This window comes from Chenopodium quinoa, unplaced genomic scaffold (assembly GCF_001683475.1).
Source record: "Chenopodium quinoa cultivar QQ74 unplaced genomic scaffold, ASM168347v1, whole genome shotgun sequence".
Classification (NCBI taxonomy): Eukaryota; Viridiplantae; Streptophyta; class Magnoliopsida; order Caryophyllales; family Amaranthaceae; genus Chenopodium; species Chenopodium quinoa.
The window spans coordinates 5,664,845-5,794,452 of NW_018745684.1; the positions used below are offsets into that span (position 1 = coordinate 5,664,845).

Here is a 129,608-nt window from a genome sequence, read left to right on the forward strand (position 1 = left end):
GAAAGAGGAGAAAGAACGACAGATTGAGTGAATGAGAGGAGGAAAGAGAAGAAATCAAACGAAAAAGCTTGGGATGGAGAAATACGAGGGATGAAGAAAGTTGTGAGACTGTTATTATAAGGGTTGATTTTAGTAAAAATATTTTATAATAAAAAAAAAGTCACAATTTTCTTTTGAATTTAACTCAATTTAATTAATTTTTTCTTCAATATTTTTAGAGTATTAGGTTGGTGGATGTGGAAAGCAGTAAGCTTAGATTAGAAGTTCAAACAGAAGCTGCAGTACTTGATTGCTGTTTTCAGAATGAGTTTGTTGCTTTCTCTGCTGCTTCTGATGGATCCATTTTCAGGTAGTTTTTTTTCCCTGAAAATTAAATTTGGTTTTTTGTTGAAATTTGGGCATAATATTATTCAAGGGTTGCTTAATGAAATTGTAATTATTATCCAATTTATTACCCACTTCATGGGAGCAGTCAAAATTTACCTAAAAAAGTAAGAAAGAATGAAAATCGAAGGAAGACAATGAGAAAGGGAGAGAATGTAGAAGAGATAAGGAGGAACTTAAGGTGGAATTGTACTCTTAGTATCCCTGCTAATGATTTTTGATATGTGAGTTGTGATATTACACCCTAATAAGCGTAGGCGGTTCGTTTAAGTTGTTTGAAAATAATGTGAAGATAAAGTATGGATTTTGATCTAAAATAAGGCTAGTTATAATGGCCTACAGCATAATACAAGTATTAAAGCAAGACAGCAAGGGGTAGGAAGCTTTGATTCTCACTCATTGATCATCACTCACTAAAGAGCTTTATTTTGGAATTATAACACTCTTCTAGCAAACATAAGCCTAGAAAATGCATGAAAGGACTTTAAAAAGGGTTGGAATCTAACACTTGAAATGTAAGGTAGACTTTGGGTGTCTCTCCTTTAATGGGGTAGTATTGGCTTGCCTATGTTTTTGTTAAATATGAAGAATCTTAGAACACTATATATGTTAAGTACTAAATTACCTGAAATGTTAGATGGGAAGTTGTATACTCACCCTTGGGTGTATTGATTTATTTTGGTTGGCTACATAATTTTCAGCTGCTTCACTGTGAATCATCTTTTCGCTTATTCCGCGAAGGATATATTAGAGTTGAGCCTTAGTCACTCATACCTGGAACTATTGAATTAAAAATTCTGGTATCATGGTTATTGGATGTGGGCTTCTATTATGCTACTTATACAAGTATTAGTTATAACTCTTTCAAAAAAAGTATTAGTTATAATTGAACAACTTGGTTGCTTCCAAGCAGCATCAGTCAAAAAATTAGTGCCCCCACCCCACCCCACTGTCTTCCTTCAGAGGGGTAACTAACCTTCGTTACTGATTTTGCCACCATATACTTCACATATATCTAGCAATTCACAAGCCATCAACAAATTATACAAGTCTTGGCTGACCTCAGTTTTAATTTGCTTAAAGTAACTATTTATGTATTATAAGTACTTTCGACATGCTTCTGGAGTGATATTTGCCATATCGCAGGAATTGGCTCAGTTTGTATCAATAAACAAGTTATCCTTGATGCATCCTTTCCCTTAGTCTTATTCATACATCAAGACATGTTATACACACATTCATGTGCTAAGGGCCGAGTCAGCTGAAATGAATTTGGAACCTCTTATTGATTTGCAGGTCCATCCTTCGAACCTTTGCCCACGATGACATCAGTGCTGGGTCTTGGTTTATTGGACTGGATGTGAAGCACATTGATGAAGCAAAGCTTTGTTGTTCTTCTTGGTCATCAGGTATATTGCAAATTTTGAACACGCCAAGAAAAGATAGGGATAGGAGTGGAGACTACTCTCCCCTTCTGTGAAATTAACACTGATTGAATGGTTCTGATTTGCAATGTGTATGCCATGTTCTTCTGTAATGTTCAAATTGGTTTGACCAAGTTAATGTCATGTTGGAGTGGGCAAATCAACTGGAGTAAAAAACATTCTGTAATGGCAGCTATCACTGCTGTATGCTATCTGAATAATGTGCTTGTTAGCATGTTATTCTATCTGTTTTAGGATTGTTGAACATGTACTTTCACTTACACAAACTGCACACCAGAACATGGGAAAATTCTTTCAGTATTTTTTAATTGGTTGGTTGGGCCCTCTTCGGCAAAACATAGATGTGGGAGTAGTTTATGGCTGTGCGATTAATTGTTAACTGTGAAACAGTGAAAGTAGATAATTAAGTAGGAGTGGTCATGTGAAAATGGACAATTTATCTTTCTATAAAGCTACTTTTTTCTGTCGAAAGCTAATAGCTTCTGATAAAAGCTATACCTCTGACCTGTGTAATTTATCACTACCTCCACCACTACATTGCCATACACTTAAACCACTAAAGACTTCTCCAAAGCTAGTGCCGAAGACACCCTTAATCTGTTTTAAGAAGTTCAATTTTATTTTTTTTTATTTATAAATATATATGGATCAAATTTGATTTTTGATCCATGTTTCAATGCTAATGAGCATGATGATTGACATAATTGGAAGAGGATTTTGTTTTCCATTTTCTAAAGAGTCCTTGCAAAGTGAAGGGTTTGTTTGACCTAAGTCTTTGAATTGTTTCAGGTGCTATATGTGCAGCTGGTTGACTTTACATGTCAAGCATTATGTATCTACACACAGTAATGGCTGTTTTTACTCATTGTTTGGGTAGCTGGGTGGCCTGGTCTGGCTTTGGCTCATGGCTGCTGCTGGTTCCCTGCTGCTACTGGTTTTGGTTTCAGTGTTGAACTGGGAATGATTCAGGTAATTCTTTGCAAACCTTTCCATTTTTTTTAGGGGTAGTGACCTCATGACTTGTTAGGCTGTTAGTTTTCTGAAGGCAACTGAGGAGCAGCAAGGCAGCTGCATAATTTGGTCACCATCATTTATAAATACTATATGGGATCAGAGGCTTCCGGAAATCTAGAATCTCAATTATCCTTAAATACTTCTACAATCATAACAGTCTAGCTATCTCGTAAAGTGGTCCCTATAACATTTTAGAAGTAATGTTTTTCAAAAACTTTAAATTCTATATTTTTTTAGTTTAAAGACCTAAACTTTAAATGTTCATCCAATTGAACCTGTAATCAAAGGAGGACCACAAGCTCGGGGCTCAATAAATGAAATTTTTTTCCCATAAAAATTGGTGCTTTAGGTGGAGTAAGGACTTAGGACACCTAATTCGTAATTCTCCAAGGTAGATCAGCCAATCTAAACAGTGTAGGATCTAACATGTCATCAATGGGATTAACGCCGGGTTAGAATTTTGTGTTTTTTTTTGTTGGTATTGTGATTATGATTTATAATCACTCTGATAGTTGATGAAGAAAAATAATGCAAACTCGATAACATTAGTTCACTTCGATGGATACTTTTGTCTTATCACTTTGTATAATGACTTTGAGCTTGAATTTATCAGGATGCCTCAGCAGTTGGAGCTTTCTATGAGCTCCTGAGTCAATTCTCTCTGAACGTGTCTCAGCATGGAGAACGCAAGCCAGTCAATTCGTTTGAGTTATGTCCGATCTTAAAGACACTATATATACAAGATACTCATAAAAAGGTGATATATACACCTGCTAGATTAATTAGCTAATTATGCAAGATACATATTACTGATGTTTAGTTTGTCAATTGCCTGCTGTGATAATTTACAGGGAACAATCTTCACAAGACATTCTCCAAGCACTGAGGGATGAGAACATGAATGATCCCCGGGATCGAATCGAAATGGCTCAATCACATACTTTCTACATGCCTTCACTCCGCTGAGTTGTCGTATGTGTTCAGGATGCTGTAGCCTTGTATTTTATTTTGATTTATATTTTATTTTTTTGGACGAAATTGTAATATTACAGCCTATTTTAATGAAAATATGTAACTTTATATATATGTTAGTGTTTATATATCAATTTAAGTGAAAAAAATGCAAAAAAAAAAATTTTATTTTTTTTGGGCATTTTTGGCACCGGTTTTGGAATAAAACCGGTGCTTAAAGTTATTTTTAATTTTTTTTGCCACTTTTTGCACCGGTTTAAAGCAAAAACCGGTGCTAAAAGTGTGGTTTTTCGCACCACTTCTCACCCAAAACCGGTGCGAAAAGTCTGATTTTGCACCGATTTTGAACCGGTGCTAAATGTCTGGGGTTTTAGCACCCCCAAATCAGGACCGCTTCAAAATCGGTGCTAAATAGGGGTTTTGAACCGGTGCGGATTACGTGTTTTCTCCTAGTGTTAGTCACAATAATTAAAGTGAGCGCCGCTCCGATACCGCTGTTGGGTTTCGTAGAGTCCGAATCTACGCGGAAGGGAAACCCACCCAAGACCCGCACACTAATTATAGCGACTAAGCATGCAATCACTAATTAAACAACAATTAAGAGAGAGAAAGAAAAGACATTCTTACCCTTGTCGCGTGCGTCGCTCAAATCTCGAGCTCTTACTTGAACCCCGCAAATGCAAGGCCTCCGACGGCTCGTACCCAAGAACCCGACCCGAACGATCCAAGTCCCGAAGGTTAGTCGAGACCCGACCAATAAAAACTACAGTTTTACCAACTTAAGGTTTTCTCACTTTTCTTAAGGAGATGCCTTTTTAGTTCCACTCAAGTGTTCTTCCCAAATCCCAAAACCTTGGTATTTATAGGGAAATGAACCTTGAATTCTCACTCTTGATCAATGTGGGAGATTTGCAATTTTCTCATTTTATTTTAATTAAAACAAAATTAAAATTGCAAAACAATCAATAAGTTACAAGTGGCACAAGGAGGAAGAGAGATTAGGTGAGGACCATTTCCAAGGGGGGGGGGACCATAGCCTTGGTGCCCAAGGCAATGCCCACAACCCTTGGTCCCCACTTGGTCAAAACCGGCATCCTCCATGTGGCTGGCTTGCAGCCTGCCTTGGCTGCCAAGGTTGCCAGCTGGCGCCTAGCACCAAGGCTGGGCAGCCAGCCAGCACAGCTAGCACCCCACACGCACATAGCGCAGCCAGCTAGCAAGCACCCCACACATAGCCAGCATGCGTGCTGCTAGCGAGCCACGCATGCTGGGCGCTACAATGCTAGGCATACGCACATGCACGCTGCTAATTGGTGTTGTGCTAGCGATGCACACGCACACGCATGCTGCTGCTGCTTGGTGTTGTGCTAGCGATGCACACGCACACGCACGGTGCTGCTGCTTGGTGTTGTGCTAGCGAGCACACGCACATGCACGGTGCTGCTGCTTGGTGCTGTGCTAGCGATGCACACGCACATGCACGGTGCTGCTGCTTGGTGCTGTGCTAGCGATGCACACGCACATGCACGCTGCTGCTGCTTGGTGTTGTGCTAGCGATGCACACGCACACGCACGGTGCTGCTGCTTGGTGTTGTGCTAGCGATGCACACGCACATGCACGGTGCTGCTGCTTGGTGCTGTGCTAGCGATGCACACGCACATGCACGGTGCTGCTGCTTGGTGCTGTGCTAGCGATGCACACGCACATGCACGGTGCTGCTGCTTGGTGCTGTGCTAGCGATGCACACGCACATGCACGGTGCTGCTGCTTGGTGCTGTGCTAGCGATGCACACGCACATGCACGGTGCTGCTGCTTGGTGATGTGCTAGCGATGCACACGCACATGCATGCTGCGATGGTGCGACGAGCAGTGCTAGGCCTTGCCTAGCGCCAGCGCCTAGCATGCTAGCAAGGCCTAGCCTTGCGATGCTTGGGCGCATGGCCTGCTAGCACACACGCAAGGGCCTAGCACGCCTAGCATGCTAGGATTGCGATGGATCTTGCCTAGCCTAGCAATTTAATTTCAGAAATGCCATTGTGAGAAACGCTTATGTTTCTCACAATGAGAAACAGAGATTTTCCCATTTAAGTTGCAGTTGAAAAACATTTAAAGATTATTCATTTGATTACAACATAGATATTTTTGTTTAATATAACTTGTTAGTTTAATAATATAAACCATGATGATTTTTGTGTCTGCACCGCAGATTAACATTTAAGAAATATATTGAAAGTTTTCTCATTATTTAAGGTCAGGGGCGGACCCACCTTTAGTCATAGTGGGTCCGGTGACACAGTTTTTTTATTAAAAATAAAATATCAAAGAGACCACTTATTATAGATAGGCGATCTTTTTGATGCTGCTATTGGTGACAACAAATAATATCAAAGAGACCGCTTATTAAGATAGGCGATCTCTTTAATGCTGCTATTGCTACAAAAGACTTGGTGTGTTTTTTTTTAAATATTAAAGAGACCTGTTATTTATATAAGAGGTCTCTTTGATGCTGCTATTGCATTTCGCAATTTTTTTGCGCTACTTTCTTTTTTCATTAAAGAGACCAGTTATATTTAATAACTGGTCTCTTAAGTTATCTCACTTTTTTTTGTATAATTTTTTAATAATTTTTTTCCCTTTTTATATCTTATATTTGTACAACCAATTTTAATATTTCCCCATAAAGCTTATCAATTAACTAAAAAATCATAAAGTTAATTCAATATAATAATTTTATTGTACCATTTGTTTATAACATGTTATTTGTAGTATTTTCGACTTGTAAAATTGAATTCTTAAGTATTGTATTTGGTTGTGGTATGAATTTTTGTGTCCTATTTTTGGATTGAAATCAATTTGGTGAAATATATATATATATATATATATATATATATATATATATATATATATATATATATATATATATATATATATATATAATTTTTGGATTGAAATTAATTATGAACAAGACATGGAAAAAAAAATTGTACTTTCACAAATGATCAATAATTGATGGTGACACACTATCTCGGAAATCCTGGATCCGCCACTGTTTAAGGTGTACGGAATCCATATTCAAGTAGTTCAGCACTACCCAATCATACACAGATCGAGAATTCTTTTCTTGATTGAAAGTCTGGTTCAAAAGCTCTGTATCTATGTTAGCTTGTGTGGACATAGATATGATCTAAAATAAGTATAGTCATGTTGTCTAACCCTTGACTCGTTAACTATAAAAGCCAAAACAAGCAACCATTAGCTAGATCGCCTGGCTGCTTAGTGCATCATGATCTATTGCTATCTCATAGCTTACACTCATGCATAACCATTGACCATTGTACATTATTCATTTCTGTACGTACCTTGTTCTCTGGTTTCAAAAGTCTTTCAAATTGCTTTTTCTCCATATATGATTGACCAAAATTGTAAGCTCTATACGCTGCTCTATCATGTCAACTAAAAAATTAATAAAAGTGCCAGCTTGCTTATGTGTTTATGTGTTACGATGTTTACTTTGTCATGTCATGTGTCATACATTTTCCTTCTTCTGCGTTTGTCAATCAAGTAATTAGATGCGAGATGCAGGTTGTGACTATCTATGTGAATGCAAAGCAAATTGCAGTTCAATAATACCATCTTAAAGCACCGTGTTGCACAGAATTTTATTACAGCTATAGTAAACTCATGGAGCGAAATATTTAACAATTTAAGGGGTTCATTGCAACCTCTAGGAAAAATAAAAATCTTAGTACTTCTATAAACATGTACTACGTACTATATTTCCAATCTGCAAGACCTTGTAACACTACAATGGTGTTAATGTTCACATTTTCACGCAATGACATTCTTAAGAGTCGTATTTATAGGTGGCTTACAATTAGTCACGCATAATGATTGCAGTTTGAAAGAATTCAATCTTGTTCCTGGTGATTGGCCATCTCAATTGATGATGCTGCATCGGCTCCTTCTGCAGTCCGGTCTGCAGCAGTGGCATTAGGTCTGTTAAACCCAGTGCTATATCTTTCCATAGCCTCCTTATTGTATGAGCTTCCCATCTTTATTAACGAAACAACACAATTAATACATGTTAGGATGATCTCCCCGAATCCCAAATTCATAAAGAAAGAACTATGCAGTAGATTTTAGAAGCTAGAAAGTAGCAGCTTCAAATTAATTTATTTTTTTTTTAAAGGAAGTAGCAGCTTTAAACGAGGAAGACCTTTAGTTGCACTTTGTCTACTTTGACAGCTTTTTTCTACTTAAGATGAACATAATTATAGTGATTGTCATTAATCTTTTAAACATACTGATCTGGACATCGGGACTGTGGATTTCCTCCTTACTCAGGAGGGGTTCTCCACGTAAGAATCTTGTTCTATCGATATGAAGTGTAGTTAAAACCAATTATTCGCTCTATTTGTAAAGACTTGATAACAATTACCAAAATGAAGCCTGTTCTCATAGCTGTGTAGTCAGCTTTTGTTACAATCCCAGCAAGGTGCTTGAAGAATGAAATCTGAAAGCAGAATGTGAATGTAAATGGTACTAAAACTACACCTTCGAACCGGTCCTTGATAAATGTGAGACTTTTAACATCCAGTACTCTGTATTGTGTATGTAAGTTAGATTTGACGGTGCTAGTTAAAGGCTTGCGTTGGGCAGTAATGCAGTATGGGCACTACTTGAGCTTTATATAGAAGTTTGGTGTCCTTTCATTCTATTTTTATCTTTCTATTTGTGTTTTGCACTGTTTTTAATGTGCAAATTTGACTATTACTGTAATATCTTTAATTTTGTATTAGTAAATATATGAAAATACAAATTGCAACAAATCGGATAGTATCTCATATGATAACTTTTTATCTTAAGTAATTACAACATACAATCAAAGTTTTATAATTTTGATCACATGAATAATAAATAGGAAGATCAAAAATGGAAGAAGTAGACATTTTCTGAATAGTAGTAGGCTGAATATGGCATGTTAGTTAAGCTATTACAGTCTTAGTACTATACATGGACACATGGTAATGATCAAAATAAAAATGGTGCTCAAACTTGCTTGAAAGTGTACATTATTATTGAACATATTTTTGAGCTCGCTTGAAAGTTCGGTTTTGTTATGTGCTTAGGCTCGCCTAAGCGAAATGAACTTGAAATGAACAAGGTAGTACTCAGTCGACCCAGCTCCGCTCATTTACACTCCTAATTGTAGCAGGTATCCCTTATCGATTTGATTTATGTTATGTCATATGTACAGCTAAGAGAAGTAACTCACAAGAAAATTAAGATTAAGATGAGATTTAATACTCCGCTCTCCTACCCTTCCCTCATTCCCTCAATCCCTCATCGCTGAATTTATTATGATAATCTTCACCTAATTCTTAAAACATGTAGGGGGTAGGGGTGTACAAAAATTGGCCCGGACCTGAAACCGGACCGGACCTGACCCGGACCTGTTGATTCAGGTCCGGTCCCGGTTCTTAAAAATCCAGGTTCCCGGTCCCGGTCCGGACCCGGTCCAAACCCGGGGTTTTCAGGTCCGCACCTGAAACCCGGGAAAATCGTAATTAAAAAAAAAAAAAAAAACAACAAAAAAAAGAAAATATCTGATTCTCTCAGCCTCCCTCAATCTCTTTCATATTTTTAAGTTCTAACCCTAACTCCCTAAGCCCAAACTGATTCTCTCAGCCTCCCTCAATCTCAACTTCTCAACGCGGCTGTCCCAACTCGCTCCGGCCACCGCCCACTGCCGACACCTCCCTCATTCTCTCAGGAGATGCACACCGATAATATCTGGTAAGTATTTGCTTATAATTTTGGTATTTTTAATTCGAAATAATAAATTTAAGTGTGAGAATTTATATGTTTATTCTTGTTTCAAATTTTTCAATTGCTTTTAATGATTGTTTGATGTTTGCATGTTGAATTTCTTATTTTTAGTTCATCTCTTTCGAATTTCTGTTTTTTTTTTTTTTTTGGTTTTTTTGAGTTTAGGGTTCATAAGAATTAAGAAGTTTAGGGTTTAGGGTTCAAGTGCGAAATTTAGTTCGAAATTTTGTGTTTATTATGATTATTAAGATTAATTTAGTGCGAAAATTTGTGTTTATTCCTAAAGTATAAGTTATTCAAGGTAATATATGTCTCCACTTGAATTATGGGTTGGGGTGGTAGGGTGGGTTGGGGTGGGGTTATGGTGGGGTTACAGTGGTACGGTTCTGGTGTGTGGGGGTTAAGGGTTAAGGGATGGCAGTGGGGTGGGGTGGGGTGGGTTGGGGTGGTGAGCAGGGGTGTGGGCAGTGGTGGATCTGGGTAGGGTAAGGGTAAGGGATGGGGCTGTTTTTTATTTATTTATTTATTTTTAACCAACCTGCAAATTGATCCAACATAATGCGGCACAACTTAGTAACTTACTACTTCGTAATAAATTTTGATCGTTGAGAAATTTTTTGGATGAGTAGTGAACTAGTGATTCATTATATTAATCATTGTTTGGTTTTCTAATGAATAATGAATGGACTTGCACTTATTAAACTAACTCATACTCCGTATCATATACGCTATTTACCTAGTATTGATATTTCTAATGTGTATATATGGACACTTTTTAAGCTAACTTATACTTTAAAATTTGTGTTTATTCCTGCTAGGCTGCTAAAAGTATGAACTCAGATTATTAAGATTAAATAAGTTGGCTAACCTGTGTGTAGTTCAGGGGTTCTTATTTTTGTTTTTATTCTTGCAGGGAGTGAAGGAAGTCAAGGAGCCACGGATTCTTATTCTTGCAATGTAAGTTGCTCTTAAATTTTTTTATAAAATGGTATGTGTATATAATTGTTACTTTAAAATTACTTATATTGTATATAATTATATTGTAGATGGAGAGCTCTCAATCCAAACGGTCTGCTTCTTTTTCTGAACAAACGTCACAGCCACTTTCTGAAAAGGATATGGAAGAATTGCAATCTACTTTGCCTCCTGATAAGAAGCTAAAAGCGGGGCGGGAATATATATGGAACAGAAAAAGTAAGAGGAAAGCTGAGTATTGGAAATATTACTTAGAGTACGTCGAGAATGGAAAACTACGAGCTGAATGTAAGTTCTGTCCTAAAACTTTTGCTGCTGATGGTAATCTTAATGGTTCAAAAAATGTTAAAAACCATGCAGAATCATGTCTCGGTAATCCTATTAATATAGAAAAAGAAAAGGGCAAAGAAAAGCAAACTAAATTGTATTTTGATCAAGAACATGAGAGTAGTGAATTAAAGTGTGGGAGTAGGATTATTAACTTGAATGATGTTAGAGAGGCATTGATTCACATGATTATTGTTGATGAGTTACCATTTAAGCATGTGGAAAAACCCGGTTTTAGGCACTTTGTGCAAGTTGCATGTCCACAATTTCACATTCCATCTCGTGTTACCATTGCTCGTGATTGTTTAAAGTTGTATTATAGTGAAAAAGAGAAATTGAGAGAAATGTTTAAGACATGTCAAAGAATTTCTGTGACCACTGATACTTGGACTTCAATACAAAGAATTAATTATATGTGTCTTACAGCTCATTTCATTGATAATGACTGGAAATTGAATAAAAAGATCATAAATTTTTGTCCAATTTCTAGTCATAAAGGAGAGGCTATTGGAAAAGCAGTTGAGGCATGTTTAGAGTATTGGGGTATTGATGATAAACTTTTTACTGTCACTGTTGATAATGCTTCTTCAAATGATGTTGCTTGTGCACACTTGAGTAGAATGGTTAGAAGAACAGGATGTATAAATGATGGAAAAAATCTTCATGTTAGATGCATTGCTCATATCATTAATTTAATTGTGTGGGATGGTATTAGAGAACATGGTGTGTGCATTGATAGAGTTAGAAATGCTGTGAAATATGTTAAGAATTCCCCTGCAAGAATACTTAGATTCAAAGATCTTGTGCAAAAAGCAAACATAGATTCAAAATCTTCTTTATCCTTTGATGTCCCCACTCGTTGGAACTCCACATACATAATGTTGGAAACGGCTTTGAAGTTTCGACGTGTTTTTAGTGGGTTATCTCTTCCTGATGGAGAGGATTTGAATGACAATGAAAGGCCTCCCGAACCCGAAGATTGGGAAAAAGTGGAGAGGTTGGTTTTGTTTCTAGAGGGGTTTTATCTGTTAACTAAACGAATTTCTGGTTCCCATTATGTGACAGCTAATAAAGGTTTAGGAGAAATTGCTTCTATGTATGATATGTTGAATAATTGGGAACAAAGTGAGGACTTGAATTTTCAAGCTATGGCCATTGCAATGAAAAAAAAGTTTGATAAGTATTGGGGGGATGTGGATAAGATGAATAAGTTCATTTATGTTGCTCTTCTTCTCGACCCTCACTCTAAGATGGTCATTGTTGAATTGACACTAACGGATATGCATGGACCGGAAAAGGGTACAAAACTTGCTAATGATGTGAAGGAGTTCGCTTACTCTTTATTTGAGGAATATAGAAAAATGTATGCTACTTCTAATATTCCAGATTGTGGAGATAATATGTCAATGGATATTGATAATAGTAAAGGAGTGGGTTCCGATTATGTGAGGAAACTAAAAGAAAGAGCAAAACGATTGAAGGGGACAAGTGGGTATGCGATAAGTGAGTTGGATAGGTACTTAAATGATCAATTAGGGCCGGAGGAGGAAGAACAAGATGCATTGACATGGTGGGGTAAGAATGGTCAGCGTTATGTGATTCTTAATCGCATGGCACGTGACATACTAGCCATCCCATTGTCGACCGTTGCATCGGAATCTGCTTTTAGTACGGGAGGTCGTACTCTAGATCCATTTCGGAGTTCTTTAACTCCTAAGGTAATGCATCGTTATCTTTTTATTTTATAAAATCAAGTTTGTTTATATCTTAATATGACTTTGTTTATACATATTTGTGTAATATTTTTGTATTGAAGATGGTTCAAGCGTTACTTTGCACACAAGATTGGCTTAGAGCTAAGGAAGTGCCAATTGTTGATGTGGAAGAAAATTTGAAAGAGTTAGAGGAAATAGAGAAAGGTAGTAATAATTTATGTATTTGAAATTTTGTTACACCAAATTTATTATTTCATTGTTATCAATCATTAATATATTCTATATTGTATTTTATTTAGAGGTGCAACGTGGTGAATCTAACGATGTAGACGATGAAGTTGTTTTCGTGGACTCATTAGTGTGAATCACGCGATCAAAGGGAAAACAACTCGTTGGAGAATTTATGTATTTCTAGTACTTAGAGTTGAGACTTAAGAGAATTTATGTAATTTTATGAGTTTTCGTGGACTTATTTGTATTTTCGGTGGACTCATTTGTATTTTTGGTGTTTGAGAATCGGGACTTTATAGACTTTATGTAGTTTTGTAATTGATAATTTTGGTTTGTATGTAATTATTAAATTATGCAACAGGTCTAAAAATCACAAAACAGGTCCATATGCAGGTCCAACAGGTTTTGTATTAAAAAAAAAAAAACGAAAAAGACACAAAACAGGTCCATTCAGGTCCAAACCCGGACCGGACCTGATTTTTCAGGTCTGACCCGGAACCGGACCTGTTAATTGAGTACTCATAATATTTTAAACGAGTTTTGAAGAAGGTAAAAAGTTAAATGGTGTAAAAATTAGAAACGAAGGGAGTATACAATAATTTAAGGTTTTACTTTTGTAATTCGCGCTTTAAATAAATCAAACTTTTGATTGTTCCCACCAAAAAACACCTCAAAAATTTGAACCAAAACAACCCTACTAATCTTCTGCTACCCCTTTCTCTCTCAATCTCTCTCCTCTTTCTCTGTCATCTCTGCTCAAAATCAAATTGATGATTGGCAAAAAGCGTCCAAGTGTTTCTTTGAGTTCTACTCCCGATAATAATCATGTAAGTCTTCTAATTTTTTCCTGATCACAACTTATATTTTTATCATAATTGTTTCAATTTTTCAAACTTTTAGGGTTTCATTTTATGTATATGGTTCAAAAGCATAGGTGCTGGAAACCCTTGTTTAATTAGGGTTTTTTTGGGTTGTTTAATGTCATTTCAATTTATTAATTATTATATATGATTTGGGGCTATAATTCTGTAATTTACTGTTTCAATTTTCCCTTTTGCTGCTAGTATATCTTGTATTGAGATTATATTGCTGTTTTTATTGAAGATTTTGTAGCTTTTATATTTTTTAGGGTTTTTGTTATGTTGGTGTAACTGATGAGTCAAGGTTATAGGAGGTAGGAAGATTGTTATTGTACATAATTCTTTTTGGTTAATTTATTGGTTTTTTTTTTTGGGTATATTCAAGGAGAAATTATCGGTTTCGAAGACGGTGAAGAGCCAAAAACCATTTTCGTTTCCTGGAAAGGAAAACATTTCCCCAACCTTACCAACTTGTAAGGGGATAGGTGAATTCATTGAGCCATTTTATCGAACACAAGGCGGGTGTTGTCCTTCATTAGATATTCAGAGTAAGCCTATTTCGACATCTGGAGACACAGACTCAAGTACTCAATGGTTGGATTCCTGCTTCGGTAGCAGTCTTGATGAGTTAGATTCAGTGATACTCGAAAATTCCGATTACCCTTGCAAATCTCCTTGTCAACTTAGTAGTCCTGATTATGGTAGTGGTGGGCATGTTTCTGTCAAATCTCATTCCATTGAGTCCAGGTTGTTGTCTTCCTCATCATTGTCTGTTAGAAATGGAGATGGGCATGGACAAAATATCGGTGGCTGTGATGATGAGGACGACGAGGACTTTGAATCTAACACCCAATTTGGTGTGTTAATGAGGTTGTGCTCTGAAGAAGATGATTTTAACCCTCATGATCCTGACCCTGCATTGGTGTGTCCCTTGTGTGGGGTTGACATTTTGCAATGGGATGAAGAATCTAGGCAATGTCATGCTAATGGTTGTCTTGACAATTTTGTCACACCAAAGGTTAGTAATTTAAGCCCTTACTTTTGTTCAGATGTTAATTTGTGTTTTAAGCCTGACTTATTAAGTTATTAGTTGCTATATTTAAAATACTTTGAATCGATAATGTATAAAGCTTGGCCAGGCTTTGACAATTCATTGTGTAAGAGCCTTTTATCTTGTAATTTTATGTAGATCTTCCTTTTGTATTGATTAACATTTTTGAAGATCTTCTGTTTGTATCGAATAGATTTGGTCTAAAGGATGTGCTTAACAAGCATATTTAATGAGTTTAGTAATAGATACTTATTCCGTTTTTTTAGTTGCGTCACTTTTGTAATTGTGGACTCCTAGATAATTATTGGAGTAGAGAGAGATAAAGAGAAAAAATAAAGAGGGTCCTTGTGGTAGAAGAGAGATATAAAGAATTTATTAACTAAAAGGGAAATTGATGCATTAGAAATTTAGAATTGAAACTTCCATTTTTAGAAAGTGATGCATCTAATAAAAAATGGAGGAAGTACAAATAATAAGCTAGAGAAAAGCACAAAAGATGTATATGGACTTGTTTGTCATTTACAAGTAGATGTCAAGAGATGTATAATTTCACTTCTTAAACCATATTTTCCTCTGAGTTTACCTCATAAGTCATAACTATTCATATAAACCAAGATATTCTCATTTTGCCCCTATTTGAATTCATCTTTATGATGTGGCTCTTGTGAAATGATCTGTTGAAAATCTCATTTTACTTTAAAGAAGATATCTCTGTAGTTTGTTTAGATCCCAAAACTTTGCACTTTGCCAACTTTCTTGTACTTAAGGAGATTCCTCTTCTAAAACTTGGTGAGAATGTTTGGATTCATTAACGTAGAAATATATCTTAATCTGAAGGGTGAAGCTGATATATAGGCAGTATAGCTATGAGTAGTATCTAGCAATTGCCTCCATTTATTTTGCAAGTGCCTATGCTTAATCAAACTACTGCTATGAGATTAAGAAATTTTTTATTTTCATGCTATGCAACTTGTCTAGTTTCCAACAATATGTTCTTTTATCATAGCGCTTGATTAGATTGGACATCTTGTTGATGACGAACTTAGTCTCAAGCAATATATTTAGTAGAACAATTGTTGATCCCTTCTAATCCTAGTAGGTACAGTAGCTTGATACTACTGCTGTCTCATGTATTGTTTTCTATTTTATTTTTTATATTAAAGTCCTACCTACTAATATAGTTCAAATGGAGGGAGTGAGAATGGTCATATTGTGCATGTGTTGATGACTTGCGTCACCACACCTTTTTTAACTAGCAACTCCTCCATGCATAATTTTTTCTAAGCCTTCATAATTCTTTTTAAATGCGGTGACAGTGTGACACTCTCATCAAACTATGTTTTAAAAATTGTAGATTTGTTACAGGAAAATTCTCCAGGCGGTGCAAAGAAACAAACTTCACAATGTTCTGACAAGCCTTCTGTTCCATCTTCCGAACAAGCCCCCGAACAAGCCACTGCTGTGGCTTCAGTCATAAAATGGCTACACAGTCTGGATCTTTCCAAATATGAAGCAGCTTTCATTCAACATGAAATCGACTGGGAATCCCTGCAATGGCTAACTGAGGAGGTATACTTTGTTAGGCCACTTCTGATCTATAGTAAACAATAGGAGTTAAGTTTTTTTTTTTGTGGATGGTAAGGATATAAATAGCATTGTGCTGGGCTAGCGCAAAGCACTGTTCAACAGAACGCTATTATGGCATGGTCCAACCTGTGGTGGGCTAAGGCTTAGGGAATTGGTACGGTATAGCATGAGGCTTGGTTGGCGGCACAAAAGTGGCTTAACACTTAAAAATCCTTGTAAAATATAATATCACCTTATGACAAATATATGTTATATATCTAACTTTCCAATACAATAGAAATAATTACTCGGTGACTTTGTTTCAAAAGGTTAAAAGTTATTGTTATAATTATTTAAACATTATAAACACATGAATCATCTATACTACTAAGTCCAAGCAATTTTCTCACTTCCCAAAGGCATGTCCAGCAAATGGCCAGGTTGGGCCTAGGTCGAGGTGTTGTTTGGGACAGTACAGCACTGGCATCTGTTTGACTGTCTTAGTTTCATCCTAATAAGGACCAGGGTCACCAGATACTAGTCAGATCTTTAGGTGTGCAATGGAAACCTATTGCTTAGCTTTATGCCACATTTTTTTGTAACTGTCGGGTTAGAATTTGATTTTGTGACCTAGGGAATTATAACTTGGTTGTGACTAGAAAGAATAGTTCCTATATTATTGTATTATTTATACAGTCCTGTTCTTAAGTAACCAAATTTGATGTTTATTCATTGCAGGATCTTATCGCTATAGGTATAAATGCACTTGGTCCCAGAAAGAAGATTCTGCAGAGTCTCAAACATCTCAGGAAAGACAACGGTCCTGAAGAACAGGGAAATGGTGATTCTGAATGTTTGGTTGATGTGACTAAGAAGCCAACCATGAACAAGCTGATTACAGAATATTTTTCAAGCCCTTCCGGGGTGAAGAAAAAATTGCCAAATTCAAGACAGCAGATGGAAACAGCTAAATCAGTCCCTCGGCAGAAGAAGATTCCAGCTAAGAGTGGCCCCAAGGGAAAAAATAAGGTTGTTCCTCCATGGTGTTGTATTCCAGGAACACCATTTCGAGTGGTAATTCTTATAAACTCAGTTTTCTCTACTAAGTTTTCAATAATTCATGATTATTTGTCCGTGTCAATGAAGTTTTTTAGCTTTTTTTTTTGTTTAGGTTTCTGTTATTTGTTGACGATCATACTCAATCCCTCTGAAAATACTGGATTATTCAACTATGCTTTCAGAATTTCTGCAGGTATTTTTTAACAGGCTCTTATTTTCTGCAGGATGCATTTCGGAACCTTCGGAGTGATTGTTCTCATTGGTTTCTAACACATTTTCACTTAGACCGTAAGTTACCTATCTAGCGTTCTTCAAGGATAATATGTTTTGAGCTTAATTGTTCATCACCACACTTGGTTTTGTCGAGTGCCTGTCTTGCATGTTGGTGTCTTAAGGTTCTGAGCAATTCCACTAAAGTAAAGATCCTCAATCCCATTGTTTGTCTCATCTTGTGTTCAATTATTTATGATTATGCTATATCATATACATGCACGGTCACTGATGCACCAATGTCATTTAAGATCTTATATGTGATTAAAACAGGCTTTTCCATGTACTACCTCCGTTTCTTATTATTTGCAACTTTGGAGGGTTGCACAGACTCCTAGGCAAAATTTGTTTGTGATTGTTAATTGGAGAGAGAAAGAGATGCATGTGATGAGGAGAGAAATAGAGAGAAATGACAACTTAAAATGGAAAGATAGCATTTTGCAAATAATTTAAAGCATCCATTTTTGGCAAATGTTACAAATAATATGAAATGGAAGTAGTACATTATTTTTATGTCGAATTATTTCATCATGTGGTATTTGATCTATTTTATAATGATAGACAACACTATAGGGAAATGCTTGTTAGATTCGTGTTAAATAGTCCAGTGAGATATTATTATGGGACAGAGATATTCAGTGCTTGGGGCCAACTTATGTTTCAGAAAATCATAATTTGGTGTGCAGATTACCAAGGGCTGACAAAATCCTTTTCTTATGGAAAAGTTTATTGCTCCATGATAACGGCAAAGCTCGTAAATGCAAAAATTGGGATCCCATGGGACAAATTGCAGGTCATGCCCCTAAACCAGAAAATAAGTGTTGCCGGTATCGATGTCACTTGTTATGATGCAAATCACTGCCCAGGCTCCATAATTATACTCTTTGAGCCTCCTAACGGTAAGGTATAGTCCAATTAAATCATGAATTGTCGCTAGCTTTTAATTCTCGTAGTCTTTGTTGGTTATCAATTGAGAATCTTCTTCATATGTGTCCAGGCAGTTTTGCACACTGGTGATTTTCGGTTCAATGAGGAAATGGCAAAGAGTGCTTCTCAGTTAGGATGTCATATTGATACCCTTATTCTTGATACAACATACTGCGATCCCCAGGTATTATATCTGTTTACAAGCAATATGTTCTAAAGACAGATAATGCATTCTTGTATCCTAGTTAGACTGTTTAACACCTTCCTTTATTTGGGTTAATGACATATAGGCTCATTGGCTGAATCCATGGTCTTGGGTTGATGACATATAGGCTAGATAGATTACCTTATCTCTCTCCATATTATTTTCGGTCTGCTTTCTCTTCTAGTGAACCACCTAAGTTTACCTTTTACATCATACAATCTTACTTCTAATAGAGGTCAATCTCATCTTAACTTCTAATTGCTACATTTTATTACTTCCTACTGATTGAAGCCTCATAAGCCTTAGCTATAAATGAGTCCTATAAACTAGATTTAGCTCAATAACCTGTTGATTTCCTCAACTATAACTTTCTTACTTTCTCGTTTGGCCCATTTTAAAATTGTTTGTCCTAGATCTACACAGTGCCAATCTGTTAACTGTATATACGATATATATTGGTGTATTTCAAGTACTTGTTTGTTTATCATCTTGTTAATATTTTCTATATGAAAGGAATTCGTGATACTAAATTTTCTTGTTACTGTGATACTGTGATGATATTTTACTAGGCTAGAATCCCATATTCTTATACCTTAATATATTTTATGATTCTATATAGAATATACTTTACATTGGCAGGTTAGTTTCTCCAACTAAACAAAATTATGTTCACTTTGCAAAGTCAATTGAATTTTCTACTATGCCTATGCCTTGGCTTTTTATCATGTTGGATTGTTGGTGCAATTCATTCATTTCAAAGCACTGAAATACAAATACATTGTGGAAAAATAGTGTTTGCCTAACTGAACCCAGCACCAGGAATCCCACTTACGTTAATTGATGTAAATAACATAGCTTTAACAAACAATTCTTTCAATGGCTCTCTGGCAGTACAACTTTCCAAAGCAGGAGGTGGTTGTGCAGTTCATCATTGAAGCAATTCAAGCAGAATCTTTCAATTCCAAAACCCTGTTTCTAATTGGCAGTTATACAATTGGTATGATATCTTTCTTGGTAACTTCATCTCTCGTGTTCCATCTCTTCCTCTCATTAATCCCTGTTTATTTGCATGAATAGGGAAGGAGAGAGTCTTTTTAGAAGCAGCTCGTGTCCTGCGCAAGAAGATCTATGTTCCTGCTGCAAAACTTCGTCTCTTGGAGTGCTTGGAGCTGCCAGCAGAAGATATGCAGTGGTTTACACTAAATGATCGTGAGAGCAACATACATGTTGTACCTATGTGGACAATTGTAAGCTTCAAACGGTTGAAACAACTGTCATGTCAATATGCAGTAAGTGACCAAATATGTGTGATTCACTTACACGTTACACCTGCTCTCTTTGAATTATATGCTGTTATCTTACCAGATAATTAATGCCCTTTCCCATTGAGTTTGAATTGAACTTAAGAAAGGTTGCTTGACTCACTGTTTTTTGGGTGATTTTTTTGGCTGTGTTTTTTTACAGGAAAGGTTCAGTCTAATAGTTGCTTTTTCTCCCACTGGTTGGACTTTTGGTAAAGGGAAGAAAACTGCAGGACGTGCAGGGAGAAGGTGGCAGCAGGGTACTATTATAAGGTAATACTTCGTATTTTTATAACATTGTCCAGATGATCATGGCCAATCTAGCTATGGCCTTTGTGTGGATGCAGACATAAGCTATGAAGGGGTGGGTGCCAAAGCCTCCCTCGCATACCCCTCTGTCAACCTATCCCTAACATTTTAGCCACCAAGACAGAACATGGCATACTTTGGTTGACCTGCCAAAATGGCTGTGTGAAAGATGTAGACCCAAATTGCAAATTTGCAATGACCATAAGTGTTTAAGTGCAAAAGTCTACATAAAATCAATAATGAAGTTAACATTGAAAAGAATAAAATACTATTCAACTAATGCAATTTGACTATTTGAGCATAAACTTACTCCTCATTTGTGACACCATTATCAGCCAGATTCAATGCCTCGTACAATTTTACTTTCTTCACAAACTGTTCTAGAACCTCAGGCGTACTTTCTTTTTAGTGACTGTGGAGTTACTGGAAGTTTGGGACTCTGGGAGCATTTTTAATTTTTATGAGGGGGGTTGAATACTGAAATTTCGAATGTGGTAAAAGGTGGTGGGGAGAGTGTTTTTGGAGGGTGCATTGCAAGATAGGGGTTTTAGATCATAGAGGTTAAAATAGACCTTATCAAGTATGACCCGGCCCGATTTTGGGCAGAATTTTTTGGCCCGAAATCGGGCTGGGCCCCGCCCGGCCCAAATTTTTTGGGGGCGGGTTTGGGAATGCATTTTTATGCATATTTAGTTGATTTTTTAGGGCTGCCCTGCACGGCCCAACCATTTTGGACGGGTTTGGGCACAAAAATTCCGACCTGAAGCTTGGCCCAGCCCGGCCCGACGTTTGATCAATAAGATGAACCATGCATCAAATGAGTCAGAGATCTCACTAGCTCAAAGTTTTTAAATTTGAAATCTAGGAGGCTGGTAGAGTGGTAGCAGTGTAGCACCAGTATCTATGAACAAGTACACTGCACTGATCTACGACATGGTTTGTGGATATGAGTACATGTTTATTTCTTGCATCTGAAAATATATCACCATTGTGTTGTCTTGTACTGTATATTTTCTTAAAACTTAAATATATCATACGAGTAAGCTATATTCAAACCTGTTTTTGCTATGCTGTGACATGTAGGTATGAAGTACCTTACAGTGAGCATTGTAGCTTTGAAGAATTGAGGGAATTTGTGAAGCTAATTTCTCCAGTTAAATTAATACCTAGTGTCAACAATGAGAGTGAAGCCTCTAGTAATGCGATGATTGAGCTCTTACTGTCATCATCTGACGATGATCCAGAAAATTAACAAGCAGATCCAATTGTAGTATGTAAATTGAACCAGTAGCGTGAATGATTGTCTTACAGGCTGAGTAAGTTGATAGCTTGGGTATATCAGGCTTATGTTGGCAAGAGAACTTTGTAGTCTCTAGGATATGTTATCGGTTGGCAGAATCAATTGCTCGTCAATATTTGCCTGTTCTGAAGATCATGAATGGGGGCAGGTGCAAAACAGTTGCATACAAGGTGTGGCCATTTTGCAAAATTAGATTAGTTGCTCTCATCCTTTGTTGCATGTTATCAGCGGATTTTTCAGGGCGTTGTAATTTAATAAAAGATTGGCCGAGTTGTTTTATAAAGAGTGAAAATTGAAATAAATTTTCAATGTAATGGATGTAGAGGATATGTCATGTAATTTCCTTGGAAATGAACGTGAAAAACTAAGTGTATGTAATTATGTATCCAATCAAGTAATGGAAATGATTTGACGGTGCTGGTATTATAGTTAGATCTTTTTTGAAATCATTTTAATCGATTGAAATGAATTTGATGTTGCAAAGAGCATCCACTTATATCAGTTTAATCCAATATGAGTGGAGAATTGTAGTAGTCATAATAAGCTGGGATGTTTTCCCAAACTAAGTCCTATTTGCAAAGTATTTTGCAAAATGGATGCGTGGCAAAACTATTTACCAAATTAAGCTTTTAGCATAAAATGTTTTACATGTTGACTTTTTTCTTTTTAATTTCGTAATTTTTGATTTAAAATTTTCTAAAAAAAAAATTGAATATTTTTACATATTGACTTTTTTTTTATTAAAAATTACCAAGTTTTTGAATTAAAAAAAAATAAATTAAAAGTTAGTGAAAAGCGTTTCACTAACTGATTTTATTTTTATTTTTTTACAAAAAAATCACATACTCAGACTTTTGAAATATCAAGATTGCTATGCAGAACACAGATCTTATATGCTCTTATGCTTGACACCAAGGGACCTGAAATTCGTATTGGATTTCTGAAGCCCATCCAACTGACAGAGGGACAGGAAATCACTGTTTCCATTGATTACACCACGTTCTCCATTGAAGCGTACTCCACGATCTCCATTGAAGCAATTACAACATTCTCCATTGAAGCATACTCCACGTTCTCCATTGAAGCAACAACCATTACAACATTCCAGCCTTCCAGGGTTTATCATCAAATTTTATTTACGGTAAGATCAATTATTGAAAGATGGTGTGTCTGATTTTTCGAGCATAGTTTACTTTTGAATCGAATTTGCGGTCAATATTAAAGAGCTATGAAATTGACCTTTTTTTCCCCTAAAATTTGTGATTTTTGTGAGCCTAATTTTGGAGGAATCAAATTTGGTTGTTAATGCGTTGCTGAACCCTATAATGATAGGAAGGAACTACTTCGTATGAAATTTGCTGCTTCAATGGAGAATGTGGAGTATGCTTCAAGGGAGAATATGGAGTATGCTTCAATGGAGAACGTGAGGAGTGGTAGAGTAATTTTTTTAAAAAAAATTATAAAAAAAAAAAGTTAGTGAAAAGTTGTCTCAGACAGCGTTTTACTATTTTTTTTTTTTTTTTAATCAGAAATTTGGTTTTTTTTTTTAAAAAAAAAAGTCAATATGTAAAACGCTGTCTGGGACAGCGTTTTACATATTCAAATATTTTTTAAAAAAAAATTTAAATCAAAAATTACAAAATTAAAAAGAAAAAAGTCAACATGTAAAACGTTGTCCGAGACAGAGTTTTACAAATTGAATTTTTTTTTAAAAAAAATCAGGGTATAAAACGCTGTCCGAGACAGCGTTTTACCTTAGAAGCTTAGTTTGGTAAATAGTTTTGTCACGCATCCATTTTGCAAAATACTTTGCAAATAGGGCTTAGTTTGGGAAAACGTCCTTAATAACAATTATAAACAATTTAACTTCATACGAAGTATATTATGCTCAAATAACTAGATGAGAAACAACCAATGTTGTATATGTAGTAGTAGTTTTGCAAAATACAAATTACTTTGTAAGATATTACTTGGTTACACAATGTTTTACTCCCTCCGTCCTTTATTTACGTGCCTACTTTTAAATTTACACGGGAATTAAGGAACTTGGAGTATTCTTAAAACCCATGATTGGGAAGTACAAGGGAATAAAAAGACATTTATTGTTGTCTTTGAATAAAACAAAATAGAATAAAAATAAATGTTTGCACATGTCAGCAATCCTTTAAGAAAAAAAAAAAAAAAAAGGTCCAATCACATTTACTTATGAAAAATAAAAGAATCAATTAAATTCATTTAATAAGGAGGAGAGAGAAAAAAAATTATGTACAACCATTAAATGTCAAAAGCAAAAGTAAATAAAGTAGTGTCACATCACATTAATTTGGGGACATTGTGGGGAATAAATTTGGAGAATAAGGATAATTTGGTAAAAAAATCACTAACTAAAAAAGAAAATAGGCATCTAATTTTGAAACCCTTAAAAGGAAACTAGGCTGTAAATAAAGGACGGAGGGAGTACTTGTTTAAGTGATTAACTGGTGTAAATTATGGAAGAGATCCTTGAAGAATTCTTTTTCTTTATTTGTAAGATTAGCATAATGATCTTAGAAAGCTGGTCGGATAAAATAATTTGAGAAGCCTATCACACTAGAATTATTGTCCAAGAGATATGAGCTATGTTCAAATTTAATCAATTTTCTTGTTTTTTTAATCAATTTGTTCAAGAGAAATGAGCTATTTGTATCTGATAATATCAAATTTAAAACCATTGCATTTTTTAAGAGAAAGATCAAAATATGCAGGCATGCAATATTAATGTAAGATAAGAAAGAACCCAGCCAATAACCCTTGGGTTGGTTATTGGGAGAGATAATGTAGGAAAATAATAAAAACGAAGAGAGAAATTTTTGGGAAAAAAAAAACAATAATCGAGATATACAAATAACCGGTCATCAATTTATCATTGTTTGGTCATTGAATAAAATATTGTAACAACTTGCTTTTTATGTCTTTCCTTAAAGATGTGGCAAATGAAGGTATGACACACATTTTTTTTATCAACGGCCAAGATTTATTCTGAATTTTAGCAGGTCAGGTGCTCGACCCGAAAAATTGAAAAAACTCCTCCAATTATCCGTCCAGTATTTTGCGAGTTGTTAGGTAATCAGGTTGGGTCAAGCGGGTCAGATTTTTTTCAACACCCCTAGACCTAGAATTAACAATAGACTATAGACCTTTTGCCCTTTTGGTGTCCTTTGTTGACCACAAACCAACCTCTAGAGTCTAGACTTGCAACCATATGGTTTACCGCCCAAAGCCTTCAAAGCAAGCAGCCTCATCTTCTCTGCTCACAACCCAACAACGCTCTCTGCTACACTACTCCATTAAAGGGTTCAAAGGCCAAGCTTCATACTCCACTGAATTGCAGCAAGGTCAGACATTTGGTTAGTTATTATCTGCTAATTTCAATGTTTAATACTCTATTTTTGCTGCTAAGTTTATTATGTACTATCGCCATTCTTTTAATTTTTAAAATTTTCAGCAATTTCTTTCAATTTTTCTGTATTACTGAGAATCAATTTTTATACCCTTTATAAAATTCCAAGTAATTATTGTTGCCCATTAATCCATTATAGATAAGTTTGGAAAGTTAGTGTTTGTTGATTGTAAATTTGTAATAATTTTTTTTTTTTATAGAATTATGTTTTATGCGCTTAAACTGTTTCATACTCTATGTTTTATACTTAATATTAGTTGATAGGGTTTTAATTGAAATGAACAAAAAAATAGTGAATGTAGTGGGGTATTTGATACTTGATGTTAATAGTGAACTTTTTCTGAATGTGTAATTATGTTGATGGAATAATATTATGCTACAAATATTAGAATTTAGTTTTTGCTATTAATTTCACAGAAAAGTAGTTAAGTAACAAATTTGTTATTTGCACTGCTTTCAACAGGCAGATAGTATTGGCATGAGTTTATGGCTTGCTATTGTTTTTCACATCTTCATGTCTACTCAAGGCCAACTGGTTGCTTAGGAAAGAAGTTTCTTATGCACAGTATTGGCGGAAATCTTTGCAAATCACATGTATTCAATTTCCCTGCAATTTTCAATGCAAAGGTAATTCACCTGGTTTCTTTCCATTGGCTATGAATTCTGCTCTTTCCTTTACAATGTGGAGTTTCTGTGTGTTTTTATGCTATGTTGTACAGACTCAGATTTAGGTGTCATGTCCGACATGGTGTTGGATCCTTCAACACTCCAAATTTTATAAAGTTTCTGTAAAGGCCACTATATATTTGGGTTTCATGTCATGTTGAAGTGTCGGAGGATCTGACACCTGACACTTGACGTACGGCAGGGTGTCGGAGTAACATAGATTTTATGCTTATTTTTCCATAGTTTTATTCTGATATTTGAGAATAAAGATTGTATCCTAGGATTTGGTGAACTGATTAACCCTTGTTGATTTATCAATAACCAACTTTCTTTGTAGGGGGTTTCCAAGTTATTTTACCATTCTGGAAGAGATATTACTAGATTACCCTTTGTCTCTTCTGGTAGCAATGTGGAAACTTCCTTGCAAAATGAGCAAGGGATTGGGCAACGCAAATATATGCAATTTGTCAATCCCAATGTTGCCTCACTAAGTGAGGCTCCTTCAAATGGTAGGGTGATGCTCATTGATGGGACCGCTGTTATATACCGAGCCTACTACAAGCTTTTAGGTAAAAATTCTCATACACTTTTGTATATGTGGGTGAAATAACTGCTTTTTTTTTTTTTTTTTTTTTTTTTTTTTTTTTTTTTTAAGTATATATATGCTTTCAGTTATTTGTAAAATATAGAAAGAAATAACTGTTGGCTAACTGTGCTTTAGTATTGTGATTTGGTTGATGTGCTGAACAGCGTCTGTTACTATTTATATCTAATGCATGCTATAGATTGGTTGTGATGAGTTAAATTATTCATAAATTTGGTCTTAAGTTTAATTTCTTCTCAACTGTTCTTTTTTCTCTCTCTTGCTTGCTGTAATCCGACTCCTTTGATTAAATGATGGTAACAAGAAAGCCTTTAGGACTCGGTATTTATTGGTGATCCAGTAATTTTCCTCTGATCTTTTTAGCTCATAATATTCATTACTATTAATTATAGTTCTTTGTTGAACTTAGCTACATTGCAAGCATCAAAGCATTTTTAGGGCCATTTTTCCCATTGCTCAACTTTCTGTACAGGGGCTTAAATTCCATAGGCCAAATATCCTTTCGTCAAGCTGATATTTTTCTTTTTTGAGTGATGTTGTTTCCTTAACAATTAACATAGAAAAGTGTATGTGCTGTATGAGCAACATCAATTAGCCATGCTTTTCGCTAATGTTATCCAAATGTTTATGAATCTCAGTCAATTTTAATTTGTGAAAATGTGAATAACCCAAAAGAGGCATTCCTAAGTACAACTTTGATTGTTGCATGACTACATGATATGTATTTATTTTTGGATAATTTACTTTTCTACCCACATGTTTGTTGAGCTTTCCTTGATTTGGACATGTTTTGTACCTGTAGAACAACTAGGATTGGCTGTTTTACATTTAAATAATCTTTTCATGTTCTTCTAGCAAAATTGCACCATGGCTATCTTTCGAATGCTGATGGCAATGGAGACTGGGTTCTGACAATATTTGCCGCTCTATCTCTTGTAAGTTTTGTCACTCTCCTCCCTTTTTTCTGCTCACATATTATCTGGATAGTGGTTCATCTTTAATTTATTTTTTAATGTCTTGGCCCTATCTTGCTCAAGTCTTTCCTGTCATTCCTCCTTCATGTCTCTCTTTATTCTTATCAACATTATATTGGTGTCCTTTATCTAATTACTTTGTAATTATTATATGGTTTTTGAGTGTCTCAGCATGTAGGTTGAAGTGCATGCTTCTATTTTCTGCTTATTTCTAATGACTAGTATTTGTCTGTCTTGCAGATAATTGATGTGCTTACATTCAATCCTTCGCATGTGGCGGTAAGGCTTTAATTTATTTTTCATTTAATTTATTATTATTCTGTTTGATTTTACATAATAATGCTTTCTTAGTAGTTGGAAGTTAGATAAGAAGTACTTTATGTGAACAAAATTTAAATGTCAAAAGCATGCAACTCCTTGATATCTATGGCTTGTCGATCTTGACAGTCACATTCATGATAAATATTCTACATCGTAAGTGCAGTAGCCTCCACAACTTAAATATTCATTCTAACTCAGATTATAGTTTCAAATTCTAATCTGGACGTATAATTCATGGGTTTAATGGTTTATGGAGCATAGTATATGGTTTTAGGGAAAAAAGCATTGCGAGACTGAAAATTTTGGGCAGTGCAAGAAAGGAAGATGTCTTTAATAATAAGGAGCTAGATCTAAATTTCTAAACCTTAAAGCATTAACATTTCACATCAAATTTTACCTCATTCTGTATGTTGAGATGAAGACAATACATTATTCCACACTTGGAGTTGACTAGTGCAAATTATAGCCAAACATCTCAATTTATACACTGAGATAAAAGATTTGCAATACTTAATGCACGTACTGACTGCATCTCTTTCCTTCTGCAGTTTTCTTATTTTGCTTGGGGAGGAGGGGGGGGGTGAGGTATCATCATCTCTGTGCTCATCCACTTTATGTCTATCTTCATACTGATGTCACCTTAATTCACCGAAGTCAATGACCAAATTGAAGCTAATTCAGTTACATTTGGGAATATTGTGTGATGAACTGATTTTCTGAGTTTATAATTCTGATTTAATAGTGCAAGTAAATAAAGATTAAAGCTTGGATTTTGATTGATAATGGTGAAAGGGTTACAAAAGATAGGTTAATAGCTTAAGGCTATCAATCTTCAATAGTGAGTTTTGCTCGCAACTCTCCAAAATGGCTTTAGGCCATGACTCTCTCTAGGTTTCCCTAACAAATTTCTGCCTACCTTCTTCTTTCTTCCCTCTGTCTATTTATACTAAGGTTGCAAACTACTAACCTAATAATACTAGACTTCTCAAATTGCCCTACTACATTTGATAACTACTAACATACTACACTACCCCTAATACCCTCCCCTAAGTCAGTTCATTACATATTGTTAACATAAAAGCATGTGACATGATTACTTGTTGTGTTGTTTAACATGACCACGTGAATCGATTTTAGTAACTATACAATACCAAAGATGATGCTCTTTATGTTTATTGCTTCTAGCTTGAGTTATGTACTAAAGGTGAGACTCTTTATGTTTATTGCTTCTAGCTTGAATTATGTACTAAAGGTGAGACATATAAAAGGGTATGGAATTAAGGTAGATTGATTGATTATGAGATTTTGAGAACTAGGAAAAATGATACATGTTTTTAGATGAATTTTGTTGTTACTCAGCACAAATTAAACACTTTCTAAAGCAGTTTTGTGTAGCGATGACCATTCTAAGAAAGTGAGAATAGCATTAAAATATACTATGCTGGTATCTAATGGTGCTGAGGTTGAAAAGTATAGAAATGTGTTAACTTTGTTGCAAGTCTTTGAGTCAACTAAGGGCTGTGATTTTTGTAGTACTGGCTTGATTTGGATGTATCTACTCTGAATGGAGTTAATAGGGATGACTATATTGTGGATAAGTTATCTATTGGCAGGCTGTAGTAGTTGGACTGTTACTTTTGTTTATTCGGGAGTGACTTTAGTGGAAAATTCTAGACGAAGTGCTGATCGTTATACTCTGTTTGAAATCAATCTTTGGGAGGATTGATGTGTGGGAGGGGGTTTATATCTTGTTTGGGGATATTAAGCTCACTAAATTGTGTGTGCATGCTTCTTGCCTCTGTTGCACGGAAACATTATTTGGACTCAGATTGTTGCTTCCGAAAAGTTCAAGTTTCAAAATGTGCTCAAAACGTGGCTAATGTGGAAGAAACATTTCATGGCAAATAGAGGAAAGGGGACGCCAGAGAAACTTCTTTTGGAAGGAGGAATTGTGTTTTTTGTCTGGGTTTACAATATCTAAATAAGAAGGCAGTAGAGGAAGGGAAATAAGGAAAAATCCTTAAGGGGTTATTTGATCTGAAAAAAAACAAAGCTTGGGAGGGAAAAGAATGTGTGATATAAGAAATTGTGTTTTCTTATGCAAATTCTTTTCTTATCTCAAGCTACATGTGGAATTCAAGGTCTCTATTGATGGAGATGGCTTTTGTTTGGTTGTTTCTAACAGACTCAAAAGTCAATACTAATTACAGCCAAACAAAGCCATGCATCTGGATGCTTGTCTTATGACTTATGTTTCTTGGAAGTTGGGAGAATACCTCCATCAACATTAGGTTTGGTCTTAATAGAACAAGTTTTCTTGAGTTTTTTGGGTTGGATGGGATTTGTGCAGCTATGATCATAGGCAATCTGTAAGTTTGAATTGTTGATTTCAGTAAAGATAAAGGAAGGAAATTTGCAATTATCTGCTTGCGTGGGTCATCTTGTGGGTGTTGTGGTAGGAGAGGAAATAGGATTTCATCAATAGTTTTATGTAATGAATTGGAGTTGTGACAAAGTTATTTAAGTGAAGAAAGGATGAATCTGAATAACAAGCATATTCAGAAATAGTAAAAGTATTCAAGGTTTTGAAAGGCTTGATTCTCTCGCAGTACGTAAATACATACTGAAATTAAAAGGAACACTCAATAAATTTCTTCCTACTTTCTCTTACCTTAACGGCTTAACCCACTGTTTATTGGCTTTGATTCTCTCTTGTTTTTCAAGCTACATCTAACTGAATAATGATGACAATTTTTGATATGCCCTCTCATATTCCCGATGAATTGCAATTTTTCTCTTTTACCTAGAGGACTATTTATTCTTTTGCGTAACTCTCGTATCACAGCAGATATCTCCTGCTTTTCTAAATAAAGCGATTTTTGTTGGAAAAAAATAATAATTAAGAAGCTCCTACATAGTGAGTACAGTTCAGAAATTTTATTTTGAAGTTGAAATTTAAATTGTTTATATTTCATTAAGAAATCAGGAATTCTGTAACCACATTTGCAAGATCATGAGTGCAGCAAATTGGGTGACACCTAGCTCCTTGGTTTATGGAAATCCTTTTCTCTTCCTTTTTGCTGGGGTTACAACAGATGGCTTGATTTGGGGAGAGCTAATGAGACTGAGACATTAATTTTGGACGAGGAGTATGTATGTATAACGTTAAATATATTAAAAGCTTCTGCACTTTATACAAGCAAATTGTCTCTTGAAGTGTAATTTACGATCGATTGTTCAATTACTTATATGTGGTTTGTATGTTCTGTCGCCATCCTCTAATATGTTGAACTTAATTTGTGCAGGTGGTGTTTGACCATATTGGTGAGGTTTCCAGTCTGGCATTTTCATGTCTTCAGTTGTAGGCTGTTAGCATATCTGGGGTTAAGCTTGTGTCATGATATCATGTATTTGTGTTTCTTGAATGAAAATCGAGATTTACATTAATCTTGATTTCTTGATTGAGCACCATCTACTTCTTGACAGCCAGCTGATTGTAGCATGCTTCTATGTGTTGTTGAGGGGGTATGTGTAATTCAGATTGGTAGTGGTTATTTATGTTATCTCATGGTGCTATGGAAGTAAGTTAAGAGAACTTAATTTAGCTTTTTGATGACTGTAAATGGTTGGCTATCTAGAATATTTTGGGAAATTTCTGCTGTTATTAATGGGATGTGTACATGAATGAAAGTCATGTACATTATACAATAGAATCATAACCTTGCTATGAAGTTGCACTAAATTGGTCAAGCTTTTTTACATGTCTCTATGCCAGCTGAACCACTCTGTGCTCTTATGCTGATGTTTCCAATTTTCGACTAAGAAGGGAGGATGCTCTTGAATTTACTCTCCGTATGGAAGTTGTTATGCACTTGTTAGATGTACTTGAGCAGAGAGCTGTCTTTTCTTTGAGCTTTTGTGTTTCTTGGAGTTAGATGATATTCATGTTAATGTATGTTAACCAAAAGAAAATGAAGTAATACCCTCAAGTGCTACTCTCGACTTCTTTATTCATTATGGTTGTACAATACAATGGGTGGGGACTATGGGTGTGTTGACTGTTGAGTTTATCTTCAAGCCATGGTGGGTAAATATTGATTTGAATTTGGCTGTGAGCTGGAAGCCAAATAGAGAGAGACATGGTGGGAAGTTGATCTGATAGGTCAAGCTGGCAAAGTCGTCTAACCGATTTATCATTTATGAACTTTAAATTTGGTGTATATAATTTTAAACTCTGATTTGGAAATCATTTAGATATGTGTCTTCTGTTATTGTTTATCTCATTGATACGATCGCTTCAATAATCGACATCTGCTGTATATAATTTATTCATGGCTTATAGTGTGCTGTAAAAATCTGTAATATGTGTGACTGCCAGACTTAGGTGACTTGAAATTATATAATAATTGAATCAATACATTATTTTATTAACCTATATCTTTTTGAAACAGAATATCCTAATCATATAATTGAAAGAATTATTTTCATTTTTTTGATAGAGCTTTCTAATTTCAGGAAATTCATTTGGTGAAACTACTAATTCCTCAAAACAAAGCTTAACATTCAAAGGTATGCTTTCAATATATATATATATTTTAAAATCTTCATGTCTCTGGTCTCCCTGATGGAGAAGCAGTGGAAGGGGTGCAACTGTGCAATTGTGCCCAGAGGGAAAAACTAATTTGTAATTATCTTAATTGAAATTCTGCAACAACTTGTTGAAATTTGGATTGTAGATGACTTTGAATCTACCAAACATTTCTGTCATTATTTTTCAAATCCTTTTTCTTTCATTTCATTTCTGAAAATATTATTCTTTACTCCTAAGTTTTGAACCAGAAAGAAAGTATTGAGTGATATTTTAGCAATTGTATAGGCACCACTACATCTCACAGTCCTTTTGATCTATCCCCAAGTATAAAAGACTGGTCCATTCTATAGTAAATTAGTGTTTGGGAAAGTGTCCCAAAATATTGTAACCATATTTGCATCTGATTTTTGAAATAGAGCAGTGAAAACTGAGCGATTACATCTGCAGTGATACGTTTTGATTAATGTATTCGAGGGTGTGTTGTAATATCCAATTGGCACCCTTTATGAATATGCTTGGTGGTTGCTTTATTTAAGAGGATTGGGGGAGGAGGTTCGGTCGATGTTGACTCAAGCTAGGTCTGTTTCCTCTGTGCAAATGAATGTTGGTTGAGAATCCCTAATTTTGTGATGCTTGACCTGTGCCATTGTTTTTTGATCTGTTTGGGTTAGTTAAGGCCCTACTCTGCTCTACTTTGAGAGTATTTTGATTTTGCACTATGTGATGTTGAATGATTGAGGGTTCCTGTAGTATTAGTTTTAAGAAAAATATGAAGATTGTCAAGGAGAAATTGATCAAGAAGAATCTGAAGGATCGAGTATTCTTCCAATTAAAAAACGAGATACATTTGTGGATGTCATTGATCAGTGGGAAGTTCTAATTTGTTGACTGCAGAATTGTTTAAAATGAGCAAATGCAGATTATTATGCTGTTTGTGCTGTACCAATATATGGGCCCATGAAGAAGACTTATCTATCTTACCTATTAAATAGTAATTTTCAGTGAAGTAATTCTGTGTTTTTCTGTATAGGATGTAAAAAAATTTGTTTACATTTTTGTTATTAAGGGTTATCTGCCATTTTGGTAACTGTGTGGACTGATAGTTTTAGCATTTTTTTGGTGAAGGCACAAATTTTCGCCACACCATGTATCCACAGTATAAGAGCAACCGTGGTCCTACACCTGATACCGTGGTTCAAGGACTTCAGTATCTGAAAGCGTCCATCAAGGCTATGTCAATTAAAGTAATTGAGGTAACCAAATTAGTGCTGCAGCTGTAAATTTTAGATGAGTACTCTCTCCCTATTGACTTATGTTGCCCTTTTGAAACCAGGTACCAGGTGTTGAAGCTGATGATGTTATAGGAACTCTTGCTTTAAGGAGTGTTGAGTCTGGTTACAAGGTCAATTCCTGAGAAATAGATTGGAAATCTGAATTTTATCTAGTTGAAGTACATGGCTAATACTGTTTACTTAAAATGTTAATAATAATTGATTGAAGTTTTATATTCAAAACAGTCTGTCTATCTGTCACTAATCTGTCTAAATTGGTTATGGATGAGGTTTTTTTTGCTTCTAGTCTTGATTTAATCCTGCTGTGTATTATGTTGGGTAATTGATTTGTGTAGTGAAGAGTTATATCTACTGAAATTCAAGTAATGGTCTCCTGTGGAGCATTGGAGGCTTTGCAGCAATATAAATGAAGCCCTCAGTGTAATTTTATGGTTTTAACTACAATAAAAAAGTTAACAAGTCGCTCAGAATGCAACATTTGGCTCCAATTATATCAGAATCACAAAAAGTGATTCAAATTATTTAAATGTAGAATTTTTCCCTCAAAAGTTTGCTGCCTGATTTGCTTCCACATACCACTATTCATTGGGTTGCAAAAGGAACCAAATAACACCATGGGGATCCCAATATTCACTTTCGTCTTTTCTAAACCAGCACATTTCTGTGTTCACCAGGTTGCACTAAGCTATAAATAAGAACCAAAGAAAAAGAACCAGGGGGTAAGAAAAATAAGATGATACTATCATCCTACCTCATCTTAACACAAGCTGCACGCCTGTACTGCATGGCTAAGTTATATGATTATTCTCAACAGAGAACTTATATACCTCTCATGTATTGCTGTGTATAATATGAGGAAAAATATCTATCTGAAAGAGTCAAAGCTGATCTAGTGACTGCCTATACATATTGCAACATGACAGCCTCTTCACTCATTTGCATGTCTAACTTTATTTTGTTTGTTTTTGTTAGCATATATTTTATTCTAGATTGAAATTTACTCCATTTCTGATTTATGGTACTAACTACTTTTGTGATAGGTCCGAGTTGTCTCACCAGATAAAGATTTCTTCCAGCTTTTGTCACCTTCCCTGCGTCTTTTACGAATTGCTTCACGTGGAGATGAGTTAATATTACTTCTGTCTTGACTTCCAAAACACTTGATTTATTTCCTCTAATATCCCTGCTTTAAGAGCTGATCATGCATGTCATGTGATTCTTGATTGAAATTGTATTCTAATGGCTAATAACTCTCATGTCATAAAAATTGGCCAAGATTTATTATTGTGAATACCTTCATTGGCTTGATTGTTGTGTTTTGGTGAACATTGTCCCTGCTTCAAGATTTTTCTGTGTTGAGTGACCAGAGCACTTGCAAATAGTTTATGTTACCTTTGGAGGGGTTGAAAGATATTGTGAACTGTAATAGACTCAGGCTTGCTGGACTATCACACACACCATTAACACAGAAATACAGAGGGAAAGATTGAATCTTCTATTGAAAATATTGAAAAACAGGGATTTGTACAAGCTAGCAACTTTAGGATGCCAATCTCTATTAGTGACTTTAGGTCACCACTCTCTAAATCGTTCTTGAGGCCACAATTCTCTAAGGATTTAATTTTGCCTGTCTTTTCCTTTTACCTCTCTCCCTATTTATAATAAAACTAAAGACTTAACCTAAAGATACTAGACTACCCATAGTGCTCCTCCTTAGTTTAGTTTATTACATGATCTTCTTAAAAAAAGGTTAAATGCTATTGTGGCAATTACTAATCTACATTGTCATGTGAATGTCTTGGTAGAAAAGGAATGAGAAATTCCCTGCTAATTTCTTAGTCTGAAAAAAAAGGCTTTGCCTTTAATTTTGGCTGCTGATACCTGTTCATAATGAAGGTAAAAAGGAAATTTTCATTTCGTATCTGGTGTTATGCAAAAATTCCATTTTGATGATCTCTTATTTGGATATTCCATTTTGGATTCCCAAGGTTCATAAAATACTACTATATAAGTTCTAGGCATCTCCATTAAAATAAAGTTACATTTCTGTTTATTTACATACATGGAGATTTTTGACCAAACCAGGGGGGCCTGTTGACATTTCTATTTTAAATATATTTTGTAAATTATACCTATTCAATTGTCTTATCTTTGGCCCTTTCAGTTTTTTATGCTGTTATTCACATAATTTGGTGTTCTCTGGTTTGTGTAGAATGGTCTCTTATGGCCTGGAGAATTTTGCCAAAAGATATGGAACTCTAAGTCCTTCTCAGTTTGTTGATGTTGTGGCACTTGTTGGTGACAAAAGTGATAACATACCAGGTTGGTTTGGAATGTTCTAGACTCTCACCAAATCTTTTTGAAAGACTAATCTCAGTTTGTTTTGGTGGTTGATATAACGTGATTCTGAAATTTTGAGTAACTCCTGACACAGGGGTAACAGGAATTGGGGAAGTAAATGCTGTTCAGTTGATAACAGAATTTGGATCTTTGGAAGAATTATTGTCTAATATTGATAAAGTGCAAGAAGGCCATATAAAAGAGGTATGAGTTTGTTTGACTGAAAATTCTAAGGACAAGTTACTGATATATGTTTGACTGTGTGTTCATAGACTAGGCTAAAGCATATTATTTGCAGAAAATAATTGAATTGTCTATGGCAACCCACATGTGATCATTGTATTTGTTGATTGCTCTTCCTGGAAAAGATACAGAAGACAATTCTTATTTTAAGCTTGGATATGAGTAAACTTCATCATGCGGCTACTGGTTTAATGATTTCTTAAGAGAGGGAGCATGTGGGATTATGAAAAAAGGTATTGAGATAATTTTAGGTGGGGTAGAATAATAGACTATTGGAAACATTAACTCTAGATATAGAAAATCAAAACGGCTGCTGGCAAGTTAATTGTTGCTTAGAGTATCAATCACTAATACCACCTCCATTTCATTATGTTTTTAACATTTACTATTTGCACAATAATTAAGGCAAAGGAGAGAGAGTATATAAAATGATGGGTTGGGCTAAGAAAAAGGGTGAGATGAACTTATTGGGGATTTTTCTAACCAAGTATAGGATTTAAAAAGATGTCAGGATATAAACCTGCAAAACTTCTGCCAATGGTGTGAAATACACATAATTTTGCATATTTTTCATCTTTTCTTCATGTGATGAGGATATTTTAGGTTGATAAACTTTCTCAGCTGCTTATTTGATTCTAAGTAGCCGCCCTATATAGTTATTAGACTCTAATGCCGTCTTTGTTGGTGCTGTTCCTATATTAGTTATTTGATTTTTTAGGGTGGATAAACTTTTTTTTTGTTTGCACAGAAGAGGCTTGATTATGCTTTTGTTTCCTTGGTACTTGGGACACAAGGAGAAACTTTCTAGTGTTAAGTGTCCTGAAAAATTGCAAAGGTTGGAACTTGAAAAGAATAAAAGGAGATCGGACAACAATTTTCTTAAGTTATATTTTAAAATTCCTTTTGGTTTCTGTTGTGGAAATCAGTAGCAGGAACAAGATTTGGGTTCTGGTATGTTCAACTGGTACTTATCTAATAATTATTATCTATAAGTACATTTAATTGTGTGCTGGAGTGTGCTCTATAGATTAGTGACTTAGTGAGCCTTTTGCCTTAGGGCACTGCCGCACTGGAGTCCTGGTGTAAATAAGGATGTCTCTTTCTGATATTGGAGGTGCTTGTGTCCTGATCTCATGAAGGGCTTTTTTTCCTTATTATTGATACATGTTTCTTTGTTTTGTTTTATTGCATGTTTAAGTATTCACTTAATTCCTGTTTTGACCGTGCAGGCACTGATATCAAGCACTGATATAGCTCTCATGAGCAAAGAATTGGTAATTTATTCAACAAAGCTTATTTGTATTGAATCGCTTTGTGTGGGGATAAACTTTTTTACTTAACTGATGACAATTCTTTCTTTTATTTAGTTGAGAGAATTAGTGAGAGAATATTGTGGTGGCTTTCTTCTATTGACATATGATTGTCTTGCAGGCAATATTGCGTTCTGATCTTCCTCATTACCTTGTTCCATTTGCTACATCTGATCTGATATTTCATAAGCCAGAGGTTTGTATAAATATTATCATTGAAGTTTCTGTTTTGCTAACTATAACTGTCTTTGGCAAAGTAAGCTCAGTCAAGTGAAATGGTGGTTACCATGCCTTAAATGATCACTCGAAAGTGTTATATTATGCAGGAGGAAATTACCTTTGTAAATAAGTCTAATCCAGAGTAATACTCAAATGTGTGTTTTGGAGGATGTGATTCTTGTGAATGAGCAAAGTATTGAAGTCTTGAAGTTATTGACAGACGAAGGGAGTAATTTAAGTCTAAAATGCAGCTTGGTGTTAATTTATCGGACTATCTCCACTCTTTTGGTCTTTTAATAGAATTCTTTACTCAACCCATCATGGTTCTCGATGAGACGGTTCCAGTTGCTACTAGCAATTAATATGTAAAAAGGCTCACCTGTGTACATGTAGGAAAACAATATAGCTGGTTAATCCATGGTGTTGAATGTCCTAATATATATTGTATAATTACAGGATGATGGCGAAAAATTTACAACGCTGTTGAATGCAATCAGTGCTTATGCTGAAGGCTTTTCAGCAGATCCTACCATCAGAAGGGCACTCTACTTGTGGCAGAAGCTGGAGAAACAATAACAGAAAAACCAACTAGGCAAAGGTGGTTTATTTCAACCTGCTGCAAAGTTCAGAAGTTGCAGATACATATCTTCCAGAGTGTTCAGGATTTACTGATTTATTTTTTGGCAAATTCTAGGTGGAAATACCTTTGTAAATACGTCTAGTCCAGAGTGTACAATGTCCATACATCATTATATGACCTGCTGATACATATCTAAAACAACAATATTAGTCTTCATGATTTGACAATTTTTCAGAAAATGTGTGCACAGTTTCCAGATCTAACTTCTTTTTTTTAACTGTAAGAAAAACCTACATAATAGATTAACTTCTTTCTTTGAGTCACTTTTGGTGGCTCGGTTTGTGAGCATTTCAATTTGCTCAATAGGCTTTTTCAATCAATTTGTGAATTTACCGTCCTGTCTCTTTCTTCGTCTTTCAAGTTTCACAGGTTTACAAGGGCTGTCCTTAGCCTTCATTGGCCAAGTTTCAGTCCTAGTGGGAATGAGAATGCGGTGTGTAAGGCAGCTCCAACAAACAAAATGTCTAGCTAGTAGAGCTCACTTTGTTGTACTTTGTAAACTCTTGTTGATTAATGTATGGATAAGCTAATGTCAAAAAAAAAAAAGTTCTCAGAGACTTGCTGCAAAGAAATATCGTTATCCTGTGTCAAAAAAAATAAAAATAAAAAAAGAATATTGTTCTTCCGTTTTCAAATACACAAAGATGGTATCCTTACACTTTAAACTGCAGATAATTTTAGCACCACCAGCAGACACGAAGACTGCAGAAAATTGTTCTCATCTTGTTATAGCTGCTAAATCATAGAAATTGGTCAAATTACTAACAAAACATTTTTTACATCATAGAACCTTCTGGCTATAAATCTGGACCAAAGGCAGCCTTTGAGCACAAATTTAGTTGAAACACGCCCATGTTTAGATGTTGAAGCCCAACTGTAGGAAATGCTAAAATACTACTGCTTCTGAGTACGAAATCTGCTATGCTTCAGTCTCAGCACTAGCAGTCCCACTCTCAGTTTCAGCACTAGCAGTCTCACTCTCAGTTTCTTCATTTATAAGCTCCAGTTCAACATTAAAGCCAAATGCATTTCCAGGCACGAAAGATTGTTTAAGCTCATCTTCAGTCTGAGTTGTGTTGATCTTGTCATCCTTCAGAGTAAGCTTCTCCTGTGTGAAATAAAAGTGCATATGTAAGTATAAGCTATCAAATAAAAAAACTTCAAATACTGTAAGTTGCAAAAATCAGTTTCAGCTACTTGCCTCCTCCACATAACCTGCCACAGCTGAGGTGACAATTTCCCGAATAACAAAATTTGTAACACGGTTTCTACCAATTATATCCAGAAGTAAGTTCTTGGGAACCTGGACCAGTTTGGAGATCAGTAACAAATAGATTTACCATTGAAGGATTTTAACAGAATTGTAAAAGGGAATCATATTTTCTGATGTATCATAACCTTAAAATCTTTAGAAAATTGTGTCTAGAGAATGGTTAAGCACTCACACACAATGATACCATATAGAATATCCCAAATCAAACTAGGATGCCTATATGGTATACGGAGTATCATGTTTGGCAAGAAACTACAATCAATTTTTTACCTTTGCTGTTTTTCCTGGATTTTCCAGATGCAGAAGCAAAAGGAAACAATGTCAGAATTCCTCAGTTGACAAGTTATTAAAACTGCTGACTAACCTGACAAATTTAATCACAAAAGGTAATTGATAATAAAAAAAAAGATAACTTTACTAGTGAAGATTACAAATCTAAGAATCATGGTAAAATATAATGCACAGTTTTAAAACAAGAATGGTTAAGCATCAAATAAGTGAAACATCCTTTAGAATGCAACGGTTGCAGTCATACTAGTACTTTTATGCTTGCAAATTTGCAATTCATTGTCACCAGAATTCTACTAGAGCATATGCAGTTGTACTCTTCCTAAATTAAGGAAGATGTACCTCTTTAATATCGTCTAGGAGGTTACAGTTCTGAAAAAAGCTATCAATTTAGAAAAACCATAAAAAGTCCAGCTTCTTGATGGCGATATACCAGCACACTTTCAAAGATCTTATGAGTATAACAAATCTCACATCCTATGGTGGCTTAGAAACATCAGCCTCATCCTTGATATACACAAATTAATCAAATCACTACTCATTTTCGGCTAAAGAACTAATAGGCATAGATTTTTCCTTATTATTGAATGAGATACATGGGGTTGCTTGAGTGAATACTTATTTCTCCTTACAACCAAAAACTTATCACATCCTTCACATTTATCTGTACATAAGACCCAACCAACTATGACTGAATTTATCAACACTTTGAATATGTAAACACTTGTAGGTGATGAATCCACAAAATAAATTTAGTGCATGACTTAATTCACAGAAATGGACATACCATCAACCCTTGAGCTTGCAATAAGGCCAATCAAAACAGTTAGATGCAAAAAAACACTAAACTTTACAAAAATGTATCGATTACTATCTTTACCTCCTTTCTGGCGGCGAAACCCAGGAATTGGCGGGGCTGAGCGAGTTAAGTTTAACAATACCATATCAAAGGCTTTCTGAGTATCTTCTCCAGTCAAGTCCACCCTCAACTATAAATACAAAGGAACTTCAGAATTCAGATCTCTGTAATCATATAAATGTTGAGAAGCAAGCACATGCTTTAGACAACAGTTGAAATGATAGTGACTTGCAGATAGACAAAACAAACAAAAGTTCCAAAGTATGTGCCATATTAGATCAATACTACTCTTTATAAAATAAGATTCATAAGAAGAGTAAGGCACACAAGCATTAATTACAATTCATCATTATAAAAAAGCTTCAACATAGAACTAACACATAATCTAATATACGTGGCTCACTTTGATCTTTTCTGCATCTTCTGATTCAACAGTTATCTCAACACCTTTAAATGTAAGGATACCGCCCTTTGAATCTGTCATTGATGTCTCCAAGCCTAAAGCACATTGCAATATCTTTGTGAGCACAGCATAAGTATAATAATTAGCATTGAATTACACTAAAAAATATGGTAGTTTGATCCAATTAGAATACCACCTGAACCAACTGCAGCGATAGGCTTCAAAACATCTCTGTGATCTCTTCCTCTTAGTTGGTGAACATATGACAGTCTACAACAGAAACGCATGATGGACAACTTTCAGATTCTATAACATAGGAAGGTGGCAAATTTATAGCATTATTTAGTTGTTCAGCGTCCACCACCCTTAACTTGGCTTATGCTCCGCAAACAGCTTAACCAGCCTACTATGAATATAAAACATTCTGCTAGTTAAAAAATTTAAACATATTTAGTGAGGGTATTCTTTTGGGTATTTTGCATAACTTTTAATGTTTGCGGTGTAAAAATAGCCTGGTCTGATTGTCTAAGACAAGGATTTGTCAAACAAACACGGCATACAGCCCTCTCACAGTGAGAGAAGCATATTCACCACCAAAGAAATAATAAGCAAAACGAGAAGTAAAACCCACCTTTCAGTAGATTCTTGTCGGATAGAACAAAATGTAACATATCGCCTTCCTGGGATAGTATAGCCGAAAGCAACATTGAACTATAAAACAAGTCACAAGAGAAAATACCATTAACTAAATCGTACATACTTTAAAACACATTACAACTTTCATACAATATAATTGTTGTGCAGACATTACTTGTACACATTTCCACATTGTTTGGGTGTTAGATAATTTAACATAATACACTATACACGTATGCACTCCATATCATTCAAGCATACTATCTGTTAGGTTTGATGCTCTGGTACGAATAAAACCCGGTATCGAGTCACCCAGTATTTCCCACACAGCATGAAAGCACAGAAGCTTATTTGGGTCTATTAATTGACCAAATAACCAATTGCTTCTCACACATAGTAGTTCCAAAATCAACTATCCAAATTTCAGTTGTTGGAATTGAAATCCTAGAAGTATTAGATTGATTAGGTGATAATGTGTCATTTGTTCACACCAAAGTAATTATAATGCAATTTGGATTGTCAAATAACATAATTTTATACAAAATTACAAAATCATTCCAACAAAAGTTGTGAACTTCATTCAACACTTGAAATTTGCAAGTAGCGATAAGTTCATAAAATGCAAAAAAATCAGTAACCCTTTAGAATTTATTCAATTAAGTTCAATACAAGTTCATTCATTATTATGATGGTGAAAATAAGAACACCCACTTAAACAAATTGGTGCATAATAATGATTAATAAAAACTGACAATAAAGATAAGGTTGCCTTAATAGTACATTAAAAAAATAAAGAATTGAAAAAAAAGGGGTAGAATTAAAAATTCTTACAATGGAGTTGCGAAGAAGATTGGGAATTGGCGTAGAACAGATGGAAATCGACATACTTGCAATTAGCATTCGTCAAGGTTGTGTTGTGTTGTGTCTACTCTGAACTGAAGTGAACTTGCCTGAGCTAAATTGTACTCTATATCCTTTTCTGTGCTTTTCCTTTCTCAACATTACGTAATTTTGATATCTTTAACCCGATACTTCCTCCGTGTTTTAATACACTTGTTAAATGTGACCGTGTTTAAATAAATATTACATTTTCTTTTTTTTGGGCAAAAAATAGTATATTTTAATATTATATGTCTCTTATCTCATGGTTCCATCCAAATCAATTACTATTTTTTTTACTGTTATTTCTCTCATTTCACATTCATTACTTTTCAATAAATTATTAACCCACTATCATTTTATTTTGTAATTTTTTAATACTTCAACTACCCCACTTACCTCTTATTTTATTTATGTCAATTAAATTGCCTAAAACTATGTGCCGATCAAAGTGTAGCACTTATTAAAACACGAAGGGGGTAACATTTTTTTTATTAAGACCACTCTCAATTGTGGGCAAAAATAAATAGACTGCTATTCGTCGTTCGCAAATTACAGGGTGACGCTCCCATTTTTATGTGTATTGACTATTTTGCCCTTGAGTGTTTTATTTCTATATAAGGCTCCACCATGAGTCACTTTAGTTAGTAAAAAGTTAAATATTATTCCCGACCCCCCACTTGTCTTTAAAAAATCCCGAGCCACAAAAAAAACCCGAGCCCACCATTGTACGGTAATCCCGACCATTTTTTAAATCCCGAGTGTGTAAGTTGGGGCCCACTATTCACGATGAGCGACGACAACGTTAGTATGTCGGAGCAGTCGTCAGAAGAATCTGTAAGTCGTAGTTTTTAAAATTTTTTTTTTATGGACTTCCGCCCAATTTTTCCGGATCCTAGGGGAGGATCCGCCTAAAAAATCCGGAAGATCCACCTAGGATCCGGAAATTCCAAGCGGATCCCCACATACGCCTGGAATATCCGGATCCTAGATGGATCTTCCGGATTTTTAGGCGGATCCTCCCCTAAGGATCCGAAAAAATTGGGCGGAAGTGGTGTAATTTGAATTTATTTATTTTTTTCATTTTTTTAAAAATCGTAATATAATTTTTGTTTTTTTTTAGTATTATTATATTGTGTTAGTTATTATTATTATTAATTATGTTTATATTACTAATGTTTTTGTTATTATTATTATTATTATTATTATTATTATTATTGTTATTGTTATTGTTAGTATGATTATTGTAGTGAATTACTATTATTATTATTATTATTATTATTATTATTATTATTATTATTATTATTATTTTTATTTTTGTTACTATTATTATTATTATTATTTTTTTATTTTTATTTTTATTTTTATTATTATTATTATTATTTTTATTTTTATTATTATTATTATTATTATTATTATTATTGTTGTTGTTGTTGTTATTATTCTTATTATTGTTATTATCTTTATTATTAATAATATTGTTATTGTTGTTGTTAGCATGATTATTGTTATTGTAATTATTATCACTATCGTTGTTACCATTATTTATATTATTATTTTTATTATAATTATTAATATTATTTTTGTTATTATAGTTTTTATTATTATTATTATTATTATTATTATTATTATTATTGTTGTTGTTGTTGTTGTTGTTGTTGTTGTTGTTGTTGTTGTTGTTGTTATTATTTTTGTTATTATAGTTTTTGTTATTATTATTTTTTTTATTATTATTATTTTTTTTGTTATTAATAAAAATATTAGTATTATTATTAAATTTATAATACTAATATTTGCCTCATTTGTTTGGTTTATTGTTAAAGGATTCGGAGGTTGAAGAAGGCGGTGACGGTGTGAATCATAGTGCAAATTTCGTGACAGACAAGGTTTTTCGAACGTTTGATGAAGCAGTTACATGGGTGGATGCTGTTTCCATTAATTTGGGATTTATTTTGGTGAAAGTGTCTTTCAACAAAAACAGAGATGGTCGACCATATCGATATTTGAGATGTGATCAGGGATGAAGAAGTAAGCCGAAGATCTTGAGAACGCAATAAGGAAGGACACGAAAACCAAAGCCAATGGTTGTCCTTTCTACATCAAGATATCTTACAATTTTGTCACCGATAGTTGGTTTATCACGGAGAAAAATGATGTAACTGGGACCCACAACCATCCAATGATTGCATATCCATAGGGGCATCGTAAAATAAGTGGGTTAAGCCCGGAAGCGAAGCAGGTTGTGCGTAACATGACCAAGTCTAAGGTAGCACCGCGTAACATCATGGCGACTATTGTCGAGCAATTTCCTCAGGATCATCCAAACATCAGACACATCTACAACTGCCGAAATGACTTCAGAACTGAGATGTCAGATGGGAGAGGAGTTGTTCAGCAGTTTCTACATTTGGCTAGACAGAGTCAGTATGTGTACTGGGTATTGTCTGATGATCAAGGCGTTTTACAGCACACCTTCATGGCGCATCCAGTCATGGTAGACATCCTACGGACGTACCCGTATGTGATCGGTATGGATTCCACATACAAGACCAACCGATACGGAATGCCGTTCTTTGAGATAGTTGGTGTGACACCGACAAATCAAAATTTCCTCGTCGGTTACGTCTTCATGCGCAACGAGTGCATGGCAAGCTATCGATGGGTTTTGCAGAGATTAAGAGACTTGATCGGGTTTGATAAGGAAACGTCGGTTTTCTTGACTGATCGTGAGCTGGGGCTAGTTGCGGCATTGAGGGAAGTGTTTCCAGGGACTTCGCACTTACTTTGTCGATGGCACATTAACAAAGATGTTGAGGCTCGTGTCACTGATATGTTCAAAAGCAAAAAGGTCGGTGCGACATTCAAAAACGTGAGATGGAAACGTGTGATGGACGCTGCAACCGAGGAGGATTATGAGGCTGCTGTAGAGACAATGAAACTGAAATGGGCAAGTTATCCAAAGGTGATAGAGTATGTTGAGAGGACTTGTCTTTGTATAAAACGAAGTTTGTGAAATTTTGGACAAACCAAGTTCTTCATTATGGCAACACAAGCACATGTAGAGTTGAGAGCCAGCATTCGGCCGTCAAGATGTGGTTTGATTCTTCGACAGGTTCGTTTTTGGTTGTTGTATTTGATGTATGTATTTTGTTGTATTTATGTTTGTTGTAAATAATAACGTGTTTTTGGTAATGTGCAGGTTCTTTGGATACCGTATGGGCCCGAGTTCATTGTCACATTGGTAATCAGATCATCACTATTCGTAATGATTTGGAGGCATCTAGGTCGAAGATTGGTCAGAAGTACCAACAATTGCCATTGTCACGTATTAACGGCAAGGTGTCTCAGCATTGTTTGAAGATTCTCGACAAGGAGACGAAAAGGATGAGGGATCTGAGTTATCAGGTGTATGAGCGTTGCGGATGCGCATTGCGGGTGACCCATGGTTTGCCATGTGCTTGTCAGATACATGAGTCTTTAGCTAGAGAGACTGGCTTGTATAGTAGACAAATTCACCTGTTCTGGAAGACTTTGGTTATAGGTAATGGTAATGATGTACCAGCGTCCGGTAATGACTCGACCGAGGACGCCACACATTTTCGAAATCTGATGGACGAGGTACTTGGTAGTGATAATGCTGTTCTACGAAATGTGACACGCATCATTGAGGAAGAGCTACATCCGGATCATGATAACCTCCAAGAACCTCATATCAACCATAGGGTGCGTGGTCCACAGAGGAACGATACAAGACGTGATCGGTCTTATTTCGAACATGTGAATCGCCGAAACAGTCAATCTGGTCAACGACAAGGAGGTATGATTTGGTATTGTGGGTTTAATCGTTTTTCATGAGTTCTTGTACTAATAACTGAACCCTATATATTTTCAGAATATGAATCAGACATCACCCAAAGCCGGTATCGACACTTGCTTCCAGGTCCGATGTTACCTTTCATCACAGGGTGGAAGGATGTCATTGGCGATGGTAACTGCAGCTTTCCTTGTGTCGCTGAGTTCTTCTTTGGTGATCAAGGTCGATGGTATGACGCTCGAGAAACAATAGAAAATGAGGTCCTTCGCTATCCATCCCTGTACGAGAGGATTTACGAGCATGGAAGGCTTCAGATAAATGTGGAGCGTATTCGATGGGACGGTGGGACGGTTGATGCTCGTCATTGGATGGTTGCAATTTAAGATTTATTTCCCATTGCTACTTGGTTCAACGCAATGGTTATTATTCTTGGTGTAGGCACCGTACCAACCTGCTTGTACCCATGTCTCACTATCTTGCCGTTGCGGACACGAAGGGGAGTCACGGTACCACAACGGGAGTTTGTCATCGCTACAGTTTCTGCCTCACATTTTATCTTGCTTGAACTTGCACCAGATTCACCACTTCCCCCTATTGCAGGTTGGTGGACCGAGAACCGCGAACCAAGTGTTGAAGGTTGGGATCACCGTTATGTAGCTAGAAGGAACATGTGGGATGCGTTAACTAGACAATGAACTTATTGATGTAACACGCATGTATGATGAACAGTTGTAGAAATGTAATTTGTAACGAAATTAACTTAATTAAACAAAGTTTCAACAAAAAAACAAAAACAGTTGTTCAATCCTTAAAGTACATGACGAATAAATATTAAAAACAGCAAGTTCACAACCCCATCATCGCCCTCCAATCAGCTCATAGCGCCTCAGCCATTACTCTTGTATCATGCGACAAGCTCGGATACTCCTCCAGTGTCCTGTTGATGACCTCCATGGACCGACCCATCCACTGCAATTAAAAAATAACATATTAAATAAATCACAAGTTTTTCTAATCATAATTACACATCCAAAAAACACAAGTACTTACGTAATCCGTGTTAGTTCTCTCTGGCAGTGTGCGACTCTCATGCGATGGCGCAACTGGAGAAACACGAGGATGAGAAAATCGGTACAGCCACTGCATGTACCCAAGACTGACTGTAGGAGCACCACCACCAAGTCTGCTCAGGGCACCTATCACGACACTAAAAGACACACCGGGGACAAACCGAGTCCACATCACAGATGTCATCTCTGACGGAAATTCAACTCGATACATCTTCAAGTTCGTCGGCCTCTTTGCCTTCTCAGGCCTGATGATGGCTTGTGGAATGCCCTGGACGTATCCAAGCTGTCGAACCACTCGATCAGGCATATATGGCTCAATGATGCTACGATACTGGATGCAGCCAATGAAAAGAGTAGCAGGCACACGTCGTGCTGGATCAACTCCGTACGGTAGCCAGTTCACCTCATTGTCAGTCATATGATCCAACCTAGCACGAAAAGCAAGGAGGCGCTCCATGCTCTTGTTGGGGCACCCCGATCCGACATCCCAAGCGGACGCACGAGGAACAATAAGCTCTCTGGTCAAGGTCCCCTGCTGAGGTCGAAAACACGGGAAGTACTCGTAGATCCATGCCCGCAGAAGCGTAAGACAGCCGGCGATAGAATCAGCATCTTTTCGTGACGCTGTACCCAACTACCGGTACATGTATGCTAGCACAGCAGAACCCCAGGAGTAGTCACTAATCTGACCATCCTCAACAAAAACCTCGTTGAGGAAGGAAGGATGAGTACGGTTTCCACTCTTGTCCAGAAACAAACATCCGCCAAGAACTAACCACAGGTACGCCTTGTAATGGAAACTGAAGGGCCTCTGCGCCTCCAAGGTCGACTCCACTATCCTCTCAGTCAGCACCCCACTACCCTGCCATACGGTTTTAGTACCGCACTTCTCATTTAGCTCTTCCGCAGTCATATCCAAGGTAATCGAGCACGCGTCCCGTAAAACGTCCGTGCTAGGAGTAGTGGAAACCATGGAACCGTCGACACGGAGCCCTAGAATATAATACACATCATGCAGCATGATCGTGATCTCCCCAAATGGCATGTGAAACGTGTTCGTGTCTGGCTGTCATCTCTCAACAAAAGCAGAAATCAGGGGCCAGTCAAATCGCCGGAACATGATCCCGGGTAAGTGAGATAGATCACTGCCATCAATCAGTTCCAGGTGCTCCTGTAGAAGACGAGCGCGCCAGTTACCCAATTCAGTACACAACTGTGTCCTGCTCAAACACCGCAGAACATTTCGCTCCTGGCCACCCCATAGATATGCAGCCACGTGACCCCTAAAACTAGGAATGACAGTACCATCCTCAGGCCCACCTGGCATCGACCCCTGAACAACCCATGACTCAGACGAGCTGGTAGAACCTTGAACTGGTTCACTACTACTACCATATCTCCCATGGTCACCCCTATACACAGTACGGTAATCCTGAGGGTCGTACTCTGAATCTCGACTAGCATGACTAGCTCGCTCATCGTCGTCCTCATCGTCAGATACAGGCACTCTACCCGACGAGTACATGGGGGCGCTCAAATCTGACTGATGCTCCCCCGACCAAGTACCAGTAGACCCGTACTATTACAAATCGAGCTTGTAGAACACCAAATGCTCTTTCAACGTCCTTCCGAGCAGCAGCCTGGTGGTCAGCGAACATTTTATCCTTATTAAGATCATTACAAGATCCGGGAATACCAAAAAATGAATGCCATATCCATAAATCTTGATCCGCAACGACTTTCAGTATTAGCGTTGCTTTTTTATTTCTGCCGGCGTACTGCGCTTTCCAAGCCGTTGGACAGTTCTTTTATTCCCGGCCAGTGCATGCAATCAATGCTGCCAATCACCCCTAGAAAACCACGCAATTTATTTTGATGCAGTATTCGGGCCAAATCGTCAGTTGTAGGGTTGCGTAGGTACTCGGTGCCGAACTACTGAATGACCCTGGCACAAAAACGTTGAAGGGAAACTCGAGCGGTTGACTGAATGATTCAAACATATTCATCGACAACGTCTGCAGCCAAGCTGTAGGCTAACATTCTTATTGCGGCTGTGCATTTTTGCAGAGGAGATAAGCCTAACCTTCCAGCTACATCCCTACGCTGCTTGAAGTAAACATCACCTTCTACAACCTTGTTCATAATACGCTCAAACAGAGGTCGTTGCATCCGAAATCTTCTTCTGAATTGGTTGGTGTTGTACACAGGGTTATCTGAAAAATAATCATTAAACAACCTGGCATGTCCCATTTCCCTATCTCTTTTGTTCGTATCCCCTCTGTGTGTTCCTGTAGGGGATTGGGATTGTGTGTGGGGCATCAGGGAAGTTGGGGGCAAGAATGAGAACATTGCATCAACGAGTTCATCATATTCTTCATTATTTGAAGAAGATGAACTTGAACTGGATGATGGTCTGGAATAATGCTAGAAGTTTATGAGTTGATGTGTATCTGTTTATGGAAAGGTTTCCTGTTCACTATATATAAAGAAATGTGAAAAATGAGTATGTGGTTACTAATATAATTGACCACACCAAGTAAAGGTATCAAATTTTCAGCCATGGATTAAGCATAATAGGTTATCAGAAAAAGCAATGGTAGAAGTAATTTTACAAGGACAGTAAATCAATCAGAAAAAGTGACTACTCACTGACATGATTAAAGTGACTACTCCATGATACAAATGATGATAATAGAGAAGTGACTACTCAATGACATGATTAAAGATAGAAGTGATTACTCCATAACTAAAATGAAACCAACTTGTAATTCAATATTGGAAAATCAGAATACAAGTTTACACATTACATTGTAATTCTATAAGGACATAAAATAGAAATACTGAAATAAAATATTACAATATGCTTAATTAAACACACTTAAATAAAACTACGCATAATTAAATACTTGACTAATACTAACTCAGACCAAGGACATGTTTATAAACCTTCTAATTTATTTAGCATAATATTCTTGTACGCCTCTTCTTGAGGGCGTAGGCGAGTTCTTCAGAGTTTGTAGCATATCGAATATGGTTCTCATATTGTGAATATCAAGTTCCTCTCTTTTTTTCGGCTCCTTTTCTTTCTCCATTTTAATCTTCTCTTCTTAAATTGTAGAGAACACCTTAATCCGTTCGCTAAGGTTAGAAGAACCGCTGTCCGTAGCTACGACTTTTCCTTTCCGTTTGGCCTTTGATTTCTTCACACCATCGGGCCGACGTAATCCTCCAGATGAAAAACCATCGGCAGGTGTATCATCACCTTCAATATCATCCCTCGACCTCTTACCACTACCACCACTTCCTTCCTCCTTTACAGCACACACAACTTTTCTTTCCTCCTTTGACAAGGCCCATCTCAGCTTTGACCTCCATTTTGGATCTTGATTGAGCAGTTCAACTGCGTGAGGAAAAGTAAAATTGTGACCGGTGGCCAAATGAAACAACTTAGATGCACTTTTCACTCGATCAGCTTCGTTGTACCCACTACCTCCCTCGGAAAGTCTACCCGCTTCATCATAACAAGATATCCACTGTAGTGTGTCTGCTGCTAGCCTTCTCCAGTGCGATGACAAACTCTTCATAGGTCTAGGCGGAAGTACATTCGACTTCTCCGCCTGAGCCCTTTGATAGGCAGCGTGGACATTGCGCCATAGGTCAGAAGCTTTCTGGTTCGTACCTACACTAGCGTCTTCGCTAATTTGTAAATACAACCCAATCAAAGCTTCATCTTCCGCAACAGACCAAATACAAGTCGCTCGTGCAACAACCTGGTTGGCTTGCATTCTAGGAGCTTGTGGAGGATATTGTGGCGTCTCCAGTATGTTTTCATCCTGACTATCATCGAATTGGGTGTTGGTACCAACATCAGTTACAGGCATACGTGCTTCATTGTCATTGTTTTCGTAGGGGAATTGAGTAGATGTCTCATGTTGTGGAGGTGGATGCAGAGATGTATTTCCCATTCTTCGCAAGAACATTTGAAACTCGGGATTAGTTATGAAATCATCACTAAAATCGGAAAAATTGTTGACGAAAATTTAGGTTGTTTGGATCCATTGAAATAATCTGCATCACAGGAAAAAAACATATAAATTAATAAAAAAAACTGTAATTAAGCTAATATTTACAACTTTTTTTAATACCCATATTAGAATACATTTATTAAATTAACCTCACACTGACAACATATGAACAAAAATTAAACTACTTGCAACAATTGTAACTAAACATTTATTAAATTAACCTCACACTTACAACATATGAACAAAAATTAAACTACTTGCAACAATTGTAACTAAAAATTTAAACAACAATTTATAATGACCAAAAAAAAAAAAAATTAGTTGAACATAATACCACAAACTTTATAAAAAATACAGCAACCATGGTAAAAAATTAAAGAGTTCAACAATCTAAAAAAATATAAAGTATCCAGTAATATAATTTGACATAATTAACTACCTAAAAATTAAATCAAACTCATATAAATTAACAAAAATATTGTAATTAAGCATTTACAAAATGAAAATAACATTACCCACAAAATTCCAAATACCATATTAGTACATTAAATTCGCATTATTAATATATGAACAAAACAACACCAATTTTCTAAATATAAATAAATAAATACTTGCAATACCTTAATACATTACCCAAAATTGCATATACCATAATACTACATTTTTAATTTTTTTTAAAAAAAAACGTAATTAACAATATTAATTACTAACTGAATTTAGCTAATAAAAAAAAATTAATTTACCTGAATTTTGGTCAAAAACAGCAACAATAACTATAATTTAGGAATACTAGGAAAATTAAAAAGCAAGAAGGATTTATGGTATTTCTAAAATTATACCTAAATATAGCAATATGCATGTCTATTTATAGAGAATAAAATTTTATGACCGTTGGTATTTTTTTTTATAAATATTTATTTCAGAAATTAAATTACAAACAATATTACCGTTGCCAACAACTAGAATATTCCTATTGGCCAGCTTCCTGCACCTACCACGTGTCGCTCCAAGATTCGCCCTTGGTCTGCCGCGCGTCAGGACACTTTTTTAATTTTTTTTTCAGACACCCCAGATCAAAACGCACCGTTTTGATCTCGCTTCTTCTTGCGTGCAACATTAAACGCACTGTTTTAATGCCTTCTCCACCAAAGTTTTTTCATTTTAATCAGCTATATATGGGGCCCACCAAATAACTATTCACTTGAATTTCTGCCAAGTCTTGGGCATTTTTACACATGACCATTGGCAACTAATATTAAGCCCACCATTGTAACCCAATGTCTCACAAGCTTGCCCACCAAAATGCCCATGAGCAAAAATAATGTCCACCATTGTGGGTGCTCTAAGTAATTACACTGGTTAGTTTCTAAGTTATGTTCAGATTTTTTAGCTTGCTTATGAGCTGCCTTCTCTACTCCTCTTTTCTCTCTTTTTGTTCCTCTTTCAGGATTTTAGATTTTGTGGTCGTTTATGCCGATAGTCTAATTTAACAATGTAAAACTCTTCAACTCAAAAGTTGTCTCATTTTCAAAATGTATTTCCCGTATTATACTATACACAATTAAAAATAATCGTACATTAAACATCAAACATCCACAAAAGTAAATACGTAATGTAGTAAAATTTATAAGGATACGAATCAAATTGAAGTCTTGCTTAACACATTCGATTAAAAATTTCTAATTGCACTTAGGTTGGATTATTTTGGGTCGAGTCAATCTATCGATGGGTTTTACACCTCCTCAACAAGTCCAACCCGACAGTGACTAGGATTATTGGGTCGGGTCTCACAATGCTGTTTTAGGTCAGATCACACACGGGTCGGATCCAATACTACAAAATAATCTACAATCACTACACTAAAACCCCAACTTTAAACCCTCAAACCTAAACCTTTCTCTTTCTCTCGCCGTTTTCCCCAAAATCTCAGAAGTTCAACAATGGAGTCAATTGCGCTGCCATTAAAGGTCTCAATTCAAGCAATCCAAAAAGCTGTTGATGCTCTCCTCAAATGGAAATCCTCTGTTTCCGATTCTGATAAACCCCAACTCCTTCCTTCTGATGAATTTCTTTACTTAGTTCTAACCCTCAACAAAATCCCACCTAAAAACCGCACTAACGCCCACAAAGTCGCTCTTCCAAACGCCCTTTACACCCCAGGAACCTCTGAGTTTTGCCTCTTTGTTCATGACAGCGTTTCCAAAACCGCTAAACTGAAGGTTGAAGAAGGTGGGGTTCCAGTTTCCAAGGTGATTAAGCTCTCAAAGTTGAAGAAGGATTACAAAGCGTTTGAGCAGAAGAGGAAGCTTTGTGATTCTTTTGACCTGTTTTTTGCTGATAAGAGGATTATCCCACTTTTACCCAATGCAATTGGGAAGCAATTTTACAAGAAGAAGAAGATTCCGGTGCCAATTGAGTTGGGTAGAGGTAATTGGAAAGAACAGATTGAAAGGGTTTGTAGTTCAGCAATGTTGTATTTGAGTACAGGAACTTGCAGTGTGATTAAGGTGGCGAAAGGCTCGATGTCGAGGGATGAGATCGTTGCGAATGTGGTTGCGGCGGTTAATGGGGTTGCCGAGACAGTGCCGAAGAAATGGGGGAATGTGAGGGCTTTTCATTTGAAGTTTTCGGAATCATTGGCGTTGCCGGTTTATCAGAAGGTGCCGGATTTGGGGCTTAAGATTAGTGGTTTGATTACGGCGAGTGATGCAAATGGGGATGAAAAGGCGGTCGTCTTGAAGAAAAGGAAGGAGAAGTTGAAGGAGAAGGTGAGTAAAAAGAAGGGGAGGATTCATGAGGTGTGGTATATGGATAGTGTTGAGTCTGGTGGGATGGTAGGGGGAGATGAATCGGGGAGCGAAGTCGATGATGATGTAGAGGAGGAGAAGGTAATGGCGGTTGAGAATATTGTAGTGAGTGGTGAGAAAATTGCTGGAAAGAAGAGGAAGAAGGGAGATAAAAAGGAGGTGAAGGAAATAGCAAAAGGGAAGAAAGGAGTGAAGGGTTTGAAGGAGAAGAAGGTTAAGGTTTCGTCGAAATCATCAGAGAAGAAATTGAAGAAAATCAAGGTTTAGGTATAATAATTTACTATATTCTGCAAATTGATCATTCTGTTCTTGTTTGAGCTAAGTTTGATTCTATGTGTTGTTGGGGGGTATGTGTAATTCCGATTGGTAGTGGTTATTTATGTTAGCTTGTTGATGACTTTAGATGGTTGGCTATCTAGAATATTTTGGGAAATTTCTGCTGTTGTTAATGGGGTGTGTATGTGTACATGAATGAAAGTCATGTACATTATACAATAGAATCATAACCTTGCTATGAAGTTGCACTTAATTGGTCAAGCTTTTTTACATGTCTCTAAGTCAGCTGAACCACTCTGTGCTCTTATGCTGATGTTTTTTGGGATTTGGCTATTTTGGTAGTGTGAAATGAATTGCTTTGAGCAGGAAATATTGGTGACAAACTTAGTTACAACAACTAATTGAAAAACCATGCCAAAAACAGGGAATAGGATGCAAAATCAAATTTTAAAAGAAATATTTCTTACATATTTGAAGCCTCTTTTGTTTGTGCACTCAATATGGCTGCACTTAACAACTCATGGCTTCTTGATGCACCGAGGTCGTTTGATAATTTGTTACATAACTGCACAGAGAAAGTTTGTTAGTTCTACAATGTAGAAGCAATACATGCCAAAATATCTTGATAATACAGAGGGAGATAGACATTAACCTGTCGATAAATTAAAGAATCTCCACAAGTTTTTCTCAATTCAACGACATATAGCAATGGACTAATCTCAAAAACCTGCAACATCATGGAAAGAAAGTGAGCAGGGATTGTTGGATGATTTGTTTACTTGTTTCATATGCTTGACTGAAGCTATTTGTCCAGTAAGCGAGAATTATACTTACTTCTGCTGTAACTGAAAGACTTCCTGGACCTCTGTGATCACTTTTTCCTTGCACCACTTTTGGCTGAAACAAATAAATTTGAAACTCAGGAAAAATACTTGTAAATAAATTCAACCTGTAGACCAAATATGTGGCCATTCTGTTAGTAAAAGGAATTTGAGGGGTCTAATTAAAAGGTTGTTAGAACTTACCCTCCTATTTTTTTTTCTGAACTGAGTATCCCATTCCTGTTACGATATCCTCAATTCTCTCAAGCAACTCTATGTGCGAAAGATTGAAAGTGAATCTGATCTTCCTTTTGGAGACATCCTGCAAACAGTTAACAAGCAACCATTAGCTCCTATTTACTAAGTTTCTTTTGTGTATACTGTCTTCACATTAGAGTAGAATTAGGCTAGAGATTCATCAGTGTTCTCACCTCTTTCTCAAAAAATCCTGAAAGGTCAAGGAATGATGACATTCCAATTAGCTAAAACGCATTGATGTGTTTAGGAAGGCCAGGATTTTTCTCTCCATCAGACTGATTTATACAGCTTTAAATAACAAACAGCAAGCTTTTAGCATCTTTATTGGAAATGTAATATTTTACGGGAATGCAAATGAAAGAAAGGGATATCAGTCATTACCTTAACATTTATCAGATTGGCATATGTTATGTTCAATTTTGTTAAAAAAGAATTACTTATAGTGGCTAAAAATTTGATTGAGGTAATATCAAGGTTAAAGTTATGATGTGAATATTAGCTTATGGGTAGTGTTACATTAATATTCAAAGGTATGCTTCCAATTTATGTTTTTTAAAAATCTTTGTGTCTCTGGTCTCCCTGACACAGTAGCAGTGGCTGGGGTGCGACTGTGCAAGTGTGCTAGGAGGGAAAATTTAATTACTCCGTAGTACAGTAACTATGTTAATTGAAATTTTGCGACATCTTGTAGGATTGTAGATGACTTTGAATTTACCATACATTTCTGTCAATATTTTTCAAATCCTTTTTTCTTTCATTTCATTTCTGAAAATACTATTCTTTACTCCTATCATTTGAAGTTTTGAACCAGAAAGAAAGTTAGCATTGAGTAATATTTTAGCAACCGTATAGGCACCACCACACCTCACAGTCTGGTCCTTTCTATAGTATATTAGTGCTTGCGCAAGTGTCCCAAAATATTGTAACCGAATGTGCATCTGATTATTGAAATAGAGCAGTGCAAACTGAACGAGTACATCTGCGGTGATATGTTTTGATTAATGTATTTGAGGGTGTGTTGTAATATCCAATTGAGTAATATTAACAGCAGTGAAGATTAAACAAATAAGGTGTATGGTGTAACACTGGAATATTGCTTGTTACAAGGTGAAGTGGTGAACTAATATTGCTTCATGACCCCTGGTCCCCTTCAATTGATTGTTTGGAAAATTTCTATACTCCTGATATATCTCTGATTTATTGCGAATCCTGTTATGTCTTGCCAAGTTATATTGCATTATTGGTCATATTAGCTGCTCTTAATAATCAAAATCTTGTAGTATTTACGTTTTGCTATGTGGATTTTCTGTCATTTATAATGAATGTATGCATCACCCTTAGTTGCTGACTTGCTGATGAAATGTCTGCACTACAGAAATGTGAACAAAACACACGACTTTGTTATGACGAACAGGACATATTAGGCGAAACTCCCTGTGGTGTTTAACATTATGTTCGTTCACCTTTTTGCATATGGCTACCTTGTTATATCGTTTTCCATGATGGGCATTCATTTATTATGAATGATAATTACCTCTTTCATCTTTAAGGTATAGAACTATAGAATTAGCATTGTTTGGTAATCCTAACTTAGTCTTCAACTAGATGAAGATGAATACAGGAGAAAGCCAGATTTCAAATTGACATGGATATTATTCCTCTGGATTTGCCAGTGGCTTATGAACTATGGGGCTATGAACTTTTTTGCTGTGTTGTTTGGTATTTGCATCAAGACTAGTTTATACTAATTAGCAACTCCGATAGCTAAACCATCTACCATGTTATAGGCAAGTACGCGCTGATTTTTTCTATTAAGTACCAGACTAATGAAAGAAAAATTAACAAGGAGCAACTTGGTTGGTTTTATTTTATTAGGAGGCTTGATATTTCTAAGTAAACTGACTCTATACTTTTTAGTTTTCTAAGGTTTTAGTATATGAGGTGTTGCCTAATTCTTGAATTATGCTGATGAATTTTCAACATTGATTTTTCTATCAGGTGGGTCCCAAGGAACACAAGCGATTTCATTCTTCATTCATAGGCAACCATCCTGAAAGCTCATACTCATATGGCTTCTCTAAAGAAACGGGAAAGGAAGGGCAAACGAAAGGCGGATGATTCAGATTAGAAAGCAGGAGGTTCAAAGAAGGTTGCTTCTTCTAAGAGGAGTAATTTGCTAACTATCTCTGAAATTTGCTCCACCCCTTTGAATTATGTATACCTTATTTTGGTGAGCCTAAGCGAAATTGTTTTAAATGACATGGGGGTAGAAATCCAATTTCTTTGTGTGTCGTGTTACAGGCTTGCAATCTTCTCGTTTAAATTATCATTCGTTATTTCAGTAATTTCTTTTCGAGGATTTATCTATTGATCAACTTAATAGTCTTTTCACACAACTAATCTAATTGAAATTTCTTTCCGTACAAATACGTCGCAAATGTTGCACTTGTAATGTTGCACTTGAATTCATTGTATGCACTTCAACTTGGCTGTTTTGGATCATCTATGGACTGTAACTGATGAAGAACCATGAATTGAAGCATCTAGGCCATCTGGCTTGGCATATTCTGTAGAAGATTATAAACTTTTGCTATTTTTGACAAATGTGAAAGTTTATACTGTCAATCTTATTCTATGAGTTGAGTCATTTTCGTACTTAAATTCATTGTATTTTCAAAAACATTTCACAATAAGTAAAAACATTATGTCACAAATAAAAATACATTACACTGACAATCAAAGAACATGGATATATGCACTTTCACTCTTTTTTTGGCGCAAATATGTTATTTTCACTTTAGGTATATGTTTATTACATTTTAATAGTATGTTCTTTTCACTATAGCTATGTTTGTTGCATTTTTATAATATGTTATTTCCACAAAACAACCACGCTTTGAAATTGTTCCTGTTTATTGTAACTACGCAAATATGATCATGAACATTTGGGGCATAATAAATTTCATTGATACAAATGATAAGGAATAGATTTAGTATAATTGGATTTTTCTTAAATCTTGTGATTGAGAGAGAGAAAGATGATTAGAGTGCATGAACAATTTTTTTTACAGAACGATTTTATGGGGTACAAGGAATTGTACTATAGTAGTCATTGCCGTGTTCATTCAATCAACCAGCAACAGAAAGTGCTTACATTTCAAATCTCCACTTAGACTTACTCTACATAATTTTAACTATATATACACCCTTATACATACATCCCACATAATTAATCTTCTCATCAAAACAAAACTACCTAAATCAAAATGACATTCCTTATGAAAAACACCTTATATTTGGCTCTAATTATCTCTATAATTTCATCGTTCCCAACTTCCTCATATGCATCAGTGTCTGATATTGCGACTCAGGCATTTTTTGATGGCATTATTGGACAAGCTGATCCGTCTTGTGCTGGGAAAAACTTCTACACTCGCGCTGCCTTTCTTAATGCTGTCAATGCTTACCCTCAGTTCGGCACCTCAGGCTCTAGCGACGATAATAAGAAGGAAATTGCTGCCTTCTTCGCTCATGTTTCCCATGAAACTACCAGTAAGGCTTGTTCACTTCACCTTATTTATGCTGAATTTAAATTGTTTTTACTAATTTTCTATCATATTTCTTGTTTAAATTTACTGATTTTTACTATATTGAAATTATTATTTTTTACTGAATATTATTTTTTGAAAGTGAAGTGAACAGGGCCTTTGTATATGTAGTTCATTATATTCGTGAAAATTGAGTAAATGGAATGGTTTCTTTTCCAACTTGATCAAAATGAAAAACAACCTCAATCATATGTTTGTTACTGTTTTTTCTATTATAGATCTCTGCCACATAGAGGAGCAAGATGGAAAAGTCAGCGATAGCTACTGCGACCAGAGTAAGGCAGTACAATACCCTTGTACACCAGGGAAGAAGTACTATGGCAGAGGACCTCTTCAACTCTCATACAACTACAACTACGGTGCTGCAGGTACCGCGATTAGATTTGATGGACTGAACAACCCTGAAATGGTGGCTACTGATGTAGATACATCCTTCAAGGCTGCAGTGTGGTATTGGATGACCAATGTTCGCTCTGTTATGAACCAAGGTTTTGGTGCTACTATTAAAGCGATCAATGGTGCTGCTGAATGCAGTGGCCATAATCAGCCCGAAGTAGATGACCGTGTTATGTTTTATAAGAAGTATTGTGCTGATTTTGGGGTTGCTCCTGGTGATAATCTTTCATGTTAATTAGACAAGTAGCTCAATATGTGATGTATTTATGTAATCAATAAGCATGTTTATTGCAATAATAAGGTTATATAATCGTACTATTAGATAGGAATAGGATAGATATGTTGTTCTTATGAGTATTGTTAAGAACAATGAATAATTCATATACTCCCTCCATTCCTAAATAATGTCCATATTTGAATTTTTTCACTATTCACCTACTAACTTTGACCATCGGTACTTAATAACATATTAAAAATAAATTTATTTTGAAATTTATTTTTAAATAGGTTTTAATAAGTTTTATAAAATCAACTTTTTAAATATTTTTTAACAAATATTTAATCATATATGTCTAAGGTCAAATTTGTGTATTGACATACGTGTTAAATTTGACAGTGTCAATTATTTAGGAAACATAGGGAGTAGAAGTAATATGATAATGAACTTTGGACTTTTGGTTGGTTGATCTAATTTTTGATATTTATCTAAAAACCGGTATCCTATTAAGGCTATATGTTCACATGAACAACTCTTATGAGGATGAATTATGTATAACCCATGCATGACCAAATTGAATTAAGGTCTCCAATCGTTTGTTTGCTCGTAAGCTGAATTGCACAAAAGTTCATGGACCGACCCTTTCTCATTTACCACATAGAAGGTACACCGTGCACCAGATTTTTAACTAAACTTCATATATATATATATATATATATATATATATATATATATATATATATATATATGTGATTTGTGACATATTCAACCCCACATGACTTCCCTTAAAGGGGAAACCAGGAAATGAAGGACAAAAGAAAGGCTGCTAGTTCAAACAAGAATGCAAAGAAGGTTGAAGTGATTTTTGTTATTTTCGAATATGCAAAGCGAAATCTAAGTTCTCTATTTAATCTGTTCGGTTTTACTTGAAATACTTCTTTTATCATGTTTGCCAACGCACAATTTTAAGAACTAATATCTCTAATTATCAACTTGTAAAAATTACTCACCATAATGAATTTATACTTTGGGACGATACTAACAAGAGCTCACATGGTTGTCTTCATCATAACTTTCTTCATAAAAGTTAGTCAAATTAAAGTTTGTAAATAATATTAAAAGTCAAAGCGTGTCAACTAAAAAAGAACATTGAAGTACGTATTTGAGAAATTCCCCATACCCCTTTCAAGAATATATATGTAAATACCTTTTAGGTCGGGTAAAAATTGAATCTTTTCGAGTAGGCTTGCAAAACATAAAATTTCAATTCCATGCTTTGATAATAGATTCTTTGGTGGACTTAACACAAGCCTGCATAGGAGGAGAGTTCTAATTAAGCCTAAATTATACAAAGTACATTGTAACTAATTTAAATCGGTATTTTATTCTAAGAACAAGAATAAATTAACAATCGATTTTACATTTTGCGTATTTTCAGCTCATCTTAGTAGATATGAATAGATAAAAATTACCAAAATATATTGATATGTATATTCTATAGATGATAAACTTGTTCTAAGCATCAAAGGTCCATGAATTTGACTTCAATTTCATTTTTATATAATTATACGTACATCTTAGCATTTTGCGGTGAAGTGGAAAAATACAAGTAGCTTAAGTAACATATAGCAGCCTAAGTAACGTGTTATAGCTTTTATCCTATTTTATTTTATTTTTTTAATGGTCAAACTTAATAATGTTAACCAATTATTAAAATGTACAATTAAAAACATTATCATGTGAGTATTAAAAACATTATCAATCTTTCATAATTTTTTTTAACACTCCGTACTTAATAAAAGATTGATGGTTGTTTGTGAGAGTTCAGAATGTTCATGAGCATTGTCATGATAGCTCGAACCCAAGACCTTTCTTAAGCGACATCAAATTGCTTACTACTTGAGCCAACTATTACTTATGTACTACTATACATATTGTACAAGTTTATAATACTATAATGGTAAATCCAATCTTAGCGAAAATCCATTATAGAGACGATATTAGAGTCTCGTCAAAACCTGAATTAGTTCATCAGCTTGTATGGATCTACATTACTTCCTTCAAACAAAAGGAATTCGTAAGAAATCGTCAATTTAAACAGCTGTGCAACCTTTAGTTTTAGACAAACATAGACTATCATGTTTTATTTTAATACATAAACATGGACTATCATGTATTAATAAGTCAAAGATAAAAATACAGTGGAGACAAACCAAACATAAGATAATATCATATCAAAGAAATATGAAACATTATTGCCGTGTTCAATTCACCAGCATTATTCGTAAACGTAAATGTCAAACAATTACTAGACTTTTCCAAGTATAATTTAACTATAAATACACTTTAACACATTTGCTTAATTTTTCTCATCAAAACAAAAATGGCATTTCTTTTGAAAAACACCTTATCTTTGGCCTTAATCATCACATTATTTTGGTCGTTACCAAGCTCAATATTTGGTCAAAATTGTGGGTGTGCACCAAACTTATGTTGCAGCAAGTTTGGGTTCTGTGGCACTGGGGAGCCTTATTGTGGTAAGGGTAACTGTCAATCTGGCCCTTGTGAAGGCCAGGCCACTCCGACGACTCCAGGTAGTGGCGGTTCTGGTTCATCCGTGTCTGGTATTGTGACTCAGTCATTCTTTGATGGCATTATTGGCCAAGCTGCCGCGTCCTGTCCTGGGAAAAACTTCTACACTCGCGCTGCTTTTCTCAATGCTGTTGGTGCTTTCCCACAGTTCGGTACCTCAGGTTCTAGTGCTGAAAACAAGAAGGAAATCGCCGCCTTCTTTGCTCATGTTTCACATGAGACTACTAGTAAGTCGTTCATCATATAATTACCACCTATTATAATTCAGATCACGTTTTAGTAATTGCACCAACAATTATTATTTTTTATTTTATTTTGCCATCAACAATTTTCTAAATAAAACATTAAACTTTACCATTTATTTGCCTAAATTCTCTTACATGACGTCATTTTGGACCCCACCCCACTTTCGACCCCACCCCTTACCTTTTCCCTGTTCTTTTCTTCTAACAGTTTTTCCTTCTTTATTCATTACCCAATCTTTTTTTTTTTTTTTTTTTTTGACATTGGACAAAGAATATTATCCTATCTTAAATTTGGGTAAAAACCTAAAATTGAAAAGAGAAAACAAAATTAGGGTTTCAATAAACATTCTCTTAGCTTCATACTTGAATGTAATTGAGGATTTGATTATAATTGGGGGTCTTGAAATGAAATCAGGGTTTTGAATCAAATTGGGGATTTGATTATAATAAGGCATTCGGGAAAACTAACTCAAATTTCTTGAAATTCATGATATGATTAACAAACTTATGGTTGTCATTAGAGGGGAATCGAGAGAAAATGGAAAAAATGAGGGAAATTGAAGTTAATGATGTCATGTAAGGGTGTTTGGGCAAACTGGTGGTAAAATTTAAGGTTTTGAGCAATTGTTGGTGGTAAAATAAAAAAAGAAAAAAAAATTTATTGGGGATTATTATTAAAACGTGAACTATGTATAGTAGGTGATAATTACTAAATTTTCCTTTTTTTTTTTGGCATTTCTTCGAGTATGTCAATAAAGTCATGTGCATATATATAGTTAGTTACAATTATCATATGCATCATTGGCCTGTTGTTTCAACAGTCTAAACGAAAAACGACCTGTTATTTGTTTAGATTTCTGTCACATAGAGGAGCAAGATGGAAAGGTTAACGATAGATACTGCGATCCGACAAAGGAAGCACAATACCCTTGTGCTTCAGGGAAGAAGTACTTCGGCAGAGGACCTCTTCAACTGTCGTGGAACTACAACTACGGTGCTGCAGGAAAGGCGCTTAATTTTAATGGACTCGGCAACCCTGAGAAGGTGGCTACTGATGTAGATACAGCCTTTAAGGCTGCAATGTGGTACTGGATGACCAATGTTCATTCTGTTATGAACCAAGGTTTCGGAGCTACCATTAAAGCGATCAATGGCGCTCTTGAATGCAATGGCAAAAATCAAGCTCAAGCTAATGATCGTATTCAGTTTTTTAAGAAGTATTGTGCTGATTTTGGGGTTTCTCCTGGTGACAATCTTTCATGTTAATTGGACTAGGATTTCAATATAATATAGTGTGTGCTTGTTGCAATAATGTATTTTGCTTTCGAATAAAATTATGGTATGTATCATAATAGTAGATTGTAATAAGAGATGTTAGTTGTTCTTATGGCCGGTTACGCTGCTAAGAACGATCAATATATATTTGGTGGAAGAAATTCCGATCCCTCTCGTTTTTAACAGCTGCCTTCTCCCATGTAGCCAATACAACCAAAAGGCGACTACAATTATGCTACCACCAACACCTAAACCATGAATACGAGTAATTAATCCGAGTGTAATCTAAATCAAGTCAATAAGCTACATACAACTCAATGATGTACTGCAAGAAAGCTGCTTAAACCAAAAGGTAATGAAAAATTCGAATCAAGAAAAGTTTGTAGCTATATTTATGGAATTATGAATTTATCTTAAAAAAAAAATACATGAAGCATTTAAATACATACCTATTGTGATTGTAATTGCTATGCTTCTCGTCGTATGATGAACACACGGATTGTTGTTGCTTGTGCCACATTCTATCACTGTCGTAATTGATAGTGATACCACAACTACGTCCAGCTCTTCACTTGTACTGTGAAGCCAAACTTGGATATGTTGACCCTACGCCATATTCTTCGAACCTCCAACCCTTGTAATTTTGTAAAGTATCTAAAGACAGTAAACCACTGAATCATATAAACCATACATAATTAATGGCCCAGGCCAGTACATATTATATGTAATCTTTTACTGATTTGAGGCCCCAAAAACAATTGGGTCATGTGCAGCCGCACGGGCTGCACTGTGTAAGAGCCGGTCATGCGCATCAACATTAATTAAAATATAGTAGTATAAAAGCACAAACCAATCTATCATATGTCCTCCTCTCCTTTTTAGCTTTATCAACAATCCTTTTATTTTCATGACTATTTATTTTCTATAACCTTCACTTTTTACTCAACAAATTGAATTTTCTTAATGTTATCCTCTTTGCTCTTCTCTCTCCATCTTTCAATTTCGTTTTAATTGAATTTGTCATTTATTCGTTGAACCTTTACCATCTCATCAACTTCGATAATATAATATAATTTCAATAAAGTTTCTTTCATATCACCAGCCTAAAATAAATATATAAAAATAAACCCCAAGCTGATAGATAGATAAATTTCTCTAAACTTGCTGCAATGTTGAATGTCATGATGATCGAAAAGGAAATAAATTAAAGTGACAAATTAAATAAATAAGAAAAGACAAATAAAACGATGAAGAATAACAGTAATTTCTTATACTTCCCCTACTTTTTTTATTGCACCATTTGTACTTTTAGACGTCTACTTTTCAAATATAAAATTTAAAATATTTTTTACTCAAATGTAACGAAAGCTATATTAATCACCAAAGAAATGCATTGATAAGCGTAAAATGATAAATGCTCAGTAAAAATAAGAAGTATATTGATGTACAAATGTAAAATTATGACAACAAAGTGTTATTCAATTATTTGATACAAAGTACTCTCGTGCTATTAGAGAATTAAATTTAAATGTTTATGGTATAAAAATAAATTGAACACAGTTCATGCGTAAAAGGGGCCTAAAAACTAGTTCAGCTTATTAACAAGTGCTTATGAATATACTTGCTAAAAAAAACATTAATTGATGACATTGAACTTATATATATAGCACAATGTAAGTTGAAAAACGAATGTAATTAAGCCTTGACGGAAGCAAGCAACTGATCAGAGATCTTATAATCAGCTTCAACATTAAAAAATCCAGAAAACATAAGAGGAGGCCATGTAAATGTAGTAATCTCACGAGAATCATGACGGTCATAAAAATTGTTCAAGATATGATTCATTGTCTTTAGACAACTGTAAACTCTTTCAATTGTTGTCTTAGCATCGTTAAATTTCCTCATAGAAACTTCTTCTTGCGCTTTATAAACTATAGCTAACATTACCGGCGGGTAAGAATTAGCTTGAGTTCTTTTTAAGATATTAATCGTCGTCAAATCGGCCAAGTTTTTATCGATAATCTTGTCCATATCATGCATGAGTTTTAAAGTATCGTTATCCAAGCATTTGATGGATGACATCTACGTCCGTAAGAGCGTCCTTGCTATTGCTCTTTATGCAGCTAATGCATACTTTTGGAGAAAATGTTGCACCGCACATTTTGTTAACTAGAGTACCGTTGTCTGCGGCATGTGTCAAAACGTCTATTAGACAAAGAAGAGAAATTACTTGTGTGCAAATTTTGTTGTAAAAACCCATTGTATTGTATTATTATGTTCTCTAGTTGGAAGCCTAACTCAATTTTAAATAGATAGATGAACTTATGTAATTTATAAATCGGATTTAGGTAGTTTTAATTATTAAATACTTATTACACGGAAGAAAATGGGTGAGCATGCACAAATCACGTCAGCCCAGATAAACTATTGGATATATTTTAACCAAAAAAAGTTTTATGTGGTTTTAAATAATTTTAATGCATTTAATTTGGATTGAAAATTTACGTTACAAATATTTATAAACATTCTATGGTTACAAAATTACTTGAATTTAAATATTTATGTTTTTAAGTTTTGAAAGAAATAATTTAAATTTTGGAGTTTTTGTTGTAAAAACCCATTGTATTATGTTCTTGAATTGGAAGCGTAATTCAATTTAAAAAAATAGATGAATTCATATAATTATAGATCAGATCGATTTAGGTAGTTTTAAGCTTTTAATTATTAAAACGTACTTGGGTATCTAGCCCTCGAATTTTCGGAAAAAAAAATAGGCGTTTACCTCCACCCAATTTTTTTTTAAAAATGACTTTAACTTCGGTATAACCTTGCCTTCAGTCGGTGGTAGTTTGTTGGGAGGAGAGAATGACAGATTGAGTTAGAGGGAAGAAAAATAACATGGAACACAGGCGATGGTTTGTTCGTCGATTTATGTTCAAATGTGGGTGTTACCTTGTAAAATGAGTGGAAAAGATTAGCAAGTCTACTGTCCTTGGGTCTTCCCCATGCCATAAATGACCCTAAAAATAGTTAATTGACTATTAAATCAGTGAAAATTAATACAAAGTATACTATGGACTTAATCAAGTAATGAAAGATAGGACAAGACAATGATATTGGCCAAGAATGCTAGTAGTTGCATCAAGGATTTACTTAAATGAAGAACATCTCTCACTGTCTCACCGTGACAATCCCATATTTTCAAGGTGTTGAGCCCGTGAACAAACATTTCACACATGACAATGCACTAATTTGATTTTATTTTTATATAATTAAATATTAATGAAAACTATTTTAAAAATTATATTATGAAACTTTATATTAAAATCTATCTAACAACATATTTTATGATAAAATATAATTTTATTATGTTAGTAAAAAATTATGGTCAAACCTAATGCATGAATAGTGAAAAATAGTCCAACGTCTCATGTATTATGGGACGGAGGAAGTAATATATTAGTGTTGGTAGTGAAAGTATTGCCCTATATTATAAAAATTAGGAGTGGGTTCTGAGGTGTACTGTGTATCCCACATTGAAGAAGAGAAAAGGTTGTATCGACATAATAAGGCTAAGGTGTAGTTATTCTCCTCATTGTCATATAGTCTTGAGGTGGAATCCGGTTGGACTTATTGGACACTTGTGGCGGGTGTAACTAGATGAGTCAAGAACCTACCCCACCAACCCCAAAAAAATTTAAATTTAAAAATAGATTTGACCCAACTTTATCTAACATGACTTAGACACCCGCATTAACACCTCTAGCTATGACCCAAACCCCTTTAACACAAGTTCTACTTTGTCCAGTCAAATTGTACTAGTTTTTTTTTTATTTAATTTAATTTATTTAATTTTTATTTAAATTGATGTTAAAACCCCTAAACCAATTAATTAAGCCACTATTACAAAATAGCTTATAATATTACTTGATTTGGTGAGAAATTGTGTTTAATTGCTCGAATTTTTTGATACTGGAAGAGTTTAGGGGGGAAAGAGCAACAGTAAGACTTTAAATAAGTGGGAAAAGATCGAGTTAACTAGGTGGGAAAACGTAGGTGTAGGTCCTTCAAACGACTCAATTGGACGAAATCCGTTAGTGGGTAGTGCTAGACCAACTTTTGGCATCTTAGGGATGGTTGTTCACAAATTTTAAAAAATCGGATAGTTGTACACAAATAATTGATGCTAATTTTTTAATACTTAAAAATACTTGCAAATTAAAGGAATGATATGTCAACTTATAATTACTATCTATTCTTACTAAATTAAAAGTTAGTAACAAATATTTCATATTGTAGAATATAAAACTAAATAAATTTAATCTTTAAAGGTCATCACATGAAAATTAAGAAAAAAGAGAGGAAGATGGCGATGTGGAGGCAATTAATGAAGATTGCCAACACTAGTACATAATTTGTTGGATATTTAGAGTGTTGATGGTTGTGCGCTCGCGAACCATGAGGAGCGCCCGCGCAGAGAGCGCCTAAACCGCGTACCTCTCTGGAATTTGGAACTTTGGAAGGGTAAGGTTGGCGTGCCCGCGCGTCCTAGAGGCGCGCCCGCGCTGTTGGTCGCGCCTAAACCGTGCCCCCTTCTGCCTTCCTGTAGAAATTTTGCAGGTTTTGTGAGGAGCACGCGCTCCTAATATAGGAGCGCCCGCGCCTCCTTGGGGCGCGCCCATGCCTCTTGTAGGAGCGCCCGCGCCACCCTGTTTTCCGGTTTTTCCTGACGGTTGAGTCTTTATTAAAGACTTGATTTCGTGAAAGCTTGAAGATAAAAGAAATTAATTTGTATCTCTCCAAAGAAATTCTCCACAATTTTCTCTCAAACTTCTTGCAAATTTTTGTGAGAAATCTCTTCCAATTAATCCAATTTTGTGAATTAGTCATCTTCAATTTGATTCTTAGTGCAAAGAACGATTGGCTGTCTTTTGTATCTCAAAGAGTATTTCCGGATTGAACCCAAGCACCGTTGTGGGGGAAATTAAACTCTTTAGGAAAGTGTTTACACGCCTTTGACAGTGTATAAGGTCATAGTCTTACGGGACATCGGAATTCTCATGTTCATGCGTGGTTTGTACGCCTTGAAGTTAAGGCAAGTTTGATTATTTTCACATTAGTGTTATCTTTAGAAATTTTCTGTAATTTCTTAGATATTAATACTTGATTGTAATACTTTAATTAGTATTTGATATTTACAATTATATTGTAATCATATTATCTAGGTTTTGTTCCCACACAAATTTAAGTGCTTTCTAGTTTGAAATCACTGTAAAACCTAACATAATTAACCTTAAGTAACACCTAAAAAGTTTTACATAAAGTGGTAAAAGTGTTATTACAGACAATGGGTAACACTTTAATGGGTGATACATTCGCCCATGTTACCTAAGGTCTTATGTAACACTATGGGTAATATATGGTAATACTTTTAAAAGTGGTACCATAAACCATCTTATGTAACACTTTTTAATATTATTAGTATCATTTTTGAAGTGTTACTTTTCATTTCTTATGTAACACTTACTTATCTTTAGTAACATTTTTCACTTTATCAGACATTACATATCACTTTTAAAAACTAATGTAACACCTTATTGATTATTAGGTAACATCTTTAAATCATGTTTTGACATATAGTATCACTAGTTTTGACATTATGTATCACTTTTTGCAAACTAGTGTAATACCTTGTTAGTTAATAGGTATCATTTATAATTATTATTATTTTTAGGAAAATTTATCATTATTAATATTATTATTACCTCTACTAATACTACTAATACTATGATTATTTAAAATATGCAAAAATAAAATTTTAAATATATAATAATATTAAAATGTACAACCACGACACAATGTAAAATTAACATACACGTTAAATAATAATTTAAATTGATAAAACTTGCTATATCCTTACAAAAATCCATAAACACCAATTTTTTTTCTTTTTATTTCTCTAAACAATCTAATAATCCAAACTAACAAAAAAGAAAAAAAAAAAGTCAACTTGGATCTCTTAGACCACCAAATTCCAAACAGAATAGGCAAAATCACAATCAGCGCAATTGCAAACAGACATCAGTAGTAACCGAAGACAGCAGCAGCTTGCAGCTCAACTGTAATAGCAGTAGCAGCAGACAACTGTAACAGCAGTAGTGGCAGACATTTGTTACAACAGCAGACATCAGTTACAACAGCAGATAACCGTAACAACAATAACAACAACAGTAGTCAGCGGTAACAGTGACAACAATGACAGCAGTAATAGCAGCAAACAACTCCTTGCTTTAGATAAGGCATCATGAAAAGAAGACATCAGGCTTTCATCCACCAGTGCAATCTCATATAAGGAGTTACACATGTTCTTATTTACCCTATCTTTAACCATGGTATGTGCACAGATAACCAAAAGAAAATCAACAATCCACTTAGCTAAAAACCAACTTTTAACGTCCTTACATGATCCACAGGTAACACTGTAGCCCCTATAACCTGGCCTGGTTATCCGAGGTAATGACTGTCTACATATAATGTGATAGCCATTAGAGCTTCATTTGCACGAGAGGTCGAGAAACATATACACAAATTTATGAGTAGTAGCAAATAGCAGTAGCTATAGCAGGCATTAGTTACAGCAGGTTCTTGATGTTAAGGTAGTTAGCAGCATAAACCAAGAAAAATGGCACCAAAAGTCAGTATCGTGAATTTTATAAACAACAGTTTCAAGCCCTAGGGATGTACTTAATAGCAGGTCAAATCCATACACAAGTGCTAAAAAATGGCACAACAATCCTTGCCTATGTTAACTAAAAAGCATTACATTCTTGCCTAACTTTGTAATTGCAAACCAAATTTTTCTCTCTGAAATCCATCTCTTTCATCAATTTTTAAGTTATGCAAATTTACCATTAAATTAAATATGCAAAGCCTGGATTGTAAATCAAACATCAATAAAAAATATTATGTACTGTATATGCAAAGAAGACATAATTCAGTGGAAATGTCTAATTTTGCAATCATATAGACATTTTGAATTAACTTCTCCTCATACCAGAATGGGATAGACAGCAGTGTGTGACTAAGCACCTCAAATCAAGCAGCTAGAATTCATAAAACTTCAAAGAAATAGCGAAATCTGATCCTAGGACATGCACATATACTCGAGACTGCAACAGGTTATCACACAACTCGAGTGCTCAAGGTGCCTATCTATTCTCATAAAGTAATTGTGGGCTAAAATAAATCCCACCACCCTCTGTCTACTATAATTAAAGAGAATTCAGAATAAGAAGTTACAAATTTTAAAGCAGTCCTAATTAAACAATCAAGTAGGTAAATACTAAGTAAACAAACATAAACATCATGGTTCAACATGAGAATAATAAGTAAACAAACATAAACATCGTGGTTGAACAAGCAAAGAAGAAGTTTAATAGACAAATGATCCATTGAATAACTAAAGGGGATTATCGCGGTAATATCAGTATTAAGTAGTGGTAAATTAATTATTATCAATCCATTTTCTAATTAATTTTGATCAATCCATTTTCTAATTCATTTTGATTAAATCATTTCATAATGGCAGCAATTAATCTGTAATTGAATATCAAAAGAAGCAATTAATCTTCTACTTTCCTGAACATACTTAAAGTTAGCTTTTTACGTATGTATTTTCTTGGGGGGGGGGGGAATCCATGGTAACATTTTGAATATGCTGCTTGTCTTTCTTGATGTGTAGTTGAATGAGATGTTTGAAGAGAAGGTGCAACCATATATTCAGAATGTTGACACTCTTTCTCAACCAATCATCATGCATCCACCAGTTGAAGACAAAAAGGTTTGTATCATCCTAACACTAATCTACTTTCAAATATATTGTTTGAATTACACGCTGCAATAATTCTTTCAATCAAATTGTTAGGTATTATCTGTAGTTTTTCCTGTATAAATATGCTAACAATCCAAAAAAGTGCGTATAATTGTTTAGCCTATAATCAACATTGTAAAAGACTATTTTTAGGATATTATGTATATGCTATTGCTATCTCTTGTTAAGAATATCAACATATGGGACAAGGAAATCAAATGGACGGCATTCAGCTTTCTGATACATACTAAGAACCATTATGTCAAATACGTATGATGATAGATAATGAACTTTGCCTCAAAATGTGAAGAAATTAGCACATAAATTGATTTTGACCATTTGCAAGGGAATATGTTCTTCTGGACTTAAGTTTTATATAAAATAAAATTCATGAGATATTTATTCATATCTGATACATAGAGGGCTATAAAATATCTAAATGAGTGAAAACAAGATGGTGCTGGATTTGTGGCAAATAGTTTCCTTGAAGACAAGATAATAGCTGAAATTAAACATTGTTTAATATCAGACTACAATCAACCTTCTCAAAGATGATAAATTTTATTAGCTATTGCTGGAAATATTGTTTGTGGAAGAGAATTCCAAAACCATTCCAATGATTGGGCTTAATGTTAGAGGACATTATGGTGAACTAAGATGGGGAATTTTTCCATCTCAAGGAGCTTTAAAATAAAATTTTAGGGAAAAAAAAGGGGAAATAAAGTGATATGTTTGTGGTATAATATAGTGATTGTTGAGAAGGTTGGAAAAGATTTTCCATCTTGGAGACGGGGATATCACTTCTCCCTTGAGATAAATTGTTTAGTCAGCAGTTGTAGCCTGTGGACTTCATATATATAGTGACTTGGATCAGGTTGGATCAGAGTTATCCCACTGCATCATAATTGAGATTTTCTATTTCTTACAATGATGTTATATCTATTGTAGAGGCAATCAAGGCAGCGAGATGGTGGTTCTTTTCAAAAAAAGATTATACGAGGTAAACAAGGGTGTTGTATCTTTGATAGGATGTGGCTTCTGAAGATTGTTATAATATGTACATGTCGGAGTTGTCACTTAGTTATCTATAGTTTTGTTTACTTTTGTGTCTTCAAGCTTTGCATTAGCATAATGATGGTTGGATCTATTTCTAGCGTTATATTCAAGTGATTCTAGCATTGTAACCCCAAGTTTTTCAGACATACTCCCCTTGTTTTATACAGGAGAAGAGGGATATACAGTTGGTAAAAACCTTGAGCTAAATTGCTTCACGTTATCATTTCAAGGAATAATTTCATAGTTTATCATCAAATGATTGATTTCCAAGGTTCCATCAAAGCTTTTTACTAACCTATATAATGTTTCCAGCCAAGTACTAGAGTACTAGACCCCTTGTTTCGCATCTTATCAGCTACAGTTGGAGTCCTAGAAACACAGTTACAAAACAGTCCAGCACAAATGAATCAAGATAATAGAAATCAACTAAAGGTGGGGATGCCACGAAATTCAAAAAATATCATGATCTTACTAAACATCAACTTCATCATAAGTAGAAGTGAATCAATATCAATCAATGCTCTCCTTCTTTTTCCCTTTTTACAGCCTGATAATTATTTAACATGAAACAGATTCTACAAACTAGTGAAGTTATTGCTTCTCTATATCTTGGAACAAAGACATGCGAAGCAGAGTGACTTGATGCTTCTAATTCTTTTTACCATCATATTTGCAGAATTCTAGAAAAAGATTATGGACTTTTCAACATGAAGCATAGTGTTTTAGGCAGACATGAAATCATAACATACCAGAGCTTGTTTGGCTCAATATAGAACAAACATCTTCTTCAAACCCCATGTGAAGCATATGATCCACTTCATCCAAAACCTGCAGAGAAGGAATAAAAATTAAAACCAATTCAATTCAATAATCAAACAATCAAATCAAACTTCGAGCAGAAAAGGCTGGTCTGGTTACATTAATTTTGCTTGGTTTTACAGTGTTCGAGTTGCTGTCGATATTTTCGTCTTCGTCTAAATCTTCGATCATCATCTTCTCTCTTGTTCAAACTCTGTTGCTGCCATTGATTTCTCAAGCTCCTCTAGGAGGAGGTGAGGCGAGCGAGGAGATGAAGGGAGCGGATATAAAGACAACTAAAATCAGGAACCCCGCTACCACCATCGCCCTTCTCCCACCGTTCAAATATCTTCTACCCTCCCTCTGACCTTCTCCACCATCACTATTTTCTGTATAAATTTCATCAATTTTCTACTAAAAACCCTATAAGCTAGCGTCAGCCATGGAAAGAGGGGAAGGAGGTGGCAATGGAAGAACCGAAGAAGGGAAATTTGGGGATCTGGAGATGGTATAGAGAAATTTGTGGGTATCGAATTTGTTTCAGGATTTAGGGTTTGAATTGAAAGAAAGGGACGAGAAAAAAAACACACAAAATAAAAAGGAGAAAAAAAAAAAGACTACTTAATATCAAAGTGTTACAATAAAGTGTTACTTAATATCAAAGTGTTACAATCAAGTGTTACATGATGTCAAAGTGTTACAAATGTGTTACTTATAAATTAGTTAAGACTCTAACCTTTAAAGTGATACCATTTGGTGTTACCTAAGGTCACTTTTATAGTAGTGCGACGATCAATAATTGAATTGGTTTGGCTTGAAATCGAAAATTTGTTAAATCAATACTCGAAGTTTGGTAGCAAATTTTCAAGTTAATTACCCTTGGATCGGAAGCAATGATGTGAAACTAAAAAACACTATACTTCGTTCAATTACCCATGCCATTGGAGATGCTCTTACTAGAATATAGCCTTCGTGCTTATGTGATTAGATTCTTTTGAAATTTTACCAAATGATCTGATCGATGATGAGCTAAAGAATGTCAACTTAAATTTTATTATAAAGCTCTTAATTTTTTAGTTCATCTTTGTTGCTATTGCTAAAAGTTTTTAAATATATATCAATAGATACTATTAATAAAATTAATACTAGTATTTTTAACTAATTAATAGAAGAAATATTTATATAAAAAATTACAAGTGTAAGACAGCTTGCTTTGCAATGTAAGACGAATGGATTATCAATAATAGAAATTGAAGGGAGAAATTAAACCACCACAAGCATGAATGAAAGCACAATTCAATTAGTTCATCACTTAAGAGATTTTTGATATCCCATTATTTAACATGTATGCATGTACTTCAACTTTAAAACACAATCGGAAAACTAGAATTTTAAACACATTATGGTGCACACATTAAACATCATAACTATATAGATGCAACTAGCTAGCTAGCTAGAACTTTGTCGAACATGAAGTACTGAACAAGCATAAAAATCATCTCCCATCGTCCAAAAGCACCACCAGTTAACTACACAATTCAACCTTGAAATCATGTCATCATGTGCCTCTCCAAGCATATATTCACTCTCTTCTTGGAGTAGCATGCTGTTGTTTGACGAATATGGATGAGAAGAAGTCATGCCTCTAAAGCTCTCTTGCGACCTCCTTCATTGTTGGGTGATCATCTCCTTTAAGGTATAGGCACCTTCTTGCAAGATTAGCTACTTCCTTAAGCTGCTCGATTGAACCATCACTTACTAATTTTTCATCAAGGATCTCAAACAATCTCTCTTCCCTAAGCTTCCTAAGAAAATGTATAGCAAGGCATCTCTCACTCTCCGGCTTAGCATAAGAAATCGCCTTCTCTCTAGTTAGTAACTCAGCAAGAACAACACCAAAGCTATAAACATCGCTCTTATCAGTAAGCTCACCATTTTGCATATATTGTGGATCAAGATACCCACATGTTCCTTGAACCATAGTTCCTAACCGCTCTTGATCTACCGGCACTAGCTTAGAAGCTCCAACATCAGCAACTTTTGTTGTGTACTTATCATCCAAGAGTATGTTTGCAGACTTAATATCTTTGTGAATTATCGGTATAGAAATTGCAGTATGCAAATAGGCCAAGACTTGAGCAACTTGTGCTGGAATTCTTAAGCGAAGATCCCAAATAAAAAATTCTACTTTTCCTTCATCATGCAAATGATCATGCAATGTACCATTGCTTATGAACTCATAAACAAGTAATGGTACTTCTGTCTCCAAACAACAACCTAAGAGCTTTACCACATTCCTATTGTTGATTTGGGACAAGGCAATGACCTCATTTATAAATTGCTCAACTTGGGTGGAATCTACCTTGAGGGACCTTTTGATGGCAACAATTTGGTTGTTTGGTAATTTTCCTTTGAAAACCATGCCAAAACCTCCGCGACCAATGATGTTATTCTCACTATAGTTATCTGTGGCCTCTTGTAGTTGTTTAATTGTAAACATTTTAACCATATTGTCAACTGATAAATCTTGTCTTGAAAGTTTTTTTGTAAAATATGACCACCATTTTGTTGAAAGCATTTATCCCTTAGTTTTTGGATCTTCTTTTTTCCATGTTGCCAACGTAACCAAAATCCAGCCAACAAAGATACAATGATGCCAGCACCAACACCTAAATTAAACCACGCGAATAATAATCTAAGTGTCAATAAGTTGTATGTGTTAGCCTACTTTTCTTGGTCTCATAAAAAGATTTTAAATGAGAAAAACAACTTAGTATATACTTTAACATGGTTTATATCAAAGTGTTGCAATTAAATAAATTATGTGAGTGATAAAACTAGCATGTAGTCATGAACAATGATCTTATAAGTAAAGTATTTTGTGGTGACCCTCATTTGACACTGCTAAAGGACCAATTCAACCAAAACCTTAAGCTGACAGTTGAAGCCCAAGATTGGATTATATACTCTATCACGCTCCCTCACGTGAGAGTCCGTTGGGCTTGAAGTGTGGAAAGGGAATGGATGAGATCCAAATAAACTGGTGACATATTTGAACTTAATTAATTATCTCTCCGTTTCATAATAATCGCAGCACTTTCTTTTTTCATTCATTTCATAATAATTGCAACATTTTCTTGTTTGGTAAGGATCCACAACTATTTTATTATTTCTCTCCTAGCTACCAACCTCACTTACACTATTACGAAACAGAGGGAGTGGAACTTTTCAGAAGTAATTAGAGCATATTTCAGTGATAAACTAAACATGTATAACTATTTTTTTTTAAACAAAACATGTATAACTATTGATCAAAACTTATCTTTTTTTTAGATGTCGTATGGCTTTAATTAATGAAATTTGGTTTCCTTTAAGACTAATTTCAAAAAAAAAAAAAAAAAAAAAATTTTGACCTTTTTTTAATTATTCTTCATTAAATAAGTGAAAATAAGATAAAAAGAACATGCCTATAATTTTAACATTTGATTGGTTATATGGAGTGAAAGTAGTGTGGTTATATTTAATGATAATTATAATATGGATTTTAATTAAAAAAAACTATCTAAAAAGAAAAATTAGAAACATGATGACACTTTCAATTGATGGTACGACGGTACGATCAAATATCAACACTCCCAAGTCCCAAACTCTGGTTGAACATGTCACCGAAGTTTTAATAGAATTGTCTTCGTTAGTGCTTCTAATTTAAGTATGTACTCGTAATTCGTACAATCATAACATGAACTATGTTCCCTAAAATCATTAATAAACAGTTTAATTTGTCAACTCCAATTATCATTGCTATTGGGAGATTTTGACTTACAGTTGTATATGGCTTATATATCTTTTATTCACATCTACAAAGTAATTAAATACTTCCTCTAAACTTAAATACTCCCTCAATTACTAAACTTTGTCCTTTAACCACTAAAAAATGTAAAAGCATTAACATCTTTAATTTTGAAATCAATAACATAATACTAAAAGCGAATCTGACGTGACACTTGTGATGTTCTGATTAAAAATTTGTTTGTTGACAAACTTATGTGATCAACTATTACTTTATGAGCCAAGTCTTACTGGTTTGTAGGCTTACTAGTACTAGTTGCTACCACTCGTACTTATGATGGGCACTAAAAGCTACTACTCGTACTTACTAGTACTAGTTGCCAAAATAAACAGGTCATATGTAATCAATAAACAGGTCATATGTGCCAATTAATGCTTTTCACGTCCTTATTGTTAGAAAATTTTGCCAATCATAAGCCCCATCGCTTTCATTAGACTAAATATAGTGTAAGAAACTGTTTTAAGGGGTGCCCGACTTCATAATGGTTGTAAGAATTTTTGCGATGCAAGGACACGGCCATGGAGGTGGTGTTTTGGAAAGTTTGGTTAACAGTATGGGTGTTCAATAGCCGGCTCGAATTAGAAAACTGAATTAGAATGGACCAAAAGAACCATATTGGTTAACAGTATGGGTGTTATGTAAGAGTAATTGAAATGAAAACATCATGCTTACTAAATATGCGAGTACTATTTAAAGGAGTCCGGTACAAGGCGTCTGATCTTGTTTAAGGAAGATAAAGATGGCTGGAGGAGGAGGAGGAGGGCTGGACTTTAAGTCTACACCATCATGGGTGATAGGATCAGTAGTTTTTGTGATTGTTGTTATTTCTTTGGTCATCGAAAAATTTCTGAGTTACCTTGGCAAGGCAAGTCTTGTTTCTTCTCTTCAACTAATCGACATTGTTTCAGAGCTGATAAATTACTAAAATAACGTGCTATGTTTCATGTTTGTAGTTATTGAAGAGAAAGGAGAAGAAACCTCTTAATCTGGCCTTGAAGAAGATTAAGGAAGGTGGTTTTCGTGATAAAATTTTTGCCTTTGTTTGATTGTTGTAGCATGCTGATAGCTGATTGCTGTCCTGTACAACTTTTTGATCTTGTAGAGTTGATGTTATTGGGCTTTATATCTCTGCTGCTTACTGTTTTTGGAGATAAGATTCATACGAGGTGTATATCAGAAAAACTTGCTCGAAAATGGCTCCCATGTCATGATGATTCGGTCCCTTCCGGTCTTATCACAGGAGGAAAACGCCGCCTTTTAGCTGGCAGTAGTGAGCCTAACTGCGACCAGGTATGACACTCTCCTATCCGGCAAGTACTGCTGAAAATTGTCAGCGGATTACTACCATGAATCTGTAGAAATCATGAGAAGGCAAGCGGCTAAGTAGTGTATTGACATGATTCTCTACTGACTACTGCCAAGTATATTACTGACTTAGGGCCTAATTCGTTGTCTTTACATTTGCAGGGAAAGGTACCTTTCATATCGAGTGATATCCTTCATGACGTTTATTACCTCATCTTTATATTAGCAGTTGTCCACGTACTGAGCTGTATCCTGATAGTTCTTCTTGGAGAGATGAAGGTAATTTCTTATGCATTATATCATCTCTGAGTGCAGGAGAGCCGTCTGTAGCTTAGGTGTATGAACTTATGCCAATAAACATTGTTCCCAATTTAATACTAATTGATGTTCTATTTTGTCACCACAATTCACAAGCTGCAGATATTGCAGTGGCGGAAGTGGGAAGATGCTATTAGAATGCAGATTGATGCAGATTATGGTAATAACTTAAAAACCTATTATTTTATTAGGATTCTGATCAAAATTATGAATGTTCCCAGCTTTGTGTTGTGGATCTAATTTTTTATTTTTTATTTTTTATTTTTTTTGGCATCGTTGTTGATACAGGTAACAATCGTAGAGTACTGGATGTTAAAAGTCTCACATTTATCAAGGACCGGTTCGATGGTAATGATGCCAAGTACCGTTATTATGTGGTATGTAGAGTTTGTTATATATTATCACTTATTCTCAACAATCCAGTATGGATATAAGTATATGTTCCCTATACCGGAATTGGTACAATTTAAGTGAACGAAGACAACTTATCTACAGCTTTGCTTCTTTGGAGTCGGGATTGCTACTTGAGATCAGCTCGATAAGTGTAATATTGTCAATAAAAGAAACGATGCTAATGGAAATACGGGAAATTTAAAATGCCCAATCAATTTAGATTTAGAAGTTCTATTTTATTTGTTATCCAGGAAGGTGTAGTTTTAGTACCATTTACATTCACATTCTGCTTTCAGATTTCATTCTTCAAGCACCTTGCTGGGATTGTAACAAAAGCTGACTACACAGCTATGAGAACAGGCTTCATTTTGGTAATTGTTATCAAGTCTTTACAAATAGAGCGAATAATTGGTTTTAACTACACTTCATATCGATAGAAAATATGCACAAAATATTTCTATCACATTTATTAAGAATGGATGTATAGTTTCCTTTCACTGCTCTTTTTCTCATTCGATATTTATACAGTAAAATATTAAAATCGCGGCTTCATGAGCTCATCTTTATTTCTTTTGCAGACACATTGTGATGGAAATCTAAGGTTCGACTTTCACAAATACATCGTATATGCATACGAAGCAGAATTTAATAAAATTGTGTCTATCAGGTAAATCACTTTCTAAGTAATTCATGAGGTCCTCAATTATTCTTTCTTATGTGTATCTGCATTATTTCTGGCTGCAGTTGGTTCATGTGGCTGTTTGTGGTTATTTCATTGACACTGAATGTTGCTGGTATGTTATCTAACATAATAGACTATTTTGATGAAGAAATTTATTTGGAATTAATCTTGTTTTCTTTTTTTCAACAAATGATAGATATATACTCCCTATCTTTTTCAAATGTATGGTGCAGTGGATTGTCTTTAACTTCATTTGTTCGATGTGCAGGTTGGAATATATATTTAGCGATTGCATGTATCCCCTTTATTGTAAGTAGAAATAGATACAGCAATCAGTATTAGTCAATCATTACCCAATCATTTATGTGTTTTGTAAGCTTTGATCCCGAAGTTTACTTCATACTTCCTCCGTTCTTTTTTGTAGATTCTCTTGATATGTTTTTACTACTCTGTATTAACACAAAGAGTTGTATCTCCACTCTCCAGCTCTTACTAGTAGTTGGCACCAAACTGGAACAAGTGATCACAGATCTAGCTATCCATATAGCTCAGAGGCATACTGTCGTTATCGGAGTACTAAGAAATCAACCATCAGATGACTACTTTTGGTGCAAAAAACCCAGGATTGTCCTGTTGTTGATCCACACCATACTTTTCATTAATTCATTTGGGTCAGCAATCAACTTCTGGACATGGGTTAGATCTTACCACCCTTGAAACTAAAATGCTATTTCGAAACTAAAAACATTATCTCAAGTTCTTAACTTGATCTTGACACATGATCTGTAATAACATTCTGTGCAACACGGTGCTTTCAGATGGTATTATTGAACTGCAGTTTGCTTTGCATTCACATAGATAGTCACAACCTGCATCTCGCATCTAATTACTTGACAAACGCAGAAGAAGGAAAATGTATGACACATGTCAAAGTAAACATCGTAACACATAAACACATAAGCAAGCTGGCACTTTTATTAATTTTTTAGTTGCAGACATGATAGAGCAGCATATAGAGCTTATAATTATGGTCAATCATATATGGAGAAAAAGCAATTTGAAAGACTTTTGAAACCAGAGAACAAGGTACTTAAGAAATGAATAATGTACAATGGTCAATGGTTATGCATGAGTGTAAGCTATGAGACAGCAATAGATCAAGATGCACTAAGCAGCCAGGCGATCTAGCTAATGGTTGCTTGTTTTGGCTTTTATAGTTAACGAGTCAAGGGTTAGACAACATGACTATACTTATTTTAGACCATATCTATGTCCACACAAGCTAACATAGATACAGAGCTTTTGAACCAGACTTTCAATCACGAAAAGAAATCTGTGTATGATTGGGTAGTGCTGAACTACTTGAATATGGATTCCATACACCTTAAATAATGAGAAAAACTTCAGTGTAGTTCTTGAATGTTAATCTGCGGTGCAGACACAAAAATCATCATGGTTTATATTATTAAACTAACCAGTTATATTAAACAAAAATATCTATGTTGAAATCAAATGAATAATCTTCAAATGTTTTTCAACTGCAACTTAAATAGCAGTATCTTAGCAATTAAAAGTAAGTACCAATGACTCAGAGAATTGAGAACGAAACTGGGATTGACTTTGAAACATGGAAGACAACTTTTAAATCTTCATAATATAAGCTAGTTAATGCATATTTGGTAAGTCAAGGCATTACCATTTCTCCTGAACAAAGATGTGCAAGAGAATTCATCACGAAAAATATATCATTATGTTAGGATACTAATCATAGAGACAATTAGGAAAGGGTGATACCGAAAACCAGATAGATGGCAGGAGGAGAAGGAGGGCCATGGTTTGAGTCTACACCATCATGGATCATTGGAGAAGTGGTGTTTCTGATGGTTCATCGAAAAACTTCTTAATTTCCTCGGTCAGGCAAGTCTCTTCCTACCCCTCCCATAGGCCTCAGACCTTATTCTCTATATGTTTCTCACTTTTCGAAGCTAAAACCATAAAAACGCTTGCAGATGTTGAAAAGAAAGGAAAAGAAGCCCCTTTAAGATGCCTTACAGAAGATCAAAGAAGGTTATATACCAACTTACAGTTCCGCGTCTTCTTTTGCATCTTTTTTCTCACAACATTCTCTTGCAGAGTTGATGGTGTTGGGGTTTGTATTGCTGCTTCTGGCTGTTTTCCAAGATGAGATTGCAAGTACATGCATATCAGAAAAATTAGCCAAGAAGTCAACCAGTAATGATATCTCCCATTTTCAGATCTCTCTCCTTCCCAGTGGAGGACGGCGCCTTCTAGCTGAGGAGACCACCTTTTCTTGCCCAAAGGTATTCTTTTGTGTCTTAAATCTGTCTTGCTAACATTGTTTGCCTAAAACACAAGTGGAATCCTTCATTTTTTACTCTTTTAATATCGGCAGCAACCTGGAGGTGGTTGATTTTTTTTTTTTTTTTTTTTTTTTCGGTGTGAGGGAGGCTGGATGTGGTGGTGGTGAATTGGGTAGGAGGGAGGCAAAGAGGACGGCTGGGTCCGGCAGGTCGGCGGCGATTGACCCGGCGAGGGAGGGGGCTCCAGCAAGGGAAGGAAGAAGATGGGTTATTGTTTTTTTTTTTTTGTTTATTCCTTTATTTTTTAAATATAAATAATAAAAATAACCAATTAGAAGACAACATGTGGCAAAATCCTTCTAAACAGGTTACCAATAACACTAATAGATAAAAGGCTCATTTTGAGAATATGGGGGTATAAAGGTGGAATTTTTTTTGGTTAACAGTATGGGTGTTTTGGAAAGTTTGGATAACAGTATGGATGTTTTGGAAAGTTTGGTTAACAGTATGGGTGATTTGTGCTTGCTCACCCATATTTTTCTGTCTAGTAAAAACCACCTAAATCTGACCTATAAATTACATGAATTCATCTATCTATTTAAAATTGAATTAGGCTTCCAATTGAAGAACATAATAATACAGTGAGTTTTTACAACAAAATTTGCACACAAGTAATTTCTTTCCTTTGCCTAATAGACGTTTTGACACATGCCGCAGACAACGTTACTCTAGTTAACAAAATGTGCGGTGCAACATTCGCTCCGGTTGTATGCATTAGCTGCATAAAAAGCAACAACAAGGACGCTCTTACGGACGTAGATGTCATCCATCAAATGCTTGGATGCTTGCAAAACGATGCTTTAAAACTCATGGATGATATGGACAAGATTATCGATAAAAACTTGGCCGACTTGACGACGATTAGTATCTTAAAAAGAACTGAAGCTAACTCTTACCCGCCGGTAATGGTAACTAGAGTTCATATAGCGCAAGATGAAGTTTCTATGAGGAAATATAACGATGCTAAGACAACAATTAGAGAAAGAGTTTACAGTTGTCTAAAGACAATGAATTATATCTTGAACAATGAATTAGAGAAAGAGTTTACTACATTTTTTCCTGAGATTCTAAAGACCATGAATTATATCTTGGACACTACATATGAGTGATCTCAAGGAAAAATTTAAGCTCATATGCATGCATTCCTTCACTTTTTGATATTGCTGATTGAAATAACGTACTAACAAGTGTGAGAAGTGTTGTTAGTTAATTAAGAAAAAATAGAGGAAATGTATACCTATTATTGTTAATGGGATAGCTAGAATCCCCCTTTAAGATCGTCACCATATCCTTCATACTTTGTATTGTCTATAAACTAATGCTAATAATAACACGATTTTATGAATTGCATTTAGGTGAAAACTCAGTGATCAAGAAACGTTACATGCACACAAGTGAGGAGATATTGAATGATAACCACAAATCTGTGATTACAACGCATCTTCGTTGGACGCCCGTGAAGCGATCCAAGCTACGGTGCTTACGAAGCTCGGAAAAGAGGCAGCCGTAAAGGCCATAGAAGAGTGGGGGCAATCCAAGTCCAAAATAACCCACGTTATCTTCTGCACCACCTCGATCGTTAGCATACCCGGGAGTGATTAGCATCTCACAAAGCTTCTTGGCCTTAATCCTTCAGTAAAGCGTTACATGCTATCCCAACAGGGTTGCCACGCAGGTGGAACATCTCTTCGCCTAGCCAAAGACCTTGCAGAGAGCAACCCTGGAGCTCGTGTGCTTGTTGTGTGCTCTGAGAACACTGTCATGTCTTTCTGCGGACCCTCTGAGACTGACATGGACTCTACGGTGCTTAAGCCTTCTTTGGAGATGGGGCAGGGGCTGTGATCGTAGGTGTTCACTCATCGTCTGTGTCCAACGAGCATCACCTCATCTATGAGTTGGAGTCGACAGCGTAGACAATATTGCCGGACTCAGAAGGGGCACCTGCCAAGAAGCTGGACTAACCATACACAATTTGCCAAATATTTCAGAACTCATATCTAATAACATTGAGAAGGCCTTAATTACGGCATTTGACCCTATTGGGATCAATGACTGGAACTCCATATTTTGGATCAGTCATCCTGGAGGACCTGGAGTTTTAGGCCAAGTGCAATCAAAACTTGGGCTCAAGGACAACAAACTTAGCACTGCTTGGCATGTCCTTGGTGAGTTTGGAAACATGTTCAGTGCAACTGTAATTTTCGTAATGGATGAGATGAGGAACTGAGGAAGAGATCATTACACAATGCTACTACGGGAGAGGGGTTGGATTGGGGCATCTTGTTTGGGATTGGCCCTGGCTTTACTATCAAAACCATTGTCCTTCGTAATTTTCCTACTTAATATTAATTAGTCTAGTGAGTGTCCAAGGCTATATCTCATGTTGTTATGGAGTACTTTTTATACTACGGAGTACAAAGGCTTTTTGTCTTATGAGAAAAAATTGAAGTTATGACGTGATGAGTAACGATCTATAATAGCTTTTTTGAAATTTCCATGTTTCAGTTACCTTAATACACGAAAAGAGCAATATCATGATACAAAGCAAATTTATGCTAGACAAGATGGAGCCAAAGTTTCAATCCTCATTTGACCACAAAAATCAATGTTTAGTTGCATAATCACATGTATTGCAATGACTGAATTTTTACTTTGGGGGCAACCAGTGGTTGCCTCTTGCATCATAATTCCATCTACGAAGAAGAAACGATGAGCTTGTAAGTTTTGGTCGATTTAGAGAACAACCGAACAGTGCTAATGAAAATCAAAGAACATTAACCTCTTAGGGCGATTGCATCATGTACAGGAGAAAGTTGAGATTTGAAAACCTACTCAACCAATCTACAAAAAAACCCAAAGAGCTATAACATAGCTGCTAAACAGTGGGAAAAGGAAAGAGTGAACCAGAAATCAAATAGGGAAATGATAAATACAACGAATTATCGTCTAATTTTATCTTTCCTTTTTTTGGGAGTGACGAATACAACAAAACTATGGTCTTTTCTCGAAAACTCAAAACTAATCCTACATATAATGTATAGCCCTACAGACTTATGCTCTGTAACTAAGAGAGAAAAGAAACAGAGAAATGTTCAAAAACCTTGCCTTAGGGACAAAGTATTTTACCATAACAAGTCGAAGCAGGTATAATCAAGAGATCATGAATTAAACAAATGAGACTTTCTAGGATAACAGAATCAATTTGACAATAACAGAGAGCACTATATTATAACTAACTAGAGGAAGTGCTGCAAGTGTTTACCCCATCTTTGCAATCACTAGTGAGGTCATTGAAGGTCTCAAGCTGCTTTTTTCCCCTCAAGAAAACTTCCGTGTCAACTGATATTCTCATGTAGCCATCGAATTCAACAGGAGCCCCATTGTTGAGTTTAGTGGTCTCAGAAGACCACTCACTGTTTTCTGCCCAAAGATCCTTGTATTCATCGAGAAAATGGGTTGTGTACTTGTCTTTCAAGGGGTCAAAGAATGACTTGTCAGGCTCATTTGTTGCAATATAGAGGTTTCTTCCTTCATCAATCTTGTCCTTCAGTGTTGTAAGAAGAGAATCGGGTGAGGTATCCCTGTCAAGGTTAGGCCAGAGCTCTTTGTTCATGGTTTTCTCTCCTCTCACAATGTGAACAGAGTCATAGTCCCAGTTTAACCTCGATGCGATTGCAGAAACAATGTCCATCAACCTTCTTGACTTCCACAACATGTGCCACGGTCTCTGGATAACAGATTCTGCCTCTCCTTCACACACGCGATACCAGTAATTGTCCGGCTCAACGGTACCAAACTTTCTGATGACTAAAGTATCCTTCAGATCCTTGAGTTTCATTGGAGTAACCCTAAAATCTTCAACAAGATGAAGACTCAGCCTATCTTTTCTCTGCCACTTATTCCAGTCAGTCCAAAACTGGAGCTGGTCTAATACTGAGGCTTCCTCTTTCAGAAGCTCAAAATCAAAATAGAATCGAAAATCTTTCCCTTCCTCATTTTGACCTGTCTTCGTGTACATAGATGATAAACATATGCTCAGGTCCATGATCAATGTACGGTTCAAATACTGAGCTTCCCCAAGCGCGCACAAGAAACTCCAAAGGTAGTGATTCATGCTCTTACAACGATCTCCACCTCCAGCATAGTACAAGTATTTCCCATTCTTGAATGCTGCTTCTGATTCAACAACAGGAAGACTATCATTTACCATCTCCCCAACAACCGGCAAAGCACCAACTTCACCTTGTTGGCCTTCTTTCTCAAAGACAGCTTGTTTCTTCGGCTTCCTCTTCCTTGCATTAACTCCACTGTGGTACTCACCAATATCAGTCACACTCAAAGAGCAATTCTCAGCCTTAGATATCACAAATCTCCGATAATCCTTATAAAGCGATGCAGTCTTCCCCTCTTTTGGCCTAAACCGCCACGCCATATCACAGTTATTATCATCTGAACCACGGACAGGCTTCCCAAATCGATAGAAATGGATATCCTTAAACTTCTCAATAGCAGCCCTCATCATAGTATGGAAAACTTCCGGGTCCTTACAATCAATCGCTTTACCAACCTCGCCCCCACAATCAGTACCAGTACTAGACGCGAACTCAGCATTATCAGCCACATCACTAATGTTTATAAAAGCGTTAAAAGCAGTCTGATTCGCCGCCATGAAATCCTCCCCAGTCTTTAAGACAGTATTATCAGACTCGAACGTGGCATTCGAGTTCGATGTAAGGAATGTGGAGATCTTATCAGACGGGTGGAAAAGGGGATCCTCGGGTTCGTACGTGGCAGCAATTATGGTGAAAATCAAAACCCCAACAACAAAGATACTGAAACACACATTTCCAATCATAGCTAAAGCATGTTGACCCAAGTTTTCGGGCCTCAAACTCCCAGTTCTCAAAAGAGGAGAACGTCCCATCATTTTTACCTATTACAGCTTCAACCCAAAACCCTAAATTTCACTGAAACCCAAAAATCAAATTCACAGCAAAATCAGCAAAACTACGCAAAAACTGAAATCACCAAGAACAAATCATCAAAATAAGAAATTAAACAAGAAAACAACACGATTTAACCCAACAACTAAAACACCCAAAATTTCTATATTCATATAACAATAATTAGTTATACTCCGGAAAATACAATCACTATATTTAGTAATTGTGACAGAACTAAATTCAACAATAAAATAGCAAAAGAAAATGAATCGATCTACAAAGAATATGAAATTGAGATCTAAAATGTAATTAAAAGATCTAAACCCACTAAATTTGAACAAAAATAAAAAGAATTAAAGGTGAAAAAATGAAATAATTGATGAAAATGTAATACCTTTTGCATTGCAGCTGAAGATCTGAGCCCAGAATTTGTTTTCGTCGCTAAAAGAATGGATAAGCAAAAGTGTCGAAAAATGGCGAGGAAGAGATGCCGACGCTTTGGAGGAGTGAAGAAAGTGAGAGAAGTGGAAGTGAGGAGTGAGAGAGTGTAAGGAGGATTATTAATGCGGTGAAGTGAGTTGTTGAATTGAATGGATGGGTTACACGTGTTGAGATTAGTTAGAATGGACGGTTGGATTTATAGGTGATTAGTCTTAAATAAATATGATTAGAGGAGGTGTTTAAGGAAAATGACAAAATGGAGGAGGGTCAAACATAAACATTCACTGACCACCGACATCATGGCTATAGAGAGACTGAGAGAGATCTTGCATTGCTACAACCCTGCAATGGAGGATTTTTTTGATTGGTTAAATACCTAAAATTATCTTAAAAAATAATAATTGTATTCCTTATATTCCTAAATGATTTTTATTTAAATCCCAAATGGTTGTTTCATAAAAAATAAGGTTAAGTGAACGTGCTGTAAATTTTTACTTCTGTCGCTATTTTTTTTTATTGAAAAATATGAAGTGACCAGGGCTTTACTTGACATTTTTGTGAATACCTACTATTTATGTTTTATCAGAATATTTGTATTACGGGGTCAAGATCAATTGGGTTTATTTCTTTTATCTTAATAGTAATTTTAATTTCCATCAGGCAATAAGAAGACTATGATATTTTTTTTTTCTTTCTTGTAACATGTAGTAATATATTAATATGTAAGCACTATTATGTCACGCTAAATACATAGTGTAGCTAACAAGATTCAAACTTGCAACCACGTACTAAACAATTCCTTATTTTAGCTAAATTAACTAGCCTAAGGCCCCGTTCACTTCATCTTATTTTTGCTGAACTGAAATTATTTTTGCTGAACTTAAATTATTTTTACCGAACTTAAATTAATTTTATTGATATGAAATTATTTTTGCTGAACTGAAATTATTTTTATTGATTTTCTATTATAATTCTTCTTTAAAGATACTGAATTTTACTAAACTGAACTTATTTTTACCGAACTAAAATTATTTTTACTTAATATTATTTTTTAAGGTGAAGTGAACCGAGCCTTAAATATATGAGAAGTTACAAATTTCCGAGCGGCTGGCTTGGGATATGTTTTACTTGTTGGCTGATATGTTTAATTTGTTGGCTGATATAATTTTTGTGTTGGCTGATAAGTACCTTTTGTTGGCTAATATACTCCTCTTGTTTGCTAATATGTATCTTTTATTACCTGATAAGTTTTTTTTTATTAATGTTTGATATGTTGCTAATATTGACTAATATCAGACATCAATAGCTAATATGTGTTATTTATTGGCTAATATGATTAACAACATACAATATATAATACATATACACACACACGCGCGCGCACACACACACACACACACACACATATATATATATATATATTTGTTGGTTGATATCAAACATTATTTGGCTTATATGTTTCTTTATTTGACTGATATATTTATTTTGTTGGTTGATATGTTTATTTTGTTGGCTTACTTGTTACTTTTGTTTGCTGATTTCATCCTTTTGTTGGTTGATATGTTCCTTCTGTTGGCTGATAAGTACCTTTTGTTGGTTAATATACTCCTCTTGTTTGCTAATATGTATCTTTTGTTAGCTGATACGTTTTTTTTATTAATGTTTGATATGTCTCTAATATTGACTGATATCAGACATCAATAGCTGATATGTGTTATTTATTGGCTAATATGATTAACAACATACAATATTTTTATTTTCTTCTCTCTCCTCTTTCCCCTCTTCCTCTATTTCTTTCTCTCTCTTTTAAATGTATCAACCAACCCAAAATGCTCAAAATCAAACACCCACCAACTCACGCACAACCCCCAGCAGCCCCTTAATCTTCTAGACACCAATCCACACCCATCACCACCAGCCAACTCCTTTGCTCCCATCTTCCACGCCAACAACCCAAACAAAACAGCCACCACATCAACACTCCCTCACTCAATCACCACGCCCCTATCTCACCACCTAGTAGCCCTGCACACACCAATTTCAGCCACCCAAACCGAGCATTGCACCACCAATCGATCCTCCACCAGCTGCACTCGCCACCAATCTTCCACTACCCCACTTCGCAACCCACCAGTCACATCTTAACCACCATCTCGTGCCAACAACAACCACCACAACAGCCGCAGATCGCAAATTGCCAACCACCAGCCGCAGATCGCAAATCGCCAACCACCAGCCATCAGCCGCAAATCGCAAATCACATCATCACCGACCACCAGCCACAAATCGCATAACCGCTTCACCTTCGTCTTCGTCTTCGTCATCGTCATCTTCAATTCAATTAGAAAATAAATCATTTTCTTCGATTTGGTTGACTGATTCAAGCATTATGAATTTTATGATATTATTCTGCGAATTGTGAGCCCTAAAATTTCAGTTTCCTTTGATAATTGAAGGGGAAATAGGCTGCCCGCACGAACTATAGTCCGCACCCAATAGTTTGTATAAATATATTATGTTAACATTTAGTGTAAGAATTTAATTTTAAAACAGGGGGTTGTGGGCTCGTGGCCTACCCTAGTCCCCTTGATTCCACCTTTGGAACTAGCCACCCACCACTCTCCCACCCGAACTGAACTAAAATCATTTTAACTGAGATTATTTATGCCGAACATTACGAAATATCTTTTGTATAGTGAAGTTAACAAGGGTTTACAAGTACCTTTATCCATTTTTTTTCCTTACAACATACAATATTCTGAATGCAATTTGTCAATTTCGGTTCATGGTTCACGATCGAAAATTCAGGTCAAGTCGACTCATTGTTCTTCAAGTCGCAATCCTCTAAGTTTGAATTCATCTAAAAAATTAATTACAGACTTACAGTAGTTGTATACATTGTCGTATTCAGGATTTGCTTGAATTTTGTTGTAATTTGACGCTCTCTAGGGATATAGAGGGGACTAAGGGAGGAAAAGAATGAAATGGGCGCTCCTTTTTGTTTTGGTGGTGTCAATGAGAGAAAGGGTGGGAGAGGAATTATATGTTATTGAGAAAACTCTAAATTGTGCTACTCAATGAGTATTTCAATGTAAGTAGCCATTTTCAAATACTGCTACTGTATTAGGCATCTTTCACCGCATGCCTACCACACCCTATGTTACTTGCGGACTCTTCATATCACCTCTACTATTTGAATTGGGTATTTGACGTGTAGGTATGGGTATGGACCTTTGGCTTATGACAGTTATAAGTTATCTTGGAACAAGGACATGAAAAATTTACATCAATGACATGTTAGACACCTGGACAAATATCCATATTCCATACATGGTAGCCTAGGGTGTACTCGATATAGATACTTTGGTTAACCCTAGTAAGTTGGTTTAATTATACTAATTGTATATTGGCAAATCTTAGGGATGACTGCACTGAGGATTGTTTGGTGGTTCTTTTTGTAAAGTGGTTGCAGTTCTTAATTATGTGTTTGCCTAGCTGTGACCCTTGGCACTCTGGTAGGATTAGAAGAACCGAATTGTTTCATGTATGCTATCTGTTACATAGTCAAATAGAGTTGCCCTGATGTTAGTTATCTTAGTGTGATGAAAATATGTTATGTTTCAAGTTTAGACTGCAGAGGACCAGATTGGTATGCTTCCTTTTCATACCTTCATAGTTCTTTCTTGCTTTAATCTCCTGGAACTTGAACTTGAACTTCTATTGGGTTTAGGTTTGAACATGTCAGCTAGAGTTATCTAGTTAATACTTTCAATTTAAAGAATGTGGTCTATCACCCTAGACAGTTTGACATTAATTAATGTTGTCTATGACTAAGATACTTTGTTTGTTTTAAGGGTGTCACAAACTCATGGTCATTCTTCTTATTTATGTTATTGTCAACAAGATGTTCTTTTATTTCAATATTTGGTTTAAGCAACCAAGGGACAGATAGAAGGATTGTCCATATATATATATATATATATATATATATATATATATATATATATATATATATAGGCTATTAGCTCAAAGGGTGGAGCAATGTACAATAATGTACATGGTGTGGGTTCAAGTCCCACATAGCCTAAGCTACAACAATGCTTGTGTGTTGCTATCATTGATGAGTTGTGTTTTGGTCATTGTATGTAGGGTGTTCGAAAAAACTAGGCGTTTCCGCCTAGGTTTTTCGAAATTTCTTGGCGTTTTCCTGGGTATTTCGAAAACAAAACATTTAAATAATCGTACCGATTCCGTACGGTCCGACGAGCCTCCGGCGAGCAACGTAGGTGGTGTTCCGGTCTTTCGTCGTCTTCCATGAGATCCAACGAATTGGGTTTTGCAAAATTTAAATTATTTGTTTGAATTTGAAAATTACGGTGGTTGGTGGTTAAACGTGATCGTTGGTGGCCGGTGAACACTAGAGAGAACGGTTAAAATTTTTGTGTAGGGTATAAAAGTGTTAAGTTTAGGTAAAAATAATTATTTTTATAATAAGGCTACGTACGTCATTTTAGGTTATTTTGCGGGCGTTAGTTAGAGATTCGAGGGCGACGTTTAGCTTTCCACAATTAAAATGATAGAGGACTGCGATTTTATAAGGACTTTTGTTAGAATTGGGCTGGGTAGGTGCACTGGGCTATTTTGTTCTGACAATGGCACGTGAGACCATAAGGTCCACCAAGAGTTTTTGGTATGCAAGACCCTTTGTTGCCACTCATTTTTGCACACCAAAAAGTCAACTAAAGAAGCTTCTTTGTGAAGTTGCAAACTTGGGCCAAAAAACTACTTCCTCCGTTCCTGTTTAGATGACACAGTTTGACTTTTGCACTATTCACAAACAACATTTTGACTAGCTTTTGTGATTTGTAGCTACAATAAAACATAATCATGTGGGATCTTGTTTAAATCGTCTTAATGTATATTTTATTAATATCCACTTTTTATAATTTTACAATGTTGATAATGGGAGATATAACTCGTGAAAATTGTGCGTTGACAAACGCGATAAAAGAAACGTGTCATTTAATTAGAAACGGAGAAAATATCTAGCTAGTTACCCCCAAAAACATCATAACATCAAATGGGCTTTCTCCACATAGGAAGGGACCCATAGCCCAATAGTGATTATGCTTTGAGCAATCTCTTAGTTGGCATTGTGGATTCTCAAGGTGCCAATGAACATAATTAACTCATATATACTACTCCCTCCGTCCCCAAAAGTTTGACCTTTTTGGCCTAATTTTAGTCCCAAAATATTCATCCCATTTGCATTTTAATACCCACTAATTTGCAATAATATTTGTGTAAAATTAGCTCCCTTATGCAAATTTTGCTTTTTCTATATACTTTTATTACTTTCACTCTCTACTTTTTTGCAATTCCAATATAAAATTCTCTTTTCAATGTACTTTTCTTAGCTTCCCCATACACTTATACTTCCAATTTAACTTTCTTAATATCCGCGAAATCAACCCAAAAGGGTCGTTCTTTCAGGGACGGAGGGAGTACGTATTTGATTAAGAAAAAGCTTGCTTTATGTGCATTTTGTCAATGCTATAAAAGGAAATTAGTATGAAGAAGTTGCTAAATGGCCTTATCTTATATATTTATCTTTAATTTCTTGATGTTTTTGACAGTCTGTAATTATCGTTCTGTGTTTTAATCGTGTCCTCATGTATGCAATTGATCATGGTAGGATTTTTATTTTTTCCTGTCTGGAAAAGATTAGAAAACCATAGAGCTTACTCTATAATGTATGTTTCAAGTGTCTCACTGTGCTTATTAGAAGATAAACATGTGATCTTTCTAGGACCTTAGTGTGTAACAATCTAGAACAGATATACAGAAATTACAAGAACCTTATTAGAAATTCGACGAAGATAAATAGAAATATCAAAGATTAAATATTCAGAAGAGATCCTCAATCAAGATTTTTTTTTTTTTTTTTCCCTAATTGTGTCTGTTGTGCTGAACTCATTATCAGCTCAGGTAGCTGTTTTAATTTCATGAAAACTACTTCTGGACTGTAGCCCAAGGTTTCTGGTGGCTGCTGCCCTGACTTTTTGCTTTGGTTGCTGTCATATTTAGTTATAATATGTAATATATTCATGTGACTAGATAAGAGCAATTGATTAACACTTTATATCAACATCCTAAAAAAAAGAATGATTGGGTTAATATATGTGTTATTAAAACAAATTAAGCATGTAGATCGTGGATGTCAACTACCTTAGATAAAGTTATTTTTGTTAACGGGATAGTTGGTAAAGTCATGTTGAGGCTCCTTATCTACCAAAAAATTAATTACGCACAAGAAACCTACAGTTAAATTAAACACTTCCTTAAGACAATCCAACGTTTCACTGTCCTTAGTATGAGTATCTTTCCGATTATCATGATAGCCATGATAGATAACAATATTACTAGTATGTGTTGATTTTGCTACTGAAATTTATGAAATACCATTTAAGAAAATTATACTCCGTATTATGTTCTGACAATATAATGTGAAGTACTGAAGTAACTGCCAAACAAAATAAATTAGCAACAAGCAAATTAATTATTTTTGTGAATTGTTGCCTTGTTGATATATAGTACATGTATCTAGGACCACTTGCAAGTTGCAACCACTTCCAAATCTCCAATCCCACTTGCAATATTATATGACCGTCAGTAATGTATAGATTTTAATCAGAAATTCAATTTCGCTCACGTACTTTATCAATAATATTAATTATGAGCATATTTAGACTTCTACAAATTTAATCCCAAGTTGTAATTTTCGGCTGCATTCGGTTTATGATAATACCACAAATAATTGATTAAGAAATATTAAGCCTAAACTCCTTAGGCCGGCATCAAATATTTAATTTAACTCTCTAAAAAGAGCATAATAATATTGGTAAATTGCCATTTCAACTGCTTTACATGTACATAGTATTTTCTTAAAAAGTCAAACCTGGCCACCCCTGTTAGAAAAAGGAAGAAAAAAAAAGTCAAATTTGGTTGGTGTTTGGCTGGTTGTATACAAAGTTACTGTTTCGGGTGAAAATAATGGGACCTTGCCGAAGGTCCGCTAAAACGGAGAAGACTGGATTCGGTCCAAGTTATGCTGGGACGAAGGTTTCCTGCACAGTAAACACACGTAAACTAGCCTCGGGGGTGTTGCCGAGGAAGGCCCCTCCGATGCTAAAGTCAGTACAATGTGTAGAAAGAGAACACTATGCAAGAGAATTAGTTGCTTGAGGCTTTTCTTGAATATATGAGAATATATGAATCTATACATCAATCATATGAATGTATGAATATTGATGGCTTTTATACCTCTTCATACATGGAGAGGTTGGGCCTTAGCCCAATTGGCTTGCTTTGAGGGCTGACCTTTGACTTTAACACAATTGGAGAGTTGAACCTTGACCTTGGGCTTTTAATTGGATCATTTAATGCCTAGGCCCAATTGGACTAAATTGGACCCAAACAGTTACAATATATAGAAAGCAGCCAAAGGTATGAAGCAAAATTCAATTGCCAAACAATGAGAAACCAAACAAATCTCTTCCTTCTTCTCTTTGTTTTCAGTTCTTTTGCATCAGTAGTTTTTGCCAGAAATCATCTGTCAAGAGGCTCTTCTTTAGCTGTCAAAGATTCTGATGATGGTCTCCTCATTTCCCCTGACAGAACCTTCAGCTGTGGATTTTCGAGTTTCGGAACCAATGCTTATTACTTCTCAATCTGGTTTACCAATTCAAAGGAAAGAACTGTTGTTTGGGTAGCCAAGCGAGACAAGCCGGTTAACCGGCGTGGCTCTAGGCTAACTCTGAAGAAAAATGGTGTATTGTTGTTAACAGATTATGATGGTTCAACTGCTTGGGAAACAAATACGACTTCAACAACTGCGGAAACAGCAGAACTTCTCAACACAGGGAACCTTGTTCTTAAGGATATTGGTGGTAATATTCTTTGGCAAAGCTTTGATTTTCCTACTGATACTTTGCTTCCTCATCAACTGTTTACTAAGAACAAAAGATTGTTGTCCAGAATAGGTCCTCGGATGTTTGGTTCTGGGTATTTTAGTTTCTTTTTTGATAATGATAATGTGCTTAGAATGATTTATGATGGTCCTGAATTTTCCAGCATTTACTGGCCTAATATTGCTTTTGATCCGTTTCAAAATGGTAGAACAACTTATAACAGTAGTAGGATTGGCATGCTTGATGATATGGGCACCTTTTCTGCAAGTGATCAGCTTCAGTTTAGCTCTTTAGATGTAGGTTCTGGGATCAAGAGACGATTAACAATGGATTTCGATGGGAATTTGAGGACTTACAGCTTAAATGAATCGTCTGGTTTATGGAATATAACCTGGCAAGCAGTTTCAAAACCATGTGACATACATGGTCTTTGTGGTAGAAATGGAATTTGTGAATATACGCCGGAGCCAAAATGTAGTTGTCCTCCTAGCTACGAACCCACTGATGTAAGTGATTGGAGCAAAGGGTGCAGGCCGAAATTTCATAGAAGTTGCTCCGACTCTGAGTTTGTTGAGGTCTCCCACCTCGATTACTATGGATTTGATCTCAACTACACTGTGCCTGCTTCTTATGAACTTTGTCGGCAACTTTGCTTGGAAGATTGCCGCTGTCAAGCATTTAGCTATCGACTAACTGGTGAAGGAATGTGCTTCACAAAAAGTTCTCTTTTCAATGGAGTCAGGGTGGTTACTTTTCCAGGTAGCATATATCTTCGATTACCAAGAGGTTCACAGACATCAGAACCTGCAATCCTGAACGTGTCTCGTCTTGCTTGTGGAAGTAAAATAGTAGCACTGCCGAACACATATGACACAACCAATCAAAGATTCAAGTGGGTTTATCTGTACTCATTTGCTACTGTCATTGGTGCAATTGAAGTAGTCCTTTTAGTAATAGGGTGGTGGTTTCTTTTTAGGAAGCATGGTCTTTCAGCTTCTATGGAAGATGGATATCGTGCCATTTCAAATCAGTTCCGGAGCTTCAGCTACAGCGAGCTCAAGAAAGCAACGGTTAACTTTAAGGAAGTTCTAGGAAAAGGAGGATTTGGTACCGTTTACAAGGGTGTTCTGGGAGATGACAGAGTAGTTGCTGTGAAGAAACTAGAAAATGTGGTCCAAGGAGAAGAAGAATTTTGGGCTGAAGTGAGCACAATTGGTAAAATCAACCATATGAACCTTGCACGAATGTGGGGTTTTTGTTCCGAAAAAAAACATAGACTCTTGGTATATGAGTTTGTAGAAAATGGATCATTGGACAGGCACCTGTTCTCAGTCAGAACTGTTTTTGATTGGAAGGAGAGGTTCAAAGTCGCATTAGGCACAGCTAAAGGCTTAGCTTACCTTCACCATGAGTGCCTAGAATGGGTTATTCATTGTGATGTCAAACCTGAAAATATACTACTGGATGAGAATTTCGAGCCAAAAATTTCAGATTTCGGCCTTGCAAAGTTATGTCAAAGAGGGGGTCATGGCTCATCAGAGCTGACTAGGATCAGAGGCACAAAAGGTTATATGGCTCCTGAATGGGCAATCAATCTTCCCATTACTGCAAAAGTCGATGTCTACAGTTATGGAGTCGTGATCCTTGAGCTTGTAAGGGGTATACGATTATCAAGTTTGGTAATAGATGACGAACACCATGGCATAGAGGAAATACCAGAAATGGTAAAATTTGTTCGGTTGGCTAAAAGGAAAATTCAGAATGGAGAAGATTCATGGGTAGAAGACTTGGTGGACCCAAGATTGGAAGGGCGTTTCAGCAGGAATCAGGCTGCTATGATGATCGAGGTTGGACTTTCTTGTGTTGAGGATGATAGAAACAAAAGGCCAACCATGGAATCAGTAGCACAAGTTCTTGCAGAATGTGAAGACGAGATGCTAATGCACGTTCCTGGCACTCTGTGACTCGAGCTTCTCTTGCTGTATCTTATACAAGTATTAGTTTTAAGGCATCATTTGTATTTATGTTCATCCTTAGCTATGCACGGGTGTTACCTGAATTATTCGTAAAAAAATTATTGATTTGTTTCCGTTTTTGTATTGATTGTAAATGTTATGTGGAGTGTGAATGATAATTGTAACATTTTTCCTTTTTTGGTGGACTTGGAAGAATTTTGGTAATTTAATTAATTTTAGCAAAAAAAATATGCATTTTTTTATTAGTAAGACCATACAAACAGAATGGAGAATGGAGATAATTCATGGGAAGATGCCTTTTGTAGACCCTAGATTGGAAGGAAATATCAGAACTGAAATTTTTTGTTCGAATGGCTAAAAACAGGATGGGATAATTGAGATTATTCATGGGATTGAGGCTGCTATGATGATCGAGGCTGGACTTTCTGGCGCGGAGAATGATAAAAACAAAAGGCCAACCATGGAATCAGTCATGCTAGCTCTTGCAGAATGTGAAGACAATATACTTATGCACAGTCCTAGTCCTTCGGAACTCCAATCTATTCTCACAGTAGCTCTTACATGAGCTCCCATGTAACATTTACCTTCAGAGTTGCAGCTGTTCCAAGTTTTAATGTACCTCAGCTGTAAGTAAATACATAAATACTGAGCTGTTTTTAGCAATCTTTTGTTCACTGTAGGCTTTTCGTATATCTGGTAGAGTTTTCTTCCCCATGTCAGAATATTACCCTGCAACTGTTTATGCTTCATGCTCTATTTCAGTAGTCCTCTTCATGAACAAAAAGAAAAATCTTAAATCCTCAGTAGATGGCAGGGACTTCACTGTTATACCCTATGCCACTCAGAGTTAGTTTACAGCAATTGGAGGCCACAAAATAGGCTTCAGATCGATCCTTACATGTTGATCCGCGTTTGTTTTGTTTTGTTTTCCACTTGATGTGTGTACACATACAACATACATTACATTTTACTGAACTGAACTTATTTTTGCTGAACTAAAATTATTTTTACTGAACTAATCTTATTTTTTCTGAACTGAAAATATTTTTACTGAACTGGAATTATTTTTTACTTAATATTATTTATTTAAGATGAAGTGAACAGGGCCTAAGTCGGGCTGCATATATTATAGTTGGGAAATGAAAATATAGAAAACCTATCATCACAAAACATATGACAAGTGTCCTTAGATCGATGATGGAGTAATGGAAATGAATAGGGGTAGATGTTGATGGTGAGGTTGATGGTGGAGAGAGTAATGATTTGGAAGGAGATGCATGGGAGGGTTTAGTCATTGTCATTGATGTGGGGATTTCATATATTCACTTGCATGAGTTGATGACTTTAAAAAATAAAAATAAAAAATAAAAAATTCTATTCCCATTGACATCCAAACAATGCAAAATAACATAATTATGTTTTCCCTTGTTTTTTTTTTTCCTTTAATATTCGATTGTTCCAATTGAGAACAATTTCCATCAATTTACATAGAGTTTCAATAGATATAGACACCTTTTCTTTAAAAATATTGAGTTCATAATGTATACTTGTATATTGATCATTCGATCAAGCAAAGTAAACTCATTTAAACAACAAAAATTAATACCCTATTTTTATTATAGAGAGATTTAGAGATACACTTAGGAGATACTTAATTTGGATGTAGAAATCAAGTTTAGAAAAACAACAAATTTCATTTATTTATTGAAGAACTCCAAATCTTGACGAAATGCTAGCTAGCGCTAGCAATAAAGCAAAGCAAAGACGTGCAAACTTTGATTGTACAGATATGACTCTTTTTGTCTACGGCACAAGAAATATTCATGTAGCCTAATTATAATTGACTCTTTATTTTTTTTATTTTTAGGCAAGATGCGGGTACCTATTCCCTTCCCTTCAAAAAAAAAAAAAAAAAAAAAAAAAAAAAAAAAAAAATACCTATTAAGCCAAAACCCCTTACAGATCAACCTGATTTATGTTAGTGGACTACATAATTTGGGAGAGTAAAAGAAATGTAAGGGGTTTAACTAAATGTCCTTGTTATGGAATCAATTATATATGATTGTCTTCAATGGTCTTAATTATATAGTTGAAATTATTATGCAACTAATCATATTGTGGGCATCTTCATGAAGTCATACCCAAAACTTTGTAATTATTAATAGCATTTTTTATTTTTATTTTTAAATAAAATTATTTCATTAGTTAAAAAAAATATTGTAGCTTAGGTATAATTTTTTTTTAATTACTTTACATTAAATATTTTATTAGACAACATTTCCTAGCTATATATATCTATTGATATTTGATATTTGATACATGATGGACAATAATATAAAAGAAATATACAAGTATAAGTTTATAACTAACCTCATCCAAGATCCTTCCATACATTCCAATGGACATCAACCATACATTATATTATACCATCTCCTCATAATTGTATCTCTTCTATGCTACCATACATTAATGATTTCAATTACTTGTATAATGATCTATTCCGAAAGCATGCATGTACATCTATAATGATTACTTGTGCAAATCATTATTATGTACATCAATTATATAATTTCTCCATTATTATAAAACAATTTACAAAGTTTGGCCTTTTGCATGCATTATTATTAAATATTAGTAATTTTCACTTTAGTTTCTTATAAATGTACTTTTTTTTGTAAACATCTTGTAAGGTCCTTTTCATTTCACCTTTATTTTTGCTGAGCGTTGAAAATATTTTTAATGAAATGAAAATTATATTTGCTGAAATAAAATTAATTTTACTGAACTAAATTATTTTAACTGAATTGAAATTATTTTTACTGATTCGCTATTATATTTCTTCTTTAAAGTTATTGATTTTTACTAAACTAAAACTATTTTTACTGAACTAAAATTATTTTTGCTGAACTGAAATTATTTTTACTGAATATTATTTTTGTAAGGTAAAGTAAACAAGATCTAAATGTATATTAAAAAAATGGTAAATAGGTATTAAGTATTAACATAAAGTTTTATAATATCAATGTTTTTATGTATGATTTTTTTTTTAAATTAAAAAAAAATAACCACCTTTAAAAAAACCATTATTTGTATTTAACCGCCTTGCATAATTTGTTTTTGGCGGAAATTGATTTAATTTAATAATTTGCCTTAGCTATCTTCCTTAAAAAAAAAAAAAAAAAAAAAAAAAAAAAAAAAAAAAAACAAACATGTGATCGTTCTGTGTTTTAATCGTGTCCTCATGTATGCAATTGATCATGGTAGGATTTTTATTTTTTCCTGTCTGGAAAAGATTAGAAAACCATAGAGCTTACTCTATAATGTATGTTTCAAGTGTCTCACTGTGCTTATTAGAAGATAGAGCCCAAGGTTTCTGGTGGCTGCTGCCCTGACTTTTTGCTTTGGTTGCTGTCATATTTAGTTATAATATGTAATATATTCATGTGACTAGATAAGAGCAATTGATTAACACTTTATATCAACATCCTAAAAAAAAGAATGATTGGGTTAATATATGTGTTATTAAAACAAATTAAGCATGTAGATCGTGGATGTCAACTACCTTAGATAAAGTTATTTTTGTTAACGGGATAGTTGGTAAAGTCATGTTGAGGCTCCTTATCTACCAAAAAATTAATTACGCACAAGAAACCTACAGTTAAATTAAACACTTCCTTAAGACAATCCAACGTTTCACTGTCCTTAGTATGAGTATCTTTCCGATTATCATGATAGCCATGATAGATAACAATATTACTAGTATGTGTTGATTTTGCTACTGAAATTTATGAAATACCATTTAAGAAAATTATACTCCGTATTATGTTCTGACAATATAATGTGAAGTACTGAAGTAACTGCCAAACAAAATAAATTAGCAACAAGCAAATTAATTATTTTTGTGAATTGTTGCCTTGTTGATATATAGTACATGTATCTAGGACCACTTGCAAGTTGCAACCACTTCCAAATCTCCAATCCCACTTGCAATATTATATGACCGTCAGTAATGTATAGATTTTAATCAGAAATTCAATTTCGCTCACGTACTTTATCAATAATATTAATTATGAGCATATTTAGACTTCTACAAATTTAATCCCAAGTTGTAATTTTCGGCTGCATTCGGTTTATGATAATACCACAAATAATTGATTAAGAAATATTAAGCCTAAACTCCTTAGGCCGGCATCAAATATTTAATTTAACTCTCTAAAAAGAGCATAATAATATTGGTAAATTGCCATTTCAACTGCTTTACATGTACATAGTATTTTCTTAAAAAGTCAAACCTGGCCACCCCTGTTAGAAAAAGGAAGAAAAAAAAGTCAAATTTGGTTGGTGTTTGGCTGGTTGTATACAAAGTTACTGTTTCGGGTGAAAATAATGGGACCTTGCCGAAGGTCCGCTAAAACGGAGAAGACTGGATTCGGTCCAAGTTATGCTGGGACGAAGGTTTCCTGCACAGTAAACACACGTAAACTAGCCTCGGGGGTGTTGCCGAGGAAGGCCCCTCCGATGCTAAAGTCAGTACAATGTGTAGAAAGAGAACACTATGCAAGAGAATTAGTTGCTTGAGGCTTTTCTTGAATATATGAGAATATATGAATCTATACATCAATCATATGAATGTATGAATATTGATGGCTTTTATACCTCTTCATACATGGAGAGGTTGGGCCTTAGCCCAATTGGCTTGCTTTGAGGGCTGACCTTTGACTTTAGCACAATTGGAGAGTTGAACCTTGACCTTGGGCTTTTAATTGGATCATTTAATGCCTAGGCCCAATTGGACTAAATTGGACCCAAACAACTTCCCCCCCAGACCCGATTTGGAAGGATGACGGGTCGGGTTTGATTTAATTCAGAAAAGGAGGGAAGTAAATGATTTAATTAATCCAAAAATTTGAATTTAAACCGTAATTAATGAGATAACAACGGTGAAGGCGGATGATTGTGGAAGTTGGACGGATAATGGGCAGTTTAATCACAAGATCGTGTGTTTAACGGTTACTTAGTGGGGTATTTAAGAGAAATTGAAACGCGGACTCCCCGTATCCCATTCCTGGAGATATAAACAGAGGCGCGTCATCTCTCCTCACTTATTCACCAACACAAACCCAAAATTCTCGAGAGAAACCAAGAACCCGCATCAAAACTTCGCAAATTCCCCGAGCATTAAGCTTAGAAACTGAGACTTGCCACTACGAACTTGTAAATCGGCAACTTTCGCTTCAGATTAAGGTAAATTCCTTTGATTTCAGTTTATTTTTCTTCGAATTCGAACTCCTTCCCCTTTTTTTTTCGACTTTTTTCTTCGAAATAATCAATGGCAAGAGGAGTTAGAGGTAGAGCCCGTGCTCCAAGAAGAGCAAGGCCAATTCCCGATCCTAGGAACAGGATTGGGACCTGGAATGGACAAAGGCCAGAGTCTGACCCTGCTGAAGGGATTAGGGCGACTCCAATTTCCTCGGCTCCTCCTCAGAGAACGGAGGGGCCGAGCGCTTCTGGACGGGACGATGAAGTTCCCGCTGTCCTTTGGGATATCCTCCCCGGGTTTTCAGAGTGGGAGAATGCCGAAGTAGCTTCGGCATGATAAAGAACCGCCCCTACTCATGGTGGGTGGAGAATGCCGAACAATATCGGTTTGCCGAGCAAATTGAGTTGCATTACGGCATTTTTGAAGCTGATGGGTATTGGTGCCGAATGCCCGCGGCATCCGATAGAATCCATCGTCCACCCCCGGGGTATGTGGGGGTGTACACAAGACAGCTTCAGTACGGGCTGAGGTTCCCTTTGGACGTATTTGTCCGAGACTTGCTGATCCATTACAATATCTCCCTATGTCAGCTAACTCCTACCAGCATCCGAAGGGTGATGACATACCTATGGGTCTGCAAGTTCTTCAAGTATGTGCCGAACCTGCACTGCTTCAAAAAGCTTCATCGACTAGTGCCAAATATTCAAAGTGGGCACGGAAGCCATGGTTCTGGGTGGTACCGGATTGAGTCCCGGCCCCAGTACCTAACCATGTGGCCGAACGACTCTTCAGACAAGGACTGGAGAGGTCAATGGATTTGGGTTAGGGCACCCACAGATCCGGGCCACCCTTGCGTCTTCAGCGCTCCCCGGTACCTTGCTGAGCCTGATCCCGACATGGGAAGTCTAGGTCCCCCCGCAGATAACGGGCCGGATCCGAACCTTGATCAACAACATATCTTCGGCAAGCTGCCGAACCGGGGGGGCAGCGGCCGAATGCAGCATATCCCGGAGACTTGGCTCCCCGATACGCATTATGTTTTCCAAGAGAACATGCTAGCAGCTGTTGGCCTCAGCCGAAAGTTTAAGGATGGTAAGCTTCTTCGGCTGGGGCCGAGGCTTTTTAATTATCTCTTTTTCTTCTCTCACTTCGCTTTTTTATGCTGTGCCAACCTATCTGAACTGACCTTTCCCCTTTTCTTTTTCAGAGCGGGACGAGACCAACGTTGGCATTAACTACGCTCGTCTTGGTGTCAACCGAGAACGAGTTGTAACTGATCGGGCCCCGTCTATCACTGAACCGAGGCATAGGGAAGTTCATCTAGACTCTTCCCACTTCCAAATTGAGGCTGTTGCTTTGTATCAGAGGCAGAAGCCTTGGTGGAAGAAGAGAGACCCCTGGTTTCAGCTGCTGGACGAAGAAGCTGAAGCTGCCCGTACAGCCGAAGAGGTTGCACGGGTTCTCGAAGCTTGCGAAGGAGGAGAAGGGTCCTCCAGAGCTGCTGAAGAAGAAGCTGCAGCTAGGGCAGCTGAAGAAGACGAGGCTTTGCTGAAGACCTCGGTGAGCTTTCAGACTTAACTTTGTCTTTCTTCTTTTTTTTTTTTTTTTTTTTTTTCTCACATTCTTCCTCCCCCCTGTCTGTTACAGTCTGAAGAGAGTAACAGACACAGAGAAGGGAAAGCCCCTGTTCGTCCCGAACACCAAATACAAGAAGAGTCTTCAGACTCAGACATGGACGAGCAGCCTCTTCAGAAAAGGCGCCGAAGAATGGCCATCATCGGCCCTCACGACTTTCAGCGGAGGCCGATGACCATCGGCGTTGAAATAAGGGAGCCCGAGGAAGGCAATGGATCGCCGAGGGTTCCCCGGCCACCACCCCAATCACCTCAAAAGACCCCTCCGCCACCTCCTGAGATGGAGGTGGATCAGAGAACTCCCGAATCTAAGGGAGGGGTCCAAGAAGCAATTCAGGAAAGTGCTGCTGAGCACAAAAATAAGGATGCCGTGATGCCCAGTGCTGAGGGTTTCACGGCAGACATTGCAAGAGAGGTTGAGGCTTTCGTCCTCACCCCTGAAGAAGAAGAGGTCATAGTGATTGACTCTTCTGAGAAGGATGATGCTGAGCCATCCAAAGCTAAAGAAGCTCCATCGTCATCCTTTCCTTCTTTCCAGACTCTGCAATCTGGAGAAATGGGTTTCTCGGCCCCCCGAATTCCAATCCCAGATCACATCTGGGACCTCATATGGGGTCAGAACCGTGAAGGTGCTGCAGCCTACTTCGGCGATTTTGCTGGCATGTCCGAAGTAGATAGGGCAAGAATCTGGTCGCTGAAGGCCACTGCTGGGATGGGCGAATCCAGCAGATCAGTTCCTGACCCAGCCAGGTCTAACCAACTGCTGATGATGCAGGTGATTTTCCTTGCCTTTATTTCCTCTAAAATTCAGCTCTATTTTTATTTACCTTTATTTTTTTTTTAACTTGTGCTCCTGTTTTCAGTTTGTGCACAATCAGACTCTCACTGTAGAGCTGATAGATACCCTACAAGATAGGGTAGACGCTGCTGAGCACGAAAAGAAGGTAGCTGAAGAGGAATTAAAGCTTGCTAAGCTGAAGCAAGCAGCAGCTGAAGAGAAGCAGCAGAAGGGTGAGGAGTACGAGAAAAAAGCTGCTGAAGCCCTCAAAACCTTCTGCGACACTATGGAGAAAGAAGTTTTTCCCCCACTGATGGAAGGGGAAAAATTCCTCCAGGAGCACTTGGGAGTGGACGTCTCCAAATTCAAGGCTGCCGTTGAGAGCCGTATTCAGGAAGGAGCTGCTGCACAAGATGAAGTGCAGCAGCGACTAGAAGCTCTTGAAGCCAGCCGAATGGCTGCTGAAGAGCTGCTCCAGGCCAGGGATGTCCAACTCTCAGAGGCTGCTGCTGCTGCTGAAGCTCAGAGAGCTAAACTCCATGAGGCTGAGGATCAACTGATGGCCAAAAAAGTTGAAGTGGCCCAGGCTCAGACAAAGGCTTCCCAAGTTCAGCAGGAGCTGAATGAGGTGAAAGGTTCCTCCTCCAAGCTCGCCGATGAGCTGAAGAAATCCAAGGAAGACTTGGAGGAGACCCAGAAGAAGCTGGCTGATGCTGAGGCTCTACTCAAAGTCCGTGTCTATACCCAGGAAGAATATGAAATGGGTTTCAGAAACGGGTTCAGAGTATGCCGAAGAGTCTGCCTTCATGCTGAGCCGAAGCTGGACTGGTCCAAATGTGCTGAATGGGTCCAGAATCCCGAAGACCCTCATATGAAGTATGCAACTCCAGTCGAAGCTGAAATTCTTAAGGCTGAGGAAGCCGAAGAGGAAGCTGAGAGAATGGAGTTGGAGGCTGAACAGAGGGAAAGGGAGGCTCGGCAGAGTGCAAAGCCTGCTTCTTCTGCTGCTGGGGCTGAGGCCACCATGGGGCTCAACAACGCTGATCAGTCTGATCCTCGGGCTGAAGCATAGGAACTCGGGCAGTCGTCTTCAGAATCTTGCGGTTCATCATGCGCTTAACTTTAGACTTGCCGCTTTCTGAATTTTTTGCCTTGTTTTTTGCTTCAGCTTGCCTTGTCGTACAACAGTTTATTTTTTTGCTTATGTACGTATTTCGGCAGCTGTTATTTTCCGCTTGTGGGCGGCTGCCGATACAGTTTAATTGAACTTGTAGCTCAATTTCTGAGCATAAATTATTAATTTGATGCTCTTTTCTTCAGCTGCTTTGTTTTTGAATGCTTTACTGTTTCTTTCATTCTGCCGAACATAAACTTGCACTGATAGTGCTTCTTGCCCCCGCAGAAATTGAAGTATGGCTTCAGCTGAATAAACAATTTCTTCACTTCTTTAAAATGGGTATCCGAAACACAGGGCCAACTGAAGGCAGTGCTTCTGGAATACAAGTCTTACTGAAGATTGACTTCAGCTGAAAATTGGATATCCGAAACACAGGGCCAGCTGAAGGCAATGCTTCGGATATTAGCTTTCTGGGATACAAGGCTCAGTTAAGGCAATATCCCAGAATTGTCCATGGACTCATGACTTTGGAGAACAAATCTTACTGAAGTTGAACTTCAGCTGAAAGACCTGTGTTCTTTAAAAAGACGAGTTTTGTCAGCAATCTGAAACCCAGTTACCCGAAGGCGAAGGTTTCAGACGAGGCAGATTAAACAATTTTCAACTGTTGTTGTTATCCTTGATTTTCTGTCTATCTTTGAAAAATGGATACCCGAAACACAGGGCCAACTTAAGGCAATGTTTCGGATAATGGCTTTCTGGGATACAAGGCTCAGTTAAGGCAATATCCCAGAATTGTCCATGGACTCATGTCTTTGGAGAACAAGTCTTACTGAAGTTTGACTTCAACTGAAAGACCAGTGTTCTTTAAAAAGACGAGTTTTGTCAGCAATCTGAAACCCAGTTACCCGAAGGCAAAGGTTTCAGACGAGGCTGAATAAAAAACCCTTAAAGAGTAGATAGAACAAAGAAAATTTTGAAAGGATAAAAAGTTGTAAACATTTATATAAATGGCGGCTCCAAGGCCTTTCATTAGTTCAAAATGTAATTACAAAGATTGTTCTGCCCCGAAGGGTTTACACATGATATTTTTTCAGTACATCAGCGTTCCAGTGATTTTTCAACTCAGTTCCATCCAACTGCCGAAGTCGGTATGTCCCTGGCTGAAGCTCATCATAGATTTCATAAGGTCCTTCCCATTCAGCTGAGAGTTTCCCATGGATTCGGCCTTTCTGAACTGCAGCAGCATTCCGAAGGACAAGGTCTCCAATTTTGAGAGGCCTTGCATGGACCCTTCGGTTATAAAATTTGCTGATTCTCTACTTATAGGCGGCCATTCTGTCTCGGGCTGAGTCTCTTACTTCGTCGAGGAAATCGAGAGATTCCCTCATCAGTCGCTCATTCTCAGCCGAGAAGTGGTGCACTCGAAGGCTCTCAGAGCCAATTTCCACTGGAAGGACGGCTTCAGCACCATACACCAGTTCAAAAGGTGAGTGGCCCGTTGCCTCTTTTTCAGTTGTCCGAAGGGACCAAAGGGTTCCAGGGAGCTCCTCCAGCCACTTGGACTTTTGATCTTCCACCCTCTTCTTGAGGGCATTTAAGATCTGTTTATTTGCAGCTTCGGCTTCTCCGTTACTTTGCGTGTGGCATACCGCTGAATATGCCAGTTTGATGCCGAACTGATCTGTATACCGCTTCAGCGGTAAGTTATCAAATTGCCTCCCATGATCGAAGACAAATACTCTCGGGATGCCAAATCGAGTGATGATATTCTGCCAGATAAATTTTCTGACAGTTTGCTCTGTAATGTTCGAGGCTGCTTCGGCCTCGATCCATTTACTGAAGTAGTCGACACCAACTATCAGCCATTTTTTCTGGTACACAGCCTCTGGAAATGGTCCCAGTATATCCAGTCCCCATTGGGCAAATAGGAGTGGATTAAGGATCGGCTGAAGATCCCTTGCTGGCTGATGGATAACTGGAGCGTATTTTTGACATTTTTTCGCATTTCCGAACCAGCTCCTTAGCATCTGCGACCATGGTGGGCCAGTAATATCCAGCCCTCAATGCCGAGGTGAATCTCCCGTAGGATATAATCTGCATCTGTTGGTCCCACGCATTTCAGCAATGGGGCTGAGAAGGACATTTTCAGAAGTTCCCCCTGAAGACAATGAACCTAGAGCTGGTTCTCTTCATCTTGGAGGCCAAAGCTTTATCTTCGGGAGTTTCTCCCCGAAGCTTGAAAGCTAGGATGGGGTCCATCCTACTAGGCTCTGGGTCAGCGCAGCACACTTCAGGTGCTTCGTCGACACTTCTCTCTCGACGCACTTCTACATATACAGATCTGCTCAGCTCGGTAAGAGATGAACTGGCAAGTTTGGAGAGTGCATCGGCTTGAGTATTCTGACCCCTTGGGATCAGCTGAACCTCAAAAGTTTTCAGCTCTGCAATGACTGATTTGATCTTGGCAAGATAAGCTATCATGGAGGGCTCTTTGGCCTCGTAGCTGCCACTGATCTGATATGCAACTAGCTGAGAGTCTGTTTTTAGGCAGACATGATCGGCTTCCAGGGAGATGCACAATTCTAGGCCGGCGATTGCTGCCTCATACTCGGCTTCATTGTTCGAGGCCTTAAAAGAAAACTTTAGTGCATACTCAAAGGATTTGCCTTCGGGAGAATTTATCACTACTCCTGCCCCCGAACCGTTTTCGGTGGAAGATCCATCCGTAAACACGGTCCAGACTTTCTTTTCACTGTCTAGCGCTTCTTGGTATGAGCATTCGGCCAAGAAATCCGCTAGAGCTTGAGCCTTAATGGCAGCCCTCGGACGGTAGTTGATGCTGAATTCGGTGAGCTCAAAAGCCCACTTGGCTAGCCTACCAGATTTTTCAACCTTGCCGAGAACTTTTTCCAACGGCTGATCAGTTAAGACCACTATCTGATGGCAATCAAAATAGGGCCTCAGCTTCCGAGCAGCTACTACTACCGCGAAAGCAACTTTCTCGAGTAGAGGATAGCGAGTCTCGGCATCCGTCAGTGTATGACTGACGAAGTAGATCGGTTGCTGACTTTTACTTTCTTCCTTCAGCAATACTGCGCTGATGGTGGCTGGGCTAACGGCCACATATAGGTACAAAGTTTCTCCTTCAGCTGGGCTAGCCAGCGTTGGGAGTTGAGCCAGATGCTCCCGAAGCTGTTTAAAGGCGTCTTTTTGCTCTTCCTCCCAAACGAGCTCTTTTGTTTTCGGGAGTTTCAGGGCTTTGAAGAAAGGTAACCCCTTATCCGAAGCTCTGGAAATGAACCTCGAGAGGGCTGCCATTCTTCCGGTGAGCCGCTGAACATCCCGCTTCGTTTTCGGCTAAGGAAGATCGAGCGCCGCTTTGACTTTAGAGGGATTGGCATCAATCCCCCTTTTGCTGACTATGAACCCAAGGAATTTCCCTGACTTCACGCCGAAGACACACTTCTTCGAATTCAGCTTCATTTGATGCTTTCTCAAGGTGGCGAAAGTTTCAGCCAGGTCCTTTACATGGTCCTCTGGTTTTTTGCTTTTGACGATCGAATCGTCAACATAGACTTCCATGTTTCGGCCCTTTTGATCGGCGAAAACTTGATCCACCAGCCTTTGATAGGTTGCCCCCGCATTTTTCAATCCGAAGGGCATCATTTTGTAATTGTACACCCCAGCGTTCGTGACGAATGCTGTCTTTGCTCGATCGTCGGGGTGCATAAAGATCTGATGATACCCCGAGAATGCGTCCATGAAACTAAGCAAGGCATGGCCACTTGTCGAATCGACTAGCTGATCGATCCTCGGCAAGGGATAGAAATCCTTTGGACAAGCCTTATTTAGGTCCGTGAAGTCAACGCACATCCTCCAGGTACCATTGGGCTTCTGAACCATCACCACATTTGCCAGCCATTCTGGATATTGGCAAGGTTCGATGAATCCTGCCTCCAACAATTTTTTGACCTCGGCTGCGATGTCTCGGTTCTTATTGGCGGAGTAATTCCGCTTCTTTTGCTTAACTGGTCGACACGTCGGGTCAACATTAAGCTTATGGGAGATGAGGTCTGAACTTATCCCGGGCATATCAGCTGCTGAGAAAGCAAACACATCTCTGTTGTCCCGAAGGAGCTGAATAAGTTCACAACGGGTGTTCGGATCAAGGTCCATCCCGATTGTTACACACTTCTCAACGTCTCCTTCGGCCAACTCAACTGTTTCAGTCTGTTGGTCCATGTCCATTGCTGATGGACTGGACTCTTCATAATCTGGCCTGCTGCCAATGTCGGCAGGTGTCCCAGTCTTTTTTTTCTTCGGCTGGCTCTCTGAGTCTTGCGGCTCAGCTGAAGAGCTAGTCTTTTCCCTTTCTTTACCTCTGGGTACAGATCCTTGGGCCGAAGCACTTAGGCCTTTCGGCTTTTTTGTCCTCGGCTCTCTTTCTTTTTCTTTCTCCTCCTCATCCTTGTCATCTGGGCGACTATTGGATGGTTTGAGGTAGTTGCACCTTCGGGCGTCCTTTTGGTTGCCCTGTATCCTTTCGGGGAAGCCGGCGTCTGAGACGTAAATCATCAGCTGATGATAAGTTGAGACGACCCCTTGGATCTCGTGAATTATGGGTCTCCCCAAAATCACGTTGTACACTGAAGGAGCGTCAATTACCAAAAATTCAATCATGACGTTCCTGGCTGCCTCATCGCAGCCGATGGTGACAGGAAGTGTCACCTTCCCATCTGGATAAGTTGAAGCCCCGTTGAACCCGGATACCGGGTAGGGTACCGGCGTAAGATGCTTGGGCTTCAGCTTGATTTGATTGTAGGCCTTTCGGAACAGAATGTTTGCTCCACTGCCACCGTCAACAAGGACCTTACTGACGTCATGGTTGGCCACCGTGGCGATGATCACCAACGGATCCTCGTGAGGGAACGTAATCCCCCGGCAGTCGGCGGCTGTGAACGTCATGTTCGGCACCGGCGACTGGGGAGATTGAATGTCAGCGTTGTTCACCTGGTGAGTCAAAGATCTAAGGTGTCGCTTGTGCTCCCTCCGAGAGTATATTCCTCCCGAGATAACATTGATCGGAGGGAATTTCCCCTCCGGCTTTTTACTGTTTTTCCGGGGGAAGTCGAGGTCTTGCCGAGAGTCCTTTGCTGACTTCTCGGATTCTTTTTTCTCGCGGTGATCCGCGATGTATTTTTTCAAGTATCCCTTCCGGACCATGTCCTCTATCTGGTCCTTCAGTTGGATACACTTCTCAGTGTTGTGTCCCGAAGACTCGTGGAACTCGCACCACTGATTTTTATTTTTTCGCTGATACCACTCTGGGAGTGGTCTCGGCTTTCGGTAACTCTGCTCCTCCTTCGTCACGCTGTAAATTTTGGCGCGTGGAAGAGAGAGCGGAGTGTAGGACTCGTATCTGCCTGTGTATGAGGCAGATCTTTCCTTCTTTGGGTCGCTGGCCAAAGATTGCTCCGAGGCCTTTGACTTTCCCTTTGCCTTATGGCCTTGGCCTTCAGACAAGGGTATTTGCCTTTGTTTCCCTCCCCCAAATTGAGGTTGGGTTTTCGCTTTGTTCCATTCTTCGGCTCGGATGAACTTGTCCGAGGCATTCAGAGCTTCCTCCAAGGTCTGCGGGGTATGCATGACCATGAAGTCTAGGAACTTTCCGGGCTGAAGGCCATTCTGCATTGCAAAAACGGCTAGCCCCTGGTCCAGCTGAGAGACGCTGGATGACTCGTTACTGAAACGGGTCAGATAGTCTCGGAGGCTTTCGGTTTCCCCCTGTTGTAGACTCATGAGCTCTGCAGTAGTCTTCTCTCGGCGGTTTGCCGTGGAAAACTTGCTCCTGAACTTGGAGGACAGATCATCCCACCCTGTTATGGAGCCTTGCCTTACTCCCTTGGAGATCCACGCTTACGCGACCCCCTTGAGAGTGGTTGGGAAATATTTGCACCAAGTCGCCTCGGATCTGGGGCAAAGATGCATATGAGTCTCATACGAGGCCACGTGATCCTTCGGATCCGAGGTCCCGTCATATGTGATGTGCGACGGTATTTTAACCGTGGGTACGCGCTCTTCCAGTATCCATTGCTCGAATGGTGAACTGGCGGGTAGCATAACGGCCTTGCCCTTGTTCCTGGCCGAAGGGACCGCGCTCCGCCCTCTTAGAGAGGTAGGAGTGGTTTTCGTCCCTGGATGGGAAGTCTGGGCCTCGGCTGCAGGGAACGAGAGGCGACTGCGCACACTCGGTTCCTTGCCGCCGAGTCGGTCAAGGACGCTTCAGCGAACAGTCTCAGGTTCTCAGTGAGTAGATTCTGGCCGAGAAGCTGAGTTGCTGCTCTTATGCGCTTCTGGTCTTGAGGATGAGGATCCTTTTAAAAATTGAGGGTTCTTTTTCCTCTCTTTTTCATTTTTCCAGGAATCCTCTTCCCACTCTTCCAGTTCCCGGAAGGAAGGAAGCTTCCCACCATCATGGTCTAACTTCCTCCGCTGATGCCGGGTATGCGGAGGAGTTCGATCACGAGGTGGTGGCATATTTTGTGCCCTCATCGCCTCCATGAGCACTGCCAGCGCTCTTGCCACCTCTTCCGAGCTGGGCCCCGTCAAAGGGGTCCTCGGCCGAGTATGGGAATGAGGGCGCGCAGCCGGTGGTTGGCTTTGGGGCACTGAATGTGTCCTATGATCGGACTCACCCCTGCTAGACCGAGAGTGACTCGGCCTATAATGAGAGTCATGAATTACGGGAGAAAGGGAATCCTCCTTGTATGATCCTCCCCCCGAGCTGGCACCCTTGGGAGAGTTCCGGTCCGGCGAGGGTGATGGTGTAAGGGTTTTAGGCTTTTCGCCCGCTCCTTGACGGAGGCTTTTGCTCTTGCGGTTCTTAGTCATTGCTACTAAGATAATTGCAAGATGATGTTGGTTAGAAATTTGGCTTAAAGATTTTTGAAAGTCGTTCCCCACAGACGGCGCCAAATTGTTTCGGGTGAAAACAATGGGACCTTGCCGAAGGTCCGCTGAAACGGAGAAGACTGGATTCGGTCCAAGTTATGCTGGGCCGAAGGTTTCCTGCACAGTAAACACACGTAAACTAGACTCGGGGGTGTTGCCGAGGAAGGCCCCTCCGATGCTAAAGTCAGTACAATGTGTAGAAAGAGAACACTATGCAAGAGAATTAGTTGCTTGAGGCTTTTCTTGAATATATGAGAATATATGAATCTATACATCAATCATATGAATGTATGAATATTGATTGCTTTTATACCTTTTCATACATGGAGAGGTTGGGCCTTAGCCAATTTGGCTTGCTTTGAGGGCTGACCTTTGACTTTAGCACAATTGGAGAGTTGAACCTTGACCTTGGGCTTTTAATTGGATCATTTAATGCCTAGGCCCAATTGGACTAAATTGGACCCAAACAGTTACAATATATAGAAAGCAGCCAAAGGTATGAAGCAAAATTCAATTGCCAAACAATGAGAAACCAAACAAATCTCTTCCTTCTTCTCTTTGTTTTCAGTTCTTTTGCATCAGTAGTTTTTGCCAGAAATCATCTGTCAAGAGGCTCTTCTTTAGCTGTCAAAGATTCTGATGATGGTCTCCTCATTTCCCCTGACAGAACCTTCAGCTGTGGATTTTCGAGTTTCGGAACCAATGCTTATTACTTCTCAATCTGGTTTACCAATTCAAAGGAAAGAACTGTTGTTTGGGTAGCCAACCGAGACAAGCCGGTTAACCGGCGTGGCTCTAGGCTAACTCTGAAGAAAAATGGTGTATTGTTGTTAACAGATTATGATGGTTCAACTGCTTGGGAAACAAATACGACTTCAACAACTGCGGAAACAGCAGAACTTCTCAACACAGGGAACCTTGTTCTTAAGGATATTGGTGGTAATATTCTTTGGCAAAGCTTTGATTTTCCTACTGATACTTTGCTTCCTCATCAACTGTTTACTAAGAACAAAAGATTGTTGTCCAGAATAGGTCCTCGGATGTTTGGTTCTGGGTATTTTAGTTTCTTTTTTGATAATGATAATGTGCTTAGAATGATTTATGATGGTCCTGAATTTTCCAGCATTTACTGGCCTAATATTGCTTTTGATCCGTTTCAAAATGGTAGAACAACTTATAACAGTAGTAGGATTGGCATGCTTGATGATATGGGCACCTTTTCTGCAAGTGATCAGCTTCAGTTTAGCTCTTTAGATGTAGGTTCTGGGATCAAGAGACGATTAACAATGGATTTCGATGGGAATTTGAGGACTTACAGCTTAAATGAATCGTCTGGTTTATGGAATATAACCTGGCAAGCAGTTTCAAAACCATGTGACATACATGGTCTTTGTGGTAGAAATGGAATTTGTGAATATACGCCGGAGCCAAAATGTAGTTGTCCTCCTAGCTACGAACCCACTGATGTAAGTGATTGGAGCAAAGGGTGCAGGCCGAAATTTCATAGAAGTTGCTCCGACTCTGAGTTTGTTGAGGTCTCCCACCTCGATTACTATGGATTTGATCTCAACTACACTGTGCCTGCTTCTTATGAACTTTGTCGGCAACTTTGCTTGGAAGATTGCCGCTGTCAAGCATTTAGCTATCGACTAACTGGTGAAGGAATGTGCTTCACAAAAAGTTCTCTTTTCAATGGAGTCAGGGTGGTTACTTTTCCAGGTAGCATATATCTTCGATTACCAAGAGGTTCACAGACATCAGAACCTGCAATCCTGAACGTGTCTCGTCTTGCTTGTGGAAGTAAAATAGTAGCACTGCCGAACACATATGACACAACCAATCAAAGATTCAAGTGGGTTTATCTGTACTCATTTGCTACTGTCATTGGTGCAATTGAAGTAGTCCTTTTAGTAATAGGGTGGTGGTTTCTTTTTAGGAAGCATGGTCTTTCAGCTTCTATGGAAGATGGATATCGTGCCATTTCAAATCAGTTCCGGAGCTTCAGCTACAGCGAGCTCAAGAAAGCAACGGTTAACTTTAAGGAAGTTCTAGGAAAAGGAGGATTTGGTACCGTTTACAAGGGTGTTCTGGGAGATGACAGAGTAGTTGCTGTGAAGAAACTAGAAAATGTGGTCCAAGGAGAAGAAGAATTTTGGGCTGAAGTGAGCACAATTGGTAAAATCAACCATATGAACCTTGCACGAATGTGGGGTTTTTGTTCCGAAAAAAAACATAGACTCTTGGTATATGAGTTTGTAGAAAATGGATCATTGGACAGGCACCTGTTCTCAGTCAGAACTGTTTTTGATTGGAAGGAGAGGTTCAAAGTCGCATTAGGCACAGCTAAAGGCTTAGCTTACCTTCACCATGAGTGCCTAGAATGGGTTATTCATTGTGATGTCAAACCTGAAAATATACTACTGGATGAGAATTTCGAGCCAAAAATTTCAGATTTCGGCCTTGCAAAGTTATGTCAAAGAGGGGGTCATGGCTCATCAGAGCTGACTAGGATCAGAGGCACAAAAGGTTATATGGCTCCTGAATGGGCAATCAATCTTCCCATTACTGCAAAAGTCGATGTCTACAGTTATGGAGTCGTGATCCTTGAGCTTGTAAGGGGTATACGATTATCAAGTTTGGTAATAGATGACGAACACCATGGCATAGAGGAAATACCAGAAATGGTAAAATTTGTTCGGTTGGCTAAAAGGAAAATTCAGAATGGAGAAGATTCATGGGTAGAAGACTTGGTGGACCCAAGATTGGAAGGGCGTTTCAGCAGGAATCAGGCTGCTATGATGATCGAGGTTGGACTTTCTTGTGTTGAGGATGATAGAAACAAAAGGCCAACCATGGAATCAGTAGCACAAGTTCTTGCAGAATGTGAAGACGAGATGCTAATGCACGTTCCTGGCACTCTGTGACTCGAGCTTCTCTTGCTGTATCTTATACAAGTATTAGTTTTAAGGCATCATTTGTATTTATGTTCATCCTTAGCTATGCACGGGTGTTACCTGAATTATTCGTAAAAAAATTATTGATTTGTTTCCGTTTTTGTATTGATTGTAAATGTTATGTGGAGTGTGAATGATAATTGTAACATTTTTCCTTTTTTGGTGGACTTGGAAGAATTTTGGTAATTTAATTAATTTTAGCAAAAAAAATATGCATTTTTTTATTAGTAAGACCATACAAACAGAATGGAGAATGGAGATAATTCATGGGAAGATGCCTTTTGTAGACCCTAGATTGGAAGGAAATATCAGAACTGAAATTTTTTGTTCGAATGGCTAAAAACAGGATGGGATAATTGAGATTATTCATGGGATTGAGGCTGCTATGATGATCGAGGCTGGACTTTCTGGCGCGGAGAATGATAAAAACAAAAGGCCAACCATGGAATCAGTCATGCTAGCTCTTGCAGAATGTGAAGACAATATACTTATGCACAGTCCTAGTCCTTCGGAACTCCAATCTATTCTCACAGTAGCTCTTACATGAGCTCCCATGTAACATTTACCTTCAGAGTTGCAGCTGTTCCAAGTTTTAATGTACCTCAGCTGTAAGTAAATACATAAATACTGAGCTGTTTTTAGCAATCTTTTGTTCACTGTAGGCTTTTCGTATATCTGGTAGAGTTTTCTTCCCCATGTCAGAATATTACCCTGCAACTGTTTATGCTTCATGCTCTATTTCAGTAGTCCTCTTCATGAACAAAAAGAAAAATCTTAAATCCTCAGTAGATGGCAGGGACTTCACTGTTATACCCTATGCCACTCAGAGTTAGTTTACAGCAATTGGAGGCCACAAAATAGGCTTCAGATCGATCCTTACATGTTGATCCGCGTTTGTTTTGTTTTGTTTTCCACTTGATGTGTGTACACATACAACATACATTACATTTTACTGAACTGAACTTATTTTTGCTGAACTAAAATTATTTTTACTGAACTAATCTTATTTTTTCTGAACTGAAAATATTTTTACTGAACTGGAATTATTTTTTACTTAATATTATTTATTTAAGATGAAGTGAACAGGGCCTAAGTCGGGCTGCATATATTATAGTTGGGAAATGAAAATATAGAAAACCTATCATCACAAAACATATGACAAGTGTCCTTAGATCGATGATGGAGTAATGGAAATGAATAGGGGTAGATGTTGATGGTGAGGTTGATGGTGGAGAGAGTAATGATTTGGAAGGAGATGCATGGGAGGGTTTAGTCATTGTCATTGATGTGGGGATTTCATATATTCACTTGCATGAGTTGATGACTTTAAAAAATAAAAATAAAAAATAAAAAATTCTATTCCCATTGACATCCAAACAATGCAAAATAACATAATTATGTTTTCCCTTGTTTTTTTTTTCCTTTAATATTCGATTGTTCCAATTGAGAACAATTTCCATCAATTTACATAGAGTTTCAATAGATATAGACACCTTTTCTTTAAAAATATTGAGTTCATAATGTATACTTGTATATTGATCATTCGATCAAGCAAAGTAAACTCATTTAAACAACAAAAATTAATACCCTATTTTTATTATAGAGAGATTTAGAGATACACTTAGGAGATACTTAATTTGGATGTAGAAATCAAGTTTAGAAAAACAACAAATTTCATTTATTTATGGAGTAATAATAAAGATATGGATGGGTAGATTTTATGAGAGAGTAATGGTCTGATAGATACAGAGATCTGGATATTACCATTGATGTGGGCTTTAATTCGGTTGTATGGGATGGCCTTAAAAAAAATTTCTCACAATAAAAATATAAAACTTCTAGATTTTAATAACTATCATGAAAAATCATTTTCTAACAAATTCATTTTGGAGCTTTAAGATTATTTTATCACTGACTTAAGTTCCGTACAATATACAATTTTATGAAATTTTATAAAGATTTGTAATTCAACAATTTTTTACAATAAAAAGTTATGATTTTTTATTTTTTATTTTCTTTATTTTTTATAATATTATCTACTTCGTACTTAAATTTCTATATATAGTTGCAAAAAATTACTGTATATTGATTTTGAGAGGAATATATATCATTACATTGAAACTTACTCCATATTTTTTTTTAATATATATAAAAGATATCAAAGATTTGAAATGATAATTAACTTAAATATGATGGTATTGTAAGAAGGGATATATTATACTTCCCCCACTCCACAAATATTGCAATAAAGATGAAATTACGTTTTCCAAAACACATTTTATATGTTTAATATTTATAATTATATAAAAGTAAAAACTATAAAAAGTTGATATTGTGAAAGTGTTTTACAAGAAGAATCTAACAAGATCCCACATGACTATATTTAACTTTACGTAGGAAGTAGTAAATTATTTCCTGAGATGATTTGGCAAAAAGAAAAAGAAATAAAAAAAAAAATTGGCGGAAATTTTTTTAACCAAAATTTATTAAAACGTGTCAATTTTATTCGCCTTTAGTATATAGATATAATTGAAGCTAGCACATACACATTAACAATGGAAAAAGAATGCAACTATGCAAGTTATGCAACCATTTAATTTAGTAGCAAATTATAATCCAAGTAACACCAATAACAAAACTCGACTAACATAGAAAAAAATACAATATCATAACACAATACATTTTTCTCCAAATTTAATTAATTCAGAGATAACACAAATTAGAAAATACATAAGTTGCAAGGATGGTGAGAGCTATCAGAATGAGAGTCTTATCGATATGCATGGACATAAAACTGCCTTTAATTTAGCTCTTTACAACTCACATTCTTCATAGGAAACCCAATATGCACCAAACCTCCTAGCACAACCAAGCATAGCCTTAGTTTGTGGAGTAAGAGGTGATGAAGTTACTCTCAGGACATCGCCGCTACGTACCACCCCTACTTGGTGGACCCTATCATCCATCACCTCTTCTTGGTGGGACCACCACCACATCTTCCTTTTAAGGAGAAGATCCATCATCTCCCCTACTTATTCTTGGAGGAGCATTTTCTCCTCCAAGATACATGTCACCTTCTTTGCTAATTCTAGAAGGAGCGTAACCTTCTCCATGAAAGTAAAATCTACTTCCAAATCCCATTACTCTTGGTGTTCCAAGGGCGCCTGGTGTGCTAGGGGTTCTCAGTGGCCCAAAAGTTCCTTGTGTAAAATAAGTACTCGGAGGAGCGCCTGGTGTTCCAGAGGTTCCTGGTGTGCCAGGAGTTCCAGGAGTGCCAGAATTGGTAGGAGGAGTACTCGGTGTGCCGGGGGTTCCCGGTGTACCAGGAGTACCTGGTGTACCAAGAGTATCCAATGTACCATAATAGCTAGGAGGAGTTCCGGGAGTACCCGGTGTGCCAGGTGTTCCAGGAGTTCCCTGTGTGAAATAAGTACTCGGAGGAGTGCCTGGTGTGCCAGGAGTTCCTGGTGTGCCAGGAGTACCCGGGGTGCCAGAATTGGTAGGAGGAGTACCTGGTGTGCCTGGGGTTCCCGGTGTACCAGGAGTACCTGGTGTGCCAAGAGTAGCTAATGTGCCATAATAGCTAGGAGGAGTTCCGGGAGTACCTGGTGTGCCTGGGGTTCCAGGTGTTCCAGGAGTTCCTTGTGTGAAATAAGTATTCAAAGGAGTTCCCGATGTACCAAACGTGCCAAGAGTTCCCAATGTACCATAATAGCTAGGAGGTGTTCTAGGTGTTCCGGGAGTACCTAGTGTGCCAGGAGTTCCGAGTGATCCAAGAGTTCCTTGCGTGAAATAAGTACTCGGAGGAGTACCTGGCGTTCCAGGAGTTCCCGGGGTGCCAGAATTGGTAGGAGGAGTACCCGGTGTGCCCGGGGTTCCCGGTGTACCAGGAGTTCCTTGTATGGCATATGCATTAGTTGGAGTTCTTGGGATACCAGGTGTTCCTAGTGTGCCAAGAACTTTTAAGATGCTTTGAGGATAAGGCATAATTATGGGAGGCACCGAAAATGGTAATTGAGTATTGAAGCTTCCATAAGGATATGGTCGTGAAGGAGGTGGGTGAGACGTGTCACAATTATCACAGGCACATATAGCTGATAAAGAGATCACCGTGCAAAATATGCAGATAAAAAAAATAGTTGTTGGTTTTGTTTTCCCCATAGTTGGGGAGGATTCTATTGTTGAGGGTCTTGATCTATGAAATTATAATGGTACAACTATGGAGCAATAGCTTTGGGAATTTATAGGTAGTTGGTTAGTGCAGCATGTGAGAATAAGCTCAAATTTGCATGTCATTGAAAACAATAAATACCCTTCTGTCCACCTTATGAAAATTGAGCCCAAAAATACAAAACTCTCGTCACAATACATTGGACGGTGGTCTATATAAAATCTTACGATCCTCGTCAGCCATCCAATCACATATTAAGTATTATCAGTCACCTTTTGTAAATTAGTCCGTCAAAAATATCTCGATCTTTCTCCAAAAGAAAACATCTATACTAATATTTTAAAAGGTGTTTCTAGGAAGGTTTAGGTGACACGTGGCACCCTCTTCTGATTACATGTCAACCTCTCAATTATAAAAAAAATGTTGTTAATGCCAAGCATCGAACACTTAACCACTTTTACAACATATATAACATTATTGTTTAATGTTTCAAAATAAATGATGATAAATCCTTACAAATAATTTACTTTAAAAGATTTAGGATTTTTGTCAGAAACTACCTAAGAAAGCCCATAATTTGTGAGAAAATATTTGATAAAAAAATGTTGTAGGAAACTACCTAATAAAAGGTAAAATGTTGTAAAAGATACCTCTGGCCGAATTCCCACCATTAACCTAATATCCTGACGTTGACCATGGTAAAATGAGTGTCTTAAATGGGCAACGATGTGTATTGACCAACGTGTAGGCGTGTACCATAAAAATATGAACATAAAAAAGGAAACATAAAGAGTTTTAGCTAGCTAGCTAACAATTATCACCCTAATTTCATAATAATTGACGCAGTTTAACGTTTTGCATTATTCATCTAACAACTTTAGTTGTATATTATACTAATTAATGTAAAAGGACCCATGTTATCAAGTAAAATGTCGTTAAATTAATATCGATTTTTTTTATAATTTTTATTATTGTACTATTTCTTATATTATTGGTCAAATTTATGTGCTGACATGTATGTGTGAGTGATTAAATTATGTCAATTATTCTGAAATGAAGGAAGTACTCATTAAACTGATATGTTTTTTTTTTTAAATTAATAAACCCCCCCCCCAAGTATACTGAAATAAAGGAAGTATGTATTCATTAATGTGATAGTTAATTACCCTCTACATAATATCTTAAATCTAACAGCTATCGTTGATAATCTAAGCAAGAAACTAATACACTATATTATTTAAAAAAATATATTTAATGCTTATAATAAGGCCCTGTTCACTTCACCTTATTTTTGTTAAACTGAAATTATTTTTGCTGAATTTAAATTGTTTTTACTGAACTGAAATAAATTTTACTGAACGAAAATTATTTTTGTTGAACTGAAATTATTTTTACTGATTTTCTATTATATTTCTTCTTTAAAGTTACTGAATTTTACTGAACTGAACTTATTTTTGCTGAACTAAAATTATTTTTACTGAACTGAACTTATTTTTTCTGAACTGAAAATATTTTTACTGAACTGGAATTATTTTTTACTTAATATTATTTATTTAAGATGAAGTGAACAGGGCCTAAGTCGGGCTGCATACATTATAGTTGGGAAATGAAAATATAGAAAACCTATCATCGCAAAACATATGACAAGTGTCCTTAGATCGATGATGGAGTAATGGAAATGAATAGGGGTAGATGTTGAGGAGGTTGATGGTGGAGAGAGTAATGATTTGGAAGGAGATGCATGGAGGGTTTAGTCATTGTCATTGATGTGGGGATTTCATATATTCACTTGCATGAGTAGATGACTTTAAAATATAAAAATAAAAAATAAAAAATTCTATTCCCATTGACATCCGAACAATGCAAAATAACATAATTATGTTTTCCCTTGTTTTTTTTTCCTTTAATATTCGATTGTTCCAATTGAGAACAATTTCCATCAATTTACATAGAGTTTCAATAGATATAGACACCTTTTCTTTAAAAATATTGAGTTCATAATGTATACTTGTATATTGATCATTCGATCAAGCAAAGTAAACTCATTTAAACAACAAAAATTAATACCCTATTTTTATTATAGAGAGATTTAGAGATACACTTAGGAGATACTTAATTTGGATGTAGAAATCAAGTTTAGAAAAACAACAAATTTCATTTATTTATTGAAGAACTCCAAATCTTGACGAAATTCTAGCTAGCGCTAGCAATAAAGCAAAGCAAAGACGTGCAAACTTTGATTGTACAGATATGACTCTTTTTGTCTACGGCACAAGAAATATTCATGTAGCCTAATTATAATTGACTCTTTATTTTTTTTATTTTTAGGCAAGATGCGGGTACCTATTCCCTTCCCTTCAAAAAAAAAAAAAAAAAAAAAAAAAAAAAAAAAAAAAGATACCTATTAAGCCAAAACCCCTTACAAATCAACCTGATTTATGTTAGTGGACTACATAATTTGGGAGAGTAAAAGAAATGTAAGGGGTTTAACTAAATGTCCTTGTTATGGAATCAATTATATATGATTGTCTTCAATGGTCTTAATTATATAGTTGAAATTATTATGCAACTAATCATATTGTGGGCATCTTCATGAAGTCATACCCAAAACTTTGTAATTATTAATAGCATTTTTTATTTTTATTTTTAAATAAAATTATTTCATTAGTTAAAAAAAATATTGTAGCTTAGGTATAATTTTTTTTTAATTACTTTACATTAAATATTTTATTAGACAACATTTCCTAGATATATATATCTATTGATATTTGATATTTGATACATGATGGACAATAATATAAAAGAAATATACAAGTATAAGTTTATAACTAACCTCATCCAAGATCCTTCCATACATTCCAATGGACATCAACCATACATTATATTATACCATCTCCTCATAATTGTATCTCTTCTATGCTACCATACATTAATGATTTCAATTACTTGTATAATGATCTATTCCGAAAGCATGCATGTACATCTATAATGATTACTTGTGCAAATCATTATTATGTACATCAATTATATAATTTCTCCATTATTATAAAACAATTTACAAAGTTTGGCCTTTTGCATGCATTATTATTAAATATTAGTAATTTTCACTTTAGTTTCTTATAAATGTACTTTTTTTTGTAAACCTCTTGTAAGGTCCTTTTCATTTCACCTTTATTTTTGCTGAGCGTTGAAAATATTTTTAATGAAATGAAAATTATATTTGCTGAAATAAAATTAATTTTACTGAACTAAATTATTTTAACTGAATTGAAATTATTTTTACTGATTCGCTATTATATTTCTTCTTTAAAGTTATTGATTTTTACTAAACTAAAACTATTTTTACTGAACTAAAATTATTTTTGCTGAACTGAAATTATTTTTACTGAATATTATTTTTGTAAGGTAAAGTAAACAAGATCTAAATGTATATTAAAAAAATGGTAAATAGGTATTAAGTATTAACATAAAGTTTTATAATATCAATGTTTTTATGTATGATTTTTTTTTAAAATTAAAAAAAAATAACCACCTTTAAAAAAACCATTATTTGTATTTAACCGCCTTGCATAATTTGTTTTTGGCGGAAATTGATTTAATTAAATAATTTGCCTTAGCTATCTTCCCTAAAAAAAAAGAAAAAAAAAAAAAAACCTTGCATATTTTGTTTTTTGTTCATGAACACATTTTATTAATTGCTATTCCTTTTTTTTTTTTTTTTTTTTTTTTTTTTTTTTTTTTTTGACATAAGCTTAAGCTTTAATAGTTGTTATTCAATGGAGGTATGTCGGCTGGCTTAAGCTTTCAGATAAGTGCATTTTGGTTTATTGACACCTAAATGTTGTGCTGCTGTACTATAGATTTGTCTTCTACGGAGTAATGTTATTCAATGTATGCATATACCTTTTTTTTTTTTTTTTCTTTTTCTTGTGCTAATAAAGTGTTCTAAATTTTAATTTGGAGTATGTTCTAAACTCTTATTTATACGAATATCTTCGATAATTAAGAATAGTTACATAATTTTCTTTGCAGTTTTTAATGCAATAATCTAGCCATATATATGTTTAATTAATTCTCTAATAATTAAATTTATAATATTTATATTTAAAAAAATAATAAAATATCATATCATTACACTTTTTCTTATGCATTAGTGCAATTTTAAGACCAAAATTTTTAAACCTTATAGATTAAAAATTGTATAAGCACATTCAAGATATTTCAAAACTCGGTACTTATAGAACATATATTCGTTTATAATAAGCTCATTCAAGATCTTTCAAAACTCGGTTCTTATTGTGTTAACTTCCATTTATTAGCTTTGGTTTGATCTCCCTCCTTGATAGCATCATTGTATAGTGTATACTTTGTATTGGTTTGTTTTTGTAATTGTGTTAATATAGCTTCCTTGCAAGAAGTAGTGTCGTCAAGGCCTCAAGGGTGAGTAATTTTAGGTTTTCCTTCTTTCTTTAAATGCATTTGATTAACGAGGTCTAGCAAATTTTAATTTTTTTTTTTTTATTGTTGTTGTTGTGGTTTAATTTGAGGAATTTGGTTTTGGAAGGTCTCTTGAAAATATATACTCATAGGCTATAAATTCGCCTCGCTCTACACCCCTAACAGACAAATCGAAATTATATATAGTACACATAAACATGTTATGTACTCGTATGGTATTACAATATCATGCATATAAATTAAAAGCTAGAGACACATTATATTTTTCACACATGAGGTCTAAAACAAAGGCCATTATCTTATTTAATTTGGCATGCTCTTTGACACAAAAAGCGATATAAGGCCCCGTTCACTTCACCTTAATTTTACTGAACTGAAATTATTTTTACTGAACGAAAATTATTTTTACTGATTAAAACTGGATTTTACAGATTAAAACTGAATTTTACTGAATTTATTTTTACTGAATTTATTTTTACTGAAATTATTTTTACTGAACTGAACTTATTTTTACTGATTTAATATATATATATAATATAATATAATATATATATAATATAATATAATATATATATAATATATATATATATAAGGTAAAATAATCTATTTTTGTTGGCATATATAACGATAATATAATATGCCAACCATATAAATTTACATAATATCGTATATAAAAATGGTTGGCCTATATATTATGGGAATATGTATTTGATATACTTGTATATGATATTAGGTTTAGGGATACTGCCTTTCGTTGCCTAACTTTACTGCCAAACATACCAAATTAATAAGACTAATAATAATAAGAATAAAATCATAACTTTATTATAATAATAAATTATTACAAGGATTGCTTCTTATTGCATATGACTATTTAAGTTTATTATTCAACGTCCATATGATGATCTTCTTCCTCGATGTTCCTAACTGATTTCCAAATATGCTCTGCTATTTGATTTTGTACTATATCCATCTGAGCTTTCCTACCTTCATCAAATATGGAGTATTCCGCTCTAGGCTCAACATTTGCACATCTTTCTGAAATTGGTATCCCTAAAGTGTACAATCGGATAAAATTATGAAGAGTAAACGTTGATAAGATGATTGATAATTGATATGTTTGAGACATTTGTAGCATGTTTTTCAAAATTTTCCATTGCCCCCGAACGTTGACAAAACACCTTTCAGTTGTAGTACGCAATGAAGAATGACGATAATTGTAATGTTCCAGCATTCCTCTAGGTAGAGGACCATTATGAAATTCCGGCATATGATACCTTGTCTGCTTGTCTTTAATTGGACTCAAAAAACCGAGTGTGTTAGGATAACCTGAATCCACTAAATAATATTTTCCTGACAAGAAAATAAAATTTTTATTAGAATAAATTATCCTGCTAAAAGAAAATAATATTAAAGAATTACCTATTTAGAGGAGGGTGTGGAAATTCAAATTTAGGATCAGTTAAGCAATTCCTCCACACCGATATATCATGAGCACTTCCTTGATATCCAACATTGACAAATGTGAATAACCTATTAAAAGAGCATGAGGCTAGTACATTCCAAGTTTTAGTTCCTTTACGTCCTCGAAACGGTTGACCATCACCATCGGACACAATTGCACTAATATGAGTTCCATCTAAAACACCAACACAATCCTAACACATGAAAATTAAATTTTTTATTATTAAATTATGCTTTTATAAATGCATTTATATGAAGATTAAATAACATACTAACCTTAAAAAAGGCCAATATAATGAGTTTTCTTGTACTTCTGGTGGTGTATCGGCCAAGTCTTGATAAGGACGAATTAAATCACATGACAATCTTGTCAATGCTTGCAACACCCTTCTGAAAAATTTGCTAATTGTTGATATTGAGTGCTTAAATGTGTCAGCAGCTTGGCGTTGAAATGCCCCTCTTGCCAATATAAATAGACCAATTCCTACTTGTTTAGCCACTTTTACAAACCTTCTGTCCGATAATAAATTTTTTTCTATCATCAATTGGACTAGTCGCACAAACATATCCCTATCCAATCTTAGCTGCTCTTTAAACAAACCGGGATGAACTGTTAACAACCTTGTTATATATGTTGATCCACTTTCACCCCCGATCCTTAAAGGTAAGCGATGAATTGGGGTAAGGAGTCTCAACAATTCATATAGTACCAAAAACAATATGCATTTTTGAAGCAACTCATTGTCCATTCTACAATATAAAAGCAACAACAAGAAGTGAGATCTCAAATTTAAACAAAAAATATAAAATAAAATGAAAAAAATATTAAGATATAACCTCAATATGTAGATGATTACAAAAAGTATTGTATATTTTTATGATTGTCCAATTCGTCCCACCCAAGTAGTATATATATATAAGCAAAACTACATGCAATACAAGGGTATTATTTGTTTTACCATATATATTGAGTACAAAGAACGCAAAGGAAAGAGATTGATTTGCCCATATCTTTTCCAATATCTCGTATATCATATATATTTACCAAAAAAAAATGTATATATAACTTGTCAAAAAAAAAAAAAAAAAAAAACTTGCGTATATAACGTTTTCCTCATTTATTTATTTTTTTAACAAATAACATTTTCCTCAAATACATATATGGTAAAACTAACAAAGTATTTACCAAAAATAACAAGCTATAATTTATATCAATAAGATATTATTAGATATATGTAAATTTTTTTTGAGAAAAGTTAAATATATGTTAAATATATGTAAATAAATGTTGTATTTAGGAATGTTATATTTTGTTCCTTAATGTGGATAATAACAAAGTTTCTATTGTTTAGTAAAATGAAAGTATAAATTGTTCATTATAAAAAACAAAATAAAAAAAACCCTAAAAAGTTGATGATAATTTCTATCATTAGCAATATTTATGAGAATTTATTAAACTTGTCATATCGATCAATAGATGTTCAAGTCCTGTCAAAAAATATGTTCATGCCAAGATTCAATTAATTATCACATTACATTAGCTGTATTTTATTTTCCTTTTATACATCAAATATGCTAGCATAAAATCCAATTGGTCAGGATCAAACAACTATTTTCTAAGTTTTTAGTAAAACTTCCAATTTTTTCTTTTTTTAATATTTTTTGTTTTTGTTTTTATAGATCGATTGGCTTTTGATTTTGCATGTGAAAAAGGTCAATAGTCTCATTACTATAGCCCATATACTCGTTTATTAATTATTTTTGTGTACTCCCTAGTCGTCCTATTGAAATAAAATGTCTTTTTCTCGTCATTTCTAATTATATTTTACTATTGAATAGATAAGCATACAACATTTCTTCTTCGAAAAAAAAAAGATAAACATACAACGTCAAAAGAAATAAAATGAGATTATTTTATTGGAAAAATTCATGCCAATAATCCGACCTTTAGCCCATTGTTTTTTAATAATCCGACCTTTCGATTATTATTTAATAATCCGACCTTTGGGATTCTTTAATTTTTATTGGTCCCATTTGACCAGAAACCGGTTGAAGAGGTAATTTTTTTTTTTAAAAAAAAAAAATACACGTGTCATTACATAGTTGGTCAAAAAAAATAATAATAAAAAAAAATAATAATAATTCAGCCACCACCATCCCCTAGCAGCCACTCCCCTGGCAGCCCACCACCATTACCCAAACCACCACCCCCACCACCAATCATCCACCTACTCCCTTTTCCCCTCCCTTAGCAGCAACCCCACCACCAATTAAGCCACATAAATCGTTGCCCCCATCCAAGTCAACCACGAAAACTACCTCAGCCTACTCCCATCGTCAACCACCACCACGAAAACCGCCTGTGCCGGTTAGCCCCCTCCCCCCTGCGCGCCGATTTCCCCCCTCCCCCACGCTGGTGACGCGACCCACCTTCCTACCGCACTCCTTCATCAATTCCCTCCTTTATCGAACTCCCACCTCGAGAAAACTCGTCGCCCCTCCCCCCACCACCGATTTTGTGATGCTAGTTGTTGATGATGTCGATTGATGGTGATGAAAGGTTTTGATGGTTGAATGGGAAGATCGAAGATGGTTTTGATGGTTGAACGGTTTTGATGGTTGTGATGGGGTCTGGGTTTTGGGTGGCGTTTTGGGTGGGGATGGGGAGGGGATTGTTTCCGGCAAGGTGGGAGGGGTGGTGTCGTGGGTGGG

General features: G+C 36.2%; 11 protein-coding genes, 2 long non-coding RNA genes and 2 pseudogenes across 17 annotated transcripts; 10 read left to right on the plus strand and 5 right to left on the minus strand.

Annotated features, from left to right (window-relative positions):
- Positions 1 to 2,367: 2,367 nt before the first annotated feature.
- On the plus strand, positions 2,368 to 3,889 carry LOC110718097. The gene is made up of 3 exons (XR_002510833.1): positions 2,368 to 2,798; positions 3,457 to 3,600; positions 3,695 to 3,889. It is a non-coding gene; the product is annotated as an uncharacterized LOC110718097 (long non-coding RNA).
- Positions 3,890 to 13,454: 9,565 nt separating this feature from the next.
- Positions 13,455 to 22,173, plus strand: LOC110717853 (DNA cross-link repair protein SNM1-like). The gene is made up of 11 exons (XM_021896636.1): positions 13,455 to 13,721; positions 14,140 to 14,772; positions 16,171 to 16,374; positions 17,110 to 17,445; positions 17,655 to 17,718; positions 18,387 to 18,604; positions 18,698 to 18,811; positions 19,724 to 19,829; positions 19,910 to 20,121; positions 20,297 to 20,406; positions 21,526 to 22,173. The coding sequence occupies exons 1-11, from the start codon at positions 13,665 to 13,667 to the stop codon at positions 21,692 to 21,694; spliced, it is 2,223 nt and encodes a 740-aa protein (XP_021752328.1). The 5' UTR covers positions 13,455 to 13,664; the 3' UTR covers positions 21,695 to 22,173.
- A 1,793-nt stretch (positions 22,174 to 23,966) lies between these two features.
- LOC110718266 (DNA polymerase I-like) lies at positions 23,967 to 38,669 on the plus strand. 3 transcript variants are annotated; one of them, XM_021897102.1, is made up of 15 exons: positions 23,967 to 25,128; positions 25,645 to 25,808; positions 26,185 to 26,416; positions 27,307 to 27,386; positions 27,666 to 27,704; positions 31,052 to 31,070; positions 32,262 to 32,315; positions 33,463 to 33,590; positions 33,671 to 33,739; positions 34,670 to 34,755; positions 35,842 to 35,951; positions 36,064 to 36,173; positions 37,442 to 37,486; positions 37,644 to 37,718; positions 38,198 to 38,669. In XM_021897102.1, the coding sequence occupies exons 2-15, from the start codon at positions 25,668 to 25,670 to the stop codon at positions 38,315 to 38,317; spliced, it is 1,308 nt and encodes a 435-aa protein (XP_021752794.1). In that variant the 5' UTR covers positions 23,967 to 25,128; positions 25,645 to 25,667; the 3' UTR covers positions 38,318 to 38,669. The 3 variants fall into 3 exon arrangements, with proteins under 3 accessions (XP_021752794.1, XP_021752793.1, XP_021752795.1); XM_021897101.1 differs by having other exon boundaries at positions 24,731 to 25,116; XM_021897103.1 differs by lacking the exon at positions 32,262 to 32,315 and having other exon boundaries at positions 24,732 to 25,116.
- Positions 38,670 to 38,877: 208 nt separating this feature from the next.
- On the minus strand, positions 38,878 to 42,838 carry LOC110718267. The gene is made up of 8 exons (XM_021897104.1): positions 42,672 to 42,838; positions 41,836 to 41,915; positions 41,401 to 41,474; positions 41,205 to 41,299; positions 40,823 to 40,931; positions 39,925 to 39,938; positions 39,583 to 39,684; positions 38,878 to 39,489 (listed from the first exon to the last, which is right to left on the minus strand). Exons 1-8 carry the CDS (start codon positions 42,738 to 42,740, stop codon positions 39,301 to 39,303), a joined length of 732 nt encoding a protein of 243 aa, XP_021752796.1. The 5' UTR covers positions 42,741 to 42,838; the 3' UTR covers positions 38,878 to 39,300.
- Positions 42,839 to 49,595: 6,757 nt separating this feature from the next.
- Positions 49,596 to 51,568, minus strand: LOC110717990. The gene is made up of 2 exons (XM_021896792.1): positions 50,729 to 51,568; positions 49,596 to 50,027 (listed from the first exon to the last, which is right to left on the minus strand). The coding sequence occupies exons 1-2, from the start codon at positions 51,566 to 51,568 to the stop codon at positions 49,596 to 49,598; spliced, it is 1,272 nt and encodes a 423-aa protein (XP_021752484.1).
- A 1,911-nt stretch (positions 51,569 to 53,479) lies between these two features.
- LOC110717382 (ribosomal L1 domain-containing protein 1-like) lies at positions 53,480 to 58,214 on the plus strand. The gene is made up of 2 exons (XM_021896064.1): positions 53,480 to 54,702; positions 57,789 to 58,214. Exon 1 carries the CDS (start codon positions 53,569 to 53,571, stop codon positions 54,700 to 54,702), a length of 1,134 nt encoding a protein of 377 aa, XP_021751756.1. The 5' UTR covers positions 53,480 to 53,568; the 3' UTR covers positions 57,789 to 58,214.
- Positions 58,215 to 58,781: 567 nt separating this feature from the next.
- LOC110718117 (acidic endochitinase SP2-like) lies at positions 58,782 to 60,221 on the plus strand. The gene is made up of 2 exons (XM_021896915.1): positions 58,782 to 59,342; positions 59,617 to 60,221. Exons 1-2 carry the CDS (start codon positions 59,057 to 59,059, stop codon positions 60,027 to 60,029), a joined length of 699 nt encoding a protein of 232 aa, XP_021752607.1. The 5' UTR covers positions 58,782 to 59,056; the 3' UTR covers positions 60,030 to 60,221.
- A 2,147-nt stretch (positions 60,222 to 62,368) lies between these two features.
- Positions 62,369 to 64,306, plus strand: LOC110717551 (acidic endochitinase SP2-like). Its single transcript, XM_021896282.1, has 2 exons — positions 62,369 to 62,830; positions 63,702 to 64,306. Exons 1-2 carry the CDS (start codon positions 62,395 to 62,397, stop codon positions 64,112 to 64,114), a joined length of 849 nt encoding a protein of 282 aa, XP_021751974.1. The 5' UTR covers positions 62,369 to 62,394; the 3' UTR covers positions 64,115 to 64,306.
- Positions 64,307 to 69,963: 5,657 nt separating this feature from the next.
- On the minus strand, positions 69,964 to 74,503 carry LOC110717933. Its single transcript, XR_002510822.1, has 3 exons — positions 73,968 to 74,503; positions 73,799 to 73,877; positions 69,964 to 70,267 (listed from the first exon to the last, which is right to left on the minus strand). It is a non-coding gene; the product is annotated as an uncharacterized LOC110717933 (long non-coding RNA).
- Positions 74,504 to 75,154: 651 nt separating this feature from the next.
- Positions 75,155 to 77,646, minus strand: LOC110717991 (annotated as a pseudogene).
- Positions 77,647 to 78,200: 554 nt separating this feature from the next.
- LOC110718179 (MLO-like protein 1) lies at positions 78,201 to 81,787 on the plus strand. Of its 2 annotated transcripts, none has more exons than XM_021896987.1 (11): positions 78,201 to 78,562; positions 78,651 to 78,708; positions 78,800 to 78,987; positions 79,165 to 79,281; positions 79,423 to 79,480; positions 79,609 to 79,697; positions 80,010 to 80,084; positions 80,292 to 80,380; positions 80,458 to 80,507; positions 80,664 to 80,704; positions 80,882 to 81,787. In XM_021896987.1, the coding sequence occupies exons 1-11, from the start codon at positions 78,437 to 78,439 to the stop codon at positions 81,110 to 81,112; spliced, it is 1,122 nt and encodes a 373-aa protein (XP_021752679.1). In that variant the 5' UTR covers positions 78,201 to 78,436; the 3' UTR covers positions 81,113 to 81,787. The 2 variants fall into 2 exon arrangements, with proteins under 2 accessions (XP_021752679.1, XP_021752680.1); XM_021896988.1 differs by having other exon boundaries at positions 78,202 to 78,562; positions 80,820 to 80,969.
- A 2,307-nt stretch (positions 81,788 to 84,094) lies between these two features.
- Positions 84,095 to 85,631, plus strand: LOC110717992 (annotated as a pseudogene).
- Positions 85,632 to 85,668: 37 nt separating this feature from the next.
- On the minus strand, positions 85,669 to 88,273 carry LOC110718178. 2 transcript variants are annotated; one of them, XM_021896985.1, is made up of 2 exons: positions 88,114 to 88,273; positions 85,669 to 87,743 (listed from the first exon to the last, which is right to left on the minus strand). In XM_021896985.1, the coding sequence occupies exon 2, from the start codon at positions 87,701 to 87,703 to the stop codon at positions 86,009 to 86,011; it is 1,695 nt and encodes a 564-aa protein (XP_021752677.1). In that variant the 5' UTR covers positions 87,704 to 87,743; positions 88,114 to 88,273; the 3' UTR covers positions 85,669 to 86,008. The 2 variants fall into 2 exon arrangements, with proteins under 2 accessions (XP_021752677.1, XP_021752678.1); XM_021896986.1 differs by having other exon boundaries at positions 85,669 to 87,794; positions 88,114 to 88,266.
- A 7,389-nt stretch (positions 88,274 to 95,662) lies between these two features.
- Positions 95,663 to 98,315, plus strand: LOC110718309 (putative receptor protein kinase ZmPK1). The gene has a single exon (XM_021897153.1). The coding sequence runs from the start codon at positions 95,695 to 95,697 to the stop codon at positions 98,092 to 98,094; it is 2,400 nt and encodes a 799-aa protein (XP_021752845.1). The 5' UTR covers positions 95,663 to 95,694; the 3' UTR covers positions 98,095 to 98,315.
- A 16,026-nt stretch (positions 98,316 to 114,341) lies between these two features.
- LOC110718298 (putative receptor protein kinase ZmPK1) lies at positions 114,342 to 116,994 on the plus strand. The gene has a single exon (XM_021897139.1). The coding sequence runs from the start codon at positions 114,374 to 114,376 to the stop codon at positions 116,771 to 116,773; it is 2,400 nt and encodes a 799-aa protein (XP_021752831.1). The 5' UTR covers positions 114,342 to 114,373; the 3' UTR covers positions 116,774 to 116,994.
- The last annotated feature ends 12,614 nt before the right edge of the window (positions 116,995 to 129,608 follow it).

What these genes read in the sequence shown, in the direction of transcription:
- LOC110717853 (XM_021896636.1), top strand. Translation starts at nt 13,665, where the DNA reads ATGATTGGCAAAAAGCGTCCAAGTGTTTCTTTGAGTTCTACTCCCGAT. An exon ending in CTACTCCCGATAATAATCAT is followed by an intron (nt 13,722 to 14,139) that starts GTAAGTCTTCTA and finishes GGTATATTCAAG; the next exon opens with GAGAAATTATCGGTTTCGAA. An exon ending in AACTGTCATGTCAATATGCA is followed by an intron (nt 20,122 to 20,296) that starts GTAAGTGACCAA and finishes GTTTTTTTACAG; the next exon opens with GAAAGGTTCAGTCTAATAGT.
- LOC110718266 (XM_021897102.1), top strand. Translation starts at nt 25,668, where the DNA reads ATGGCTTGCTATTGTTTTTCACATCTTCATGTCTACTCAAGGCCAACT. An exon ending in CTGCAATTTTCAATGCAAAG is followed by an intron (nt 25,809 to 26,184) that starts GTAATTCACCTG and finishes CTTTCTTTGTAG; the next exon opens with GGGGTTTCCAAGTTATTTTA. An exon ending in TGATATTTCATAAGCCAGAG is followed by an intron (nt 37,719 to 38,197) that starts GTTTGTATAAAT and finishes GTATAATTACAG; the next exon opens with GATGATGGCGAAAAATTTAC.
- LOC110718117 (XM_021896915.1), top strand. Translation starts at nt 59,057, where the DNA reads ATGACATTCCTTATGAAAAACACCTTATATTTGGCTCTAATTATCTCT. An exon ending in TGTTTCCCATGAAACTACCA is followed by an intron (nt 59,343 to 59,616) that starts GTAAGGCTTGTT and finishes TTTCTATTATAG; the next exon opens with ATCTCTGCCACATAGAGGAG.
- LOC110718298 (XM_021897139.1), top strand. Translation starts at nt 114,374, where the DNA reads ATGAGAAACCAAACAAATCTCTTCCTTCTTCTCTTTGTTTTCAGTTCT.
- LOC110718178 (XM_021896985.1), bottom strand. Translation starts at nt 87,703, where the DNA reads ATGATGGGACGTTCTCCTCTTTTGAGAACTGGGAGTTTGAGGCCCGAA.
- LOC110717990 (XM_021896792.1), bottom strand. Translation starts at nt 51,568, where the DNA reads ATGGGAAATACATCTCTGCATCCACCTCCACAACATGAGACATCTACT. An exon ending in ACCTTAGCGAACGGATTAAG is followed by an intron (nt 50,028 to 50,728) that starts GTGTTCTCTACA and finishes ATAAACTTCTAG; the next exon opens with CATTATTCCAGACCATCATC.
- LOC110717551 (XM_021896282.1), top strand. Translation starts at nt 62,395, where the DNA reads ATGGCATTTCTTTTGAAAAACACCTTATCTTTGGCCTTAATCATCACA. An exon ending in TGTTTCACATGAGACTACTA is followed by an intron (nt 62,831 to 63,701) that starts GTAAGTCGTTCA and finishes TTATTTGTTTAG; the next exon opens with ATTTCTGTCACATAGAGGAG.
- LOC110718309 (XM_021897153.1), top strand. Translation starts at nt 95,695, where the DNA reads ATGAGAAACCAAACAAATCTCTTCCTTCTTCTCTTTGTTTTCAGTTCT.
- LOC110718267 (XM_021897104.1), bottom strand. Translation starts at nt 42,740, where the DNA reads ATGCTAATTGCAAGTATGTCGATTTCCATCTGTTCTACGCCAATTCCC. An exon ending in ATCTTCTTCGCAACTCCATT is followed by an intron (nt 41,916 to 42,671) that starts GTAAGAATTTTT and finishes CTTGTTTTATAG; the next exon opens with TTCAATGTTGCTTTCGGCTA. An exon ending in TATCGCTGCAGTTGGTTCAG is followed by an intron (nt 41,300 to 41,400) that starts GTGGTATTCTAA and finishes AATGTGCTTTAG; the next exon opens with GCTTGGAGACATCAATGACA.
- LOC110718179 (XM_021896987.1), top strand. Translation starts at nt 78,437, where the DNA reads ATGGCTGGAGGAGGAGGAGGAGGGCTGGACTTTAAGTCTACACCATCA. An exon ending in CTTGAAGAAGATTAAGGAAG is followed by an intron (nt 78,709 to 78,799) that starts GTGGTTTTCGTG and finishes TTGATCTTGTAG; the next exon opens with AGTTGATGTTATTGGGCTTT. An exon ending in CCAAGTACCGTTATTATGTG is followed by an intron (nt 79,698 to 80,009) that starts GTATGTAGAGTT and finishes TTCTGCTTTCAG; the next exon opens with ATTTCATTCTTCAAGCACCT.
- LOC110717382 (XM_021896064.1), top strand. Translation starts at nt 53,569, where the DNA reads ATGGAGTCAATTGCGCTGCCATTAAAGGTCTCAATTCAAGCAATCCAA.